This window comes from Delphinapterus leucas, chromosome 8 (assembly GCF_059928025.1).
Source record: "Delphinapterus leucas isolate spDelLeu-1000000601 "Yukka" chromosome 8, BTC_Dleu_Yukka2, whole genome shotgun sequence".
Lineage (NCBI taxonomy): Eukaryota > Metazoa > Chordata > Mammalia > Artiodactyla > Monodontidae > Delphinapterus > Delphinapterus leucas.
The window spans coordinates 57,997,850-58,133,078 of NC_143136.1; the positions used below are offsets into that span (position 1 = coordinate 57,997,850).

At 37.6% G+C, this 135,229-nt stretch overlaps 1 protein-coding gene and 1 long non-coding RNA gene across 7 annotated transcripts; one reads left to right on the forward strand and one right to left on the reverse strand.

The window, feature by feature from the left end:
- The first annotated feature begins 1,015 nt into the window (after positions 1 to 1,015).
- Positions 1,016 to 80,743, forward strand: ATF2 (activating transcription factor 2). 6 transcript variants are annotated; one of them, XM_089916640.1, is made up of 16 exons: positions 1,016 to 1,180; positions 9,748 to 9,848; positions 11,816 to 11,869; positions 18,718 to 18,792; positions 25,601 to 25,670; positions 37,638 to 37,734; positions 40,809 to 40,927; positions 41,067 to 41,195; positions 44,357 to 44,535; positions 46,089 to 46,203; positions 48,452 to 48,538; positions 60,416 to 60,565; positions 63,127 to 63,333; positions 73,654 to 73,759; positions 76,228 to 76,263; positions 78,156 to 80,743. In XM_089916640.1, exons 4-16 carry the CDS (start codon positions 18,761 to 18,763, stop codon positions 78,380 to 78,382), a joined length of 1,554 nt encoding a protein of 517 aa, XP_089772766.1. In that variant the 5' UTR covers positions 1,016 to 1,180; positions 9,748 to 9,848; positions 11,816 to 11,869; positions 18,718 to 18,760; the 3' UTR covers positions 78,383 to 80,743. The 6 variants fall into 6 exon arrangements, with proteins under 6 accessions (XP_089772766.1, XP_089772767.1, XP_089772765.1 ...); XM_089916639.1 differs by lacking the exon at positions 11,816 to 11,869 and having other exon boundaries at positions 1,017 to 1,180; XM_089916641.1 differs by lacking the exons at positions 9,748 to 9,848; positions 11,816 to 11,869.
- On the reverse strand, positions 56,068 to 119,959 carry LOC149748565 (uncharacterized). The gene is made up of 4 exons (XR_016394121.1): positions 119,821 to 119,959; positions 118,479 to 118,666; positions 81,760 to 81,822; positions 56,068 to 73,313 (listed from the first exon to the last, which is right to left on the reverse strand). It is a non-coding gene; the product is annotated as an uncharacterized LOC149748565 (long non-coding RNA).
- Between the last annotated feature and the right edge of the window lie 15,270 nt (positions 119,960 to 135,229).

Consider the following 135,229-nt stretch of genomic DNA (forward strand, 5'->3'; position numbering starts at 1 on the left):
GGACAGTATTATGGAAAGAGTGCTATTTCTACGCCGTATTAATTTGGTGTCCTTTGGTCCTCTCAAGTGTTAATACGGAGTTGTTGATGTTTTAAAGGTTTGGAATTATCTCTACTAAAATTGATATATTTTTATCTATAACTGCTAAGTAAAGGAAAATTGATAAAATAGGATACACCATAATATGGAGGATTTTCCTCTTGCACTATTTTAAGTTAGGGAGATATAGTGGAAGGCACTGTATTTCCTTTTAGTAAGTTACTTAGAACATAATTATATGCTAACATCATACACTGTACTGGGCGCTAAGAGCCAGAGGAATCAGTTCCAGCTACAGCTTAGTAAAATTCGAACAAACGCCATTCGTGGAAAAGGCTTATTTCATTTATTTCGGAACTGACATCTTGCTTCCCCGTTTCAGGCGCGTAGGGGGCTTAGGGGGTAATTTCCAGCAAACTCCGCGTCTTCTAAACCGAAGCTCTCCTTCTCAGGCTTCAGTGCAGCCGGAAGGCGAGTTTCGGTGCGCGCCTCCCTACGCTTTACCCTCCTCCCTACCAAGGGCCGGGAAATGACAGCAACGGAAATACCAGGTTTCCGGAGCTGGGCTCAGAGGATTCCTCCTGCTTTCTCTCCCGCCACCCGCAGCATTCCCAGAGTTCACCTTTCCTCCCTGCACACCATCAACCTCCTCACGCGACCTCAACATCCACCTGCTCCAGCGCCCTACACTCGCGCCCACCTCCAGCCGGCTGCCAATCACAGCCTTCCGCAGCTCCCGGGTACAGAGACGCCACTCTTCTAACTCCCTGGTCCCGCCCCCTCCCGAACTGCTTCCCGCCCTTCGGGTTCTGTATCCAATAACCAGCGCCCGAGTATTCTTTGGTTCCCGCCCCCTTCCTTAAGCTTGACTGAACCACCTGATCCGGAGGCGCTCTGTCAGAAGGAAGGCAAGAAGGGGCGTGTGCGTGGAGAGGAGGGGCGCGAGAAGAAAGGAGGGATGTCGGGAGGGGGGCGGAGAGAAGGGTTGTCAGTCCGATCTCGCGAGAGAGGACGGAAGCCTGTGGGAGCCCGTGGCCTTTAAAGTGCGGTTCAGTCCTTTCCTCCAGGGGTGGTTTGTAAACACCGCTGAGCTCGGGTCTCCCCAGCGACCGAAAGAAGCATGAACTAGTGACCTGGAAAGGTGAGTAGTGATGAGGAGAGGGCCGCAGGACTGGAGACTGTAGGGATACAGAGAAAGAAGGCACTAACATGGCGACGTCGCTCACCATAGTCCCCACCCCCCGCTTCCCATCACCTCGGGCGCTCCTGCCAGTGCCTAGCCCTCGGGGCGGCTGTGGCTGTGCTGCAGCTTTAGCGGCCCGCGCGGCGTTGGCTTCGGGAGCCCGGCCGAACAGGCCGGACCGTTAGATAACTGGCATTTGTTGTTCCGACCCCTCCCCGCTCGCGCGCTTTCCTGACGAGGAGGAAAAAGGAATAACGGCTCCTCTTAGACCCCTCCCCCTGCTATATCGTTCCCTTGTCTGGTCAGTTTGGAGATCCCTGGGGCACACGTCGGATTTGCCGAGGGTGCAAGGAGAGCCCCCTTCAGTCCTTGGGTTGAACAGGAAGAGGGCCGGCTGTGGTCTCCCCACTCAGTGGTTGGGAACTGTATGTGATGGTGGCGAGGGGGAGGATCAGGAGGCGCGGCAGAAAACAGGGTCAGGGTCTCTGGCTGCGGTGGGAGCTGATGGAACAAATGGTATGCAGAACCTGGGAACTGGAAGTCTCGGCCTTTTCTGTCCTTTCTGCCCCTTCACACTCCCACCACCCCCCACTTTTTCAGATGGGGCGGGGCTGAGGTGCGGGTGCAGATTGATTCTGGTATTTTACCCCTTTTTTTTTTTTTAACCTTCCTGGGTGGACTGCAAACGTTCTGTAGGGAAATCACCTGTGCTTTTTTTAAATTGATATCCTGGGGACCAGGGCCGAGAGTGTGTTTTCTGTGTTCGCTGGTTGAACTGACGCTAGAAGGAGGCAGAGGACGGAAGAGATGGGGACTATTTTTGTGCCTTTAAGTGGTATAAAATTGTCTTTGTTTAATGAAGAGTTTTAAAACTGGTCAGGCCAAGAGCAAAACTATTGTGAATATGATGGAGTAAAAGGGGTTACTCCTGATGGACCTTAGGCCTGTTGACTAATCTGTAAATTATTATGTGAAAGTTACAATTTCTTAGGATTTTAAAATTTTGGAGATAGTAACAGTAAATAAATTTAATGTGTATATTTGAAATCAGAACAAAAACTGTTCCTCTGAGCACGTTTTTTGTCCTATCTGAAGAAATTTATAACCACTGTCAGTAATAGTTTTTCTAGGCATAATCGGAAAGCCTATATGCTTGGTCTGTTGTACCAAAACTGTGAAGGTGAGAAGCTTGTTAAAAAGTCATCCCAGTAGGGTTAAGTGCCCTGAAAGACAAATGCAATAGCAATGATATTTTGTAATTAAATTTAAATTTGTTACAGTGACTTGAAAAATCCACTGTAAACACTGTTTTCAAAACTGTAGGAACATCGTTGTAAAGTGTGTTCAAAAATAGAGATGCCCTTCTTCAGATCAAGAAACAAAAAAGTTCATGGGTCTTTAAGGTCATTGATAATTGAATCCTAATCTTTGTAAAATAGTTTGTAAGAATATTCCAGATTTACAGTGCTGTGTATGCTGCTTTCCTAAGACATGTTTAATCTTGTTCTGAGAGGATGCTACTGCCATTAAGTTTTTAATTATTTAAACTATAATATTGTGGTAATTTAGAACATAGGTGTTTGTTTTTTATTGATTTGTTTGTTTATTTATTTTTGGCTGCGTTGGGTCTTCCTTGCTGCACGTGGGCTTTCTCTGGTTGCTGGAGAGAGCGGGCGCTACTCTTCTTTGCGGGGCGCGGGCTTCTCATTGAGGTGGCTTCACTTGTTGCGGAGCACGGGCTCTAGGCGCGCGGGCTTCAGTAGTTGTGGTACGTGGGCTCAGTAGTTGTGACACATGGAATTAGTTGCTCCCCGGCATGTGAGATCTTCTCAGACCAGGGCTTGAACCCGTGTCCCGTGCATTGGCAGGCAGATTCTTAACCACTGTGCCACCAGCGAAGTTCCTAAAATTGCCTCAATTTTAAAGGTCCAACAGGAAAATAACTTTCAGTTTCTGCCTGTTTTAACATTGAATTAAGCGTCTCTGTGCATAGATCTTTTATTTTGAATTATTTCTGTAGATACCAATCTCAAATGAGATTCTAGGTCAAAGGATATAAATGTTTCTACAGTTGCCAAATTTTTGCCTCCCCAAAGAGTTGAGCAAGTTTACACTGTCATCAGAATGTTACCGCATCAACTTTGTCATAATTTTACCAACTTTGGAGTTGCGCTTATTAAAAAAAGTAGGATTACTTAGCTAGGAATTATTATTATTTTTTTTTGCGCGGTACGCGGGCCTCTCACCGTTGTGGCCTCTCCTGTTGCGGAGCACAGGCTCCGGATGCGCAGGCTCAGCGGCCATGGCTCACGGGCCCAGCCGCTCCGCGGCATGTGGGATCCTCCTGGACCCAGGCACGAACCCGCGTCCCCTGCAACGGCAGGCGGACTCTCAACCACTGCGCCACCAGGGAAGCCCAGGAATTATTAATGTAAGTGACATTATTTAGAAGTTTTATTTAGTTGACTATATCAGTCTGTAGTTATTTGTCTGCCAGTGATCTGTGTGCTGGGACAGATATGTATATTTCATATTTTCTGTCATTTCACTGATTTTATTTCTCTTAAAGATTACTGAAACTTTTGACGTCCAAGTAGCAATAATCCTTAAATTTTCTGCAGTTTTACATAGTTTACACATTGGATGTCTTATGCTAGTTTGTTTTAATATAAGAGCTTCTTTCTGAACTATACATTTGTGAATTATTAAACTTCATAATGACATTCCATATAGGTAACCCTTCAAATAAGGAATGTGTATGTTACAGCCAAATTGACTGTGTTTTTGTTTCCTCAGTATTATCTTCTGGCTCATTGTAAGTATATAATCAATGTCGTAGGGTAGTTACTAATCAGGTTGTCATGAGTCTACCACTTATTATCTGGGTCACCTTGGGCAAATCATATAACTTCTCTGTGCCTCAGTTTCCTTATCTTTAAAGATAATACTTAACTCATAGTTTTGTTGTGAACATTCAAATATTTAACGTATATACAATGCTTGAAACAGTGTCAGGAACTTAATGAGTACTCAGTATATGGTATGGTAATTATAATTGTTAAAGTTCATTCAAAAATAATAATAATCCATCACAACCCCAACAGGCATGCATGTGGTGTGGCTTGAAGACAGTACAGCAGTCATCTATTTGGTAGCTTTGGCAATAATGTTGAGTTTTCCCTGGGAACTTACAATTTGTGGTGGAACTTATAATACTACCTCAGAATTTTCATAAATCCATGTGAGAGAATAGCTTGTAGTTTTTGTTCCATATACATCCCTTCTTCCCAAGTGAGACTTTTTCTATATAAAGCTCGTGCAGTATAGCATATCCACATTTTGAGATGGTAAAGTCATGATACTGTGATTTGCATGCATTCCAGTTGTCATTTTCTTCTGCTCCACCAATCCCACTATAAACATTTCTGTGAGACCTTTCATTTCTTCCTCTCTATAGTGGAAGAGATGATTAAATTAAAACATCATACTTTTAATGTTTGTTCTTTTGATTTCTTTACTAATTATTTAATATAAGTATAGCATCATTTCTCAGTCATGGTGTTGAGAGTCACTAGTATCTTTTATCATTGTAAGATAGGTTTTAATGATCGTTGAAGTGTGGATGTTGGATTGAGGGTTACTTCTGAGGTAATCTTTCTTTCATTTACCTGAATTTTGATGTACTTTGCATGGTGTGGGGGAAGGTAAGCTTACTAGTGTTGTAATGGGAATTGTACATAATCTGTATCTTATTTGTGCCCTCTTCATAATGAGGAATTATTGATGCACTCCTAAGCGGTGATTTTGAATTATTGTAATTCTTGGTGAGCTGTGAGTTTCTATATTACTTTTACAAAGATAAGTTTTTAGTGAGGAAAAGCAATGATCAATAGGTACATTTTATACATCTACCTTGAGCAAAATTAATGCTATGGACACTGTTTTGTATAGCTGATATGATTACCAAATCTAAAATGATGTTATTAGTAAAAACTTTCATTAGCACTGTTCATATTCATAACCATTAATCTGTAAATTCTTTGTATTTATATATTTCTAATGTTGTTCTGTTGTAATTTTAAACTATAAAACAAGAACTTGCTTACCTTAATTCACCTAGGAATTAAAGGTCTGGGAATAATCAAGACTCACTTGAAAAAATGAAGTTTGACTTAAAAATTGGACTACTGATATTATTAAATAATATTTTGAGATATTGGGCTGATTTCACTATTCACATACAGTCATCCCTTGGTATCTGTGGGGTTCGGTTCCAGGATCCACTGCAGATACCAAAATCTGTTGATGCTCAAGTCCCTTATATAAAATGGCACTGTATTTGCATATAACCTAAGCACATCCTCCCGTATTCTTTAAATCATCTCTACATTACTTATGATACCTAATACAATGTAAATGCTTTGTAAATAGTTGCCAGGCAGGAGGCAAATACAAGATTTGCTTTTTGGAACTTTTTGGAATTTCTTCCCCCCAAATATATATATATATATATATATATATTTTTTTTTTTTTTTTTTTTTTTTGCGGTACGCGGGCCTCAACGCTGCGGCCTCTCCCGTTGCAGAGCGCAGGACTCTCAACCACTGTGCCACCAGGGAAGCCCCCCGCCCCCCCCAAATATTTTTGATCTGAGGTTTGTTGAATCTGGAGGGCCAACTGCACTCATAATGTACTTTCATGAATACAGTATTGAGAAAAGTCTGTGATGCTCTTCATGTATCCCATCAACTTTGAGGAATTTCATCAAAACTTTGGTATATTCTTGGGAGTTGTGATATGTATGAAGAACATCTGTCGTGTCTCCTGTGAGTAGCGAACAATTAAAAACTGCTGCTTTCCTCATTAAAGCGGAACTTACATTTTTCTCACTTTCTTACATTGATGAAGTAAAACACTATATACCAAATAACCTTATGGGATAACATCAAATTCATGGGTTAAAGATTAATGTAAAAATCTTCTGTCTAAAAGTTAAACTATGTAGTGCTCAGCTTCTGGCTTTAAAAATAAAGAAGGTAGTAAGATTTAGATTAAGTATTAGGAAAATGTACATTTAAAGTCAAAATACAGTAAAACTTCTAATAAACTGAATAGATACTATATGAGTGCCATGCACTGTACTTGATATATTTTACATATACAGTATTGTTTTCTGTTATTATTATTTGTGTGTGTGTGTGTGTGTGTGTGTGTGTGTGGGGTACGTGGGCCCCTCACTGTTGTGGCCTCTCCTGTTGCAGAGCACAGGCTCCGGACACGCAGGCTCAGCGGCCATGGCTCACGGGCCCAGCCGCTCCGCGGCATGTGGGATCCTCCCCGACCGGGGCATGAACCCGCGCCCTCTGCATCAGCAGGCGGACTCTCAACCACTGCGCCACCAGGGAAGCCCTCAATTATTATTTTTGACAATCCTGAAACTAGTATATTTTTTCTTCCTGGAGAGGATAGGAGGTGAAATCATACCATTTAAATTTTTCCTAATTTAGAAACTCAAAGGGGAATGAATTCCTACTGGCTTATAGCTACAGGTTTTCAACTTCTTAGGTTTAAGTTCGTCATTATGACCATATTGCTCTTCCTAGTGTGAGCTCTAGGATCATTTCTTGGCATTTTGTGGCACTTACCAAGATATGAGAAGGAAATTAGAGCACAGAGAAAACTCTGAATCTATGCGGTTCCTTGGGCTACAAGCCTGTCCTCCTGAGTACATTAGCATTTTTGCTTACTTTATTTTCTATTCCTGTTTCACAAATCACTACATACTTTGCATCATAAAACAACCCAAATTTATCTCATAGTTTTTGTTTGTCAGAAGTCCAGGTGGGCTCAGCTGGGCCCACTACATAGGGTCTTACAAAGCCAAAATCAGTATGTTAGCAGAGCTGCATTCTTTCTTTCTTTTTGGAGTCTCTGAGGAAGAATCCATTTCCCAGTTCATTTGGACTGTTGACTGCATACAGTTTTAAGACTGAGGTCCCTCTTTCCTTTCTGTCAGCCAGGGCTAGTCTTCACTCATAGAAGTTGAAATGCTTTCAGTGCTGCCCCCTCCAGTAATGGCAGGTAAAGTCTCTCTCATGCTTATCTCTGACTTCTGCTACTGCCAAAAGCCCTCTGACAGAGAAAGTTCTTCACTCTTACTGGCTCATGTGATTAGATTGGCCATCTGGATAACCCAGGATAATCTTCCTATTTTAGAATCTGTGATGATTTTTACATCTGCAAAGTCCATTTTGCTATGTAACATAACCTATTCATAAGTTCCAGGGATTGGGGTGTGGACATCTTTGGGGGGCCATTCTGCCTAGTACACTCATATATATACTCCTGAAAAGAAATTTGATAAACTATGTACTCTTGCACATTTCTAAGTTGATTCCTAAAATATTTCTTCATAAGTTTAGATAGTTAAAAAAATGTAATTTCTGGCTTTTCAAGATACTGACACCATTCTTTTATAAGTACAGTTGATCCTTAAACAACATGGGTTTGAACTGCATGGATCCACTTATATGTGGATTATTTTCAGTAGTAAGTACAGTTATCCCACAGAGCCATTTGTCCTTTGAATTGCTGCTCCATTCATAGTCCCAAATTTACATTTGTCTAGCTAAATACCCTGTTCTGGTCCCTTTTCCTTTAAGGAACAGTCTGTGTATAGAACAGTTTCGTTACCGATTTTGAAATGAGAGTCCTTAAAGCTTTTGATATTTGCATCAAAAGTTTTAAACATATTAAGGCTGTTCTGGCCAACCTTACTCAAGGTAAAGTGCAACTCTTCTTTTCGACAGTCTGTGCAATAAGGAAATCTCCAAGTTCATACTTGGCCCTCATGCATGGGAGCTCAGCCCTCAGGTAAGGGAAGGTCAACTTTCCCTTAAACATCTTGCTCCTGGGATAGCTGCCTTTTCCTAATGCAATTGGTAACTGAACTTTCTGCCAAGTTCTTACCCAATCTCACCTTAGGCACTCCATTACTTACCTAACGGTCCCATGTAATCATTCCTAAGTTTTGTGGACTGCCTAGTGAGTTTATCCTCCTAAACTACAACTATTTAGGTTGTTGCTTTACTCTTATATTGTTACTCTGGTCTTCAGATAGTTTTCCTTCTTCCTCTGTCACCTACAGATTGGTCTTGCATATTTAGAGAAGTCCTTATTAACATTGGTCTTGCTCCTTGGCCACTGGCAGGAGTTTCTGCCTTTGAAAGCTCCCTTCAGTGGACTGATAAGACATCTCTACAAGGTATCCAACCATCTTACATTTTAGAATGAGCTGCATATGATGACAGAAACAACTAATTGTCCACCAATATTCATTCTCTTCTTTTTCCTTATTGTAGATGCTCCAGTTTTTTTTTTTCTAAGCATGTGGTGAAATAAAGAATGTATTTCTCAGCTTCCTTGCTAGCTATGGCCATGTGATTTAAGTTCTGGCCAGAATAGAAGTTTCCTGTAAGATTTCTGAAAAGTATCCTTAAAGGGAAGCTATCTCTCATCTCACCATTTTTCTTCCTGCCATTGATGTGATGGCTAGACCTTGAGCAGTTATTTTAAACTGTGAAGGGGACGCCACATGTTGAGGATGGAAGAACAACAAGACAGAAGGAGCCTGGGTTCCCAATGATCATGGTTCTGGACTGCCTGTGTTCTTGTGAGAGAAATAAACTTCTGACTCATTTAAGCCATTGTTATTTTGAGTTTTCTCACTCACAGCTGAACCTAATCCTAACTGATACAGGCATAAAAATGTCATTTCCAAATAAGAAGCACATAAACAGTTGTGTGAAGCACACTGGCACAAGAAGAGCCATTAACCTTCACTCTTAAGAATTTTGACGCTCAAGATTCAGCGCTGCTGTTTCGTGGATCAGCTGTGACTACCTCTTCCTTCTGTTATATTAAAAAGTTTTATTTTTCCCTTTTCACCAAGATTCCATTGCCATGCTTCCATCTTTGAAACTGTTACACATCTGATAGGTGGCAGTGTGCCAGGAGTTTTGGGAGGCCACAAGGTAAACATCTTCCTGGAGCATTAAAGATTTGCAGGGAACCTTAATTTTTATACTAAAAAATAATGGAATAGAAGGCAAAATACACATGCATTTTAAAATATAACAAACATTTACAAATTTTTGTAGTGGAGTTATTTATTTAAATTTATTTATTTATTTTTGGCTGTGTTGGGTCTTCGTTGCTGCGTGTGGGCTTTCTCTGGTTGTGTTCATTGCAGTGCGTGGGCTTCTCATTGCCGTGGCTTCTCTCGTTGCAGAGCACGGGCTCTAGGCGCGTGAGTTTCAGTAGTTGCAGCAGGCGGGCTCAGTAGTTGTGGCACCCGGGCTTAGTTGCTCCACCGCATGTGGGATCTTCCCAGACCAGGGATCGAGCCCGTGTCCCCTGCATTGGCTGGCGGATTCTTAACCACTGCGCCACCAGGGAAGTTTCTGGAGTTATTTAGATTTTGCAGAGTAATGACTCTGCTCTTTTCTGCCTCTCCTTTGCCCTAGGGATACTTAGATGGAAACTTGAGAAGCACTGCTTACTTGATTGGAGTTGAGGGATTCCTGGCAGAAGAGTAAATAAAGCTCATGGCCCACCAGCTAGACAGGTAAGAAATTTTAAGCTTTTGCTGCAAAAGTGGTCTTTTATTTTGTGATTGTCTCTCAAATATTATTAAGTTCAAGAGGTGTTTCCATACGGTAATCCTCAGAATGCTAGTTGTCTTACCATATTGATAATGTTTAGTAAAAGAAATTCCTAAGGTTCAGCAAATTTGGAAATATCCTTTTGGAGCTACAGTGCATATCAGCATGTAAAAGCACACTGAAGACTACATAAAAGTATGTAATTTTGTTTAACTCAGAGGGTCCTAAACTTGTCTGACTAGGGAGCCCTCTGTAGCGAAGAGTTCCAATATGAAAGTCCCAACTCTCCTAGGATTTTGTAAGGATTAACTCCTACCCTCTTGCATGTGCTCGATAAATATTTATTGACTGAATAAGTAAATGAGACATACGAATTTCAGGGTAGGGGGATAGTGGCTGGAGGAAGATCAGAGGTGAGTGGTATTAACTAAGAAAGGAACAGATGAGTGGGAAGTAAGAGCACTCTAGGCTGAGAGAGGGAGCTGCCTAACTACAGCCAAGAGATCAAGGTATCATTAAGACTGGGGTGGGTGGCAGAGGTCAGTCCACGCAAGGGTCTGCAGACAGTGTTAAGGATTAGAGGCCTTATCATAAGAACATTTTTTTCCGTAACTTGTCCTTTCCTCTCATTTTGACTGGCACTGCTTGAGCATAAACCATCATTCTCTTTCCTGAATCTAGTATTAACGTGTACTGGTTTTCTTATGCATAGTGTTACTCTCACCAATCCATCCTCCACACTTCCATTAGAGATGTTGCAAAAATGCCCCTTTGATTATCTAATTCACCTATTTAAAATCTTTCCATTTTTTACAGCAAGATTAAGCAAACTTTTTCTTTAAAGAGGCAGATATTTTTAGGCTTTATGGGGGTCACATATAGTCTCTGTTGCTTCTTCTTCCCTACCCACTGACGATTTAAAAAATGGAAAAACTTCCTTAGCTCAACATTTTGGTGCAGGACCATAGTTTATAACCTCAGGGTGCGGGTGGGATGGGGGAGTGAGGTTGGACTTCAGACTCCTTACTGGGGTATTAAAGGCCCTTAGAGATATGTTTCCTTCTCTGGCCTCACCTCTCTTCCCTTCAATCATATATCCCATGCTTTAGCCATCAGAAGTTCTTAGAGATCCTTCAGAGTACTATGCTTTACTGTGCTTCTGCATGCTGTCTGCTCTGCCCAAAACATCATCTCTTATTTCTTTGAGAAGACTAAGCTGAGGCATTACTTCCTTCAGTACCCTTCACAGACCCTCTCTTCAGGGTTGGCTAGGTACTAAGTTAGGGGGTAGAAAATCAGATAAATTCAACCTAAAAAAAAAGCTCATAATCAGGATACAGAAGATTCTCACATGACCCAATCACAGAAAGCACAGTCAGGCATTGCAGAAACTTCTTTCCTTCATCTTGGCTACATGGTTTCTCGTCCCTGTTTTTCTGTGCCTACTCCATTCTGGCTTTCATTAATTTTTTAAAATTAATTAATGTATTTACTTTTGGCTGCATTGGGTCTTTGTTGCTGGGCGCGGGCTTTCTCTAGTTGTGTTGAGCGGGGGCTACTCTTCGTTGCGGTGCGCAGGCTTCTCATTGTGGTGGCTTCTCTTGTTGCGGAGCACGGGCTCTAGGTTTGCAGGCTTCAGTAGTTGTGGCTCACGGGCTCTAGAGTGCAGGCTCAGTAGATGCGGTTCACGGGCTTAGTTGCTCCGCGGCAGTGGGATCTTCCTGGACCAGGGATTGAACCCGCGTCCCCTGCATTGGCAGGCAGATTTTTAACCACTGTGCCACCAGCGAAGTCCCTTATTAATTTCTTATCAGTATGAACATGGCAGAAAATGTCTGCCAGTCCTGAGTATGATTTTGAATGTCTAGTGTATACCTCTGTTTGGCTGATTTATTATTATATTTTTTTTCTTTTTACACGTTTCCTGAAGAGGTAATCTGATGGCTTGACTGTTCAGGTGTCTCCTCTGGTTCACCTGAAACAGGTATGTCAGGCCATGGAAATACAGGATTGCCCTTTGCTGGCAGTCTGGCTCTAAGAGGGGATTATGGCTGCGGAGGAGAGATGACCAGTTCCAGTATACCCTTTACTCCCCTATGTTCCCATAGCGCTTGTGTATATCTATTATTATATGTATATCACTGAATTAGTATTACTATTTTCACTTATTTGTTTTCCTTACTAATCTGATTTTGAGGTCAGGGACCATCTTTCTTATTCTTAATGTAGTATCGGGTACAAAATAGTCAAATGTCTTCCAAATAAATTTCATAAAATAAATTATTTGTATTAGAAATGTTTGGGAATTCTGTACATTGTGTGTAACATTTAGTAATATCCATATTTTAAAAATCTGCTTTGAAACTTGAGTACATGCTTTAAATGTAAGAGGTTACAGCATTTGTAGTTCTATAACTAACTAGAAGATCAATCAAATTCACATTTTAGACTCTAGTGATTTCTGAAATTAGTCACCAGAAATTGTTTCATTTCCCCCACCCCTATTTTCAAAGATTCATTTACTCACACTATTTTCTTTTTTTTGGTGGATGGGGGGATCAAAATACCAGCTGTAATATATTGTTAAATGAAAAAGCAAAATTCATAACAGCATGTATAGTATGCCACAATTTGTATAAAAATGTGATATACACATATATAATATACTTGTAAATACATGGATTATCTCTGGAAAAATACATAGTAACTGGCAAGAGTGGTTATCTTTGGAAATTGGGACTGAGGTCAGGGGTGGGAAAAAAGGAAGGAGACTTACTTTATACTGTATATCCTTTTGTACTGTTTGATTTTTACCAGGGGCATGTGTTTTTGTCCAAAAATGATTTATATGTTAAAAATTTTAAAAGAATAAAAATAGATACCAGCTTTATTGCTGATAGGTCTGGACTGGAGAACATGTTTTGGACCTAAGCCTGAAATGAACTTTTACCCCAAGTGTAAAGACAGTGGATGCCCCACCCCAGAGGGTTAGGGAAGTCTATAGATTAGATGTTTACCCAGCCATGTAGTGAAGGACTGTAGTGTTTCCCATATATTTCTGTGAGAAATGAACTCAGGAGCCAAGAGGGCCCTAAGTTACATATCCATAATAACCCTTTTCTCAAGTTCACCAAGTTATTTCTCCTCCTATTTGGGAGACTGAATGAGTGGATAGTGGAGATGGGGAGAAATTTTCTTCCAAATATTTTTGAGAGTCACAAGTCCTTTGTTTCTTGGTCAGGAACATGGAGAGAGGCAGAGGATAGATCCTATCATACCTTTGGACATTTTTGTCCACATTGTCAACACCCAAGACAGACAGGGCTTGGCTGTCCCCTTCGGGGGAGACCAGCAGTATCTTAGGAATGTCCTGCTCCCACTTGACTCACACTGTTTTCTGTGAAGTGAATTGGTTTCTTGCTTACTTGTTTTTGGTGAGATGTAAGAAAAGCACACATTTTTATCAGCTGCATCATTTGAATGATATAATTCAAAATGGCATGGGAATAGTGATACTACAGCCTAAAGGATTGTCTATTTTGCTTAATAGGTTTAACTCACATTTCAGATTTTAAACAAAGGAGTTACCTATAGGACAAATAATTGTCTAACACTACCCTTTGAGTCTTTATTCAGATACAGAAATTGTTCTACTAAGTTTGCTCTTAACTTTTCAGTACAGAACATAGTTTTTCTGTTCTTTGACATCTCTCTCTCTTTTTTTTTTTTTTGGCCGTGTGGTGAGGTATACAGGATCCTAGTTCCCTGACCAGGGATTGAACCCGTGCCCCCTGCATTGGGAGCACAGAGTCTTAACCACTGGACTTAACCACAGGGAAGTCCATGTTCTTTGACATCTCATAACATGAAGGTTATAAACTGGAAGCAAGCAGAGAATTGTTAGAGAATCTGTGTGTTTTAGTATTTTTCTCAAAACTACTGCTAAAAACTACATGATACTAATTATATAGTGGTTATATATTGAATTATTACAGTGCATGTTATTTATATATAATTTAAATTCATTCTGTAAGTTATTTTTTTTAATTAATTTATTTTTTGGCTGCATTGGGTCTTCGTTGCTGCGCGCAGGCTTTCTCTAGTTGTGGCGAGCGGGGGCTACTCTTCGATGCGGTGCACGGGCTTCTCAGTACGGTGGCTTCTCTTGTTGCGGAGCATGGGCTCTATGCACGTGGGCTTCAGTAGTTGTGGCACACGGGCTCAGTAGTTGTGGCTCGCGGGCTCTAGAGTGCAGGCTCAGTAGTTGTGGCGCACGGGCTTAGTTGCTGCGTGGCATGTGGGATCTTCCCAGACCAGGGCTCGAACCCGTGTTCCCTGCATTGGCAGGCGGATTCTTAACCACTGCGCCACCAGGGAAGTCCCTCCCTCTGTAAGTTTTTCCTTTTTTATTTTTAAGTTTTTTAGTCCAGAACCTTTTAAGAGTAAGTTGCTAGCATGATGTCCCATTCGCCCAAATACTTTACTTTCTACAATACAACACTCTCCTCCAAAACCATAATACAACCATGAAAATCAAGAAATTAACTTTGAAATATTGCTACCATCTAATCTGCAGATTACATTTAAGTTTTGCCAGTTATTCCAATAATGTCTGTCCTTTATAGCAAAAGGATTCAGTCTAGAATCTCATATTGCAGTTAGTTATCATGTCTCATTGGTCTTTTTCAATCTGAAGCAGTTCCTCGATCTTTCCTTGACTTTGACGACTTGGACACTTTTGAAGATTATGGCCCAGTTATTTGAGGAGTTTACCTCAATTTGGTGTTCTGTAATGTTTCTTCATGATTAGACTCAGGTTATGTACCTTTGGCATGACTATTATGAAAGTGATGCTGTGTCCTCCTCATTGCAACCGAAGGGTTGCAATGATATTGATGTTGATTTTTCTTATGTTTAGTGTTGTTAACTTGGATCACTTGAGTAAAGTGATATTTGCCAGGCTTTTGTACTGTATATTACTGTTTTGCCTTTAGTAATTAAAATGTATTTTATAGGGAGATACTTTGAGAGGATGTAAACATCTTGTCTTATCAAATTTTCATTTCTACATTGGTGTGTTTTATATCAGATTATTGGAATCCTATTTTATTCACAGTATGATCTATTACTATCATTTATTTTGAATCTCAAATTGTCTGAGATTTGGCCACTTTCTGGCTAAATCCATAAGTCCTTCTTTACTTTCTTGCAGAAGGTATTCAAGGCCCATCCTGTATTATTCCTGCTTTAGCCTCGGAATCAGCCAATTCTTCAAGGATCCCAGGTTCCTTTTGGTGGAGAATAGTATTTTGACATCGAGGTCTGGAGGGCTTATTGCTATTGGGTATCAGTGCTCCCAGGCCTTTTCAGTGACACAGCTAGGGAAGTATTTGAATATATATGCATGTATATACACATATTATCATCTGTATTTCTATATCTGTATATTTATATTGAAAGTCGTGAGTGCACATGAATATCTCCAAATCTCATCCAGTACCAGGGTTTATTCTGTGTAATTACCTTCACCTGTAGTGTGAATTTACCTTCATCTACTATATCCTTGATAAATTCACTTATTCAATTAATACCTGCATGTATATGTAATGAATTACCTGTTGCCACCAGACCCCCTCCTCCTCATCAAGTAGACATCTTCCTGCTTGGGCCCTGATATCCTATCCTGGGCTGGTGCCATCCCTATTCTTTACCTCATGTGGATGTTACGCAAAGATTTGTCCTCAAAGGTATTCACTGATGATAAAAATCCAGTGGTAAAGAATTAGTTATAAATATGTCATATCTGTATTGTGGAATACTATATAGCCATTAAAATGACATCTAATATTTGATGATGTGGCAGAATTTAGATAATTGTGTTTTAAAGGAAGTTATAATGCTCTTTTTACAATTAAAAATTCTTTATTTATCTTTATACATTAATAAGACTGAATATGTACTCTGGAATGTTAGACAGTAGTTATCTCTGAATGATAGTATTTTGGGTGGCTTTTTTTTTTCTTCTGTATTTTTTCTGGGAGCAAATTTAAAGTTCCTTACAACATCTTAATTCAGTAAGCATAATCTAGTTCATATTATCCAGAAATAACAATGACCTCTTTCTGAACCCCAATTAAACTTGAGTTTTAAAGGTTTTTTAGAATTATGTAAGATTGATCATTTATGTGGGATACCTAGTGGTGAATAGTTCTATGGCTATGTTATAACAAAATTTAAAATATACCTTTAACCAAGTTTGGAGTTCTAAAATAAAATGCCTATAGCAATGAAATAGAGAAAATATGAGGAACATACACGTGTTTATATGTGGAATTGTCTTAGAAACTGGAAAGAGGAGTCTGAGCTGGATGCTTGATTAGCTAGCATAAGTTCCTTCACAACCCTGGAAGCTTCTTGAGGGCAGAATCTATTTAATTCACCACTGCATCCCTAGCATGTAGCATAGTGCAAAGCACAAAGTAGATACTCAAATATTTGTTGGTTGAAAGACAAAAGGGGGAACTTTGGCACTAAATCATTAGGGTAGGGAAGATGAAGGAATGTTAGAAGAAGAGTTAAGAGAGAGATTAGAGAAACCAAAGAAACTGGCTTCTTTTAAATCTTGCCTAGAACCCTTCTGTGTATTCTTCATGACAGTGATTTTCCTACCAGTATAGGTTGTGGATGCTTGCCAGAGAGTGGTGTGGTATAGTAACAGTTCGCTATCTGCAGTCATCGTCTTCTCTGAGTTTATAGTTGAACAAAGCCTCCTTCCCATGCTTTCCTAGGAGCATATTTCCACCCTTGATGTAAAAGGGAGATAAGCCTCGATTTAGAGGCTTGAGATTCAGTTAGTTAGCTTAAAAATGCTATCTCTTTGTTAATCCTCCCAGAAGAACTCTCATCATTTATGTGCCAAGGTGCTTTGACTTATATTTACAGACCTCAGCTAGGTATTAGGAAATAGTATAAGGAATGGGAATTTTTATTGGTTGGCTAGGAAATAGTCTAGTTCCTAGACTATAGGAAAGGAACTATAGAAGCCTCCTGCAGGTAAGGAACACCTTTTGTAGAAGAATGGGACAATAGTAGTCAGGGGTGTGTGGAAGAGATCAGAGAGGAGGATACGAAGGGTTAATTCCCTCAAAGCTTTTCTAGAACTATCGGATTGGTCCCTGCACTACCTGTATATTTTTATTTATTTATTTATCTATTTATTTTTTTCTTTTTTTTTTGCGGTACGCGGGCCTCTCACTGTTGTGGCCTCTCCCGTTGTGGAGCACAGGCTCCAGACGCGCAGGCTCAGCAGCCATGGCTCACGGGCCCAGCCACTCCACGACATGTGGGATCCTCCCGGACTGGGGCATGAACCCGTGTCCCCTGCATTGGCAGGTGGACTCTCAACCACTGCGCCACCAGGGAAGCCCCTACCTGTATATTTTTAATATTTTAACTGCTATTCTTACCAAATTGAATTGAAATTATATTTCTGTATTCTTTCTTCTGCTTGACTGAAAGTTTCTCAAAGTGGAGGGACTATTTGTTTTGTTTTGGGTTTTTTTGGACTGTTTATTTTTTCACCTTTGTGTCTTGGCATGAGTTTGGTGTTTAAATGTTTCTTGAACTTAACTGAGTTTAAATATTGCTTTGATTTTTCAAAGCAATATGAACTGCATTTATTAGTTTTAGAAGTTTTTTCAGTTAGATAACTTAAACTAAATTTATCTGACTTTTTCATATCATATGGCTGTTTATTCATTCCTTAATATTTAATGCGTAAATGCTACTATAAGCTAGGCTCTGTTTCAGGTAGTTAACCCAAAGATAAGTTCCTTGTCTTCATTGAGTTCACATTCTACTGGTAGTGACTGAACCATAACTTTTATAGGTTTCCTTTGGATTATTCTAGTGCTTTTTCCCCTCTTCTCACAGGCAACATGGTAAAGTTGAATGTGAATGATGAAATGTAACCTTACCAGATAGATAGAAGTTTTGCCTGGGACCAGGAAAAGAACTTTCTTCTTCCTTTCTCCTATATCAGACCATCTCTGACTCCAGGACTCAGAAGTGTAGCTATTTACACATTTCGCCACAGGAATTACCCAATTTTCCTGAGCAGGACATTCTTGACACCACATTTATAAGCAAAATTATGTAAAATAAAAATTTTCTCTGTGTACCATTGGCTTATTTGCATAAGCATATGGTTAACTCTGTTTGCCACTACATGGGGTTTCAGTGAATGTAATGGAGGCTTAGTAGAGTTTAAAGATGAGCCACTGACCCTCATAGTTTAAACATAGTTTAAGTATGTTGTACTTGTCCTTAAGCTAATGTCAAATAAGTAAACTATAAAGTTAGGGAAGAGGGAACTTCTTATAAAGATCAACTGTCATTACATTATGGGACAAATAGTGATGAATTAGGCTGAGAACCAGACCATCACTGACTACATTTTTTAAAACTTAAAGCTTTCTGAATAGATATTTTGAAATACTAGATCTCATCTTTTCATCAGACGTCAAAAGTCAGGATTTTCACTCTTTTAATTACTGCTCTTCAACCACAGTCCTAAAGGCTAAGTTAAATGTTTCTCTTTTACCCTCTTTATCGTGGAGTTGGATATATTAATACCTATGTTTAAGGCATTTATATGGGTGTTCATATTTTAGGAGCAGTGCTCTATTATAAAGATTCTTAATAGTGAGTGGGTTTTTGGATGACAGTAGTGTTACAAAGAGTGTAATTATTTGAGTGTTTTTATTGTTTTACTATGTTTCAAGAAATGTTTCAAAACTATATTTAACAGTGTGAAACCACTTCATTTTTCAGTATCCTTGCCATGAAAAAGAGGACGTGATAAGTTGTACAACTTATGAAATTCAAGTTACATGTGAATTCTGCCAGGTGTGTATGCAATATTTGGTATTTTGCGCTTTTTTCATATTTTAGATTATAAAAATTCTCATAGGTTATTTCTAGATAAATATTTCAAGTGTTTTTCATAAATAAGAAAATACTTATCTAGTATGTAGTTTAGCTACTACTTCTATAGTATTTTAAAATTATCAAATAGAGCATCAAAATATACTTAACTATGACAAGCATAAACATATTTTAGGGTTTTGATTTCTCCTAAAATGAGTTCCAAATAATACTAGTCCCATGAGATGTTCTAGTATTGTTCTAGTGAAAAAGGTTCAAATAGAAAATGGATGTGGCAAAAATGCTGTATTCTAGGTGCTCTTCTGGTCATTTCTCTTGAACATATAAAGTCTGAAAAGTCCTGCCCCCAAAAAACAGTATTCTAGCGTTTCCCAAATTTGGCCATAATAGTGATTGTCATCTCTGTTCCTGAAGAGAAACTTATTTCCGAAAGGTTAACAAACTAGTGTTGAAAAAGAAACAATGTTACAGAATTTTTAGTTGTCAAATATAGTTCATATATGTAATTTCTATGAAGAAAGCAAAAACAAAAACCTACAAGTTTACGGAAGGAATAATTGGAAACTTTAAGTCTATATCAAAAAGTAGGAAAACAATCTTGACTCAAAAATGTCTTTTTGTAGTTGTTTGGTTCAAATCTGGATCCAAGAAAGTCCCCATATTGCATTTTGTTTAGTATGTTTATTAGACCTCTTTTAATCTAAAACAGTTCCCCTCTACCTCCTCTTTTCTTTAGTTCCCCATGACATTTATTTCTTGAAGAAACCAGGTCTTTTGTCCTGTAGAATTTGGCTAATTCCAGCTTGGTGATGTTGTTTGACATGTTTTTCTTTTCTTTTTTTTTTTAGGTTAGAGGATTCTTTTTAAAATTTATTTTTTTATACAGCAGGTTCTTATTAGTTATCTGTTTTATACATATTAGTGTATACATGTCAATCCCAGTCTCCCAATTCATCCCATCCCCACCCCCACTTTCCCCTCTTGGTGCCCATACGTTTGTTCTCTACATCTGTGTCTCTATTTTTGCCTTGCAAACCGGTTCATCTGTACCATTTTTTCTGGATTCCACATATAATATGCATTAATATGATATTTGTTTTCCTCTTTCTGACTTACTTCACTCTGTATGACAGTCTCTAGGTCTGTCCACATCTCTACAAATGACCCAATTTTGTTACTTTTTGTGGCTAAGTAATACTCCATTGTATATATGTACCACAACTTCTTTATCCATTCGTCTGTCAATGGGCATTTAGGTTGCTTCCATGACCTGGCTATTGTAAATAGAGCTGCAGTGAACATTGGGGTGCATGTGTCTTTTTTTTTTTTTTTTGGCCGAACGCGGGCCTCTCACTGCTGTGGCCTCTCCCGTTGTGGAGCACAGGTTCCAGACACACAGGCCCAGCGGCCATGGCTCACGGGCCCAGCCGGTCCGCGGCATGTGGGATCCTCCCAGACCAGGGCACGAACCCATGTCCCCTGCATCGGCAGGCGAACTCTCAACCACTGCGCCACCAGGGAAGCCCGCATGTGTCTTTTTGAATTGCAGTTTTCTCTGGTTATATGCCCAGTAGTGGGATTGCTGGGTCATATGGTAATTTTGTTTTTAGTTTTCTAAGGAATCTCCATACTGCTCTCCATAGTGGCTATATCAATTTACATTCCCACCAGCAGTGCAAGAGGGTTCCCTTTTCTCCACACCCTCTCCAGCATTTGTTGTTTGTAGATTTCCTGATGATGCCTATTCTAACTGGTGTAAGTGATACCTCATTGTAGTTTTGATTTGCATTTCTCTAATAATTAGTAATGTTGAGCAGCTTTTCATGTGCCTCTTGGCTATCTGTATGACTTCTTTGGAGAGATGTCTGTTTAGGTCTTCTGCCCATTTTTTGATTGGGCTGTTTGTTTTTTTAATATTGAGCTGCATGAGCTGTTTATATATTTTGGAGATTAATCCTTTATCCATTGATTCATTTGCAAATACTTTTCCCATTCTGAGGATTGTCTTTTCATTTCGTTTATAGTTTCTTTTGCTGTGCAAAAGCTTTTAAGTTTCATTAGGTCCCATTTGTTTATTTTTGTTTTTGTTTCCATTACTCTAGGAGGTGGGTCAAAAAAGATCTTGCTGTGATTTATGTCAAAGAGTGTTCTTCCTATGTTTTCCTCTTAGAGTTTTATAGTGTCCGGTCTTATATTTAGGTCATGAATCCATTTTGAGTTTATTTTGGTGTATGGTGTTAGGGAGTGTTCTAATTTCATTCTTTTACATGTAGCTGTCCAGTTTTCCCAGCACCACTTGTTGAAGAGACTGTCTTTTCTCTATTGTATATCCTTACCTCCTTTGTTGTAGATTAGTTGATCATAGGTGCATGGGTTTATCTCTGAGCTTTCTATCCTGTTCCGTTGATGTATATTTCTGTTTTTGTGCCAGTACCATATTGTCTTCATTACTGTAGCTTTGTGGTATAGTCTGAAGTCAGGGAATCTGATTCCTCCAGCTCTGTTTTTTTCCCTCAAGTCTGCTTTGGCTATTCGGGATCTTTTCTGTCTGCACAGAAATTTTAAGATTTTTTGTTCTAATTCTGTAAAAAAAAAATGCCACTGGTAACTTGATAGGGATTGCACTGAATCTGTAGATTGCTTTGGGTAGTATAGTCATTTTCACAATGTTGATTCTTCCAATCCAAGAACATGGTGTATCTCTCCATCTGTTGCTATCATCTTTAATTTCTTTCATCAGTGTCTTATAATTTTCTGCATACAGGTCTTTTGTCTCCCTAGGTAGGTTTATTCCTAGATATTTTATTCTGTTTGTTGCAATGGTAAATGGGAGTGTTTCCTTAATTTCTCTTTCAGATTTTTCATCATTAGTGTATAGGAATGCAAGAGATTTCTGTGCATTAATTTTGTATCTTGCTACTTTACCAGATTCATTGATTAGCTCTAGGAGTTTTCTGGTGGCATCTTTAGGATTCTCTATGTATAGTATCATGTCATCTGCAAACAGTGACCGTTTTACTTGTTCTTTTCCAATTTATATTCCTTTTATTTCTTTTTCTTCTCTGGTTGCCGTGGCTAGGAATTCCAAATCTATGTTGAATAATAGTGGCGAGAGTGGACATTGTTGTCTTCTTCCTGACCTTAGAGGAAATGCTTTCAGTTTTTCACCATTGAGAATGATGTTTGCGCTGGGTTTGTTGTATATGGCCTTTATTATGTTGAGGTAGGTTCCCTCTATGCCCACTTTCTGGAGAGTTTTTATCATAAATGGGTGTTGACTTTTGTCAAAAGCTTTTTCTGCATCTATTGAGATGATCATATGGTTTTTATTCTTCAATTTGTTAATATGGTATATCACACATATTAATTGATTTGCATTATACTGAAGAATCCTTGCATCCCTGGGATAAATCCCACTTGATCTTGGTGTATGATCCTTTTAATGTGTTGTTGGATTCTGTTTCCTAGTATTTTATTGAGGATTTTTGCATCTATATTCATCGGTGATATTGGTCTGTAATTTTCTTTTTTTGTAGTTTCTCTGTCTGGTTTTGGTATCAGGGTGATGGTGGCCTCTTAGAATGAGTTGAGAGTGTTCCTTTCTCTGCAAGTTTTTGGAAGAGTTTGAGAAGGATGGGTGTTAGCTCTTCTCTAAACGTTTGATAGAATTCACCTGTGAAGCCGTCTGGTCCTGGACTTTTGTTTGTTGGAAGATTTTTAATCACAGTTTCAATTTTATTACTTGTGATTAGTCTGTTCATATTTTGTTTCTTCCTGGTTCAGTCTTGGGAGGTTATACCTTTCTAAGAATTTGTCCATTTCTTCCAGGTTGTCCATTTTATTGGCACAGAGTTGCTTGTAGTAGTCTCTTATGATGCTTTGTATTTCTGCAGTGTCCATTGTAACTTCTCCTCTTTCATTTCTAATTTTATTGATTTGAGTCCTCTACCTCTTTTTCTTCATGCGTCTGGCTAATGGTTTATCAATTTTGTTTATCTTCTCAAAGAACCAGCTTTTAGTTTCATTGATCTTTGCTATTGTTTTCTTTGTTTCTATTTCATTTATTTCTGATCTGATCTTTATGATTTCCTTCCTTCTGCTAACTTTGGGGTTTTTTTGTTCTTCTTTCTCTAGTTCCTTTAGGTGTAAGGTTAGAGTGTTTATGTGAGATTTTTCTTGTTTCTTGAGGTAGGCTTGTATAGCTCTAAACTTCCCTCTTAGAACTGCTTTTGCTGCATCCCATAGGTTTTGGATCATCGTGTTTTCATTGTCATTTGTCTCTAGGTATTTTTTGATTTCCTCTGATTTCTTCAGTGATCTCTTGGTTATTTAGTAGTGTATTGTTTAGCCTCCATGTGTTTGTGTTTTTTGCGTTTTTTTCCCCTGTAACTGATTTCTAATTTCATAGCATTGTGGTCGGAAAAGATGCTTGATATGATTTCAGTTTTCTTAAATTTACTGAGGATTGATTTGTGACCCAAGATGTGATCTATCCTGGAGAATGTTCCGTGTGCACTTGAGAAGAAAGTGTAATATGCTGTTTTTGGATGGAATGTCCTATAGATGTCATTTAAATCTATCTGGTCTAAAGAAAAAGCTTGTGTTTCCTTATCAGTTTTCTGTCTGGATGATCTGTCTATTAGTGTAAGTGAAGTGTTAAAGCCCACCACTATTGTGTTACTGTCAATTTCCTCTTTTATAGCTGTTAGCAGTTGCCTTATGTATTGAGGTGCTCCTATGTTGGCTGCATATTTATTTATAATTGTTGTATCTTCCTTCTTAGATTGATCCCTTGATCATTATGTAGTGTCCTTCCTTGTCTCTTATAACATTCTTTTTTTTTAAGTCTATTTTATCTGACATGGGTATTGCTATTCCAGCTTTCTTTTGATTTCCATTTGCATGGAATATCTTTTTCCATCCCCTCACTTTCAGTCTGTATGTGTCCCTAGGTCTGAAGTTGGTCTCTTGTAGACAGCATATATATGGGTCTTGTTTTTGTATCCATTCAGCAAGCCTGTGTCTTTTGGTTGGAGCATTTAATCCATTCACGTTTAAGGTAATTATTGATATGTATGTTCCTTTGACCATTTTCTTAATTGTTTTGGGTTTGTTTTTGTAGGTCCTTTTCTTCTCTTGTGTTTCCCAGTTAGAGAAGTTCCTTTAGCATTTGTTGTAGAGCTGGTTTGGTGGTGCTGAATTCTCTTAGCTTTTGCTTGTCTGTAAAGCTTTTGATTTCTCCATCGAATCTAAATGAGATCCTTGCCGGGTAGAGTAATCTTGGTTGTAGGTTCTTCCCTTTCATCACTTATCATGCCAGTCCCTTCTGCCTTGTAGAGTTTCTGCTGAAAAATCAGCTGTTAAGCTTATGGGAGTTCCCTTGTATGTTATTTGTCATTTTTCCCTTGTTGCTTTCCATAATTTTTCTTTGTCTTGAATTTTTGTCAATTTGATTACTATGTGTCTCGGCATGTTTCTCCTTGGGTTTATCCTGCCTGGACTCTCTGTGCTTCCTGGACTTGGGTGGCTGTTTCCTTTCCCACGTTAGGCAAGTTTTCGACTATAATCTCTTCAGATATTTTCTCGGGTCCTTTCTCTCTCTCTTCTCCTTCTGGAGCCCCTATAATGTGAATGTTGGTGTGTTTAATGTTGTTCCAGAGGTCTCTTAGGCTGTCCTCATTTTTTTTCATTCTTTTTTATTTATTCTGTTCCTCAGCAGTGAATTCCACCATTCTGTCTTCCAGGTCACTTATCCGTTCTCCCTCAGTTATTCTGCTATTGATTCCTTCTAGTGTAGTTTTCATTTCAGTTATTGTATTGTTCATCTCTGTTTGTTTGTTCTTTAATTCTTCTAGGTGTTTGTTCTTTAATTCTTCTAGGTCTTTCTTCAACATTTCTTACACCTTCTTCATCTTTGCCTCCATTCTTTTTCCGAGGTCCTGGATCATCTTCACTATCATTATTCTGATTTCTTTTTCTGGGAGGTTGCCTATCTCCACTTGATTTAATTGTTTTTCTGGGTTTTTATCTTGTTCCTTCATCTGGTACATAGTCCTCTGCCTTTTCATTTTGTCTGTCTCTTTGAATGTGGTTTTCGATCCACAGGCTGCAGAATTGTAGTTCTTCTTGCTTCTGCTGTATCCCCTTTCAACATGTTTTTCTATCTCCTGTATTTCCTGTAGTTGGATCTAGAGAGGCTTGATTAGATTCAGGCTTGACTTTTTTTCCCCCAAGAATCCTTTGTGTGCTTTCTATTGCATCATATCAGGGGGCACATAATGTTTGTCTCACTTTTAGTGATGTTAATTTAAGACTGACCTGTGAGTTCAGATGCTGTCACCCTGACCCGTGAGTTCAGATGCTGTCACCCTGACCCAGCCATTATAAAGTTCCCGTCACCTTTGTTCCTGATTGTTTTATCAGACATTGATGATAGTTACCTAGTCCATTATTTCATTGGGGTTTAAAGTGGTTATCTTCTCATTATTTCATTTCTCTGCACTTATGCTACTGAACAGGAAAGATTTCGACTGATAGATCAGGGTTCCTAATATTTTTTTCTGTAGTGTAAAATCTGCATGTTACATGTCTCTGTTCATAATAAGAAAATGGAAGGTGGGGTTAAAATGTCAGTAAAAGTGTTTTACTTCACATTCAGATAGAAGTTGATAAGCTTAGTGAAAATCAAATAATATTACATTTTAAGTTGTTCTTTATTTAAAAATCTGGACTGTGAAACATTTAGCCATTTCTTAATGTTTTATTATAGGCAATACAAGGACCTGTGGAATATGAGTGATGACAAACCCTTTCTATGTACTGCCCCTGGATGTGGCCAGGTAATATATAAATTGTTTTGTATATTCATATTTAGTAAAACACTTATGACAATATATGTTGTCATTAAAAGGATTCTTTTACAATGTTTTGTACAATTTTGGAGTTAGAATGAAAATAACCCAGAAAAATTTGGGGAAGAAATTAATTTTCCTCAATAGCACATCTGAGTTTTAATGAATACAATCTAATATGGAAAAAAAAAATTAAGTCTTGTAAGGGAAAGATGGAAAACCTGGAGAAAATCCAAGATTTAAAAGTATATTCATTTGACCATTATTGGTTGAAAATCATTGTGAATTGCCTAATTGGAAATCAGATATACATTATCTTTTATGAAAATTAGTTTACTTGCTGAACTCTTATGAAAAAAACTAATGTTTACCTCTGAGCATATCACTAATAATATATTAATGTTCTTAAGTATAACATCTTTAATATAGAGCATGTGTGGAAGCATTTTTAGAAAATAATATTTTAGTGTTGTTACAGAAAATAATATTTCAGTGTTTTTTAATAGGCCATTAAATTATTAATCTATTACTGTTATAATAATCTTAAAATAGCTATAGACACTAAAGAATGAAAGAATAAATTTAATGTGTAGTAAATTTACAGAGTACTTAAATATACAAACTATAAATCATAAATAAGTATTAAAGTGTTTCTTTGGTTCTCATTGTTTTCTTTAGCTGATTTTAAATGGAGGTATAATTTATACACAATAAACTGCACATGCTCATAGTGTACAGTTTGATACATTTTAACATATGTATGTATCCATAAAACCATCACCACAATTAAGATAGTGAACATATTCATCATCCCCAAAAGTTTCCTCATGCTTATTTGTTATACCTCCCTCCCATCCCTGTCAACCATTGATCTGCCTTCTGTCACTATAGGTTAGTTTGTATTTTCCAGAATTTTATGTAAATGGAATCATACAGTATGTACTTTTGACTGGATTCTTTCCTTCCACATAATTAATTTACAATTTCTGCATGCTATGTGATTAGTAGTTAATTCCTTTTCATTGAGGAGCAGTATTTCCTTATTTCACCATTAGTTTATTTATTCACTTGTTTATGGACATTTGTCTTATTTCCAGTTTTTAGTTGTTAGAAATAAAGCTGTTGTGAATATTTATGTATAAGTCTTTGAATGAATGCATGCTTTCTTTTCTCTTGGGTGAGTACCTAGAAGAGTAGTGGTGGGATCATATGTAATATATAATAGGAAATTGCCAAACTGCTTTCCAAAACAGAGGTGTCACTTTGCATTTCCACCAACAGTCTAGGAGAGGTCCTGTTGTATCATATCTTTGCCAACATTTGGTGTCAATCTTTTAATTTTAGCCATTTTCATTGTGTGTATACTGATATATAAAGTGTTACTTTGCATTTCTTTGTTGACTGATGAAAAAATGAGCACTTTTTCATGTGCTTATTGGCCATTCGTATACTTTATTTTTTGTGAAATATCTTTTCAAATCTACTTGTTTTTAAAAATTAGGTTGCCTGTCTTTTAATTATTGAGTTGTATGAGCTCTTTAAATATCCTGGGTACCAGTGTGTCATCAAATTTTTCTCCAGGTCTGTGGTTTCCAACTTGATTTTCATAATAGTATCTTTTGATGAACAGATGTTTCTAATTTTAATGAAGTCTAATGTATTAATTTCTTCTCTTCTTTGGTTGTTGGTTTTTGTGACTTATCTAAGAAACTTTTGCTTAACCTTAAGTCACAAAGATATTCTCCATTGCTTTCCTCTGAAAGCTTGGTTTTTCATTTCGGTCTCTTTTGTATCTTGAATTAATTTTTGTGTATAGTGTGAGGTAGGAGTTGAAGCTCACTTTTTTTTCCATATGGTTTCTCAGATATTCCAGTGTCGTTTGTTGAAAAGATTTTCCTTTTTTCATTAAATTGCTTCATCCCCTTTATTGAAAATCAAATGATTTGTGTAAGCGTGGATCTATTTCTTAGCTTTCTATTCTGTTCCTTTCATCAGTCTGTCAGCTTTTATGCCAGTACCATACCGTCTTGATTGCTTTATTTAGCTTTACAGTAAGCCTTCCAGTCAGGTAGAGTAAATTCTCCAATTTAGTTCTTTTTCAGGATTGTTTTGGATAATCTTTTAATTTTAATCATTCTGGTGAGGGTATAGTGGTACCTAAAGATTTTAATTTACATGGTGTCCATGATGTTGAGCAGGGTAAAGGTAGGAGTTACCAGGGTTGGTGATACTTTAGATAGGTGGGTCAGGGAATGCTCTGTAATAAGGTGACATTTGAGTAAAGATGTGGGAGCAAACCCTGCACATACCTGGGGGAAGAGTTTTCCAGACTGAAGGAACAGCAAATATAAAGTCTCATAGGGAAGGAATGGATTTGGTGTGTTTAAAAACAGAAAAGTGACTGTTGCGGCTGGAGCATATAGTGATTAATGAGGATAAGGGTAGGAGATGATGTCAGAAAGGTAGGGGAATAAAAAGAGTCGATAACCTGTAGGGCTTTTGTTGACTGTGATAAGGTATTTGGATTTTATTCAGAGAGCAATGAAAAGCCATTGCTGAGCTAATAGTGAAAGTAGAGACTGGCAGCAGTCAGAGAGATAGTGGTGGCTTTGACTAGGTGGTAATAATGGACAAATAGAGAAATAGACTGATTTGACATATATTTTGGAGATATATTTTGTATACATTTTTCTATAAATTCAGGAAAGCTAAAAATTGCAATTTCTAAAATCCTTTTCAGCTAGAATTCTGGGTATGATTTTAGGTTCCACCAACCAGATTTACTCATTCTGGTAAATTACATTTACTCCTTGGATTTGGGACCAAGTTGAATGGAAAGGTGGTATTACTCAAGTCCTCCATTTTGCTGGAATGGATTGGACAGACACAGTATGAATCTTTAATCCCTGGATTAGAGCTAATACAATATGTTTCTAGAGCCAGCCTTTGGACCATGACCAGTTTTGCTGTGTTGTTCTAGGAATCATTCGTGGAAACTCAGTCTCAAACCAGTCCCTAATTCCTTGTCCTATCCTTTTCTGCTTAAAATAGTTGGAATTGTTATTTTGTGATTGAGTCTTTAGTAACATACATGCCATTTTAAATAAAAAGAATTACATTTAAATTTACTTAAGAGAGCTTCCAAATGAAGCCAACAAAAGATCGGGGGATCTGACTTCAGGATGAATCCAAGAAGTCGAATTAGTACCATCCAACCTTCCCCGTTTTTGGTGCCTCTGCGCCAAAACTATCCCTTCCATCTTCTGCCTCCACCCCAACTCCCAAGGCCAGGCTGTCGTTTCTCCCTATCTGGGAGATAGAACCAGTGAAAGAATGACTCAGTAAAATTAGGAGAAAAAGGCAAATGAAAATGAGATACTCTTCAGGTCAAGAAGATATTTTAAAATTGCTGAGAAAAATTACACCATCTGTTCAAGCATATCCAGACTGTTTATAGACACTATTAATGGTTTGCTTCCTTAGCTGATGGGGTGAGGCAAATGGAACATTACACAGCACATCCCCGGGGTAAAGTAAGCGTTTATTCACCTCAACACCAGATCCAGAAAGTCTGGGAACTTTTTAATATTCATTGTTTAAGTTCTCGCAGCAGACTGCCTTGCACATGCCCAGTCCATGTCCATGGCACAAATGGCCAAGAGACTGAGAGGTAGACTACCTCTTAGCCAGCCAAGAAGACACCCTTCGTAGGGCTAAGGTCTTCTATGAACATAACAAGGGTGTTCCAGCACTTTATCAGGCCCCAAAGTCACCCATTGTTCTTCCTCATAATATATATCAGCAACATTTCCATCTAATGATCCTGCCTATAAATCAATCTATGATTATTTTGACATTTTCTACCATAAGAATGTTTATACTTTTGGCAAAGCAGCAACCATTTTACTTCAGTGATATTAAAAGTACTCTTGCACTCTTATTCATTGCTGGTAAAAGTGCAAGATGGCACACCCCCTAGAGGGAGTTTGACAATATCTAGCAAAATTACACATGCATTTACCCTTTGACCCAACAATCCTACTTCTGGGACTCTATCCCAAAGATGCACTGTCAAAACTATGAAAAGACATATGCCCAAGGTTATTAGATATATGTTCAATATATTTTGTTACCTGTCAGTCTCTGGACAGTAGTATTCCAGGAGAATAGAAGCAAAAGCTATAAAGCTTCTTGAAACTTCAGTTTGGAAGTGACAGGTCATCACTTCTGCAGCATTCTGTTGATCAGTGCAACTCACCAGACCAGCCCAGACTCAAGGGGTGGGGAAATAGATACCCTCCTCCGGATGGGAGAACCAGCCTTACCACATTGCAAAGGAAGGAGGGTACATATCATAATGGAAGGAATTTGTGGCCATATTTTACAATCTGGCGCAGACAAATACTGAAATACTTAACAGGTAAAATAATTTCTGGGGTGGGCCTCAAAAAAATCCATTGGGTGAATGGTGAGTAGAGATGAAATGAGATGGATCATAGGTTGATAATTGCTAAAGCTGGGTGAATGTGCAAAGGGGTTTATTACACTATTTCTTTTTAATTTACTAAAATGCAGCAGAAGAAAAATAAACCTATTGCTGAATGTAAGAACATATGTATGTATGTGTATCAGAGATTGTGTAAAAGACCTAATATTTTTTAAAAATATGAAAAACATTAAGAAGTTAGAATTGTTTTTTAGACTCCCTGTTATGAAAGGAGTTAACATTCATTTTTCCTCCTACTTCTTTCCTCTCCCTTGATGTCTGATAATAATTTTTCCATTGTCAGGGTTTGTAATACATTTTGTCTGATAATCTATAATCCCCATATTTCTTTAGTTTTACTTCTGTATTTAAATAGTATAGATAGAGAGGAAGGGTGAGAGCTAAGCTTTAAGGCACTCCAGTGTTCAGAAGTCAGAAAGAGGGGGAGGATGTAGCAGAGGAGACTGAGAAGCAAGCAGACAATGAAGAAAATTGTGTTCTGGAAGTCAAGTAGAAAAAGTATTTCAAAGTGTTGGGGAACAATGTAGTCATATAGTTGAAAGGGTAAGGTGAGAATTCAGTATTTATTATCGGATTTAGAAAAATGGGGATTATTAGACACCTTGCTAAGAGTAGCTTCAGTGAAGCAGCAGTGACAGCAGTGAGATTGGAGTTAGACTGACGAGTAAATGTGGAGAACCAGAAGTGGAGACATTATAAGATACCTTTTTCTTGGAATTTAGCTTAAAGGGAACAGTAAAATAACTGCTGGAGGAGAATTGAAGATGGAGTTTTTTTGTTTGTTTTGAATTTTAAGGTGGGACTATCACAGCATATTTGACACTGCAGAGAGAGGGACTATTGCAGGAATGGGGTCCTTAGGAGAGGATGGGATCCGGTGTTCAAGTGAAGGGACTGGCCTTAGAAAGGACCATAGACAATTTATCCATAGTAACTGAAAGTGAAAAGGCGGGAAGAGGTGGGGAAGGTTTGAATAGAGAAAAGGAAGCATATCAAAACTTAGACATACAAACATTTCTTCGATATGGTCACCATAAAAAACTACATTTCTTTTCATTCCATTACACAAAAGAAATCACCTTTAGAAGCTATGGCACATTGTTTTAAAGAGACTTGTATTACTTAGGATGCTGGCTGAAACAAAGACTCAACCTTAATAGATTGAGCAGTTTGTTCTTTATGTAATAACTGGGAAGTAGGAGTCCCAGGGCTGGCTGATTCTATAACCCTCAACATGCTACTTCCATTTTTAGCTCCATGATGGCTGTTCCAGCTCCTGACTCAAGTCCATATTCCAGCAATAAGAGAGGGAGAAGGGGAAGCAAAACACAGCATGTATACACCCATCATTTTAGGAGCATTAACTGGAAGTAATGCATATAATTTTCACTCATTCTTTTGGTCCCAGCCCAATCATATGCCCACCTAACTGCAAAGAAAGCTAGAAAATGTGGTCTTTGTCCTGGGCAGCCAAGTGCTCACCTAAAATTCAGAAGTTCTTTTATTGAAGGAAAAAGGGTAATAGATATTGAGGGACAGCTGGCGGTCCCTGTCATAGTTTTCAGAGATGATTTTGAATTTGGTAACCTAACAAAAAGTCATTTGGAGTCTGAGCCTGGTTAAGCTGGGTAATACTGAAATTACCAAAGTCTTGAGTTTAGTTAATAGTAATATATCAATGTTGGTTTCTTAGTTTTGATAAATGTACCACAGTAATGTAAGATGAGAACATTGGGGAAACAAACTGAGTAATGAGTGTGTGAGAACTCTCTGTACTATTACTGCAACTCTTCTGTAAACTTAAAGGTTTTCCAAAATAAAAAGTTTATTCAAAACAATAACAACAAAAAGCTCTACCTGAGAAACACAAAAAAGTTGCTTATGAACCACAGAATGGAGCTTTCAGATATTTATCAAGTGTATATATACCATGTCTATTTATTTGTGCTCCAGGTTGTTTCAAAAAGGATTTGAGGAATTAAAGTTTCATATAATAGTTGTCATAGTAATAAAAACAGTTATAACAGTAGTAACATTTTTTAACTTAGCCAGTCACTGTGCTAAGAAGCTTATGTGGGTTATGTCATTTAATCCTGCAAAAGCCCTATAAAATAGGTGCTACTGGCCTCATTTTACAAGTGAGCAGTTGAACTTAAATATACTACTGAATGTCTCTCAGTCACAGAGCCTGAAAATATTGAAGATAAGTTTGAACCCAAGCCTGCTCTTGTGTTAACATTTATAGCGAAACATCCCTAAATAGAATGTTCAGGCTTCAAGGTATATTTGAATACAGGTCTTTGTATATGTTTTTTTTTTTCAATTAACATTAAAGGTTTTTATTTTCTCATAATTACAAAAGCATCACTGAAAATGTTGACAAAAGGAAAAAATAAAATCCAGAGAGGACTTCTGTTAACATTTGGTGTATTTCCTATATCCTTCCCCCCTTTTATTTATTCAAACAAAATTGGGATCATACTGCACATATAGTTTTGTATTCTATTTGTATGCAGATGACACTATATGTATTATGGGCATTTTGTGTGTTAATTGAAAACATGGGTTTGAGTTCCTGTGTAGTATTCTATTGCCAGAATGTGTCCCATAATCTATTTACCCATTCCTGTTTTATGACCTAAAAATTATTACGGCCTTAAAAAATCACAACATTGTGATGAGTATTCTTCTGTATTACCCTTTATATGCATCTCTAATTAATTCCTCAAAATACATTTTTAGAAATCAAATTATTGGGTGAAAATGTATACACATTTTTAAGGTTCTTCATACATTTTGCATATTGTTTTTAAAAGCTAAAACAATATATTTTCACTAGTAATTTATCTAAGCACCGTTCTCATCATGGGAACACTCCAGTCCTAGGTATTATTAACTATTTTTTGGCCTATATTGTTCCCTAAGATGCTTAAAATAGTCTAACCTCTATGTTATAATACCTTGTAACTGTTACCGGCCAAAATGATAATCCGGCTAAGGTCAGCATCATCCATTTGTTAAATCTTGCTTAGAACAGAAATGGTATAATCTCTCTCTAGATTCAAATAGTATTTCCTAGGAAATTAGAAATTCTAATAAGAATTGATTTTAGAAACACCAATTTATTGGTGGTATTACAAATTATTTTTTGTCACTAGTAGGTGGTAACATTATTCCAAATTTGAATTTCACCTTTAAAAAACTTAATGGACTTAAATTTTCAAATAGGTATTTAAAATTTTTAATACATTTTGTTGATAATGTCATTTCAGAGAGAGAGACTTATAGAATTCAATGCAGAGGATTTTAACTTTTGACTCTTTATATTACAATATTTTTCATATGCTCGCTCAGTCACTATTAGGTATTTCACAAAGAGTCCTGTTCATTTCATTTGTTTTAACATGGCGTTCCACTGAATTCAGTAAAAGAGACGAAGTTGAGATAATTTAGTGAAAGATTCATTTAACATTGAAACTCATATTTTATTGACAGTATCTTTGCTTTTGGTGATACTCTTATTGAAAATTCTTTCTTTGGTAGAATGTTAATACATTATAAGTTGTTTTACAAAGGAGATAATCATTTAATCTAAAGTTTCAGTGAAGGTGTGAGAGTGGAAGTGTGTATGTGTGTGTGTTTAATTAGTAACTTCCTGATGTTGAATAAAATAATTCAGCTAGTTAAAGAAGTAGTAAAATGGGCTATTGGCCTGATGGCTTTATAACTTAGTACCTATTTAATCTATTTTAAATAGGAATAATAATCTATATGATAGATATGAATGCATGTATTAAATGCAGAATGACTGATTTCTTAGGAAGTTAATTCTGGTAAGAGTGTTCAAGCCTTGGAAACACAGATTTCTCAGATACCAGAGCTTAAATTAATTTATTATGGAAGCAACTATTTCACCTCCCTCCTACCTGTCAGGTTACCCATCCTTTTTAACCTTTTAAGAGAGATGATTGGCCTATCCTACCTTTCTTGACTGCCTTTCCCACTGTTTATTCAGCTATATGCTCAAAGTCTTCTTGTTTAACAAAACACTACACATCAGTAACATTTTGCATTGGAGTTGTGCTCTCAATTGCCTGGAAGAAAGAAATTGTATGAATTCAATATGTTATCACTAGCAGTATCATTATAATTTTTCTACGAAGCTTATTTTTAGAATAAAATTCTTAATTTGTCTGGGAAAGCAGTTCAAAGAGATTCTGCAAAAATGTTAGCTTGTGATAGCTACTATATGTGTTTGTTGAAGAAAGAATGCGTTTTACAATATATATGTTCCTGGTGACTGCCTTTTGACACTGTCTTTTTAAGTTTCTTGTTAGAGATAAGTAAGTTTCCTCAGATGATAGCCAAGGTTAAACTCACCTGTATCAAGTGTCAATTTCAGTGTATTTTACCCGTGTATATAAATAATATCATTATATGATCAACAATTCCTTTATAAATAGCATTCAGGTAAATTTGATCTGTACATTCTCCATGAGACTTTGTAAATTCATATTCGTCGCATTTCTCCTCTTACTATTCATATGATCCTAAATGTTTTTTAGGATCCTTTTAGCTGTTTCTTTTCACTTAGAATCAATCTCGGTGCCGTTTTCACATGTTTTGTATAAAGCATAATGTTATTTATTCTATATGTAGTTGCTGTTTGATTTGGATATTTGTGTTCAAACCAGAATCTAAGCAGAGGATACTGTTAGGATAAAAAATTCTTAGCACATAACTATCTGTTAATTATGCTGACTGCTGTTTTAAAATCTAAGACCTCTACCAAAACGCATTCATTTGCAAATGTTTAATGATTGCCCTCAATGGAGAAAGCCACGTTGTTAGGTTCTTTGGAACGTAAAGTGAACCTTGCTTTAAGATACCTGTAAGACATTCAAGCAAAAAAAAAAAGAAAGATACTTGTAAGACATTCAGAACTGTAATGCAAAGTAAAAAGCAATGAAGTAACACAAGTAAACCCTATAGCTATGTTCATTCTCCAAGAGCTTTGTTATTCGGTCTATCAAAGGATGACTATTTCTTATTTCTCCAATTTGTTTTTTTTTTTTAATAAATTTGTTTTTTTATTTTTGGCTGTGTTGGGTCTTCATTGCTGCGTGTGGGCTTCTCCTGATGCAGAGCACGGGCTCTAGGCACTTGGGCTTCAGTAGTTGTGGCTCGCGGACTGAGTAGTGGCTCGCGGGCTCTAGAGTGCAGGCTCAGTAGTTGTGACGCACGGGTTTAGTTGCTCCGCAGCATGTGGGAATCTTCCTGGACCAGGGCTCAAATCTGTGTCCCCTGCATTGGCAGGTGGATTCTTAACCACTGCGCCACCAGGAAAGCCCTTATTTCTCCAATTTGGAAAGGATTCTTACAATGATGAAGCAATAGGAAAATAGCACTTGAGTGGGGAGGAGCTGGATTATGATCCCATTGCCTATAGTTGGTACTTAATAAATGTTTGAAGAGTAAATGAATAAGTCAAGGGGTAGAGGTACTGTTTGCATCTGGACACTCACCTACAATGGGAATACAAGCAGGTTTTGAAGAGGGGTCATATAATAATAATTTTCCACTGGTGTACAGTAACTTAAAGACTTAGTGGTAAGCATACTTACATGAGAGCACTATACAGCCAAATTAAATTAAAGGCTTAATTCATCTTAAGGAGCAGTCTGTGGTTTGGTGGGGTTTTTGTTTTTCCTTTAGACTGGGCTTGAAGATTCAATTCTTTAATTGTAAGGAGTTCTTTCTTTCAATTGGCATTTATTTATATGCTAAATTTGGGGGAGCTCAAATAGTAGGAGCTCAGCCTACTTAAAAGGAAATACAAAAATATCAATATCATATTTGATAGGTGCTATAACCAGGCACTGTGCAGAGCAAGATGAGGTATATATGAGAGGGATTAACTTTTACAGTGGGCTTGTGGGCTGGCCTAAGTATGATATAGGTCATACTTTTAATATTTAGAATAAAAAACATAATGGAAAGAAATATTTCATTCTTTTACGTAGTTTTAAGGTTACCCTAAAGCTATTATCATTTGTTGCATGAAAGGATGTAGTGAGTTGGATAGTGGGGTGGTGAGACCAAAGAGAAAGAATCCATTTTTGGTGGTTCAGAGGAACCAAGTTCAAATACATATAATTTTAACATCCCATTTGTAAGGATATAGACTAGAGAGTGAGTTTAGATCTCTTAATTTGGCATTTTATAATTATTGCTCTGAAATAACAAAAAGTAAGTGCTCTCTATTTTCAGTTATAAATGTTACTAAAGATAAGGAAGCATCTTCATAAAGATTGATGTCCAGACACAGTCAGGAGGTATTTAAACAATGCATTTATTATATTGTAATCATAAATGTCACCTTTGGCAGGCAGGATGTATCCAAGCTAAGTGTAGTTTTAAAAATAAATTTGCTTCATTTTTTTATATAAGAATGCGATAATAAAATGAAAAATCACTTTAAGTTAAAATTTTAATTTAATTTTATTTTACTTTTTAAAAAATTATTTATTTACTTTTGGCTGCGTTGGGTCTTCCTTGCTGCGTGCAGGCTTTCTCTAGTTGTGGCCAGCGGGGGCTACTCTTCATTGCGGTGCACGGGCTTCTCATTGCAGAGCATGAGCTCTAGGTGCATGGGCTTCAGTAGTTGCAGTGCGTGGGCTCAGTAGTTGCAGTGCGCGGGCTTCAGTAGTTGTGGCTCTTGGGCTCTAGAGCGCAGGCTCAGTCGTTGTGGCGCACGGGCTTAGGCTTAGTTGCTCTGCGGCATGTGGGATCTTCCCGGACCAGGAAGAACCCGTTTCCCCTGCATTGGCAGGCGGAATCTTAACCACTGTGCTACCAGGGAAGTCCTTTATTTTATTTTAAAGTAATTAATTGCTTTATTATTGTACTGGCCACTATTTCTTTGCTGGATTATGATCGAGGCATTCTTTTCTTTATGTGATAACATAAAGAACCTGATTTACCTCTTAATTTGTCCAGGAGTAATATTTTTATAAGAAAGTTTTCATTTTAAAAGTGGTAAGTAACCTGAAATCTAAGTAAAATACAATGCTTTCTTCAAAAGTCATTATACCATGGAGTATATATTTCTACTATGATATGGCAAAAATTAATAGTGGTCTATTTTTAGTGTCCAAATGAAATTTATATAAAGTTTCTTTGCCTCAGGTTTTGTTTTTAAATGCTCTAAAATGAGTTATGTGACCTAGTATTATATCAGAATTGCTTGTTCTTGGGTAATGTGTTTCTCTATGATTGTTTGAGATCTAGTATGTTTATCTATACTAACAGTAGGTTCTTTATAGTTAACAAACTGCTATTTCTTTTTTAATGGTGGTTTTACATGTTGTGGAAATGAATTTCCTTATCATTTAACTTATTTGATCAAATTGAAAATCTTAACTATATTTTAAAACTTTTTGCCACAGCGTTTTACCAACGAGGATCATTTGGCTGTCCATAAACATAAACATGAGATGACACTGAAATTTGGTCCAGCACGTAATGACAGTGTCATTGTGGCTGGTTAGTATATGCTTTTATTAATAGCTTATATACATATTTCACCTGGAATGTGCACAATTTTTGTGTATTCTCTGTAAATAATATAGTCTGGTGATATTCCAATGACTTCATTTACAATAAATGTTGGCAACATGTATTTTACCCATTACATTTTTATGTTTCCTTCTGACCATTCATTTCACTCTTTTTGTGTGGTTTTCAAATGTGGATTTTAATGTCATTTTTTGTGGAAGTTAATTAGAAACCTGGGAACATTCATACCATTTCCAAAATTTACATTTCACTGATAGTTGAACTAATGTGATGTTTAGTCAATGTTTCTTTTAGCTGTTTACACCTGCTTTACAATGCTATGCGAAGCTAGATGATGATCAAGCTCTTCCTGTTGGAGAAAGAGCAATTAGCAGACTTGTTCATTAGGATTTTGTTTGTTTCTTTTTGGACTAAACATCTGTGTTAGTAAAATACTCTCAATAAAGGGGGCTAAAATTCAGTCAGTGCTTTTATTTTTGTATGTTGCTCCTATGAGCATGCAGTATCACCTAAGCAGATGATTATCTTACAGTATGCAAAAAGAGAAACCCAATTCATGCATTGGTTTATTGTCCTTCCATGCTATATCAGCTACCCCTTTTTTGGTATTTAAATATATATATGTACATATCTCTGTATATGTACACACACATAACAGTTAATTTCATTGCATTTTGTATATTTTATAAGTAGTGTGGTAAGAAAACAGTTTTATATAAAATTTAATATACTTATATACATTTCAGTCCTTTTTGTGTCATAACCACAGATTCACATAAATATTCAAATTAACTTAATTTTTTCTCTTGTAAAGCTTAGGTTATACTATTTGTAAGTCTAGAATTATATACCTGTATACTGAATATTATTAATACTTTTAAATTATTACCCAACATAGAGATCAAATTGTCATATGCAATGCTTTGGAGAGATAATGAGGAAAAAAGACGGTTCTTGTCATTCGGTATCAAGATTTTTGCATTGAAAAAACTGGAGGTAAAAATGTTGATAATTTACCAAAAAACAATTTGTTTAGGAAAAATGTAGGGTAGCATTCTACATATCTTCATTTCTATAAGTAGAAGGAAGTAGACAAGAGTGAAGTATGCATTTCTTTAAAACACTATACATCAGATACTAGGAGAGAGAACCAAAAACACAAACAAAATAACAACAGCCTGAAGGTTCACTCTCGTAGGCACGAAGGTCTTTGCTTCTCTAGAATTTCTTGCCTTAGAGCCATATCTCTCTCTGTAACATTTAACTCAAAAATATTTTGAGATTGGTTTCTAGAACTTACTTTCCTATCTGTTTACATTTAATGCAATAGAAAAGTAGAACACATTCAAACATAGCACTTGACCATTTTTTTACTAATATACAATGAGATGAGTAGTTTAGCATTACTGTATAAATATAATGCATGATGTGTATGCTATATATTTGATGATCAATAGCCATAAGCCATGTGCATGTTTAAACAATTGTGCCTGTGTTGACTTTTCTCTTTTCAAGCCTGATCATTATAGTAATCACTGATAAAAGTGATTTTTCCATACGTATTTTATTTTTAAGACTTCTCTCCCTTTAATACAAAATAGCCTCCTCTTGGGCTTAGATAGACAAACCCTTTGGGCATGAACAGAAGAGTCAAATTTATGTTCAGTTTACTAATTCAGTCATGATGGACCTAGGTTGATACAAGTATGCTGGGCCCTTACTATAATACCATTTTGAAGTCTTTTTGGGGGTAGAGGTTATATATGTTGCAGACTAACTATTAGGTAAAATGAAGACAAAATAAAAGTCCTTCAGTAATTTTGATAATACTAATAGTGTCTGAGGTAGGCCTACATTATATCTAATGTGTATGACAAGTAGGTCATTTTAGTGTTAAATATATTTATATGTAGTAAACATATTAATACTCTGGGAATATGTTGAGGTGAGGGTGAAGATAAAACAGTAAGTAATGCCCACTCTGGGGACCCAATAGTTAACAGAAATATGTGAATTTTAATTTCACAGAAGGTTTTATAAGTATTTTATCTTAAACCAGGAGTCATCCTTATACTTTTATTTAGTTTAAGCTTGATCCCTGATATAACCTATAAAATTGATGCCCTAAAATATATAAAATGTGAATAGAATTTGAATGTGCTACCAACTCTAATCAATCTGAGTAAACAGCCTTGAAAATAATAAGACTAAACAGGCAAAATTCATAAATTTGCTCTTTTTCAATTCAACGTGGACCTTAAGGGGCATTTGTTCTGTAACTAATACATGCTCACATGTACATTCAGTACATGTTTTAATGCACCTAGTGTGAGTACATATTCAAATGTAGGTAAAATGTTTCAAGTTTCGAGAAAGCAGAGTTTGACTAATTCTCTGCTGCCTAGGAATTAAGCTAGAACATTAGACATATAACTCTTACATAGCCCCTCATACCAAGCTTGAAAAATGCTTTAAAATAGAAAATTAGCTTTAAAAAGGAGGGTTTTGTTTTAGTTTTCATTTGCGGGGGGCTCTTGTTTTAACCTTCTTTTTCTTGTAGTATTTTGATCTACCTACTAAAGACTGTTTTATCTTAAGCTTGCTTTCATAATAGATTATGAACACTAGTGGAAGGGCCAAGTTAAAGCAAATATATATGCTGTTGTCCTAGTTTTCCCCAAATTGCATGTATTTTATGCATTTGTAAGTTTTAATAGTGTAAATTTTTTTAAAATTTTGTGTTAGATAACGACAGTAGTTGATCTCTGAGTAGCGGGTGTTTATGTCACTCAAAGAGAACGTGTGGACTAAGGAACAAGAAGTACTTCTTTTCATACTTTTATGGTTCATAAAGTTGGAGGAAATACCTTAAACTGCAACAAAAACTTAACCAGATTTTGTTTGCTTTAAAGGAAGAGGTCTTTCCAAAGAGAATTAACAGCTGACTGAACCAGTCCTGCTAATTTGTTAATTTACTAGCTATATTTTAGGGTCCTGTATGATATTAAATCTATGTGTTTACTTCTTGACATTTATTTCAGATCAGACCCCAACACCAACAAGGTTCTTGAAAAACTGTGAAGAAGTGGGTTTGTTTAATGAGTTGGCAAGTCCATTTGAGAATGAATTCAAGAAAGCCTCAGAAGACGACATTAAAAAAGTATGTTGTTAACCATGAAATTAAAACAGTGCTTCTGACAGAACAGTAATCATAGTTTTCACTCCCTGCTCTCTTATTTTAGATATACTGATTGGCTATTTTTAAACTCCTAACATTTTCTTTAACGTTTGTGTTTTAGATGCCTCTAGATTTATCTCCTCTTGCAACACCCATTGTAAGAAGCAAAATTGAGGAGCCCTCTGTTGTAGAAACCACTCACCAGGATAGTCCTTTACCTCACCCAGAGTCTACTACCAGTGATGAGAAGGTTAGAAATTTGTATTTATGGTAGAAACACAAACTAAGTGGAAAAAAATCAGCTAAGTAAAGTCTAATATTTGATCTACATAAAATGTTAATGTAATAAATTATACATAAATCAGTGTCAGGTTGTAATAGTCTTATTATATGTGAAAGCCTGTGAATACTCAGAAATTTCAGGGAAAGAAGACTATACCTTTATAGATAATTCGTTTTTTGTTACACACAGACAAATTATTGGGGAGAATAGAAGAGCCATGGCAGAGGAGCTAGAAGTAAGGCAGAAAAAGTAACTATTTACCTAGGAATAAATGCTTTGACCTTAGGTGTTTTGTGTTTTTTTCATTTCCTTGTTATAAAAGTACATTCTCGTTATAAAAAGTTTAAGAATATAGAAAAATACAAGAAAGAAAAAAAAAAACTACCTTTTAGCCCATAATTGACTGATAAGAATTACTAGTATTTTGAAACATTTTTCCTAGATATATGCATGCATTTATACATAAAAATATGCATATGTAAGTGAATAGTTATAGGATACAAAGAGGAATCTTGGTTTACTTTTTTTTCTTTTGGCTGCTTTGGGTCTTCCTTGCTGCTTGCAGGCTTTCTCTAGTTGTGGTGAGCGGGGGCTACTCTTCATTGCAGTGCACAGGCTTCTCATTGCACAGGCTCTAGGCGCGCATGCTTCAGTAGTTACAGTGCGTGGGCTCAGTAGTTGTGGTGTGCGGGCTTCAATAGTTGTGGCTCTCAAACTCTAGCGCGTAGGCTCAGTAGTTGTGCACGGGCTTAGATGCTCCGCAGCATGAAGGATATTCCCGGATCAGGGATTGAACCTGTGTCCCCTGCATTGGCAGGTGGATTCTTAACCACTGTGCCACCAGGGAAGTCCCAATTTACTTTTTTATATCATGCTTTAGACATTCAGCATTAATGTACATTTTCCCATGGCATTAGAAAATTTTCCAAAGTCATAATTTTTAATGGTTGCACTTTATTTTATCATTACCTTAATGTATTTACTTATCTTGTTCTTGTTGGACATAAAGGTTGTTTCCACATTATCACAATTATAAGAAATGCTGTTAAATCTTTGATATAAATATCTTTTTCCTAGAAAGTATTTCAGTCCCTTCACACTCAGCAGTTTTTTCCTGTTGATTGCTGCTTTAGCCTCTTTTAGGGGTATTTCTTCTTCCTGCATTCCTCAGTCATTAGTTCCCCCTGGGCATGGCATAGTTATTCCAAGTTGTAAAAAGCAAGTTCTGGGCCCCCTTCTCTTTTCTTTCTCAATTTTTTTCTTAAGTGCTCTCATCCAGACTCATAACTTTAAAAACCATCTACGTGGTTTTCAAATTTATATCAACCCAGATATTTCCCAGATTTCCATATTCATATCCAGCTCCATCTTGACATTTCCTTTTCTGTGTCTAATGGACATCTTAAACATAGTAGGTCTAAATTAGAGCCCTTGATTTTTTTCCCACAGTTTTCCCTGTCTCGGTAAAACAGGGAAAACTTCTTTCCATCCATCTAGTTGCTCAGGCCAAGAATAAAGAATACTTAATTCCCTCTTTTCCTTCACACTGAAACCAGTAACAAATCTTACTAGACCTACTTCCTGAATATATCCTTAGTTTATCTCTTTTATCTTCAGTGTCACCACTTTAGTCCAATCCATCATCATCTTTTACTTGGATTGTTAACGATTACCTTCTAATAATTGTTAACAATTATTATTTGTTAAAATACAAATAATATTAATATAATAATTTTAATATAATTAATATATTAATAATGTTAATATAATTTTTAACAATTACCTGGACTTTCTACTTCCATCTCCAACCTATTTTCCATAGGCTATTTTATTTTTAATACATTATGTCACTTCCCTGCTTAAAATCCTTCAATGGTTTGCCATTGCATTTAAGGTAACACACTCCTTCTATAAGTCCTCATTGATCTGGACTTACCTACCCATCCAGCCTCACCTCATGCCATTCTCTGGTGTGTTCATCAGGTATTCTAAGCTTTTTCCTACCTCAAAGACATTGCTCTTGGTATTGCTTCCTTTTCCCTAGAATGCTCTCCTCCTTATCTTTTCAGTACCTGTTCAAATGCTGTTTTGCAAAGAAGCTCACCTTACCTCACTATGCTATCAAAGGAGCCAACTCCAACCTTCCCTCAGTTGATCTTTCATGATTTCTTATGTTTTGCTGTTAGTCTGTAACACATTACAGTCTGAAATTTTCTTGTTTGTTTTACTTGTTTATTGTCTCTCTTCCCACTAGGCCTTGAGGGTGTGTTGTAAATTCTCAAACTTGTCAAATAAATGAAGTCCCAGTACTACTAGTTTATCTTTCTTCCTGTATAGCTTAATAAGATTTTGATAATAAATGGCAGTATAAAGGCCAATTCAAAGAACATAGTAGACCCAATTTTTACAGTAACTAGTTACAGAGTCCTGGATAATCTCTGTTTTCTAATCTGTAAAATTGGGGAAAAGACCATCTATGAGGTTCTGTGTTTTCCTTTACTTTGGAAAGATGTTACTCCAATAGTTATTTATTTTTACATTCAAGGTATCAATATTACTTGGCCTTTTGATACTGAGAAATTATTGATAATGTAGAGATAGTTACCTGAAATTAGCAAATATTTGTATTACTTAAAAAAATTTTTAACATTTTTGGGCCCTTACTATAATACCATTTTATAAGTATTCTATTATTGAATTTGTATCAACTATAAAACAGTCTCCTGGACCTATTTCTTCTTTATACAGTATAATGATGGAGTAGGACTAGGCAATCCCTTCTGGATTTTAAGTTCTATGCTTCCATGAGAATGGAGTTGTATTTCTGTTTTTTAACTTAAATTCTCATGGAGTTATATAGCCAAGTTGCCCAGCCTAACTTATTTCTAGATTGATGGTAAAACAAATTGTACTGAAAAAACCACTCAAGATGTTTTTAAATTAAAATATGAACATTGCATCTGAAACTTTACAGTGGCTTCTACAATTTTCTTTTAATTAACTTTAAATATTAACATACTTTGGGGTATATTAAGTATATAATATATTAAGTTGTTTTTAAAAATGTGTTATATTCTGTTGACTTGCATTTTTAAATTACATTCTTTCTCTATCTCATTATTAAATAGGAAGTACCATTGACACAAACTGCACAGCCCACATCAGCTATCGTTCGTCCAGCATCATTACAGGTTCCCAATGTGCTGCTTACAAGTTCTGACTCAAGTGTAATTATTCAGCAGGCAGTACCTTCACCAACCTCAAGTACTGTAATCACACAGGCACCGTCCTCCAACAGGCCAATCGTGTAAGTGATTTCGGCCAATCATTGAATTACATGAATTGTTAAGTTTTTCTTGTTATGATTTGTCCTAAGATATTTAATTATTCTAATTGTGGCCTTTGTGTGTGTGTGTGTGTGTGTATGTGTGTGTGTGTGTTAATAGTATTTTGCATGCTTTGATTTTTGGAAAAAATGCTTGGGTAGTCTTTTCAATAAATATAAATAGTATCTAATAAATTAGAAAATAAATATCTAAAACTTAATTTGAAAAACAAATCAACATAGAATGTGATTTTAAGATGGTCTCTTATTTTCATGCTATTTCACACAAAACACATAAGATTATTTTTATCACCAGGTAACATTTCTTTCAGTTCTTACAGGTAGTTGATAAGAATTTTTCTCAACTAACATGCTGGAGATTGTCCTAAGTAAATTCATAACTTTTTCCATTTTTTTTCCTCTTTTTCTCTACACTGCTTACGTACATTGTGCATTTAAGATGCAATTAAAAACAATTAAATTTTACGATGTGCTTTGCAGTGATTGGAAGATTTTTGTTTTGTTTTTAATTACTTGAGTGGTATATATATACCATGAATAATTTTCTGTGGGTATTTTATTCATGTTATGAGAAAGATGGTATCAAGTTTCCATCTGTCACATAGGCATTTTCTTGGGCTGGAGCTGCAGTTCTTTTTTCTTTTTTTTCCAGTTTTATTGAGATATACAGTGGACCCTTGAACAATACCAGTTTGAACTGCGTGAGTCCAGTTACACACAGATATTTTTCAACAAATACATACTACCACACTACACAATCCACAGTTGGTTGAATCTGCAGATACAGAGGCCGACCATAAGCTACACTGGGATCTTCGACTCTGCATAGTGTCAGTGCATCTAACCCTCTTGTTGTTCAAGGGTTAACTGCAATTGACATACAGCACTGTATACATTTGAGGTGTATAGCATAATGATCTGACTTACATACATCATGAAATGATTACCACAGTAAGTTTAGTGAACATCCATCATCTTGTACAGATATAAAATAAAAGAAAAAAATATTTTTTCCTTGTGATGAGAACTCTTAGGATTTACTCTGGTAACAGCTTTCATATGTAACATACAACAGTGTTGACTATATTAATCATGTTGTACATTACATCCCTAGTACTTATTTATCTTATAACTGTAAGTTTGTACCTTTTGACCACCTTTGTTACTGTACAAAGATATAACATTATTAATGACTGTATTCCTCACACTGTGAATTTCATCCCTGTGACTCCTTTATTTTGTAACTGGAAGTTTGTACCTCTTAATTTCTCTCATCTCTCCAACACCCTTCCCTCTGGAAACCACCTGTCTGTTCTCCGTTTCTGTTTTGTTATGTTTGTTCGTCTGTTTTGTTTTTTAGATTCCACATATAAGTGAAATCATACGGTGTTTACCTTTCTCTGGAAAATTTACTTTTAAATGATATAATAATAGGAGTAAAAGTACTCTTGTATTTTTAGAGATTATTGATAGGGATTTCTTTTCTCTAATTGCCCTTCTTTTGTTTTCCTTAGTCCTGTACCAGGCCCATTTCCTCTTCTGTTACATCTTCCTAATGGACAAACCATGCCTGTTGCTATTCCTGCATCAATTACAAGTTCGAATGTGCATGTTCCAGCTGCAGTCCCAGTAAGTTTGAAATTTAGACTATTAAAATATTTTCTTTATAGTAAAACCGATCTTTGTAATCAGAAAATACAGCCCAAGGGGGGGGCTGCTTGATTAGTTTATGAAACTGAATTCAACAAAATACTTAGTGGTGAGCAATATTTACTCACTGATATTTATTGTGATAGCATTTACCTTTCAAGGCAAACATAATTGGATAGAAAACATTTTTCCATCCTAAAAATCTTGTTTTCCTTTTATTTTTAGTATTAAGAACTTTATTCCATATTCAACCCATTTCAATATGCTAGATTTGTAGAATTCAAATATTAACATAGATTTCTATTCTTTAAGAAGACATTTATACTGGAACACTTATCAGGTAACTCCATGTTATTTTGATTACTATAGAAATTGTTTATAAAAGCACTCTCTGTGAAATATTATGGTCAGGTTGGGTTTACAAAATTCCTTTGCTGTCCCAAGCGTGTGAAAATCTAAATGGTCTAGTAGAATGGGCAATAGATAGTCCCCACTTTCCTAATGAGAAGATGCATAAGAAAAGTTTTTTGAGGGCATGTTAAATATATAAATTTTGAAAGACATAGTAGTTAAATATCTACTTACAATATTTAATAACATAGTGGATATTTAGAAGCACATTCTTTGGAATAATATAAGTTAGAAATAATCCTTTTTTTCCTGTTCTCACATTTCATAAGTTTATTCAGACTCTTCAAATGTGTCTTCAACATTCAAGTTTTCATCATTAGAACCACTTTTTAAGAAATCTCACACAATTTTCCAAAACACATTGTTTTCATCCTCACCCAAGTAGTTTCAGTATAACACTTTTTGAATCTATTATTGTAATCCTGGGGATCTTACACCAAGTCCTAATATTCATTCATGTAATAAAAAGACAGTTTCTTCTTTTACCTTGTAGATAGTTGTTTCTGATCAGTACAATATAATCACTTATTGTATAGCTTTTAAAAATTAGTTTTAAAAGCCTCCTTACAGGAACATCTAACACTTTGGTGAGATTATATCCTGAGAAATAATACTAAAATTAATGTTAAATATTTACTTTTTTTATTAACTAGTTCTTCCAAAGTGACCTTTTTAAGTATCCAAAATTAACATTGATTGAAATAATTTCAAGATAATATGTTGTCTTCAAACAGAACTTTGTTGTTCAGAATGAGATATTTTATAAGGACTCGAATATAAGGTGATTACTTCCTCTTTTCTGAGGATATTTTCAAGGGGGAAACATCCTTGTCCTGTATCTGGGATTGTATGGTTATCCCGTTAAATGTAACTGTGATGAGAGAAACTGAAATGAAAAAGAGGTATACTTTAGGTACATAATAATTAATCATTCAGTGTTGATATTAGGTTTTTTAAAAAAGGCAAAAACCAGAAAAATCTGTTACATACTATTATTATTAGAGGAATTATTAGAGGTAATCAGGTTCTTCTTTGTCATGCTTTATATTAATATATCAAAGAACTTTCATTGTATATTTTAGAAATTTTATATGTATATATTTTAGAAAAGCAAAGTTCATTGTTGAAATTACTTTCTATGCCTAGTTATACAAGTTTTAACATTCTTTCCTTTCACATTCAAAATGGGTGACAGATCTGTGAGAAATTTTGCATCCATCACTTTAAATATTATTTTCTATAAGAAGAAATCATTTAAAAAAAGGAATTATGAAAATTGAAGATTAGGAAAGTGAGTGTCTCAGAACAATTGACAACTTTTTTTTTTTTTTTTTTTTTTTGCGGTACGCGGGCCTCTCACTGTTGTGGCCTCTCCCGTTGCGGAGCACAGGCTCCGGACGCGCAGGCTCAGCGGCCATGGCTCACGGGCCCAGCCGCTCCGCGGCATGTGGGATCTTCCCGGACCGGGGCACGAATCCGTGTCCCCTGCATCGGCAGGCGGGCTCTCAACCAGTGCACCACCAGGGAAGCCCCAATTGACAACTTTTGAAGGATAAATCAGGATTAAGATCAATAAGGGTTCAGACAGAGATACAGTTTTCTAATTCTGAAGTCTCAAATAATTATACCAATTACATTTATATTAATAATATTAATATACATTTTCTATTAATGTATAATATATTGTCATGTAAATGTTAATGCATTATATTGATTATAATATGTAAATTATTATAGCAGCCATTGTGCAAATAAAAGTACAAATCTCATTTTGAATATATTCTCTAGCAGTTATTTTTCAATATCTTCTGCATAGCTTGTTCGACCAGTCACCATGGTGCCTAGTGTTCCGGGAATTCCAGGTCCTTCCTCTCCTCAGCCAGTACAGTCAGAAGCAAAAATGGTAAGCAAGATTTTATTTGTTCTATACATTTCTTGAGCCTGTTTCGAATTAGTTTTTTCCATTAAAGCCCACTTCAAATGCACAATTTAGATCAAATTTTATAAAATCATGGACTGTATTACATTACAGAAGAACCAGAAAATTTGGAAAAGGAAAGCTTTCATTAGCATAGTGACAAGCTACTGATACTTTAAAGCAAATGAATGGATTGGGAGTAAAGTTCTAGTTCTTGTCATTGGTTTGTCTGATTTTTGGTGTGGCTTTTTAGATAAATTCTCCTCCTGCTGGAGGCTAGAGATATTGCAGCTGAAACTAGAAGTAATCATCTGAAGGCAGTGCTGATATAATGAGTGGTTGTATACAGTATACAAATGAGTTGAACAGAATTAACTAGAATTCTGAAATAGTATACGAGTTAGTAAACATTACACATAATATATAAACGAAAACCATATTTTTGAGTTATGTTTCAGACACTAAGAAATTGGTGGTAAGGGATGAACTATAGAGTAGGAATCAAGAGACGTATTTTCATTTTAATCCTGATTCTGCTATTCAGTACCCCTAATCAACCCACTTTAACTTTTCTGAGACTCATTTTCCTCATCTGTGAAATAAAGGGGTTAAACTTTGATTTCTGGGGTCTCTCTTAGCCCCAAATCCTACTAACTTGCTAATTTTCTTGGTAGAAGATCTGAAGCTGCTGCTGTGGGATGGGGAGTGTGGGGGGTTGGTTTTTTTCAAATAAGTGTAATTCTCCCTTCTATAGTCTAACACACTTTAAAGCTAATTCTTCTTAACTACAACCAATGAATCGATAGATAGTTTTTAGACACCTATTATTTGTTTCAGTTCTATGCTAGGCACTATACTAATAATATAAATCTGTACACATGAAAGCCATTATGTATCAATATTATCGCAAGGCTTTAAATTTTTTACTGCTATTCTCCATTAGTGCAAATAATCAATCTGAAATTGGCATGGGATAACTTTTTTTTTTTAACAGCAAAACTTATATACCATCTGAATGAATAATAGTTGGTTGAAGAGTATTAAAATTAGCTGGCTATTGATTGTGGTGAGGGAACTTGAAAACCCAGGAGGGGAATTTTTCACATAACAGCATGTTTAGGTCAAAGGCATGGAAATAATAACTAAGATGAATCTTTTCCACTTGATAGCAGAAGAGCTTCACTGGGAATGTGTTTTACACTACCTACTTTAAACATAACTGTTATAATGAAAAATTCAATTAGTGAAACTGAGTAGAGTAGAAGTAGAAGTTAAAGAGATCCTGTTGTTGTACACTGTATCTAAAAATATGTTTACATATTCAGTGGACTTTTTTTTCCCACAAATTAATTCCAATGGAACAAATCAGATTTAAAGAAATACTTTTGGCTATAAGAGATTAGGCCATATTTGTAGAAACTAGTAAACTTCCCTGAATAACTTTTTCTTTTAATTACTAAGAAATTTAATAAGAATAAAAGTATTTTGTATGCTTGTATATTAAAAAAAAATACCAAAGCTACATTTCACAAATTTATATATGAAAAACAGTTATTGGTTGAAAGCCCCAAAATAGCATGGGGAGTCACAGATTGCCCCACTTAAATTTAACAGTCCGATTAAATTTCTTATTAGAATATTGTTAACATATAAAATAGCCATATTTAGGTGATTGCCTGTTTTAACTGGGATAATAAATAAGATTGTCCTGTTTTTAATTTAAAAAGACTCAGAAATTAGTCCATTTCCTTTTTTTTTTTTTTTAAGCTTTTTGTTATGGAAGAATTCAAACACATACAAAATAAATAGGTTTCTATAATGAACCCCCATGTACCCATCATCCAGCTTCAATTATTAGCGATATAACTGCCATTCTTGTTTTATCTGTACCTCAGACCACTCCCTACCCTCACTCAATTTTTTTTTTTTTTTTTTTTTTTTTGTGGTACGCGGGCCTCTCACTGTTGTGGCCTCTCCCGTTGCGGAGCACAGGCTCCGGATGCACAGGCTCAGCGGCCATGGCTCACGGGCCTGGTCGCTCCGCGGCATGTGGGATCTTCCCAGACCGGGGCATGAACCCGTGTCCCCTGCATCGGCAGGCGGACTCTCAACCACTGCGCCACCAGGGAAGCCCATAAGGCTTTCTTAATGTAAAATTTACATAGATTGAAATGGACCGATTTTATCTGTACAGTTTAAGTGCATTCATGTAACTCACACCCTTATTATGGTATAGAACATTAACATCTACCCATCAAGTTTCTTTATTTCCCTTCCCAATCAGTCCACCTCCCCCAACTGTTCTTATATTTGTCACCAGCAATGTAAATGGAATCAATATATACTCTTGTGTTCAGCTAAGCATATGTCTATGAGATTTATCCATGTTGTTGCATGTATCAAAGTTTGTTTCTTTTTATTGCTGAGTAGTTTTCCATTGTGTGAGTATACCACAATTTCTTTATCCATTCTCCTGTTGGTGGACACTTGAATGGTTTTTAGTATTTAGCTGTTGTGAATAAAGCTCGTATGCACATTCTTGTATAACTCTCTTTGTAGATGTATATTTTCATTAAGGTTATCTACCTAAGAGTGGAATTGCTGAGTCAGAGAGTAGGTATACATATAACTTTATAATAAATTGCCAGACCTTTTGCCAAAGGTTTACATTCCTGCCAGCAGTGTATGGGAATTCCAGTTGTTCCCACATTTTTGCGGACATTTGGTTTTATCTATTGTTTTCATTGTAGACATTCTAGGAGATTGTGGCAGCATCTCTTGGTTTCAATTTACATTTCCAATCAGCCAGACATTATTTGTGATATTTTTTGCTCATTCTTTAAATTTGGTTACTTGTCTTTTACTATTGTGTTATAGGAATTCTTTATATATATTCTAGATACAAATTTATATATAAATATGTATATATATATCTCACGAATATTTTCTCAGTCTGTAGCTTGCCTTTATTTTTCTTAATGGTATACTGTATTACCATTGATTGCTACTTTTATCTTTAATATTTTCTTTGTCTACTTAATTGGGTTTGATTTGCTTATCTTTTTTTAGCTTCTTAAAGTAGAAGCTTAGATTATTGATTTAAATCTTTTTACCTTTCTCATATAGGCATTTAACGCTATAACTTTGTGCACAAATTTTGATATGCTGTATTTTTATTATTTATTTTCTAATTTCCCTTGTGATTTCTTCCTTGAACTGTGGGTTATTTAAAAGTGTAGTATATAATTTCCAAGTATTTCAGGGCTTTTTATCTGTTTCTTATTGATTTCTATATTAATTAAATTACATTGTGGTTTGGTAATGTACCACCTTTAATATATTTGATTGTCCAGTGAATCAGTTTGATTGAAGAATTTTCAGTGCTTGAATTTCATTATCATCATTATCAAGTATACTTATATATTGGTATAAGTACAAAACAAATCTACCAACCTTTGGGAATAACCCGGAAATAGTTTGGGTTTTGTAGTTTAATTCATGTTCATTTATTTTGCATCAGCCTCATTTAACAGTTATTTCTAATGATTGCTATTTATTTAACAAACATTTCTTGGGTACTAAGAAATTCAGCAGACGTGATCTTAAGTTTTGAGATTTTTCTTGGCAAATGTTTCCAATGATCATCAAAAGAGTAAAAAAAAAGTCTTCATATCTTTTTAATATGCCATTATTGATTTTTTTTCCCAACAGGTATGGCAGTTAGGATTATATTGTATCAATGAGGTGTTTGGCTCTTGTTTTCAGTTTTTTGATACCCTTGATGGTGACTTTTGTGCACAAAGACCATTATTGAGAGTCTCCTTTTTAAAAATAAAGTTACAAATTCAAAAACTTATTTCTTCCCTAAGTTCTCAAGGCCAATTTATAAATCGAGTTGTACAGCGATCACTTTTAAAGGGCTTAAAATAAAATTAAACATACTAAACTTCATTTTAAACTTAATATATCCTGTTTTCTCTATAGATACCTCATTGTCTAACAAACTTCCCCAAGTAGTTCAATAACTTAAATAATTAAATTATAGATATAATGAGGGTTTGGTTCTCTTCAATATTCCTGTATTATTAAGAGGCTTAGTAAGATTATCTTAGTTCTTCCAACTAAAATCACAGGACTAAATCAATCTCAAACATTTAAAACTAAAATCCAAGGGCAGTCTCTTACTCTATGTGGCAAGTTATTTTAGATACATCTGTAACATAAAATACAAAATAGTTACAGATTGTTTCTAAATTTAGATTAAAATGTCAGTGTCATCGATTACTTAATTAAGCATCAAAGGGCTAAAAAAAAGATTTACTAAATAAATAATTGTATAATTCTAACTGGAGAAAGTTGAGACTGGGTTCATATCCCATTGCACAGAGGTTTCTTAATGATCAGATAAACGATCATGGGACTTAATTCTTTCTCTATCAGTGATAGAATTCCAGTTCCATGCTCTCCAAATGAGTGGTCCCCAGCTCACATCCCCTAGATTCACATTACACATTAAATAATTTTTCTGACTGTTTACCAGTCTGTAGCACCCCAGCAAAACTTATAATTTCTTCTTTCACTGCTTCAATTGGATTTTGCTTTGTTGTTTTCAACTCTTTGAAAATATTTTAAATATCCTCCCTGCTTGATTCTGCATCTCTGTTAAGGATTTGTTTGACTTTTGTGGTCACAGCCTGTTAATGACATGCTAAATAGTGCAGCAATGGTGATTGTGCTAAAATGTGGTTAAAAAATAATGTTTGAGAAATGGCAGCATTGGAACACATAAGAATGAGTAGCGCACTACAGCTGAAGAGAAACTTATTTGTATCCTAAGATAGCCAAGGATACTTTTGTGGTGCCCTGATTTTCAGATGCCCAGTGCTCACAGGAAGATTTATATGCATTGTGTTTGTGTCTACTATAAATATTTAAATAAGATCCTTCTTTTTTGCTAAAGAAATTTCTTCAGGACAAGTTGTGTTTGTTATGTTTTGTTTTTTAAAAACGTTAAGTCTTTGGAAAAGTAAGCACATAGTTTTTAAAAATATATATATATGGTGGTCCACAAATACAAGATTACCTAGTATTTTTTAATACTCTAGGAAAATTCCTATTATCTACTATTTTCACAAAATTTCACTGGATCTCACCAGATTTAGGTTTAGGGGTTTTGTTGGTCATTAAGCACATTAAACCACAGATATTTGCTATCTGTGTTACTCTTCTAATAAAACAAACTTCCTATGTAATATTTGTAATCAAAAAGTAAGTTCTGGGGCTTCCCTGGTGACGCAGTAGTTGAGAATCTGCCTGCCAGTGCAGGGGATACGAGTTCGTGCCCCGGTCCGGGAAGATCCCACATGCCGCGGAGCTGCTGGGCCCGTGAGCCATGGCCGCTGGGCCTGTGCGTCCGGAGCCTGTGCTCCGCAGCAGGAGAGGCCACAACGGTGAGAAGCCCACGTACTGCAGAAAAAAAAAAAAAAAAAAAGTAACTTCTAAATAAGAAAATGTTAACCATCCAGGACTTTTGTTTAAGAAGATTTAGTAAAGTATTTGAGTAGTATTCCCCAGAATCATTCCTTTAAGACTTGTGTGACAAACTGAGAGATCTTTGCACACAGTGGGTAGCCAGTAGGGTTTCTGCAGGGGGTTTCTACTGAGAGCTGACAGAGGGCATCTTGGCAAATGTTCAGAAACCTACATTAACTTAGTTGGGCCCTGCATGGAACCTCATGTTCAGCAGAATTCTTCTGACCTGCCTCTGCACGCCAGGCTAATCAGCAAACACCTAACGAGCCCACTCCTAAGAAACAGACTCTCTCCCAACGTACTTCATTTTCATATGTTCTCTGGGGGTGGGGAGACAAGATTTCACGAGGACTGATGATGCTGCAAAGACTACAATAATGATAATTAACTTGCTGAATTTAGAAGATTATGCTGTTAATTAGTTGCAAAATAAAGATAAGTAATAGAGCAGCAGATGGTAGGATAACACCCCAGAGAAGGAGGGTTATTACTCTGATGAGCTTTTGTGGCACATATGAAATATGGATCTGACTTTTTCATACATTGTTTCTAGAGAACATTGTGTTTTTTCTTTGAACTATGATAGAGTAGTTTCTTCCAACCAAGTTCTGACAGATGTGATAAAATTTGTTTTCAGGGGTACAACATATAACATAGAATTTGAATAGCAAATTATTTTTAGCAGATTACCTCTTAAGATGAGTGTCAGATTGGTCAGCACAACAGACTATTTACTCTTTAATTGACACAATCTCTAAGAAAAAAGTTTTCAACATAGTAGTTGAATTTTACAACACTAAAATTTTAACTCTAAACATTAAGCACTAAGTCTGCTTAGAAATGTAGTAATAAAGATTTTAGTTTTCTTTCACTGTATACCTTTAGTTTAATATTAAAATTATGCCTAGCTTTTATTGTACATGTTACAGAATATAGACTTGTTAAATCTTATTTACTTTCTCTGAGTATTCAATCTTTATTTACTTAACTAGATTTCTCTATTGATAGAAATTTTGATCTTAGTAATGGACTGACCAATGTCTGATACTCTTCTTAATGATTATTAAAATATACTTAGAATACTTAATATTAGACAAAAGCTCTAGTTTGGAAAAACTTTTATTTAAAATATGTTTGTTCAGTGAAGTAAGAGTCAACAGACGGAATTTCTGGTCCTAGCTCTGTTTCTTTTATAACTCCCTCTGTGATTCTGGGAAGTAACTTCACTCTTTGGGCCTTAGTTTCTTTATCTGTAAGATGGTAATTGGACTAATTGATTAGCTCCAAATTTCTACTGTAAAATAAATATTATATTTATATGTTTTCATTAATTTGGGGGAGGACCAAATAGTTGCCCTTCTTTAAAATATCTCTAACATATATGTGGGTGGATTGTAGATATCCTTATGTTAGTTGTAAAATGTATATGAATAATGACAACTTCCTTCACCTAACCCACTGTAATTTCTTTTAGTGTATGTGTGTTTTTGTTGCTGTTTAAAAAAAAAATCTGCAGTTCAGAGCAGTGTTAATTAACCCTTGAAAATCTTTTTCTTACATTTTGTACCCAGTGGCACACTTTTCCAAGTTAGACCCATCGTAATCAATGTAACAGCATGGAGTAAACATTAGAGCTTCCTCCCTGGATGAGTACTGTATACCCTAGGGCAGTCAAGAGAGGATAATGAATGCTGCTTTTAAGTGCTCTATAAGGTAGTAACTTGCCCTACTAAAGATTATTCAAGAGAGTGATGTTTATGTACTTCAGACTCCCCTATGTGCAGTTACTGTATTTCATTAATTCTAAGAGTTAAGCTCTTCACTATAAAACTTTAAATGCTCTTCTTTGTTTTCTACCTAAGGACTTAAAAATGTTTTACCAACACATAATTTACCAAGCTTCACATCTCAACCAATATGTATATTTATGTACATTTTATATCCAGAAATGGAAGCCCACCTAACGCTATAGATTGGTGGGTTTTGTTTTGTTTTGTTTTGTTTTGTTCCGGTACGTGGGCCTCTCACTGTTGTGGCCTCTCCCGTTGTGGAGCACAGGCTCCGGACACGAAGGCTCCGGACGCCCAGGCTCAGTGGCCATGGCTCACGGGCCCAGCGGCCCTGCGGCATGTGGGATCTTCCCGGACCGGGCCACGAACCCGTGTCCCCTGCATCGGCAGGCAGACTCTCAACCACTGTGCCACCAGGGAAGCCCCATGTAGATTGGTTTTTAAAAGATATAAGTATGCACACTCAGATCCTCCTCCTTCTGTTTATGTGACCCATACCTTCAGACTCCTGTCTTTTTACTTTAAGTTCTTTGACCATTTAGCCTAAGTATTCCTACCTGATTACAGCCAACTACTGCTTTGGTCACCTACCTAATTTTTAATCCATACACTTCCACATTAGCCCATCAGTTATGAGTGTCCCAATTTCCTGGATCTTAGCTGCTAATGTGGTCATTTCTGCTTGTTTAAAAAAGAAGGAAGAAAAAAAGCAACCAGGAATCTGACCTGGATTCTGAAAGATGCAGTGTGTCACATGGTCTTGAGAATACATTTTCCATAATAAAATATGTCTGAAGCTAAACCAGTCCTTAAGATGAACCCCTAAGTACTTTTTTCCCCTCTAAGTATATTTTGAAAATACAAAAGTATAGGAACTTTCCTGATTCTTTGGTGTCCTCACCCTGACACCTGTGCTAAAAAAATAGAGGCCTCAATAGCTGTTTTTGAAAAAAGTAAGGAAGGGACTTCCCTGGTGGTCCAGTGGTAAAGAATCCGTCTTACAATGCAGGGGACACAGGTTTGATCCCTGGTCAGGGAACTAATATCCCACATCATGCCTCAGGGCAACTAAGCCCTCACGCCACAACTACTGAGCTCGCGTGCCTCAATTAGAGCCCGCGTGCCGCAAACTACAGAGCCCACGCACTCTGGAACCCACACATCACTACAGAGCCTACGCACCCTGGAACCTGTGTGCCACAACTAGAGAAGAGAAAACCCGCATGCCACAACTAGAGAGAAGCCTGCACACAACAACAAAAGATCCTGTGCGCCGCAACAAAGACCCAGTTCAGCCAAAAATAAATAATTGTTTAAAAAAGAAAAAAGTAAGGAAGTTGATACTTAAGAAATCCTTTTATGAATCAGGTAATTTTGCATATTATATTTAATCTTTACCTCATCCCTGCAAGGAAATTATCATTGTTCCCAATTTTACAGACAAGGAAACACAGACTCAGAGATTGAAATGATTTGTTCAGAGTCATACAGATTGTTTGAGGCAGAGTTAAATTCTAAACAATAAAGTGTCTTTTCGCTGTATACATTATGTATGCTAATATGTATACGGTATACATTACATATACTAACCTATTGTGGTGCTATTTGCAATTCATAAAGAAGTATTCAGTCAGAAAAGATGGAAAAAACATACCTGATCCTGGAGTGACAGGACTTTAGCAGTTGCAGTATCAGACTTGGCATTCCTAACCCTTTGTGGTTGTCTTTCATGCCGCATGGCTTGCGAGATCTTAGTTCCCCGACCAGGGATTGAACCTGGGCCCATGGCAGTGAAAGCATGGAGTCCTAGCCACTGGACTGCCAGGGAATTCCCTTGTGGTTGTCTTCTGAATCATCAAGCCATCCAGCCTTAATTTCCTTATCTTCCTTAATTTTTATCTTCCTTAATTTTTTCCTTTTTCTTTCTTGATTTTTCCTTTTTCCTTTTTTTTTTTTTTTTTTGGATAACATATGTAACATGATGCCATGGAAAAACTGTGCACTTTGAAATTAAGGAGATCCATGTTCAAATGTAGGATTTTAACTAGCTTAATGGCTGTGTGACCTTGGGCAAATGATCTCTAGTGTCCTAATCTGTAAAATTGGAATACTGTTTATTAGAAACTCATTGAAAAACTACTGATAATGCAACAACAGGGATGGATCTCAAGTGCATTACGCTAAAGGAAAAAAGCCGGATTCAAAAGGCTATATACATTGTATGATTCCATTTATATGATATTCTGGAAAAGGCAAAACTTTGGGGATCAAAAAACAGACTAGTGGTTTCCAGGGGCTGTGGGTGGGAGGAGAGTGACAGGAAAGAAGCATGAGGAAAGTTTGGGGGGGTAATAGAACTGTTCTGTATCCTGGTTGTAGAGGGTGGTTGCACGACTGTATGTGCTTGTTGAAACTCACAGAACTGTACACTAAAAAGAGTTCATTTTACTGTATGTAACTTATATCTCAACAAAATATTTTTTATACTACTGACTTTGATTTTAAAATCATACCCAGATCTGCAATGATTTGCAGTAGAAAATGTCCATTAACACTTGTCTAGTTAGAATTACTGCTTCATTGGAAATTTTGATCTTTTCATATATGCTTGTTTTTTTTTTAATTATTATTTTTTGGCTGTGTTGGGCCTTAATTGCCGCGTGTCACTTTCTGTATTTGCAGCAAGCGGGGCTTCGCTTGTTGCGGAGCACAGGCTCTAGACACGCGGGCTTCAGTGGTTGCAGCACGTGGGCTCAGTAGTTGCGGTGTAAGGGCTCTAGGGCACGTGGGCTTCGATAGTTGTGGCTTGTGAGCTCAGTAGCTGTGGCTTGCGGGTTCTAGAGCACAGGCTCAGTAGTCGTGGTGCACAGACTTAGTTGCTCTGCAGCGTGTGGGATCTTCCCGGACCAGGGATTGAACCCGTGTCCCCTGTATTGGCAGGTGAATTCTTAATCACTGTGCCACCAGGGAAGTCCTGTGCTTCAGCTTTTAAGGGATCTGGATCAATTATAGATGGTAAGAAGATATGTATAGGTGAAAATAAAGAAATTACAAATTTTCTAAATTGTTCTTAGTTGGAATAAATGAAAACAATTGTAGTAGAATCATTTGGGAGACTTTTTCTAAAGCTCTTCTCTATTATCTACCCCTTTATGCTATTTCCAGGGAAAGAAGAGAGGAAAGGTTGCCAAGAATCTGTTTTTAGCATGTTATATACCAAGGTAGTTAATTGACTTCTAGGAAGTGTGGGAAGCACTGGGTAGACTGCAGCATAGTTCTTATATTTGTATATTTGTTCTTATATTTGTAACCTCCCTCCCTGCCACATGTGCACCTGAGTGTGGATCTTAGGAAAATGTAATGACATATCTCTTCACCAGATTTTGTTATAAAACTATATTTTGAGCTCAAGGGCTACTTCTGAGTTATTAAGAACAATATCATCAATAATAGTCCCAGGTCTCTCAGATCCCTGAGATCCCTTTCATTGCTAAGATACTATAGTATGACTATTTTGTGCTAATTATTTCATATTTATAGAGCATAACAATAAAACCACCCCAAAGATCCCATGTGCCATTTTCAAAGAAACCAGTTTCTGTCCATTAGCAAATATATTTGTTGTCCATCTATGTAGCAAATCAATGTACCAGTTGCTAAAAGGGATGCAAAGAAATAAAAGGCAATCTCTGCTCTTAAAGAGCTTACTGTCTGGTTGGGGAGATAAGATACTCATATATTTTTGCTGATAGAATAATAAGCCTTACTCAAATGGTGTTTTTTTTTGTTTTGTTTTAAAGAAGTAGCCATAAATGTCTAGAGCTTCATTATAACGCTAGATCTGCCATACTCTGACGGTGAGTTGGGTACAGTTCACTGGCAAAATGGAACATAGTAGAAGGGATAGACTTGGAGCTAGGTCTGCTTACTGGTGACAGGGAAGACCTAAGGGAGGCAAACCCAGCTGTGGGTTCTAGGAGGAGGTTCAGTCTGACAGTCAGTACAGTGGCCTAAAAAATGCAACATCAGGTCATTGTCCAAGTAAGCAGTGACATCAAACCTGCAAGCAGAGATCAAATGGACTCAAATCTGAAAAAGAAGATATTTAGGTCTAAGAATCTAGGCAGAGCCTGAAAAGACTGGGATATGGGATATAGGAATGGGATAGGAGAAAATAGGTGAAACATGCATAATTAACTTGTTTTGCTTATTTTAGTTGAACAAATCTAGTTATTTTCAGTCAACAGTGTTTTTAGTTTTCACTCTTTTCTCAAAATTGATTAATTAGGAATAGCAAAGTATAGAACCCTCTAGTAGTACTAGACAAAAAAGACTCAGGCAAACTTTCCAAAGGTCCTGTTCGTCTTACTGATATTTAGGAATGCAGTGGAATATGATAAATCAAAACTAATATTAAAGCCGAATGTATTTATGTATTCCTTAACAAATAATTTCTTTTGGTTAACCAAAGAGTATGCTGGGAGTTGGATTTGGGTGGAAAGCAGGAAACGTTTTTTTTAAATTGGTGTTTGCATTTCAGAGATTAAAAGCTGCTTTGACCCAGCAACATCCTCCAGTTACCAATGGCGATACTGTCAAAGGTCATGGTAGCGGACTGGTTAGGACTCAATCAGAGGAATCTCGACCACAGTCATTACAACAGCCAGCCACATCCACTACAGAAACTCCGGTATGTGTGTTGTTTTTATCATTCAGTGTTCAGTTATCCTTAAAAAAAAAAAACAAACAAACACAGTGTAACTTAAATGACTATATGCTTTGAAAAAAATTTTCTGGTAAAATTTTATTCCAAAAGTGTATAAAAAGCCTTAGGAAAAGGTAGTTCAATGTAAAAGTATTGATACAAAAAATAAATAAGTAAAAATAATCAAGCAGTTGTTAACTGCTCATGGCACCCTGTAAATGTTTCTGTGAGTGTCTGTATGTTGGTTTGACATGGCATAATGTCCATCAATACTTTTTAAAGAAAACTTTTTTTCTGTTGATTGTATTCAACAAGAAATGTATATAGGTATTATATTACTAATATAAGTCAAACGATTCTTGAATTAACATTTGTGAAATACACCAAAGGAGCAGATAGGCCTAATGGCAGCTATTTATACCAGAGGCCCTTTTCACTTATCTTTAATTTGTTACCGCCCGTTAGATGACTGATATTTCTATATGTCTGCAGTATATTTCTACAGTAAGCATTACTATATTTCTGTTAAATGTTTCAGAGCTCTATTTATACCTTTTATCTTCTCTACTTAAAGAATATTCACATTTAAAAGTAAAAATTTCCAATTAAAGAAACACAGTTACACAGCAAGTTTTAGACTGCCTACTAAGCATAGGTATTTAGATTACTGTATTTTATCTTTGTGAAACTTAAGATAAAGTGGAATATAGTTGTGGTTGTCATCCACTAAGCAACTTTACTTAGGGGCCAAGAGAGGGGAAAAGTGAGTATGTTCTCATGTCATAATTCAGGGGTTAGCAAACTAGCTCATGAGCCGAATGCAGCTTAGGGCTATTTCTTTGTACGGCCTGTAAGCTTAGTATGGCTTTTACATCTTTAAGTGTTTATTTAAAAGAAAATAAATGAATATAATTTATTTTCTTATACTAACTGTAGTTTCCCTGGATCTAGTTTTCATTTATAGCTTTATATTTTATTGTATTGGAATGAAGCTCCATGAGGGCAGGACTTCTATCTGTTTGTTCACTGCTGTATCACTAGCATAGCTCCTGTATTTTTTTCAATGAAGTAGAATGAATGAATCACTGGAAGGAGGGAGAGAAGGAGAAATATATGCTTCTAAGTAGCCTCAAATCCTTGTTAGGGGTAATGATATACAAATATAACTCTGTAATAGTTTCTGCTTACAATACCTGTGATTAGCCTTTGCTGTAGTAACCAAGTTGTCAATTAAAAACAAAAAACAAAAACTGTTCTCTCCTATTCAGTAAAATTTTAAAACCTGCTATTATCAGTAAGTTAAGAGGATAAAAATATATTTCAAAGTTACCATTCTTGAAGCCAGCCATAGAAAGATTTTTCTAAAAGATTAAATTGCAATTATGTAGGTAAAAGAATCTGATTTAATACTTGATCTTAATTACAATTAAAATACAGTATAAACGAAATAACCCTCACAATATTTAATGCTAGTTGGAAAAGGAATGATAACTATGCTTTTTTGGAGTTTGTAGAGTGAGAACTAATTCAGGTTATTTCCCTGCAGAACTTATCTTAAGTTTTTAAGATTTTTGTTTATTGTATAGATTGAGAAGATAGTTTTTGTTCACATCATTTTAAAATACCATTAAGTAGAGGTTTTTCAGGCTGCTTCTTTGGATCATGTGTCTGTGGCCACAAAGTGCTGTTTCTTTTGCACTGTTTCTAAGGGTTCATATACTGTCTCCTGTATTCAAGTGTTGTGTGGCACAATTTTGGGATTTGTGAGAAGCTTGAAGATGTTATTCTGTAGTCCTACACACTGGACTGTATCACTAGTGACTGAAGATTCCTGTCTCTGGCTGATCTGGCAGGGCAGGGGGACCAATTAAAATGAAAATCTAGACTCTGGGATTCTACCCACCAGGAGAATGAGCATTAATAATTATATGAACCTGACCCTTAGAAAAAGACTGATCCCAAATTTCAAAAACTGAAGAAGAGCTGAATACACTAAAATATGTATGTACTTTCAACTCCTTAATTTTAGAGAAACCAATTTTTAAAGAAAATTTACAGATTTAATGCTATTTTTTATTTCAAAAATATCATAGAAAACATGGTTTCTCATAATGAATTTAAATAGGAAGTTATTTTTATTTTAGTGCCTTAATAATTATCAAAGGATTGAATAATACCACAATGTTTGCTTAAAAGTACACTTGGAAAAATACAAGATGGAAAACTACAAGATCTGTACATGATCATTTGTATTGCATTTTAAATTTCTTTGTATTATTTCTATAAAAATGAAAATACTATACAAACTTTAAAGAATACATTCACTGTGATAGTTAATTAGTGAGAATCGTGTTTTAGCAATGCTCATTTATTTCAAGCAGTTTGTTAAACCACAGGGTGATTTTCACATTGCTCTACAATATTGATGTATACAATGAGACTTAGAACATAAAATTAGTGGCTCTCACCTTTGCCACCCTTTACTGCCTGTGTTAATTTAATCACTAGGTACAAATATAAAAAACTTTCATTTGTGTCTATTATAGGCTTCTCCAGCTCACACAACTCCACAGACCCAAAATACAACTGGTCGTCGAAGAAGAGCAGCTAATGAAGATCCTGATGAAAAAAGAAGGAAGTTTCTGGAAAGAAATAGAGCAGCAGCTTCAAGATGCAGACAAAAAAGAAAAGTCTGGGTTCAGTCTTTAGAAAAGAAAGCAGAAGACTTGAGTTCATTAAATGGTCAATTGCAGGTATGGTGCATATATGTAAATTGTTTTATTTATTTATTTTTAATAATTATGAACACACATTTTCCCTATTTTTTCCTAGTTAGCCATCCAGACATTTTAGGACACAATATTGGGTGTGTATGGAATCTATAGTAAAGCGCAGTTTTATAAACCTATTTGAATACCGAGATGAAGTAATATAAAATTTTCAACACTGATACAGTGAAGAAATTTTTAAATATAAGTGTTTACTTGTATAGTACAAAAGTACCTAAACTGTCTGGCTTAAACTTTATAAAGTTGTGATATAGAGTTCAAACAAAGAATCTCAAAATGTAAGATATTACTGGTATTTTACTTTTCTTATTTGTTGGTTTATATCACAACTATAAAGTTGCTGCAATTTGTAGTTTCTGTTTTTAGTTCTTTTGTTCTTTGAATTATAAATTCTGTTTTGTTTTGTTTGTTTTATTTAAAGTGAATATAGTGCTCGTGAAAGGTGCCAGATTGACAGCTTTGGAAACTGAAGGACTCTAATTATCCACAGAACAGGTACAATATGGCCAGTGGCAATAAAAATCATTTCATACTGCCCTGCCAGTGTGCCTCAGATACATTTCTTAGGAACCTTATGGGGTATAAAGGTTTAAGGCTCCTTCCTGTTCGGTCTTTGGTAAGATTTGCAATGATGGTATTGGGCAGCACTAAGTCTGTTTCCTTCCTTCTGTTTTTTCTTCCTTTTTTATTGTTGTTGTTAATGTTGTGAATATTCTCAAGTAAAATCTTCTAAAATACCAACTGATGAGCATCAACTAGAAAATTGATGTTAATGAATTGTAGTTGTTATTGGTCAACCTTCTGAGCTATCCATTCCTAGTTAAAAATGAATCTTCTGTGTAATCAGAATTGATGATGAGACCTGCTCTCTTCTTATATCTTTAAAGATGTCACCAATATAAGTGTCTTGTTAAATGCTTAGGAAGAAGCTTTTTAGCACCAGGCGTAGCATTTAATCTAATGTAAATTTTATAACAAAATTTTTTCATACGTGAGGCTGACATCTTTTAAACTCTATGTTGAGGGCTTCCCTGGTGGCTCAGTGGTTAAGAATCCGCCTGCCAATGCAGGGGACATGGGTTCAAGCCCTGGTCTGGGAAGATCCCACATGCCACGGAGCAGCTAAGCCCGTGCGCCACGACTACCGAGCCTGCGCTCTAGAGCCCGCGTGCCACAACTACTGAAGCCTGAGTGCCTAGAGCCGTGCTCTGCAATAAGAGAAGCCACTGCAACGAGAAGCCCGTGCACCGCAACGAAGAGTAGCCCCCGCTCAAGGCAACTAAAGTAAGCCCACGTGCAGCAACAAAGACCTAATGCAGCCAAAAATAACTTTTAAAAAAAACTCTGCTGTGCTTTTGAATATTGACATGTTAGCTTTAGGACAAATATAATTATCTCACAAAATTTACTTTTAACCATTTAGAACAAAATTAAACATGATTTACCATATCACAGAAACTTCAAATATGTACTTGTATACTAGGATATGTTAAGAAATAATATATTATCTGACAAATGAATTCTTATTCAAGAACTATTCATAATGTTTAAGAAAAAAACTTGAATTTTTTCTTCTTAAAGTGAAACAGATTATAGATACCAATTTATTTATATACTATAAATATGTCTTATTTACCAGATTTCTCTGTTAGAATATTAACTATCATCATTTAAATTTTTAAATGTTCATATTACATTAACAAAGTGATTTAGGAGAACCTATTTTTTTCTTTTCTGTTCTTAACTAACAAAATCATTCTTCTGAATGACTCGGCTATTTTACAGTTACATGATATTAAAGATATCTTTGTTAGCCTCAGTTATCTTATCCATAGAATAGAGATAATAATACTTGCTGGTCCTACTGCTGTGGGTTGTTACATACATCAGTGGAATTAGAATGTTTGCAGATATTTTTAAATATATTAATTTTAATAGGATAAATTTATCAGTATTTTTGTAATTTGGCTTATTTTGCCTTTTTAAGAAGTAAAAATGTTTGAAAACTATAAAGCGGTATATAAGTATATGGTATTATTTTCATGGTATTGGACTTTATTTAGGTTGGGCCAGTTTCTGTTTTCACCCAAGGCATAGCAGTGTTAACAGCTTTTACTTAGACATTGCTATTTCTTTAGTTATACTGCAGCACTGGTCACCATTATGAATAGCAGCAGTGCTTTATTATTTCAGAAAACCTTGGAAAATTCAGCATTCAAAATAAATGTAAAATTTACTTCATTGATCTCTTGCTTTTTCTACCATCCAAACTGATTAAAATATCATTATTGTAAATTGTGTTACATTTTTATATTTCCTAATTTGGGTAGAGATTTCTTGATTAGAGGAATAAAGGCAAGATTTATCACCTAGGTAAAAGTTACCTAACACTTTAGTTTTGAAGCAAGTGTGAAACTTTTACTTTTTTTTTTTTTTTTTTTTAAGACGTTATTTATTTATTTGGCTGTGTCGGGTCTTAGTTGTGGCATGTGGGATATTCGTTGCGGTACGCGGGATCTTTCCTTGCAGCACACGGGCTTTTCTAGTCGTGGCATGTGGGCTCCAGAGCATGCAGCCTCAGTAGTTGCAGCACACGGGCTCTCTAGTTGTGGCGTGCAGTCTCTAGAGTTTAGTTGCCCCGTGGCATGTGGGATTTTAGTTACCTGAACAGGGATTGAACTTGCGTCCCCTGCATTGGAAGGCGGATTCTTAACCACTGGACCACCAGGGAAGTCCCAAAATTTTTAAATGGAAGTCAAATTCAAGAAATCACTAAGTTAAACTCTACAGTTGAACATAAACTCTACAGTTGAACATAACTTTAGTTAATACCTCAAATTACAAACAGAACCAGTAAAGTCAGTAGTATATGTTTTAAATTGAGGTATAGTTGATGTATAATATACACTTATATAAGTTTTGGTGTACACATCGTGATTCACAATTGTTAAAGGTTATACTTCATTTACACTTATATAAAATATTGGCTATATTCCTTGTGCTGTACAATATATCCTTGTAGCTTATTTATTTTATATATAGTAGTTTTTACCTCTCAATCCCCTACCCCTATCTCACCCCTCCCCTCTTCTCTCTCCCCACTGGTAAGCTCTGTTTTTCTCAATATCTGTTTCTTTTTTGTTATATTTACTAGTTTTGTTTTTTAGATTCCGGATATAGGTGATATCCTACAGTATTTGTCTTTCTCTAATTTATGTCACTAAGCATAAAAATCAGTATTTTTAATCATTAATAATTGAGTGTTCTTAGTTTTAGAGATGCATACCAAAATATGAAGATAGGTGAAATGATGTGTTATCAGGGATTTTTTTAAAAAATACTTGTGCAAAAAAGAAAGAGAATAAGGTCCTTCTGCATGTATTAACCTGGAAAAATGTCTGTAATATATTATTATGGGCAAAAAGAAAGTTGCTGGAAACTGTCCAATGTCCATCAATAGATAAATTGTGGCATATACATCCAATGGAATATTTTTCAGCCATAAAAAGGAGTGAAAGTACAATGTGGATGAACCTCAAAATGTTATGCTTAAGTGAAAGAAGCCACACACAAAGTCATGAATTATATGACTCCATTTATATGAAATATCTAGAACAAATGAATCCATAGAGACAAAATGCAAATGTAGTTTCCAGAGACTGGGGGGGGAGGAAGAAATAGGCAGAAACTGGTTAATGGATAAGGGGTTTTACTTTGAATGGACAGATAGAGGGTGGTGGTCACCCAACATTGCAGATGTACTAAATGCTACCGAACTGTTCACTTTAAAATGGTTAATTCTATATTATGGAAATTTCACCTCAATAAATTAAAGTTGCATACTAAAATGTGTAACATAATTCTTTTTCATTAATGAAAGGTTTATAGTTAGATGGATAAATGTGTAGGTATGGAAGTCAGTATAGAAATGATTCTTTAAATAGAAGTAAAATTTTAAGAATGACATGTACCAGCTTGTAACAGTGATAAAGAGGGGGTTGGAAAGCATGGATGGTTTGGGAAGAAAGGGTACCTCAATTATGACTTTATTGTTTCAAGTGGATATATGATTTTTTTGGTTGTTTGTTAGTTATTTGTCATATAAAATAAAAACAGTTCTTAAAGAGTAAGTGACACATGCTAGTTTTCAGAGTATGAAGAGTTAATGTGCTTATAATAGATTCTGGAGAAAAATTTCATTCGGTTCGCCAACAGCAAAACCGTTAACTGTGAAGAACAGAATGACTTGTAAAGAAAATTGAATGTCAAAGAAATAATTAAACTCTATGTGAAAACATTCATCAATTCTACATTTCCTTAATAATCCTTCACGTGACATACAGGCTTAGCTGATCAGTGTAGTGGGCAGTAATGACCCATGGTTGCTTACATATTATATATAATAAAAGGTTTAATGAGTGTTGAAGTGTGACTCTTCATATTTTTACCAAATATATATTAGGTTTCAAAGAAAATACTAATTATTCAACCTTATTGCCCCACTTACTGAATTTAATTATATTTTAGCTTTCTAGAGTCATTGCTTTAAAAGAGCAATTTTATCAAATTGTATTAGATACATTTGTGGTCATCTAGACCAAGAATTGGATACTGTTGGTTATAAACTATTATATTTTTAAAGGTAATGTATGATTTTTGTCTTTTACTTGAAATGGTTTTAACCTCGTTATGTCTTTGTCTTTCAGCTATACTCATCTTGGGGGTTAGTTTTCAGTTTAGAATTTCAGCGTTTCCTTTATGAACAAAAGGCTGACTCTCCTCTTTACTAACAGGAGCTCCTTAACAATCTGTGGATAAAACTTGGAGAGTTTGTTGTGGATTTTGCTTTTAAAACTTAGGTATTGCAAAATGTGTGTGGAGTGGAAGCTCAGTAAATTAATGGAAGCATTCTTTGATAGCAGGATATGTGAGGAGTTTTCACTCATAAGATAATATGGAAAAGGTTTTGCTTATTGGTCCATTGACTTAAGGGGAATGGGATCAAATATTTTATTCCTGGTACCTAAACGATATTTTACTTTAGTATTTATCACCCAAAATAGAAAGGAATGGCAGCAGTTGGGAGATAGTATACAATATCTGTTTAATTCCTGAAAAAAAATAGAACTGTTTTCCTTTTCCCCCCTGAGTTTTTCACTATATTCTAGAGGGGGAAAGGGTAATAGTGATGCCACCTCTACCTCATGCATTTTATTCTGAGTACTTCTTTTTACTAGCCTTTACTAAAATCTTCCCAAGCCTTTACTTCCCCATCTGTCAAACTCATAGAATAAGTACTATATTGAAGATCAAATGAGAGAGGTAATAGAAAAGTATGTTGTAACTACACTGTGCAAATGCTAATTATTTATTACTCATTCTGTCATTAAGCATCTATTGTGTGCAGGGCATGTTATTAGACACGGGATAGAACAGTGAAAAAAGACATTGTCCTTAACACTTGCAGAATTTGTGGTCTGGCAGAGAAGACAGATGTGAAACAAGTAATTAAAGTATGAGAATAGGAAAAGAGTCATTCCCATTAATTTTGCAGAATATTTGCAAAATATTATGAACCCTGTCATCTTTTTTTCTATTGTTGAAAATAAAAATTAAAGAATATTTTGTTTTCAAGTATAAGGTTTTGCATCCATGACAACCCTTAAAACTTGTGGTGGGAAGTTAAGATACTTAATCATTGATTTTTGTGAAGACTGGCTTATCTTTAGCAATGAGAAATTCCCCAAAGAAGAAACTATCCAATATTATTTCTTTAATTTGGGGGGTAGTAGCTGAACTAGAAAGTCAAAGATCATGAATTTATGGAGTACCTGATCATCAATCTGTGGCCAAATATCAGTGAAAAATTTTGACTGATTAATCAATTAGCTATCCTGTCATTATTTCATCAGGCTGATCTGCTTCAGACAGACTGTTAAAAAAATATATTATTTGTTCATCAGTATGTAATTAACCTTTGACTAGATACAAATAGAGTAGAGCAATGGTATAGACAGTGCCAAAATAATTACATTTTCTTTTAGACCATAATAATAATTTTCTTCAGCATCTACTTTATCTTACCAAATACACTTTTCTTTGACAAAAGTATCAGTAATTGCTCACATTTGAATGGGGCTTTAATGTTTTCCAAATGTTTCCGTGTCTCTTATTTCACTTCATCTTCAGAATGATCCGGGAAGACAGTTAACATATTCTGCAAATATACTAAATAACAAACTAACCAGAAAGGCTTTGGAGGCTAAATCCAATTATAATCCAATCTAAAATAATCCTCAGATAGTAGAGGTATAAATATTTCTTTTTTCATTTAATATTAAATCTGTTTATGGCTTAACATGTATCCCCTCCAGATTCACTTTGGCTTAAGCAAACTGGTTTTATATATTTATATAAATACAAATATAGATAGATAGATAGATAGGTAGATATGGTCTGTTACGGCTTTTTTTTTTTTCATTCTGAGGTCTCTCCATAGGATCTTCAGGACTCTTCTCATTATATGTATGGAGGCTTTTGTCTCTGATTCTACCTGTCTTCCGATCTTTCTTTGTCAAAACATTTCACAGTTAAAGTCATGATTTATGTAACTACCTTATCTAAATATTGTCTATCTTTATGTTTAAGTCCTTTCCTTTATACATATGGGTATGAGACTATAATTCTTGAATGTTTGGATTAATTTGTTGAATTTTGCTACATTTTATCAAACGATTTTAAAAATGCTGGCTGGGCTTTGGCAAACTCCTACAATTCTGCCTAATGTAAAGGTGATATACCATAATGAGCCTCCTGTTTTCAACCTCTGCTTGACCTGATCTTGACCACAAGCTTATGCTCACACTTAGGGCTCTACAGCTCAACTAAATCCACTTCCTTCAAGGTTTGGCCTTCTCTTATTCCTAATCAGCACTCTACCTGTGTGCTTTGCAGTATTTCTCACAGTCCCAGTTCTTTGCTAGCAACCATGTCCCATTTGCTGCTTTCAGTCTAGTGCTTGATACCAGTTTTTAAAGAAGTTGAATATTAGGATACAATAATAATACAAACTATTGATTTAATTTAACCTTTCAATCAAAAATCACTTGAGCTTCAGGATTACCATTAGGAAAATCTCTTACCATTGTAAAACATTGTAGATCAGGATGATGTAAAATATTAGACTAAATTTGTATTGAGCAGAGCTTGAGTTTGTTGGGGGTTTTTTTCTTACAATTTCTGTCATTTAAGAGGTGTAGGGGGAAAATGGGTTATTTGAATTTTGGATGAAGACTAGCATATTTGTGTACTGTTATCACTTAGGTATATATAAATTATAATGTTCAAACGGTTTTATTTTCAATTTCCTCCTCTCTTCCAGTTTTTTTCTTTCCCCAAGTTGTTTGCTCTGTTAAGTGTGACTCCAATTAAATTCAGTTAACACAAATATAAGTAAGTTGTTGTAACAGGAATCAAATACCTTGCCTCTGAAGTCCTTAATGTTCATTACCCATTGTTAGCTAGTGGCATCTTTAGTTTCTTCACTTGTCAATGGACCAGGTAGTCTAATTAGATGAACAACCAGAACACCACCAACTGTTAAGTTTGAATATAGAAACTGATATTCCATCCATCAGTTTCAAACCTGTCATTTAAAGAGAGATTTTGAATGTATATATTTAATTTTGAGTGCACAGGAATATTGTTTTATTGGTTAATCCCCAGAATTATTTAAATCAACTATTTTGTATCAGTTAGATTATCAACTTGTAACTGCTCAGGAATTTTATCTAATACAGCATTTTGTTTCATAATATGGTTTATAATGAATGTCCTTATAGAGTATTTAGTTGAGAAGGCATTTGTGATTTTTAAAATTCTGTAACTGAGGTGATGCTATTAAACACGCCAATTTTCATTTTCTGACTGAGAAAATTAACAGTGTGACTATGTTGGTGAGGTTGTTGGCAATAAATAATGAAATGAGGACCCCTGACCAGTTTTATATTATTTAAGCTATTTCATTTCACCTTCTTTGGTGTTTTTTACCCCCTGAAAATAGATTTTAGAGAAGACCATGGTAATTCTGTGTGCTCAGTCTGTGCCAGGCTGTGGGCTATGCTCTGGGGATACGAAAAGCAAGATAATCCCTGCCCTTGAGAAACCTCAATCTGGCAGGGGTGGCAAATAAGTAAACTAAAACTTACAATCCAGTGTGACAAGTACTATGTAAATACACACATACAGACACACATACAATACATACATGTATATACGGCTGTGGGAGCACAGAAATTGACACCTAACTTTTCCTATGCATATTTGTACTGAGTTGACGCTTAAAGATGAGTGAAATAATTAGCAAGGCAAAAAGGTTTTCTAGATGGAAGCAACAGTATATATTTAGTTAGCCATATGAAATTTCTGTTTTTATAGGTCAAAATGATTAAATATTATTTAATAGGTTCAAACTAGTGAGAAGGGTGGTCACAGGTACCAGATTATAAAAGATTGTGTATTCTTGACTAAAAATATATATCCAGCCCTATTTCATATTATAAAAATTAATGAGCGAAACTTGTAGATGTGAGTCTCAAAATCAAGCTGACACAGCAGAGAGAGGAACTTTTTTTTGGATAATATACGTTGGATTATTCATAATATGGGTTCCCATAAATAGTGTCATTAATAAAGAGCTATAATTAGCAGTATTGACACTAATGACGACTTCAGTATTCCATAGAAATTAGTTTTCTAAATAACAGCTTGTTTTTTAAAGCAAACTTTTAACCTTTTCTTTTTGTACTTTAATCACTATACACCCATTTTTGTCTCAAATACAATATTCTAAACATAATTTAACCTTTTTTTGAATGGTTCAGAGTTCTTGTAAGCATCAAGAACAAGCATTTGTTCTGTGCTTAAATACAGTGTTACAGTTTATTGTTATTGGGGTGTGAGGAACTATTTGACCCAACAGACTTGCCTTTGGATTGCTTAACTTTTATTCTTTTGATTTGTATGTTTCTGTCATTGATCACTTAAGGAGGCGTAATGAGTCAAATTACTAAAGTATTTTACCTTCAGCTTTCTGGTTAAGAGACTGAGGGATGGAAAAAGAAGTGCTTGAGCTTTTATGTACACCTTTTTTGCTGTATTTCATTTAGTTTTGGGTTCATGGATAAAATGTGAATGGTTAATGTAAGTCCAAATAAGTAGAGGTGTTTGTAAGTTAAGATCTTTTAATGTTACCAATTTATTAAATTCATATTACTTCTAACTCTTGAGTATTGGTAATTATCACTAATTTATGTGTTAATATTTGGGGGTGACCCAAAGGAATTAATTGGACTCTCTCAATTTGGAACTTTTACATAGAATCTATCAGATTAATGCATCCAAAACAAAGACTGAACTGCTCATTCTGTGATAAGGAGTAGGATAGATCACCGTTGATTTATCAGATTTAAATTTAGATGTGTACAAATGGCCTAGGTCAAAGGCAGTTAAGCCATTTCAACATTACATCTGCTTTCACTGGTTCCGTGTCCAACACAGTGCCTTGCGATGCATTTTAGGTATCCATGATTCTTTGGTTGTTTGTGTTTTCCCCTATGGAGCTTTTCCTAGTTTCTAGAAAACTGCTTAATTTAGTTTCCAGGACAAAATTTTTACTTCCAAGTGAATAGAGTCAGTGAAATTTTATCCTGACTCCCCTGATACTTCTAATGGTTCAAATAATCAAAAAAAGCATGTGGGCTTCCCTGGTGGTGCAGTGGTTGACAGTCTGCCTGCCGATGCAGGGGACACTGGTTCATGCCCCGGTCCGGGAAGATCCCACATGCCGCAGAGTGGCTGGGCCCGTGAGCCATGGCCACTGAGCCTGCGTGTCCGGAGCCTGTGCTCTGCAACAGGAGAGGCCGCAACAGTGAGAGGCCCACGTACTGCAAAAAAAAAAAAAAGAGCATGTAACATGTAAAAAATACCTTTGATAGGTAACCTGTAGTATATAAGCAGTCACAAGGCAAATGATAATGTAAAAAGTAACTTTGAAATATGCTATCCAGTTGTGGTGTTAAATTTTTATGTAAGTTTCAGGGTCTATATAAATGCTAAAATATAAAAGCTAATGTATAATGATTAAACATTTAAACAGCATATTTTGTTTATTCCTTGGTGTTCTTTTAAAGATGTCTGATTTTCATATCTTAATCTTCACTTGTGTTAAACAGTAAAAATTGTTAGTCTGATGCTGGTAAGGTACATAAGTTGTTTCTTCCCCAGAGTGAAGTCACCCTGCTGAGAAATGAAGTGGCACAGCTGAAACAGCTTCTTCTGGCTCATAAAGATTGCCCTGTAACCGCCATGCAGAAGAAATCTGGCTATCATAGTGAGTAATGTTCCATTACCTATAGCCTTAGGCTACATCAGTGAAATACTGCCAGAGTGAACCAAGCCACCATTAAAAAAGTGGAGACTGCAGTTCTGATATTCAATGTTAAATATCAGAAGTTCTGCAAGTTTATTATGGAATGGGGGATATACTTCTTAGAATCTAGAGTTTTAAAATTTTCCTACTTCTAGCTTTTTTCTAGAGATTACTATAAATAAAATGGGTTGGTTAATAATTTAAAGTATAGTGTAAGTACTGATGATACTTTGTTTATATTCTCAGAGTAATACTTTTCTTGGACTGACATAGTGAAACACTACTTCTTTTCTAGCCTCCGTTTAGTAATTTTTTTTGTCTTCACTTAATCTGTAGCAGATCCTATTGTTCTTTCTTAGATATCAGCATTGTGCAATTTTATTGTTCTGAATCTTTAGATTGAGTCTTCTAGTTAGTCATAAAAATGCTAAAATAGAACAGTATTTAAATTATCTGCTTGTAAGTTTCCTTTTAAATATTTACCTTCAAAATGAGATTCTTCTGTTTTCAGCATTTTAGAAGTTAATTGTGCTTTTCCTTCTTGTAATGTCCTTTTTTGATAAGATGCACAATGTTGGAACCAGCTGTTACTCTTGAATAAATGGCCAATTCTGTCCATCATACACAAATTTGTAACAAATAACAGAGCTGGGAATGCATTAGGCAACATTCATAATATATAACCCACAGCTTTCATTTTTATGATTTAGTGATATTTCAGGATATTTGTAAATGTGAAAATTGTTTCAACCATATGTATCCACTTCGTTTTAATTTGCCAGTGTCAGTAATTCAAAAGAAAGAAACATTTTGTAGTGGATGCAAACAGTTCCTCAGGTGCTCACGATAAAACTTAATGGCCACCATCTTTACTTGTAGTCATTGTAAGCAGTTTCATCAGAATGGGCAATATTTTTTAATTTAAAAGATTCAGTAGATCGAGCAACTCTCTGTTGCCATATATATTTAGAACATTGATTTTTGTCAGTTTTGAGCAAATAAATCTCAGTCCTTTGATATCTAGTCATTTTGACAGGATTGTGAAACACATTGTGGAGTAAATTGAAACCATATAGAAATATGTTTGGGGTTTGTATTAACAATGATTGCTGCAGGGATGAGGCCATTATGGCTCCCATCTGACTTAACAACATAATTTCCTTTAGAAGTTACTGAGTTCAGCATTATGCATACATGATTTTCTTAACAAGAGAGCTCGCTTGAATTTTGATAGTTCAGAAAGAAATATACAAGTGATTCTATAAAATTAGAAGGAAAATTAACTCTTAAATTGCATTCAGTTTTAAATTATCTTCAATTTTTAAATCTTAGTTAATTTATTGGATAACCCGAACAGTTTTATCCCTGTTATCCAGGCAGTATATGCTCAGCAAATGCAAGCCAATTTTTTATTTTAAGCAATAAAGATATTTTTAAGTGTATATATGTATGGTTTTATATGCTATATCCTCAAACTGACTGAAAATCTAGATTAATAAGTTTCTAGTGAAGGTATACAAGGTTGTGAAAATGTAAGAAATGAATAAGACATTTTTGGGTTTGGGAACAGTTCCTATCTTTTATCCTGTCCGGTTATCTAGATAATCATATTGACTGAGGTAAGTATAGTTCTTGCATAAAATTAGTTCTCTTCAGCTCTTGGGAGATAATTGGACTTTGTAGAAATTTCAAATTTTTTATTTTCAAATTTGAAGTCTTTGGGAAAAATCTGACTTCTCTGTTGTTTAATAGTCAAGGTAAATACAAAGATTGTTTAAGTAAATGTTTAAATCTTGGAGAAAATGTGGAGAAATTCACAAATACCTAACACTATTCATCACATTGTAGCACATAGCAGTTGCTAATAGTGGTGAGCTATAATACTAGTTAACTCAAAACATTGTATATAGAAAACTAAGGTTTAGTAGAAATTAAGGAATCTTACAGTATAAAGTCACACAGTCATAGGGTCTCTTTTTTAACACTGGGAAGTCCCACGTCCTAGGAAACCCCTCAGTCATGGGAAAACCGTGACAGCTGTTGACCTTAAGGGTCAAGTAGTATATAAAATGAGAATGAAAATATGAAAACATTTTTAATGTTTGGGTTCCTTGAAGAATAAAACATAAGAGTAATCTTATTGCCATTAATTCATATTCTGTAGATCTCTGGGCATAATTAACATTGTATTATAGTTGTTGCTGTAATCCTAAATGGGAAGAAAAGCTTATTGGGCCCAAAATTGTGAGCTTATATTTTCATTAATGAAAATATGTATAAACATAGGTGGAACTTCAGAGAGAGTGAATTGTCAAACAGCTGGTTTCTTTTAAGTAGGGCCAAAAATGACTCTGTGAATGCAGTAAGATCTCTTGTATCTTTCTAGAGCTTGTGATTATATTAGTAATTTTTCTCCCTTTACCATCTAGAACTGGACATAGGTGCAGCTGTATCACATTATAAAGGTATTTTATACATAAAATTTATAATTACATAATTTATAAGTGAGTACCTGCTTCTTTGTACGGCCTAAAGATTTGTTTTACCAAATTCTGAAAGCCTGGAGGTAGATAAGCACTTGTCCCTTACAACTTAACTGTTTCATTTTGAGTCATCGCCTCCACAGTATATTTACATTTCCTTATACCACTCATCACAGATCAGCCTCTTTATTTCTGAAAGCTGTTATATCCCTAGAACGTAACATTGAAAAGACATTTTGTTGTCATGGTGAATAGTGGTGAAATAGAGGGCTTTTTACTGTTCTCTCTAGTTAAACTGTCATTTGCCAGTGTTTTCTGTGAATGTATAACAATTGTATTGGCTATATAACTGAACTGTAAATATTTTATAACATTCATTATTGCTTGATCAGAACAGTATCCTTTCTGCTTTATATAATTTTAAAAAGGATTACTGATTGTGCTTTTTTTTTTTTAACTGCATCTTGAGGTCAGATTTTTATCCAGTGGTGTAGTTTTGCATTTAAAGCAGCTTTATAGAGAGGGTGAGATTCTATCACATTAAAATTCTGTAAGAGCTACTATATTTCAGAAACCCCTCAAAATGAAGAACTTTATTTGAACTAAAGTTGTACTTGCCAGATTCCTCCCCCTCTATCTTCTACATTACAAATCGTGGGGTAAGTCCTACTTCATGGGGTCCACAGTCTTTTAATAGTTGACTTTCAGAATGAGCACCTGGCCATCAGTAAGCAGGCCAGTATGTATTGTCAGGTTTGATAGGAAGCCAGCTTATTATACTTCTAAACACTAAATAAAAATTATTTTAGAGTGTTCAGAAAGAAACAAAGCTAAACAGTACTGTTTAGGGATATATACCTATTTGGTAAAACTTCAAAGAAAAAACAAGGGAATGGTAAAAGAAATACGTATCAGAATGGTGATTGCCTTTGGTGAAGAGAGGAGCCTCCAAGAAGCACGAGTGTTACCAGCAATTTTCTCTTTAAGTTGGGGGCTGGGTTCACAGGTGTTCATGCTATCATTGTGTCTCATAACTTGCATACACTATAATTATTTGTGTGTGTTGTACTTATCAGATTTTTCACTAAATGAAATTATTGGATTCTCTTCCATTAAAATAAGAAAGTTGAAGATTTGTTGTTAAAGCCTAAACAATGGTAGTATATTTTCATAAATATTTAGAATGCCCTTTCCTCAATATCTTTTCAATTACAGTATCTTGAGTTTTATATGGATTTTTATTTGAATCTCAATTAATTCGTGCAACTGTAACAGCTGGTGGCATTTAGATTCTAAATATTGCTTATTCTCATGTGTATGCATCATTAGAATCAGGTGTTATATAATCATCCATTGCTGCCTTAGATGGAAAGTCAGCCAGAATAAAAATAGTTCTGCAGAGGGAATTATTTGAAGATATAATTTGTATGTTAGAATTCATTTTGTTTATGCATATGGTTATAAATTTTTTAATCTTTTAATAAGAATGGCATGTAGGCAAACAGACTGGTTTTGTTAAATGTGTTGCTGGGGTAAGTGTTTGATTATATCTATAATAGAGACCTATCTCCCGAATTCCCACCCAGTTTTCTTCCTTAACACTATTTAGCAAATAATTCTTCAGCTCTCTTTTATGTGGCACTGGGCATTGAGGTGTTTCCATGTGCACGCTTGTGCGTTGTTTAGCCTGTACAGACAAAATTGCCTACTTCATGACTTCTAGCCACCTTTCAGTTACTCAATTCCAGTCATACCAACTTCTCTAAACTGATTCTGTAAAATGCCATCTGACTTTTTATTCTGTGCCTTGACTCAACCTGATAAATTCTTACAACTATTTTAAGAAACTGAGTAGTTTCCTTTTTTCCACTCAGCTGCTGATAAAGATGATAGTTCAGAAGACCTGTCAGTGCCGAGTAGTCCACATACTGAAGCTATACAGCATAGTTCTGTCAGCACGTCCAATGGAGTCAGCTCAACTTCCAAGGCAGAAGCTGTAGCCACTTCAGTCCTCACGCAGATGGCGGACCAGAGTTCAGAGCCTGCGCTTTCACAGATTGTCATGGCTCCTTCCTCCCAGTCACAGCCCTCAGGAAGTTGATTAAAAACCTCAGTGCAGCAGTTTTAGATACTCATTAGTGACTTCAAAGGGAAATCAAGGAAAGACCAATTTCCATTTATGCGAAGTCTGTGGTTGTAAATTTTTTTTTTTACTTGAAACTAAATTTGGCTCTAAAGTTGGTGTAGCAGCAGTTGATCATCAGACTGAACAACAACAGTTTTTAGTCTCTGGAAAAAGACTGATTTTGCTTTTTTTATAAATATTGTTAGATTTATTCATTTTTCTGTGCTCAATGTGTAATTGTATTATAATTCATTGTGGTTTATTTCACTTTTAATTTTGTGGTGTTTTAATAAATGGGGGTGTTACTGAATCTCTCTACCCACTTCCATTTCTTTTGACCACCTCTTAACCCTCAACTGTGATGGTAGTATTGTTATATCATTTATACCAAAGTTCTGCATAGTCCCTATTGACTTTGTAGTGTTAACAAGGTCATAAAGCACTAGCAAGAAAAATATAGAAATTTGCTTTTAATCTTTTTGCCTTTTATTTTGCACATTATGCAAAAGGAAGAACATTATCGAACACTTTTTAAGAAGTGAGTGAAACATGGTTAAAAGACATACAGTGCTTTTATGCGCACTTAAACTAAATGAAGATCAGTAACAGTGCGTTTCCTTTTTTTTTAAAATTTTAAGTAGGCATGAATTTTGGAATCCTTTATCATTTCAAAAATGACTTTTAAGGCTTAAATTCAGTATTTTAAACCCTATGTTTTGAGACTAACAAAATATGAAATTATATAATGTACAATACAGGGTTATCAGATATCTAATAATTTTTTGAAATTAGTTTTTGGTTTTGTTTTGTTTTGCAGATTTCAGGTTTCAAACTGAGAAGTTTATGCATAATCAAGTAAGGTATGGTTGCCAGAAAAGCCTAAAAATTACTACTTAGAAAATTTAAGACTGTTTACCCCCATTGTCTTGTACTTGCAAGTTAACTTGTACTTATTCTTGTGAAAGCACTGTCATCTTTTAGTAGCAAATTTTGATAACGTTTCTCGTGGGAAAAAAAATCAGTATCTATCTTTAGAACAATGTAATTATAATATGGGAAACGAGTGAGTGAGAGAGAGCGTGTGAGTGTGTGTGGGTGTGTGGGTGTGTGTGTGTGTGTGTGTGTGTGTCTTTCAATAGTTCATGCCAGCAATCTTTGCTTGAATGTTTAACGATGCCTTCAGTGTGATGCTGGCCAATAGATGATTGCAATTTAAGATGTCATTACTGTGCAGGCTTGGATAACTAACATTCCATGATGTAGTTTGTTTCTGATGAGATGATTGTAGGTACACTTTTCTCATTATCCAGTCATCTGTGGGATACTGAGTTTTCTAATGTGCCATTATCTATTTTTATTCTGCAGTTATGTTCAAAATACAGTACAATATTTTAAAATAGACAAAATTGTTAAAAAATAAAAATGTAGTAGACGTGTGTAAGAAAACTTTGTAAAATAGTTATGAGTCCTCCCCAGTAGCAACTTCTGGCATTCGAGCAGGATCCATTATGTAAATATCTGTAATGCATTTATAATAAGTTGTGTAGTTTGTTCTGCATCCATACTACACTGTTTGCTAAAGTCTCAGTGCCATCTCCTAATGAGACTGACATTTTAAAAACCGGTATGGAATATCCTTGGTAATTCAAGGAAATATTCCACCTGCCTAAGTTCCAAACTGGGAAACGTTCAGATTATACAAATGACATTTCAGGACTTTTAATTATGAAGATAATAGGAATTTTATTGTTTGGCTTATTAAAAATACCATTTTGGGTTGATAATTCTACTTCTAAAATTTTTTTATTTTTAACTGATTTTATAATTTTCCAGTAATCAATTTCTAATCATGATTTTGCCATAGTTATGCTAAGGAGTTGATCTCAAAGGCACAAAATATGAAAATATATCTCAAAGGCTGTTTTTTATTGTAGTTTGGATGGATTAGGAAAAGCCTCTGTTTTTCACTCTCCTGGGTCATTCGGTGCATTTTTCTTAAATTTTATTATTTATGCAAGTTAAAAGTTCTTTGGTAACAGGAATTCTTGCAACTGTAAAATAAAACTACATAGATGTAAGAAGTCATGTAAACAGTTAATGAGCTTATTACCAAGGTTAGCAAAACTTTCATTGTAAATCAGTCTGTACTCAGCGAATAAAAGTCATTATTAGTTGTATAAACACAAATTCCATTTTGACTTTCAGGATGTCACACTACTTCTGTACCTAGCATTTTGAGTCCTTATATTTGCAATGTTACACAAACTGTACTATTTTCTTTTATGTGCAGTTTGCATGAGTAAACCATCAGAGAATAAATTTTATCTTTAAATTATGTTCATAATTTGCTTGTTCTTACCTATCCTTCATAAGGTAACATCACCTGATAATGATGTTTTTCTCCTTCAGGGTGTTTATTACCTGAGAAGAACCTGATATTCTTTTTATTTCTGTGATAAAATTCATTCCTTCTCAAAGAAGACCTTTCAGCTGCAAGGGTGTTCAGGCCTCTTTCCTCTGCTCTGAATTCACTTTAAGCCTCGTTCATACAAAATGAACCTTTAATCTATGTCTCCAGCCCAGAATATTGCCTGAGCCACACACGCATGCACCAGCCTTTGGTTTATCTTAGTGACTGCCTGACAAAACATAGAGTATCTTCAATCCTGAACTCTAATCTTCCCTCACCCTACCTTCAAACACACTGCTCCCATAATGTTTCATAAATCAGTTGATTACAACTCTGTCCTTCCAGTTGCTTAAATCAGAACCACCTTGATTCCTCTCTTTTCTCACAACCCGTGTCCAAGACATCGGGAAATACTGTTTGCTTTACCTTCAGAGTAATACAGAATTCAACCACTCCTCACCATTTCCAGTGCTGTCACCCTGATCTGTGCCCTCATCGTTCCTCACCCAGATCCGTCTCCTTTCTTCCACCCTGCCTACTACAGCCCATCCTCAACACAGCAGCTAGAGTGAAGCTTTTCAAACACGTATCAGGTTATGGCACTCCTCTGCTCCGAATTCTAGAGTGGCTCCTCATTGCATTCAGAGCTGGAGTCATTACAGTGGCCTACAAGATGATCTGTTCCCCCATCCACATCTCTGACCTCGTCTTCTATCAATCACGTTGTTTTATTCAGTGAATATTTGAGCACTGCTAGGTGTCAGTTTTTGTTCTAGGCACTTGGAATACACCAATAGCCAAAAGACAAAAACCCCTGCCTTTGTGAATCTTACATTCTAAGTGGGGAAGGGGGGGGTGCTGGGAAACACAATTAACACAGTAAATAAGTACATCTTACTATGTTAGAAACGATAAGAAGTGCTAAGTAAAGAAACAGACATACCAGTTGTGCTGGAGAGCACTGGAGTGACGTTTCAGTCTTCTCTCTCAGATAGATAGAACCAAACTGAAAAGATGTAAAGAATCACATGGTTATTTTTTATTTTAAGGTATACATTTCAACAAGTGTGCTTAATCTAACTTACATGATATTAGATAAAAGATTTCATGAAGACAAACTGATGTGTTTCTGTAACAAAGTTTGACTAATGATACACTGAAAGACCACATCTGCTTTGACTTATTGCAGAGGACAGGAAAGATAAACTCTTGTCTATGGCATGTACTTACCGTTAAGTGTAGTTTTGCTAATTCTCCATCTCTGAAACTATAGAGTTTGATGCTTGACATTAATAATTTATTTGTGAGACTAATTATGGGAGAATCCTATTAACTGCTGGGACTTCATCTTATAAAAATATACACATGTACAATCACACAGACAGACACACACAAAATACCTAAAGAACACAGAGTTATCAAAGCAATTCTAAAAGACATTTAGAAGAAAATTTTAATCTGACATTTCTAAATAGATTACCTTGACCACAAGATAATACTTCTGAAGCAATTAAAATTTTATTACCATTTTATGTCTGATATAATTATGAAAAATCATTTCTTTAAACTATCAATAAATACAAATAAATTTTTTCTGTAATTCTCATATACTTTTTATTTTTTTTTAAGTGCAGGTCTTTCTGGCTACGTGTAACTGTAGATTGAGACGGGTTTTCATTGAAGCAAAGTATTAAGATCCTTCTGTGTGGGGAAAAAAAAATCATAAAATGTAGAATAAAGATTTTTCTGGAGAAATAAATAGCCCTACCATTTAAGTAAATGGTGAGTTGCCAATTATACATTGCCATAGAAAAAGTAAAATCAGTGAAAATGTTTCTAAAACTAAAGGATTTATTAGTTCTGAAATAACCAAGGCCATGTGACATTGGAACCTACAATAAAAGCTATGCATAGTTTCATTCTACTGTAGCAATCCAAAGCACCAAATGTTAATAGTAAAATTATCAAATATGTCACAGTACTCAAACTAGGAGGATTCTATTATTCAACAATGGGCCAGTGAGTTGTATCTTTTTCCTCAAATGCACATGCAAATTTTTCCAATGGCTTTATGAGAAGAGGATGTCATTAGTACACTCTTGTCATGGTCACAGTGCCTTCCTTGCCTCATTTTGCATTAGATTTTACATTTAAATAATTCGTTGAGCTAGAATTTTTTGAACCATGGTTTTATCATGTGTTACCTCAATTATTTGAGAAAGTACTTCTCATTATGAATTTCATTTTTAACTATCAGTTAGGTCAAATAAAGGTAGGTTTACTTTATTCACTTAGTTTTACAGTAGATTTTGCTTTCTATGAAAGTAGACAGGAGAGAATGTTCCCTCAAAAGAGCTCTTTTAAAATTATTTTTGCTTTAATAATTTTTTAAAAGCATGTAAATTAAGAAATGCTATTTTCTATAACTTGACGCAAAAAATATTTAATAGCATTTACTTAGCAGAATTTAAGATGAAAGAGTTGTCTATAATGAGCTTCTCATAACTGGGAAGAAATGCATTATGTGATGTTTGAGGAAATGAGAAAATCTGTGAATACCATTATCCTCAAAAATAAATCCTTTTGCACAATACAGTATTAAATGGATAATCAATTTTGTTTATTTTTTTCTCAACAATAACTTTTTTTTATCTCTGTGTAATTAAACATGTAGCTAAGTTCCTCTATTTTGGGGAGGTGTGCTTGTTAAAATTCTTTGTTATAGGGTCTAATAACATCAGTGAAAAATAAAATGAGTTAGGTAATACAACTATCCTAGCATAATTAATTTGAACATTTAAAAATTATTCAACAGATAATTATTGACTTTCCCCAGTTATTAAATTTTTAGAAAAATACTTTCAACATTACATCTTAATTTATTTGGCTCAGCTAATGTTTTCTGAGGTCATTGACTTCCAGCACTGTGAGGCAATCTGCTAAATTATGAACAATCGTGTTAATAGCCTACATTAACATATTTCAAGCAAAGATCTTCAGATCTTTTTCATGACACTGAACACCAATTCAAATAAAACTGATTGCAGTTCTTTTCTATGGACTAGAGTTTGTGACAAGGTAACACTAGATAACAATTTTGAAAATAAGATTTGCTTCCACTGTCATTTTCATTAATGTGTCCTATTTATCTGTAGAAGCTGTTATAAGTGCCTCAAAAGTAGTGAGCTATTGAAAATATTATTGATCTATAATTTAAGAACTTGCATAAAAGGTATTTGTTGCTGTAACTAGTAGTACATAAAATTATGTATAATTTTAAATTATTTATAATTTTAAAATACTTTAATCTCATGCTTAAAGTTTTCCCCCAATTTTTTATCAGAATTCCTAACATAAAAGAATTAATTTAGGTGTCTCTTGCTGGTGAAAGTACTTAGGAGTATTTGCCCACTAAAATGACAGGCCATGGATGAGAATTTGGTTAGTAATACATAGTAAGCACCTACTTTGCGCTGAGGTGTTGGACTGTAGGGACCACAGTAAAAATAAAAAGACCAGGTATCTTACCCTCAAGTAGGATCCATTTGGAAAGACAAAATACTTGTTATACCTGTGACAGGAAATAATCACAATCTACAACTTCCGAAACAGGTTTTATAAGTTCACCAAAGGAGACAAACCACATATTTGAACTTCACCTTAAATTATGAATGAGATTGGGAGAGAAAGGAAACAAAGGTAAAGACAAAAGATTAGTAAACAAATGTATTACGTTCATAAGACAGTGGAAAGACGGGAAGAAGAGGGTTAGGAATGAGAAAAATTGCATAGCTAGAATAGGGCTAGATTATACAGGGTCCTAAAAGTTGATTTAGACTAGGAAACTGTTGACTTTCACAAGAGGGACATGAGAGTGGCTTTAAAAATGTGCAGCAGGGCTTCCCTGGGGGCGCATTGGTTGAGAGTCTGCCTGCCGATGCAGGGGACATGGGTTCGTGCCCCGGTCCAGGAAGATCCCACATGCCGCGGAGTGGCCGGGCCCGTGAGCCATGGCTGCTGAGCCTGGGCATCCAGAGCCTGTGCTCCGCAACGGGAGAGGCCCGCATACTGTGCAAAAAAAAAAAGAATGTGCAACAATAGGAAGGCTGGCCCACATGGAAACCAGCCTACAAATTGCACTAATCCAAGCATGAGTTGTAACCAGCACTAAGGAAGGAGAGCCAATTAGGAGCAAAAGGAATAGGTGGAAGGAATGTCTTTTAAGAAATATCTGTAGAATTTATAGACTAGTAAGGAAGATGATGAAAAGCAAAAAGGTCAGAAGACTCCATTTCTCAGGCTTGACAGACTGGGGAATAGTGGTTATCACTTGTAAGAACAAGGAAGCTGGGAAAGGAAGCCAGTTTGGAAAGGAAAGATGATCCATATTTCGAAGATAAATGCAAATGTCCAGGAAGCACATAAAAATGTAATAGCCTCTATTGAGTATGTATTATTTATAAGTTGCCTGCATTTATTTAATCATCATCGCAACCTATGATAGTAGCATTGTTTTAGTAAGAAGAAAGAAATGATGAAAGATTTAGAAGTTGGTCATTAAAGTCATGAGACTGAATTATTTGAAAGGAGATGTAATGGGAGACAGGCAGAAAATCACGTCTTGAATCATACCAAATGATTATAATAAAAAAGGCATAATGGTCAGAAGAGAACCAAGATGGTATGATAATTTCTATAGTGGTCTATAATTTATTAAGTGCTTTTATAGATATTAACTTATTAGAACCTCTGAATGCTATGAAGATGGCATTATCCCTATTTTAGATAAGAAATCAAACTCAGAAGTTATTTGACCAAAGTCACACAACCAGTAAGTGGCAGCAACATGCACACCCATCTCCTAACCCCAAATGAATGTGTTGTGTACACCACAAACAAGAAAAGCAAAATTTAAGAGAAGTGGTTTACATGCAACAAAAATGTCAAGGGGTGTAAAGATTTAAAATGCCACTTAATCTGGCAATATAAAGGTCTTTCATGACCTTTGGGAACATTTTCAGTACAATGATTGAGGTAAGTGACAATAACCTGAATAGGCACTTGGATTTTATCTCTCATCTGGGGATAGGAGGAAAGTCTTGGGCTCTCTGATTTCTGGAGCTAGACCCCTACATTAAAGTGGGATTGTACCCACAAAGAAATACAAAAGGAAGCTTGTTTGTTTCTGCCTAAGTTCTGAGTTTAAAAAAATCTCCCCTGAAAAATGGAACCCTCCTGGGACTTCCGTGGTGATCCAGTGGGTAAGACTCCACGCTCCCAATGCAGGGGGTACCCAGGTTCGATCCCTGGTCAGGGAAACTAGATCCCGCATGCATGCTGCAACTAAGAAATCCTCATGACGCAACTAAAAAAAAAAAAGATCCCGTATGCCACAACTAAAAGATCCCACATGCCACAACAAAGAGCCCGTGTGTCACAACTAAGACCTGGTGCAGCCTGAATGAATGAATGAATAAATAAAAATATATAAATATACACGCACACACACATATATATATACACATATATATATGAAAAAAAAATGGAACCCTCCTGCCCTGTGCAGTTCAGTTGCAATGTGTTGGGTTTTTAAAATAATTTATCTTTTTATATTTGGCTGTGTTGGGTCTTCGTTACTGCACACGAGCTTTCTCTAGTTGCAGCAAGCAGGGGCTGGTGGCTTCTCCTGTTGCTGAGCATGGCCTCTAGGCACGCAGGCTTCATTAGTTGTGGCACGTGGGCTCAGTAGTTGTGGCTCACGGGCTCTAGAGCACAGGCTCAGTAGTTGTGGTGCACGGGCTTAGTTGCTCCGCAGCATGTGGGATCTTCCCAGACCAGGGCTCGAACCCATGTCCCTTGCATTGGCAGGAGGATTCTTAGCCACTGTGCCACCAGAGAAGTCCCTGGTTGCAATGTTTTAATGTGCATTATCCACATGATCTAGGAATCCAAGCTGAAAAATGAATGGGATAGCTTTGGGGCACAAATGCAGAGTCTCTACAAGCAAACATTCCCACAATCCAGGTCATACTTAAATGTCACAGGAAAAAAGTTTATCCCACTAAAAATGAGTATATGTTTAAAAAAAAAAAAAACTATCATAAACCAGGATTAACAAACAACAAACAGGAGGATTAGAGCACCAGGAACTTGAGCTAATAAAACAATCAGAAAAGAAAAAATATATAAGTATGTTGAAATGATTAACAAATAAAAGAAGAAATCAAAACCCTAAGGAAAGAATAAGATACAGTTGGCCCTCCATATTTGCAGGTTCTGCATTTGTGGATACAGAGGCCTGACTATGCTATGGCATTTTATTTAAGGGACTTGAGCATCCATGGATTTTGGTATTCAAGAGGGGCCCTAGAACCAACACTGTGGACTGGACTCCAAGGGATGACTGTACTATGAAATATGAACAGGGAGATTTGAAAAATAATCAACAAAACTTACAAGTGAAAAATACACACATTGAAATTGAAAGGTCAATTAATATGTTAATTGTAGACTAGAACCATAGAGAATAGTAAACTCAAATTAGACCTGAAGAAATTACACAGAATGTAGGAAGGAGAGACAAAGAAGGAAATATAAGAGAAAAATTAAGAGACAGTAGAATAAGAAGCTCCTACATGTGTTTAACAGGATCCAGAAGGAAGGACTTTTTAAAATGGGAGAGATTGTATTAAAAAATAATGATTGAAAATTATCTAAAATAAATGAAAAACATGAATTCTCAGATTCAAGAAACAGTTTACATAAAACTAAATCTCTCTTGCACTGCTGGTGGGAATGTGAATTGGTTCAGCCACTATGGAGAACAGTATGGAGGTTCCTTAAAAAACTACAAATAGAATTACCATATGACCCAGCAATCCCACTACTGGGCATATACCCTGAGAAAACCAAAATTCAAAAAGAGTCATGTACCAAAATGTTCATTGCAGCTCTATTTACAATAGCCCGGAGATGGAAACAACCTAAGTGCCCATCATCGGATGAATGGATGAAGAAGATGTGGCACATATATACAATGGAATATTACTCAGCCTTAAAAAGAAATGAAATTGAGCTATTTGTAATGAGATGGATAGACCTAGAGTCTGTCATACAGAGTGAAGTAAGTCAGAAAGAAAAAGACAAGTACCGTATGCTAACACATATATGGAATTTAAGGGGAAAAAAATGTCATGAAGAACCTAGGGGTAAGACAGGAATAAAGACGCAGACCTACTGGAGAACGGACTTGAGGATATGGGGAGGGGGAAGGGTGAGCTTTGACAGGGCGAGAGAGAGTCATGGACATATACACACTAACAAACGTAGTAAGGTAGATAGCTAGGGGGAAGCAGCCGCAAGGCACAGGGATATTAGCTTGGTGCTTTGTGACAGCCTGGAGGGGTGGGATAGCGAGAGTGGGAGGGAGGGAGACGCAAGAGGGAAGAGATATGGGAACATATGTATATGTATAACTGATTCACTTTGTTATAAAGCAGAAACTAACACACCATTGTAAAGCAATTATACCCCAATAAAGATGTTTAAAAAAAAAACAAAAAAACTAAATCTCTACCTGAACACATCATGTGAATACTTTAGAACTTCAAAGACAGAGAAAATCTCAAAAGCAGAGAAAAGATACTAATACACAAAGGACTAGGAACCCTCCATCCCCCACCCTCCCCCCAAAAAACCAAACAATGCTAAAGAAATATTGATAATTGTTAACCCTGCATTATTTTCTCTACTTAGTGTTTTTTGAAAATTTCCCCCGAAAGAGTGTATGTTAAAAACCTTTAAAATCACTCAGGGAAAACTAACAGTCAATCCAGAATTCTGTTATTTAACTGTTGTTTAACAGTGAGACAAAGACAAGAGATTAAAAACCTGACATGTCACGGGACTTCCCAGGTGGTCCAGTGGTAAAGAATACGCCTTACAATGCAGGGGACGCGGGTTCAATCCCTGGTCAGGGAACTAAGATCCCACATGCTGCAGGGCAACTAAGCCCAAGTGCCGCAACTACTGAGCTTGTGCATCTCAACTAGAGAGCCTGCATGCCGCAAACTGCAGAGCCCACGCGCTCTGGAACCTGCGTGCCACAACTACAGAGCCCACGTGCCCTGGAGCCTGCACACCACAGCTAGAGAAAACCCGCACGCCACAACTAGAGCAAAGCCTGTGCGCCACAACAAAAGATCCAGTGTGCTGCAACTAGGACCCGGTGCAGCCAAAAATTTTTTAAATAAAGAAAGAATAAATAAACTTTAAAAAATAAAATAAAAACCTGACATGTCAAAACATGTACAGAGGGAATTTCATAAACTTAAATAGGAAAGGAAGAAAGGCTGAAAATGAGCTAAGTAACTCAAGTTATAAAAACAATAACAAAAAACCAAGATAATAGAAGGAATGATTAGAAAAAGGAAAATACAAGTAGAAACTAATATTTAAAAAGGACAGGAGAGAGGAGCAATAACACCCCAAATTTGGCTTTGAGGAAGGAAGGGAGGGAGGAAGAGAGGGAGAGAGGAAAAGACAAGCTCCTGAGGGACAAATGATTTAAAAGTTAAAAAGAAGGGGTATGGTCAGCATGGTTTTCTGTATATAATATTTCAATAAAGTTTTAAAATTATAACCAAAACACAAATAAACAGGAAGGGGGATTAAATTCAACAGAGACATAAGACATAGTAGAATACCAACTTCACAGTACTAACTTAAAACTTGATAAAAAGAGAATTTTTAGAGAATTAACTTATCAAAATACACAAATATGTGGAAATTAAACAACACGCTACAGAACAAATAGCAGGTCAAAGAAGAAATCTAAGTGAAATGAACAAACAACAACAACAAAAAAACCTTGAGACAAAATGGAAATACAGCATACCAAAATTTATGAGATACAGCAAAAGCAGTTCTAAGAAGGAAGATCACAGTGATAAATGCCTACATCAAGAAACAAGAAAAATCTCAAACAACCTAACTTTATACCTCAAGGAAGTAGAAAAAAAAGAACAAAAGAAGCCCAACATTAGTAGAAGAAAGGAAATAACAAAGATCAGAGCAAAATACATACTAAAAATAAATCAGTGAAAGAAAGAGCTGGCTCTCTGAAAAGATAAACAAAATTGAAAAACCTTTAACTAGACTCACAAAGGAAAAAGAGAGGACCCAAAATCAGAAATGAAAGAGGATATGTTAATACTGATACCACAGTAATACAAAGGATCATAAGAAGACTATATGAACAATTATATGCCAAAAAATTGCACGATCTGTAAGGAATGGATACGTTCCTAGAAACATACAACCTACCAAGACTGAATCATGAAGAAACTTAAAATCTGAAGAGACTGATTACTAGTAAGGAGATTGAATCAGTAATCAAAAACCTCCTAACACACAAAAATTTACAACCAGATGGCTTCACTGGTAGATTCAACCAAGTATTTAAAGAAGAATTAATACCAATCTTTCTCAAACTCTTCCAAAAAATAGAGGAGGAGGGACTACTTCCAAACTCATTTTACAAGGCCAACATTACCCTGATACCAAAACCAGACAAGGACACCACAAGAAAAAAAAAAAAATGACAGTCCAATATCCCTGATGAGCACAGCTGCAAAAATCCTCAACAAAATACTAGCAAACTGAATTCAACAATACATTAAAAGGATCACATATCTTGATCAAGTGAGACTTATTCCAGGGATGCATGGATGGTTCAACATCTGCAAATCAATAAATATATTTATGCCACATTAACAAGATGGTGGATAGAAATCATATGATCATCTCAATAGCTGCGGAAAAAACATTTAACAAAATTCGACATCCATTTATAATTAAAACTGTCAACAAAGGTGGGTATAGAAGGAACCTACCTCAACATAATAAGGGCAATATATGATAAGCCCACAGCTAACATCATATTCAGTGGTGAAAAGCTGAAAGCTTTTCCTTTAAGATCAGGAACAAAACAATGATGCCCGCTCTTGCCACTTTTATTCAATATAGTATTGGAAGTCCTAGCCAGACCAATTAGGCCAGAAAAAGAAATAAAAGGCCTCCAAATTGGAAAGGAAAAAGTAATCTGTCACTATTTGCAGATAGCATAATATCATACATAGAAGACCCTGAAGACTCCACAAAAAAATTGTTAGAATAAATGAACTCAGTAAAGTTGCAGGATACAAAACCAATATACAAAAATCTGTTGCATTTCCATATACTAATTATATACTATCAGAAAGAGAATTTAAGAAAACAATTCCATTTACAGTTGCATTGAAAAGAATAAAATACCTAGAAATAAACTTAACCAAGGAGGTGAAAGACTTGTATACTGGAAACTATAAGACACTTACGAAAGAAGTTGAAGATACAAATAAATGGAAAGAAGTTTCATGCTCATGAATTAGAAAAGTTAATGTTAAAATGTATGTACTACCCAAAGAAATCGACAGAGTCATTGCAATTCCAATCAAAATTCCAATGGCATTTTTCACAGAAATGGAACAAACAATCCTAAAATTTGTATAGAACCACAAAAGGCACCAGATAGTCAAGGCACTCTTGAGAAACAAGAACAAAGCTGGAGGCCATCACAATCCCTGATTTCAAACTACACTTGACTCTTGAACAACACGAACTTGAAATTCATGGGTCCATTTATACACGGATTTTTTTCAGTAGTAAAAACTGTGGTACTAAATGATCTGCAGTTGGTTGAATCCACAGATGCAGAACTGTGGATATGAGGGACCCTGGATACATATGGCCAACTGTAAGTTATATGTGAATTTTCGACTGCACAGAGGGTCACTGCCCCTAACCCCAGTTTGATCAAGGGTCAACCGTATACTACAAAGCTATAGTAATCAAAAGAGTATGGTATTGGCATAAAAATAGACATGTAGATCAATGGAACAGAATAAGGAACCCAGAAATAGAGTCTATTTACAACAAAGGAGTCAAGAACATATAATGGAGGGGGAGGAGTCAAGATGGCAGAGTAGGAGGACATGAAATTCACCTCTCCCCACAAATACATCAAGAATACATCTACAGGGATTTCCCTGGTGGTGCAGTGGTTAAGAATCTGCCTGAAAATGCAGGGGACACGGGTTCAAGCCCTGGTCCAGGAAGATCCCACATGCCATGGAGCAACTAAGCCTGTGCGCCACAACTACAGAGCCTGCGCTCTAGAGCCCACGAGCCACAACTACTAAGCCTGTTTGCCACAACTACAAAGCCTGCAAACCTAGAGCCCATGCTCCACAACAAGAGAATCCACCACGATGAGAAGCCCATGCACTGCAACAAAGAGTAGTCCCTGATCACCGCAACTAGAGAAAGCCTGTGCGCAGCAACGAAGATGCAATGCAGCCACAAATAAATAAATTTTTTTAAAAAAGAATACATCTACAAATGGAACAATTCTCACAAAAGTACCTGCTGAACAATAGCCTAGTACCTCAGACACCTAAAAGGACAAGAAATATCGCCACATAACTGGGTAGGATGAAAGAAAGGAAAAAAAAGAAAGGAGGAAGCAGGATGGTACCTGTGCCGCTGGGGGTGGGGAGGTAAAGGACAGGAGAGGTTCCTGCATCCAGGGAAGCCCCCTCACCAGCAGGGAGATCAGCTGGGAGAGAAGGGGAGCTTCGGGGGCTCAGAGGAGAGCACAGCAACAAGTCTGTGGCAGGCAGGGCAGAGTGACACCTACACAGATAGTCCGTGCCACAGCCCTGCGCGCCCCAGCCTGAGACATGTGTCTGCTGGTGTGCATGGGGGCTGGGGGCTGGAACATGAGGTTTGGAGAGTAGACCTGGGAAAAGCACTGCTGTTGGCTGTGAGGAGACAGCCTGAAGGGACAGGAATGAGGAGCTCCGCAACCAGAAATATTCATTGAAGAAGCACAGGGTGCCATAGAAGTGAAGCGCCATTGTTGAGTAACACGTGAGAGGTGGGGCTGCCATTGCAGCCTCTTTCCCCACGCGCTGTCCCCTGCCTCTGTGGGCCCTATGAGGGGCTCCCACCAGAGAGGGTTCACATGCCCTAGGTCACCACATCTGCCCCCTCCTGCTTGGGCAGGCTCATGTGCTCTGGGACAGCATCAGGAGCAGATGCCGGTGGGGGGCCCACATGCACATGGAGGCTAAACAATATGTTACTAAACAACCAATGGATCACTGAAGAAATCAAAGAGGAAATCAAAAAATACCTAGAGAGAAATAACAATGAAAACATGACAATCCAAAACCTATGAGATGCAGCAAAAGTAGTTCTAAGAGGGAAGTTATAGCAGTACAATCTTATCTCAGGAAACAAGAAAAATCTCAAATAAACAACCTAATCTTACACCTAAAGCAGCTAGAGAAAGAACAAGCAAAACCCAAAGTTAGTAGAAGGGAAAAGAATCATAAAGATCAGAGCAGAAATAAATGATATAGAGATGAAGAAAACAATAGAAAAGACCAATGAAACTAAAAGTTGGTTCTTTGAAAAGATAAACAAATTTGAAAAACCTTTAGCCAGGCTCATCAAGAAAAAAGGGAAAGGGCTCAAATCAATAAAATCAGAAAGGAAAAAGAAGTTACAAGTGACACCACAGAAATACAAAGGATCATAAGGAACTACTAGAAGGAGCTATACACCGATAAACTGCACAATGTAGAAGAAATGGACAAATTCTTAGAAAGGTACAACCTTCCATGACTGAACCAGGAAGAAACAGAAAATATGAACAGACCAATCACAAGTATTGAAATTGAAACTGTGGTTTTAAAACTTCCAACAAACAACAGTTCAGGACCAGATGGCTTCACAGGCGAATTATATCAAACATTTTGAGAAGAGTTAACACCTATCCTCTGAAACTACTCCAAAAAATTACACAGGAACGAACACTCCCAAGCTTATTCTACAAGGCCACCATCACCCTGATACCAAAACCAGACAAAGATACCACAAAAAAAGAAAATTACAGGTCAATATCACTGATGAACATAGACGCAAAAATCCTCAACAAAATGCTAGCAAACCAAATCCAACAGCACATTAAAAGGATCATCCACTATGATCCAGTGGGATTTATGCCAGGGATGCAAGGATTCTTCAATATCTGCAAATCAATCACTGTGATACACCACATTAACAAACTAAAGGGTAAAAACCACATGATCATCTCAATAGATGCAGGGACTTACCTGGTGGCACAGTGGTTGAGAGTCCGCCTGCCAATGCAGGGGACACGGGTTCAAGCCCTGGTCCAGGAAGATCCCACATGCCACAGAGCAACTAAGCCATGCACCACAACTACTGAGCCTGTGCTCTAAAGCCCGCGAGCCACAACTACTGAAGCCTGCAAGCCACAACTACTGAAGCCTGCAAGCCACAACTACTGAAGCCCATGCACCTAGAGCCCATGCTCCACAACAAGAGAAGCCACTGCAATGAGAAGCCCATGCTCTGCAACAAAGAGTAGCCCCCACTCACCACAACTAGAGAAAGCCCACACCCAGCAATGAAGACCCAACACAGCCAAAAATAAAATAAATTAATTTTTTTAAATCACTTCAATAGATACAGAAAAAGCTTTTGACAGAATTCAACACCCATTTATGATAAAAACTCTCCAGAAAGTGGGCATAAAGGGAACATACCTCAACATAATAAAGGCCATATATGACAAACCCACAGCTAACATCATTCTCAATGGAGAAAAACTGAAAGCATTTCCTCTAAGATCAGGAACAAGACATAGTTTTGGAACTCCTAGCCCCAGCAGTCCGAGAAGAAAATGATATAAAGAGAATCCAAATTGGAAAAGAAGTAAAACTGTCACTGTTTGCAGATGACATGCTACTACACATAGAAAATCCTAAAGATGCTACCAGAAAACTACTAGAGCTCATCAATGAATTTGGTAAAGCTGCAGGATACAAAATTAATACACAGAAATCTCTTGCATTCCTATACACTAACAACGAAAGATCAGAGAGAGAAATTAAGGAAACAATCCCAGTTACCATCACATCAAAAAGAATAAAATACCTAGGAATAAACCTACCTAAGGAGGCAAAAGACCTGTACTCAGAAAACTATAACTGATGAAAGAAATAAAAGATGACACAAACAGATAGAGAGATATACCATGTTCTTGGATTGGAAGAATCAATATTGTGAAAATGACTATACTACCCAAAGCAATCTACAGATTCAGTGCAACCCCTATCAAATTACCAATGGCATTTTTCACAGAATTAGAACAAAAATTTTACAATTTGTAGGGAAACACAAAAGACCCTGAATAGCCAAAGCAATCTTGAGAAAGAAAAACGAAGCTGGAGGAATCAGGCTCCCTGACTTCAGACTATACTACAAAGCTACAGTAATCAAAACAGTACGGTATGGGCTTCTCTGGTGACGCAGTGGTTAAGAATCCATCTGCCAATGCAGGGGACACGAATTCAAGCCCTGGTCTGGGAAGATCCCACATGCTGCAGAGCAACTAAGCCTGTGCACCACAACTACTGATCCTGCACTCTGGAGCCCACGAGCCACAACTACTGAGCCCACGCGCTGCAACTACTGAAGCCCGTGCGCATACAGCCCATGCTCCGCAACAAGAGAAGACACCGCAATGAGAAGCCTGCTCACTGCAATGAAGAGTAGCCCCCGCTCACTGCAACTAGAGAGACCCTACATGCAGCAACAAAGACTCAACACATCCAAAAATAAAATAAATTTATTTTAAAAAAAAACAAAACAGTATGGTGCTGGCACAAAAACAGAAATATAGCTCAGTGGAACAAGATAGAAAGTCCAGAGATAAACCCACGCACCTGTGGTCACCTAATCTTATGACAAAGGAGGCAAAAATATATGATGGAGAAAAGACAGTCTCTTCAATAAGTGGTGCTGGGTAAACTGGACAGCTACATGTAAACAAATGAAATTAGAACACTCCCTAACACTATACACACACAAAAAAAAACCTCAAAACAGATTAAAGACCTAAATGTAAGGCTGGACACTAAAAAACTCTTAGAGGAAAGCATAGGCAGAACATTCTTTGACATAAATCACAGCAAGATCTTTTTCAATCCACCGCCTAGAGTAATGAAAATATAAACAAAAATAAACAAATGGGACCTAATTAAACTTAAAAGCTCTCGCACAGCAAAGGAAACCATAAACAAAATGAAAAGACAACCCTCAGAATGGGAGAAAATATTTGCAAACGAAGCAACTGACAAGGTATTAATCTCCAAAATATACAAACAGCTCATGCAGCTTAATATCAAAAAAATAAACAACCCAATCAAAAAATGGGCAGATCTAAATAGACATTTTTCCAAAGAAGACATACAGATGGTTAAAAAGCACATGAAAAGATGCTCAACATGACTAATTATTAGAGAAATGCAAATCAAGACTAGAATGAGGTATCACCTCACACCAGTCAGAATAGGTATCATCAAAAAATCTACAAACAGTAAATGCTGGAGAGGGTGTAGAGAAATGAGAACCCTCCTACACTGTTGGTGGGAATGCAAACTGGTACAGCCAGTATGGAGAACAGTATGGAGGTTCCTTAAAAAACTGAAAATAGAGCTACCATATGATCCAGAAATCCCACTCCTGGGCATATATTCAGAAAAAAACCATAATCTGAAAAAATCCCAATGTGTATCCCAATGTTCATTGCAGCACTATTCACAATAGCCAGAACATGGAAGCAGCCTAAATGTCCATCAACAAAGGAATGGATAAAGAAGATGTGGTACATATATACAATGGAGTATTACTCAGCCATAAAAAAGAACAAAATAATGCATTTGCAGCAACATGGATGGACCCAGAGATTCTCATACTGAGTGAAGTAAGTCAGACAGAGAAAGACAAATATCATACATCACTTATATGTGGAATCCAAAAAAAAAGCCTACAAATGAACTTATCTACACGAAATAGAGTTACAGATGTAGAAAATAAACTTATGGTTACCAGGGAGTAAAGTGGGGAGGGATAAATTGGAAGATTGCGATTGACACATACACACTACTATATATAAAATAGATAACTAATAAGGACCTACTGTATAGCGCAGGGAACTCTACTCAATACTCTGTAATGGCCTATATGGGAAAAGAGTCTAAAAAAGTGGATATATGTATTTCTATAACAGATTCACTTTGCTGTACACTTGAAACTAACACAACATTGTAAATGAATTATACTCCAATAAAATTAAAAAGAAACTACAATGAGGTATCTCCTCACACTGGTCAGAATGGCCATCATCAAAAAATCTATAGACAATAAATGCTGGAGAGAGTGTGGAGAAAAGGGAAACCTCCAACACTGTTGGTGGGAATGTAAATTGGTACAGCCACTATGGAGAACAGTACAGAGTTTCCTTAAAAAAACTAAAAATAGAGCTACCATATGATCCAGCAATCCCACTCCTGGGCATATATCCGGAGAAAACCATAATTTGAAAAGATACATGCACCCCTATGTTCACTGCAGCACTGTTTACAAAAGAGAGGACATGGAAGCAACCTAAATGTCCATCAACAGAGGAGTAGATAAAGAAGATGTGGTACATATATACAATGGAACTTACTTAGCCATAAAAAAGAATGAAATAATGCCAATTGCAGCAACATGGATGGACCTAGAGATTATCATACTAAGTCAGACAGAGAAAGACAAATATTATATGGTATCGCTTAGATGTGGAATCTAAAATAATGGTACAAATGAACTTATTTACAGAACAGAAATAGAGTCACAGACGTAGAAAACAAATTTATGATTACCAAAGGGGAAGGGAGGGGGGAGGGATAAATTAGGAGATTGGGATTAACTGTAAATAAAATAGATAAGGACCTACTGTATAGTACAGGGAACTCTACTCAACATTCTGTAATAACCCATATGGGAAAAGAATCTAAAAAAGAACAGATACATGCATGTGTATAACTGATTCACTTTGCTGTACACCTGAAACTAACACAACATTGTAAATCAACTATATGCCAATAAAAATTTTTTTTAAAAAAAGAACATATAATGGAGAAAGGATAGTCTCTTCAATAAACAGCATTGGAAAACTAGATAGCCACATGCGAAAGAATGAAACTGGACCACCATCTTATACCATACACAAAAATTAACTCAAAATGGATTAAAGACTTGAACGTAAGACCTGAAACCATAAAACTCCTAGAAGAAAACATAGGTGGTAAACTCCTTGAAATTGGTCTTGCCAACAATTTTTTGAATTTGATACCAAAAGTAAACGCAACAAAAGCAAAAATAAACAAGTGAGACTACATCAAACTACAAAGGTTCTGCACAACAAAATGAAAAGGCAACATAACAAGTGGGAGCAGATATCTGCAAATCATATATCTGATAGGAGATTAATATTCAAACTATATAAAGAACGCATACAATTCAACAGCAAAAAACAAGCAAACAAATTCAATTGAAAAATTTCATACAGAGGAAAATGATAAGAATCACAGCAGACTTCTTGTCCACAACTAAGCAAGCCTCCTTAGTGTCTCCTTAACCTGCTGCAGAGAAAACTGATGAATCTAGATTTCTATATTCAACGAAAATATTTTTCAAAGTTGGAGGAAAAATAAAGGCTTTTTTAGACAAGCGAGTACTGAGAGAATTTATTAACTTCAGAATTGTACTGCAAGAAAGGTCAAAGGAAGTCCTTCAAGAAGAAGAAATATGATGACAGACAGAAACTTGTATTGACAAAAAGAAACAAAGTTTTCCAGAAATGGTTAAAATGAAGGTAAATATAAAAGACATTTTTTCTTATGTCTAATCACTCTAAAAGATCATTGGCTGTCTAAAGCAAAAATAATAGCAATGTATTGTAGGTTTATAACATATGCAAAAATAATATATATGACCGCAACAGCACAAAAGATGGAAGGAGAAATTGAAATAATATGTTGTAAGGTTCTTATACTGTATATGAAGTAGGATGACACTGTTTAAAGATACAGTGTGATTACATAAAGACAAATGTTGTAAATCCTAGGGCAACTACTAAAAAAAATGTGTAAAATCCTCTTTAAATAACTTCTATAAACTATAAATTAATAGGAAAAAACAAATGTTACAACAAAAAGTAGACAAGGACAAAAAAAGACAAAAGGAAATCCAAACAGCAAACAGATACAGTATGTTTTAAAAGATTCAACCCAATAATAACCAGGGAAATGTAAATAAAAACAATGATATAAAAATTTCTCATCAGATTGGAAAAATAAATCAGATGTGACCAAGTATTGAGGGAGCATGTGAGAACACTGGAACCCCCGCACATTGCTGGTGGAAGCATAATTGGTACCATGACTTTGAAGAGCAATTTGATAACACTTTATAAAGCTGACATCCTACTGCTCAGCAATTTCACTTGTCTTGTCTAATTTTCTATAAATGTTTCATAATGTAAATAAAATATTGCATAAAAACAATTTTACTAAAATTGCACTGAATTTTTTGGAGTAGCTCATTGCCAGTTTTTCTCATAACAACCTGCTTTTTTTTTTGTGGCGCGCGGGCCTCTCACTGTTGTGGCCTCTCCCATTGCGGAGCAACAGGCCCCGGACGCGCAGGCTCAGCGGCCATGGCTCACGGGCACAGCCACTCCGCGGCATGTGGGATCTTCCCAGACCGGGGCAACGAACCCGTGTCCCCTACATCGGCAGGCAGACTCTCAACCACTGCGCCACCAGGGAAGCCCACAACCTGCTTTTTAAAATACCGTGATCAAATCCCAGTCCCTGTGTGTTACTTCTCTTGAGGCTATTCAGAATCTTAAATATAGGCAAATATTTACACCAAGAGCAGATTTAGTTGACCAGTATTTGAAACAAGTAGCCAGTGATTTATACCCTAAAATGCCACTGCTGACCAGTTCTTCGCATATCCATTATGCTTCTGAGATTCTAGGTCATACATTTGCGTGAAATACTCTTTTGGATAGAGAAAAGATATTGATAAACTCCTTCAAGACAAACCAAAATGGACCCAATTTAAGCAATTCATCTTCAATATATACCAGAACCTCTTTCTGAAACTAAAAGAATATTGTATCTCCCCAAATGGAAAGTCTATTAAGAAAATTGTATTTAGAAGAAAAGTCATAGTTAAGAATTTAAAAAAAATTTTTAAGATCTTACCATCAGATGTATCTGACGGTAAATTAGTATATTATATTTATGTTCTACTTGATGAATAGCAAGCAGAGGCCACTAAGAAATTCACTACAAAAATATTGTATGGAACCTAATGAATGTTATGCAAACATTAAGATCATGATTTATACAGTAATTACAACAATGTAAAGAGATGCATAGGATAAGATGAAATAAATATATTTTAAAGAATAATAAATAAAATTAATGCTTCTCCTTCCTCAATGATTTAATTCAACATTTTTGGAACTTTGGAATTTATTTTTTGGATGTTTGCTGTTGTTTGGGAGAACTTCAGGATGGCAGACAGAGCTAATGTAGAATGCAACCCTACTTCCTCCAAACACATAAAAATGCTATATATAATATTTGAAATATTTTAATATATAGCTGAGGTATAAAGCAAGAGGAGTGCCATAAATAAAGAGGACACCCACAGCAGAGTTGGATTTGAAGTTAGATTTCCTTGGCAGTGAGAGGCTGCCCTGGGCTTCTTTTATAAAGCCAGAGCCAGGAAAGCATAACCCCAGTAAAACTCATGCCTGGCAGAAGAACTGATTCTATGTCTTTCCAGCAATATCTCTACACTATGGAATCAGAGCACAATTTTCAATGGGAGGTGGCCATCTCTACAGCAGTCCACCCCTTTGGCTACCAGATATTGGGCACACTCTCCTTCCCACACTGAACATGCTGTCATCTCCCAAAGGAAGAAAAACCAAAGTCCCATCAAGTTACTGCATCCAGTTCAAAGTCCAGGGCTGATGAGGCACAGACCTCTTTAGATCTGGATGTGCCTCTGTGGGACCTCACAACACATGAACTAATGGACATGCTATCTTCCCTCAGACCCTAACACTCCCACTGTACCACTGCAGATCAAGGAGAGGATAACTATGACAGAAACCTCCCTCCAGAAGAAGGCCTGATGGAGGACACACAGCAATCATTGGTCTGTAGCAATTATGAAATCTGATGGGACAGGCATTATGAGGATTCTCTTTTCTGCCAGTTGGGGAATTTCCTTGATTAGACCTGATTCCACTTGTTGAAGAATTTCTCGATTCTTTGTGGCCCCTGCATCACCTTTCTGGAGGTTCTTCCACGTCCATTATCCTCCTTGGCCACATTGTGGTGTGTGTTAGAGATTATGTCCTCCTTGGGAGCCTCAAGATTTCACAGCCTACTTCCTGCCTATGAAAGTTTGGGGACCAGAGATTGTTTCAACCTGTTAAAAGCATTTTAGTCTAGGCTCACAGACTCTTCTGCAATATAACTTTCTCAAAATCTCAATTGGCTTATGATCTATTTGTTTCTTTAGTGTCATGAGCCTGTAGGCACACTCAACTTTCATTACTATTCATATCTTTCCAAAGACATCAAGTCTAGTTTACTATATTAATGTCTCATTCCCAGGCCTCCCTCTCTCTCTCTAATCACTGGCAGTTTGAAGCCATCAGACTTAAATGAGAAGAACTCAATCCTTTATTGCTGGGTTTATTACTGATTGGCCTTTGATATTCAAACCTTTTCTTAATTCTCTTACTCTTTAAAGTTTAGGAGCAGGTGGCTTCTCCAACTCTGCCACTCTAGTTCCCCCAGACCTAGACAGAAGGAGCTACTGCCCTTAGCTCCATATTTTAGAGAGCCTCTGTGTCACTCAAGATCTGATACTCAGCCCTGGCACAACACAAACAGCTGCTCTCATATCTTACACCATTCAGGCCCCAGGAATACACTTCTCTATATCTCTTTCATATGTCATCAAAACAAAATAACTAGGGAACTCCCTGGCAATCCAGTGGTTAGGACTCCACATTTTCACTGCCGAGGGCCTGGGTTCAATTCCTGGCCAGGGAACTAAGATCCCGCAGCTGTGCAGCACAGCCAAAACAAACCAACCAACGAAAGAACAAAGTAACTACACTGGAGTGTAATGTACCTTCATAGCCCACGGGCTGTCACTGCTGATGTCAGAGATGAACACTAATTTGTAGTGGATAGAAGACTGGAGTAATTGAAGTGAAAGAAAAAAGACTAATTTGTCAAATCTTTTCTCTCAACATGAATGCAGTAGATTCTTGCACCATAAAGTATCATTTCCCAGTAATGTCAAATGCCCATTTTTTTTTCCTGTTCCAATTTGTAGTATTGTCAAAAGTTGCACATACTGTCAGAGAAACATTTTACAATATTAATAATTCATATTACTCTTGAATTTGTAAATATAAGGTCTAGATGCATGCATAAAGTGATACCAATATCCTTTATATTGGCAACTAGATGGAAACTGAACACTAAAATTGCAATAAAAAGTATAAAGTATCAATAATATTAAAGTTTTGAAATATTAAATTTATGCTTACTTAATTTTGATGTATAAGTTTGATATTCATTAATTATAATTTTATTTTACCTTTTCATAGATAATTTTACTATTATGGGAGAAAATGTTTTTGAAAATAAAATAATTTTAATTTTTGATTTTGCATCTATAAAATTTTCCATTTTGATAAAATTCTATTTAAATTTTGTATACTTTGAATAATTACTTTGCTTTTAACACTTAATACCACTAATGTCAAGAGAACAGAAATAATGTAAATTCTTATATTCACATAATTAGTGATTTCATTAAAATAAAATTATATCAAATGTCATAAATTTTGTTTCTTAATTTTCTTACTCATGTAAATATTACTGACCCACCAAAGACCACCTAAAATATGTGCAGTAATTATTAATACAGTCATCTGTGATATTTTGTTGATTCTCGGTCATAAAAATAGCTTTACATTATTTTAATTTTTTTGTTATGGAAATATATTTGTCAAGGCAGGAGGGTAGAACAGATTTTATTTAATATTTTATCTCAGTTTATAACTTTCAAATATCTAGACAACTGTATACACACCTCCTTTGTGCTCTGGCTCCAGACCTCAGAAATGTTATGGGCAGGCCTACCCACAAGGCCTCAAATTTCAGATGCTTTCTATTCCCTTTCATTTATGTGTGCAAACTGGACAACTCTTATCATCTTATACATTGCTTATCACCATGCCAAAGTGGGGAGGTCGGGGGAGAGAACTCTTGAGGGTCTCAAACCAGCAATTCCAGATACCACAAATGTCATTTCTACTCACAACCAAGAACTAGTCACCTAGCTTAACCCAGGCACAAGGGGACCAAAGCTGGAGAACTGGAAAGATGTGGTCAGCACAACTGATGTGTTATTTTCCCATTTTACAGATGAGGCAATGAAAGTTTAAGAAACCAAGGTCACATGGTTACACAAGCAACAGAGTCAGAATTTAAACACAGGCAGTTTAGGTCGTGAGCCTGTTCTCTTAAACACTGCATGAATCCCCTGGGAATCTGAAGAAATCTTGGGTACTGCTCTGGACATGCACAAGATGTGAAATCAGGGTTCAAGTTGATCTCAAGGATGCAAGAAACCCTAGCTGATATCTAAGAGTATTCTCACCCTAGAACTGCACACCCAGCCAAATTATCTTTTATAGGTGTTAGTGCCAACATTACCAAGAGGATAAACATCCAAGGGCTCTGGAGGTTCATTCCCTCACCTCTCTCAGTAGCTTAACAAGAAGTCCATTCAAACAGTAATCACATCTACAAAATACCTTCACAGCAGCAACATCTAGACTGGTGTTTGACCAAACAACTGGGCACCATAGCCTAGCCAAATTTACCATAAAAAACTCACCATCACATTGGTTCAAGATGGCGGAGTAGAAGGACGTACTCTCACTCCCTCCTACAAGAGCACCAGAATCACAACTAACTGCTGAACAATCATCGGCAGGAAGACACTGGAACTCACCAAAAAAGATACCCCACATCCAAAGACAAAGGAGAAGCCGCAATGAGACGGTAGGAGGGGCGCAATCACAATAAAATCAAATTCTATAACTGCTGGGTGGGTGACGCACAAACTCGACAACACTTATACCACAGAAGTCAACCCACTGGAGTGAAGGTTCTGAGCCCCGTGTCAGGCTTCCCAACTTGGGGATCCGGCAACAGGAGGAGGAATCCTAGAGAATCAGACTTTGAAGGCTAGCGGGATTTGATTGCAGGACTTCGACAGGAGTGGGGGAAACAGAGACTCCACTCTTGGAGGGCACACACAAAGTCGTGTGCGCATCAGGACCCAGGGGAAGGAGCAGTGACCCCACAGGAGACTGAACCAGACCTACCTGCTAGTGTTGCAGGGTCTCCTGCAAAGGCAGTGGGGGGTGGCTGTGTCTCACTGTGAGAACAAGGACACTGGCAGCAGAAGTTCAGGAAATACTCCTTGGCGTGAGCCCTCCCAGAGTCCACAATTAGCCCCACCAAAGAGCCCAGGTAGGCTCCAGTGTTGGGTCGCCTCAGGCCAAACAACCAACAGGGAGGGAACCCAGCCCCACCCATCAGCAGTCAGGCAGATTAAAGTTCTACTGAGCTCTGCCCACCAGAGCAACAGCCAGCTCTACCCAGCACCAGTCCCTCCCATCAGGAAAACTGCACAAGCCTCTTAGATAGCCTCATCCACCAGAGGGCAGACAGCAGAAGCAAGAAGAACTACAATCCTGCAGCCTATGGAACAAAAACCACATGCACAGAAAGACAGACAAGATGAAAAGGCAGAGGGCTATGTACCAGATGAAGAAACAAGATAAAACCACAGAAAAACAACTAAATGAAGTGGAGATAGGCAACCTTCCAGAAAAAGAAATCAGAATACTGATTGAAGTGAAGATGATCCAGGACTTCGGAAAAAGAATGGAGGCAAAGACTAAAAAGGTGCAAGAAATGTGTAACAAACACCTAGAAGAATTAAAGAACAAACAAACAGAGATGAACAATACAATAACTGAAATGAAAACTACAGTAGAAGGAATCAATAGCAGAATAATGGAGGCAGAAGAACAGATAAGTGACCTGGAAGACAGAATGGTGGAATTCACTGCTGCGGAACAGAATAAAGAAAAAAGAATGAAAAGAGATGAAGACAGCCTAAGAGACCTCTGGGACAACATTAAACACGCCAACATTCACATTACAGGGGTCCCAGAAAGAGAAGAGACAGAGAAAGGACCAGAGAAAATATTTGAAGAGATTATAGTCGAAAACTTCCCTAACATGGAAAAGGAAATAGCCACCCAAGTCCAGGAAGCACAGAGTCCCATACAGGATAAACCCAAGGAGAAACACGCTGAGACACACAGTAATCAAATTGGCAAAAATTAAAGAGAAAGAAAAATTATTGAAAGCAGCAAGGGAAAAACGACAAATAACATACAAGGGAACTCCCATAAGGTTAACAGCTGATTTCTCAGCAGAAATTCTACAAGCCAGAAGGGAGTGGAATGACATATTTAAAGTGATGAAAGGGAAGAACCTACAACCAAGATTACTCTACCTGGCAAGGATCTCATTTACATTTGATGGAGAAATCAAAAGCTTTACAGACAAGCAAAAGCTAAGAGAATTCAGCACCACAAAACCAGCTCTACAACAAATGCTAAAGGAACTTCTCTAACTGGGAAACACAAGAGAAGAAAAAGACCTACCAAAACAAACCCATAACAATTTAAAAAATGGTAATAGGAACATACATCAATAATTACCTTAAGCGTGAATGGATTAAATGCTCCAACCAAAAGACACAGGATTGCTGAATGGATACAAAAACAAGACCCACATATATGCTGTCTATAGGAGACCCACTTCAGACCTAGGGACACATACAGACTGAAAGCGAGGGAATGGAAAAAGATATTCCATGCAAATGGAAATCAAAAGAAAACTGGAGTAGCAATACTCATATCAGATAAAATAGACTTTAAAATAAAGAATGTTACAAGGGACAAGGAAGGACACTACATAATGATCAATCCAAGAAGAAGATAACAATTATAAATATATATGCACCCAACATAGGAGCACCTGAATACATAAGGCAACTGCTAACAGCTATAAAAGAGGAAATCGACAGTAACACAGTAATAGTGGGGGACTTTAACACCTCACTTACACCGAAGGACAGATCATCCAAACAGAAAATTGATAAGGAAACACAAGCTTTAAACGACACAATAGACCAGATAGATTTAATTGATATTTATAGGACATTCCATCCAAAAACAGCAGATTACACTTTCTTCTCAAGTGCACACGGAACACTGTCCAGGACAGATCACATCTTGGGTCACAAATCAAGCCTCAGTAAATTTAAGACAATTGAAATGATATCAAGCATCCTTTCTGACCACAACACTATGAAATTAGAAATCAGTTACAGGGAAAAGAACGTAAAAAGCACAAACACATGGAGGCTAAACAATACACTACTAAATAACCAAGAGATCACTGAAGAAATCAAAGAGGAAACAAAAAATACCTAGAGACAAATGACAATGAAAACACAATGATCCAAAACCATGGGATGCAGCAAAAGGAGTTCTAAGACGGAAGTTTATAGCAATACAAGCTTAACTCAAAAAACAACAAACATCTCAAATAAACAATCTAACCTCACACCTAAAGGAACTAGAGAAAGAAGAACAAACAAAACGCAAAGTTATTAGAAGGAAAGAAATCATAAAGATCAGAGCAGAAATAAATGAAATAGAAACAAAGAAAACAATAGCAAATATCAATAAAACTAAAAGCTGGTTCTTTGAGAAGATAAACAAAATTGATAAACCATTAGCCAGACTCATTAAGAAAACGAAGGAGAGGACTCAAATCAATAAAATTAGAAATGAAAAAGGAGAAGTTACAACAGACACGGCAGAAATACAAAGCATCCTAAGAGACTACTACAATCAACTCTATGCCAATAAAATGGACAACCTGGAAGAAATGGACAAATTCTTAGAAAGGTATAAGCTTCCAAGACTGAACCAGGAAGAAATAGAAAATATGAACAGACCAATCACAAGTAATGAAACTGAAACTGCGATTAAATATCTTCCTACAAACAAAAGTCCAGGACCAGATGGCTTCACAGGTGAATTCTATCAAATATTTAGAGAAGAGCTAACACCCATCCTTCTCAAACTCTTCCAAAAAATTACAGAGGAGCACTCCCAAACTCATTCTACGAGGCCACCATCACCCTGATACTAAAACCAGACAAAGATACTACAAAAAAAGAAAATTACAGACCAATATCACTCATGAATAGAGATGCAAAAATCCTCAACAAAATACTAGCAAACAGAATTCAACAACACATTAAAAGGATCATACACTACGATCAAGTGGGATTTATCCCAGGGATGCAAAGATTCTTCAATATATGCAAAGTCAATCAATGTGATACACCATATTAACAAATTGAAGAATAAAAACCATATGATCATCTCAATAGATGCAGAAAAAGCTTTTGACAAAATTCAACACCCATTTATGATAAAAACTCTCCAGAAAGTGGGCATAGAGGGAACCTACCTCAACATAATAAAGGCCATATACGGCGAACCCACAGCAAACATCATTCTCAATGGTGAAAAACTGAAAGCATTTCCTCTAAGATCAGGAACAAGACACTCTAGTGGTCCACTCTCACCACTATTATTCAACATAGTTTTGGAAGTCCTAGCCACGGCAATCAGAGAAGAAAAAGAAATAAAAGGAATACAAATTGGAAAAGAAGAAGTAAAAGTGTCACTGTTTGAAGATAACATGATACTATACCTAGAGAATCTCAAAGATGCCACCAGAAAACTCCTAGAGCTAATCAATGAATTTGGTAAAGTTGCACAGTAATTATGCACAGTAATCTCTTGCATTCCTATACACTAATGATGAAAAATCTGAAAGAGAAATTAAGGCAACACTCCCATTTACCATTGCAACAAACAGAATAAAATACCTAGGAATAAACCTACCTAAGGAGACAAAAGACCTGTATGCAGAAAACTACAAGACAGTGATAAAAGAAATTAAAGATGATACCAACAGATGGAGAGATATACCATGTTCTTGGATTGGAAGAATCAATATTGTGAAAATGACTATACTACCCAAAGCAATCTACAGATTCAACGCAATCCCTATCAAAGTACCAATGGCATTTTTTACAGAACTAGAACAAAAAAAATCTTATAATTTGTAAGGAGATACAAAAGACCCCAAATAGCCAAAGTGGTCTTGAGGGAAAAAAACTGAGCTGGAGGAATCAGACTCCCTGACTTCAGACTGTACTACAAAGCTACAGTAATCAGGACAATATGGTACTGGCACAAAAACGGAAATATAGATCAATGGGACAGGACAGAAAGCTCAGAGGTAAACCCATGCACCTATGTCAACTAATCTATGACAAAGGAGGCAAGGATATACAATGGAGAAAAGACAGTCTCTTCAGTAAGTGGTGCTGGGAAAACTGGACAGCTACATGTAAAAGAATGAAATTAGCACACTCCCTAACACCATACACAAAAATAAACTCAAAATGGATTAGAGACCTAAATGCAAGACCAGACACTATAAAACTCTTAGAGGAAAACATAGGAAGAACACGCTTTGACATAAATCACAGCAAGATCTTTTTTGATCTACCTCCTAAAGTAATGGAAATAAAAACAAAAATAAACAGATGGGACCTAATGAAACTTAAAAGTTTTTCCACAGCAGGGCTTCCCTGGTGGCGCAGTGGTTGAGAGTCCTCCTGCCGATGCAGGGGACACGGGTTCGTGCCCCTATCCGGGAGGATCCCACATGCCGCGGAGCGGCTGTGCCCGTGAGCCATGGCCGCTGAGCCTGCGTGTCCGGAGCCTGCTGCTCCGCAACAGGAGAGACCACAACAGTGACAGGCCCGCATACTGCAAAAAAAAAAAAAAAAAAAAGTTTTTCCACAGCAAAGGAAACTACAAACAAGACAAAAAGACAACCCTCAGAATGGGAGAAAATATTTGCAAACGAATCAACGGACAAAGGATTAATCTCCAAAATACAAAAACAGCTCATGCAGCTCAATATTAAAAAAACAAACAACCCAATCCAAAAATGGGCAGAAGACCTAAATAGACATTTCTCCAAAGAAGACATACAGATAGCCAAGAAGCACATGAAAAGCTGCTCAACATCACTAATTATTAGAGAAATGCAAATCAAAACTACAATGAGGTATCACCTCACACCAGTTAAAATGGGCATCATCAGAAAATCTACAAACAACAAATGCTGGAGAGGGTGTGGAGAAAAGGGAACCCTCTTGCACTGTTGGTGGGAATGTAAATTGATACAGTCACTATGGAGAACAGTATGGAGGTTCCTTTAAAAACTAAAAATAGAACTACCATATTACCCAGCAATCCCACTACTGGGCATATACCCTGAGAAAACCATAATTCAAAAAGACACATGCACCCCAATGTTCACTGCAGCACTATTTACAATAGCCAGGACAAGGAAGCAACCTAAATGCCTATCGACAGACGAATGGATAAAGAAGATGTGGCACATATATACACATATATACATATATACAATGGAATATTACTCAGCCATAAAAAGGAACAAAATTGAGTCATCTGTAGAGACATGAATGGATCTAGAGACTGTCATACAGAGTGAAGTAAGTCAGAAAGAGAAAAACAAATATCATATATTAATGCATATATGTGGAACCTAGAAAAATGGTACAGATGAACTGGTTTGTAGGGCAGAAACTGAGACACAAATGTAGAGAACAAACGTATGGACACCAAGGGGGGAAAGTGGCGGGGGTGGTGGTGGTGGTGGGATGAATTGGGAGACTAGGATTGACATATACACACTAATATGTATAAAATAGATAACTAATAAGAACTTGCTGTGTAAAAAAATAAAATTAAAAAAAAAAGTCTATTCAGCAGGCTTAAGTGAGCCCAGTAGAACAAGTTAAAACCAAAGGCTGAGCTCTGGAGGCTTTTTATCAGCCTCCTCAACCAGGAAACCCCACTGTTATACCCACTAAGTGTTCCTCACTTCCTCCCATCTTCCCTATAAATATATAAAGTACTTTGGGGCCTCCCTTCCTGAAAACTGGTCCATATGCATGCAGTCCACCTTTCTGTGGAGTAATCACCCTTCTGTGGAGTAATGAGTGTTCAGGGCACTGGTGCCCTGTGCTACTTCTCTGTAAGTTTTTCTCAATAAAATAATCTTAAATCTATATTACATGACACTAGTGACATGTGGACCCATTCACTGTAAGACACATTTTTGAATACCCAGGAATCCAGAACGTATGCTACACACATACATTTTTTTCTAAAAAAATATTACCTAGGGAAGGAAAAAGAATCAGAATAAATAACTTACAAAACATGAAGATCTGTTATATCAAAGAGTTATGAAAAATAAAACCAATAAAATGTGTTAAGTCCAAATATTGATACTATGTCTGTGAATTTAAGTAGAACTGTTTAAAGAAGTCTTTAAATGTTATAGGCATAAACTACAAAAAAAATTAATCAACTGGAACAAAAGCTCAACATGGTTTCAACAAATCTTGAAAGCTACAGTGGGGTTATGCACCCACAAGAATGAAATTGTACTAAAATTCTTGTTTTGTTCTGAAGACTGATAGTTCTCCCCAATATCCATTCTCCCCGACTTAAATAGCATTAGAATTTTTAGTGGCATTTGGCCATTAAGCTACCGATTAATATATCAGGCAGGGTCCATTCAGGAAAGCTGAAACCATACTAGGTATTTAAACAAAGAGAATTTAATATAGGGAATTAGTTTAACAGATGTTGGAAGACTGAAAAGTCAAAGAGGGAATGTGGCAGTAAAACAGAGGTAATAACTCCAGGAAGCAGCTACAAGTCCTTGGGCTGGAGAAACAAAGAGAAGAAATTGAAGTTGTAGAACCTAAACGTTCAGAGAAAGGGTACCCTGGAGCTGTGACTCAGACCTCTGAGGTGAGGGCGATGAGGCTGGTTCTGGGAGTGGCAAAAGAAGTTGGAGATTAGAACCAATTGGTGCTACTGGGGTGCATGACCATTCCCAGAGTAACATGAAAAGGATAGCCAGCAAATAAGGAAGAAACACTCCCCTCTCCCCTTCTCCTACCTTCCAGCGTCCCTGCACGGCATCCTCTTGATGGAACTTATCACAAAGTCAGCTGACAAAGAAGAAACGTAGTGTGCAGAGTCCCAATCCCAGCATCAAAAACCAGAATTTAGGGCTTCCCTGGTGGCGCAGTGGTTGAGAGTCCGCCTGCTGATGCAGGGGACACGGGTTCGTGCCCCGGTCTGGGAAGATCCCACATGCCGCGGAGCGGCTGGGCCCGTGAGCCATGGCCGCTGAGCCTGCGCGTCCGGAGCCTGTGCTCCGCGACGGGAGAGGCCACAGCAGTGAGAGGCCCGCGTACAGCAAAAACAAAAAAACAAAAAAACCCCAAAATTTAGAAGGGTGGAAATGGATCTGAGAGACAAGCATTCAACAGCCGCACAATTGCTTTTCCCAGCCTCCCTTGCTACTGGGGCGGGCAGGTGAGGACGTTCTGGTTCACTGAATGAATAGAAATCACATGTGCATTTGTTTGGTCATGCCCTTCCTTTTTTCCCTTTTCCCTGGCTGCGATGTTCACATGGAGGTGAGCCATGATGACCATGCAGATGAGGTTAACAACTTACAGGTGGTGGAGTAATAAATTAAAAGGGGCTGAGTCCCTGAAATCACAGAGCCATAGTACATTAATGCAGAAAAATGTTAATTCGGCAGAAATCGTGAAATTGAGTGAAAAGGGAAAAAATAATACTACATAATAGACAGAAAGTTGGGTGAAATAGCAACCAACCTTCAACTTTATTCTCTGTACAAGAGGTGCATATAAAACAAAAAGAGAGAAGGTTGACAATAAAGACATGAAAAAAAAGGTATGCTAGGGAAAAGCAAACTAATAAAATTGTGGGTTGAGGAATGTTCAAAGTCTAAAAGTATTAAATGAGACAAAAACATTTAAAATGGTAAAAATTTATCTAAAATATAAATAAGGCTTCTATTCTGAACAACACATCACCAAAATATGTTGTAGCAAAGTGAACCATGGATAAACTGGATCCCAAGAATTTTTTAATTCTTGAAGAGAGACTGCAAAGGAATTGGATTTAGGTTGTCACACAACCCAAATTCAATTCAGCTTTTGATGTTCCAAACATACTCTTATATTAGATAAAACAGTCCAGAATTTGAGAGATGTGTTCATAATTATCGGGTAATTATTCATTTGAGCCTATGAAGCCTCTGTGAGGAGATTGGGTTTTCCCTTGATCGGATGGATACTTTCACCATCAGTCATTCTGGGAACAGCTCAGCCCACGCAGAGACAAGGCTTTGGGTTGGAGAGAGGAGGCCGTGATCTGGGGTGTGGAGATGCCTGGTGTGAGCTACTCCTTGCTCAGGTGGTCTGAGAGTGAAGCAGGTTAGGGACCCTGGGAAGATCTGGCCTATTTAGAAGTTGTTGTTGTTCCTTTGTGCTTTTTTATTTCTGTATGGTACTTTTTCCATGATCCCTGTGGGCCTTCAGGACGTCTGGAGTCTTTTTAAATGTTCCCCCTGACCTCAGCTTTCACTGTGGGTGATTGAGGCAAAGCTGGTGCAGGGAGATCAGCAGCCTGAGAGCACAGTCCAGCACAGCAGGCTGGTGGCCAGTGACCATCAGAGTGTCTGTTCGGCCTCTCGGCTCCTACACCACCTCAGCACTCTTTGGGCTCCTTAACCAGATGTGGTTGCCACTGGCAGCTGGCTGGGCCTGTGTACGCTGGGTCTGCAGTTGCCTGCCATCACCCTGGCCAACGAGGCTCCAGGCCCAGGACCTCATTACTAGCCCACCTCCTACTCCAAGAGGAAGAGCCCCCAGGCTAAGAGCCCACAGTCCTGGGCTGGGGCTCCTCCTATAGCCAGATTTTGTTCTTTGCTTGTTTTGCAGGGAGGTGGGGGAGGGTAATCTTTAATCATTGATTTGGAGGAGCTCTTTAAACTGTGTAAAAGTGGCTATTGGGTTCACAGGAGGGAAAGCCCCAAGACTACCAAGCTGTGGTCATCAAGCAGAGTCCTAGGTTAAACACTTGGTTCCCAAGGTTCTTTGGTTTGTTTCTTGCCAACTGATCCCAAATTGCCCCCTGCTCCAATGTCTGCTATGGGATCTTAGGGGGATAATGGTCAGTGGGGTTAGGTAAGGAGTTGGCCTAAATGTGGAGCCCACTGGGTGATTTCAGGACTTTGTTGAGCCTGTTTGTTTTCCCACGGGCACAAGATGAGATGATTTTGAGCTATGATGGGTGCTCCAATCAGAGAAACACTGGGAGCAGGTGAGGTGGATGACGTGAGATGAGAGTTAATGGGGGCTCATTTGGGAGCAGGACAGGTGTTGGGAGGCAGTACAGATGGCTGAAATCTGGGTGGCATGCCATGGGGTCCCTGCTGTGTCACCCTCACTCTTCAGCAAAGTCAAAGAGCATCACGCAATACTGAATGTTTTCGGAGTTCTTAGGGCAATGCAGAGGGCTGGAGCTTCACGTCTGGGTCTGATCCACACCTGAACCAAGGAGAGCTGGACTCACGAGCACAGAAAGCAGCAGGAGAACATAGTGGAAGTAGTGGGGAGGCTTTCAAGTACACACAGATTCCCGAATTTGGGTTCGGTCCAAGTTTCATCAAGATTTCTGGAGAAACACAGAGGCCTCAAGCAATGAAGAGTCTAAGGATATTTCTTGTAGTGGCCTCCAAATTAGCAGAGGTCCTGGATCACAGAGACCCAGCAGGAAAAAGACGGCACACTTAAATTACGTAATGTGAGGAGCATTTAATAAAGGAATTATATACAAAGAGCAGGGTGTGGAGGTTCTGCAAGTTCAGTGACTGGGGCTAGTCACTGCGAGGGCAAAGACAGTGGGTAGTTACTGAAACCCAGAGAAAGAGACAGCTGTGTGGTGAGGGCTGCCTGACAGATCCTGGGAAATTCAGTTGAGAGCTGCAGCCAGCCCCCAGTGACCCCACAGGAAGGGACCTGGATGAACAAATATCCCAACCTCTTTTTCCACCTCCCTCCAACCTCCTGTCCACTGGCCAGACTCAAACGGAAGCCAGAGGACAAAGGAAACTGTCCATCCAATCTACACAAGTCAACCCCCCGGGGCACAAAACAAGATGGAGACGGGTGGACATTGGGCTTGGGCTGGGGGAGGGAGAGCCAACAGCAGATGTCCTGCACAACTCCTGTATGTTATTTAGTTTTCTAACAGAAATAGCAATGAACCTGAAAGAATGCACTTGTACTTAATCTCTGCTATTTATCAAGCATTCTGTACCAAAAACTTCACAACATTAAAAAAAAAAAATGTTCTGTTCGCCATAACAACCCTGGGGGTAGGGGTGGGGGGAAGATACTGGTATTACAGGTGAGAAAGCCAAGGTTCAGAGAGGTCAAGAGGTGTGCCCAAGGTCACAGAGGTGATAAGTAGCAGGATTAGTGTTCAAACCCAAGATGCATAGAGAGCGAAAGGAAGGCTTTGGGTTGATACATAAAATCCTATCTTACCGCTTCTAATGAGAAAGAAAAAATGTATTTATTTTACTTAAATAGTTGTTCTACTAGCTTGGAGTATCATAAGAGATTGATAATTTCGGTTGTTAACAGAGTGTTTTTAGTAATGAATTTGCAGAAGACCTGGTATGTCTAGCATAGGAGTGATAGGCACTATTAAATGGGACTAAAAAAGGCTAGTAAGCACCTTTAGTTTAAAGGGGAATTTGATTATTTTTTAAATATGAAATTTTAATTTTTTAAAAAAAGGGTGCAAGAATTGCAAATACAAAGTGACTTCTCAGTCAGGCAAACATTCATACTTCTCTCTCGCATAAGACCTGCTTCCTGCATCACTACCTTCCCCGGGTGCTTCTGAGGGGAAGAAAAGAAAGACCTACTCATCTCCATTTCCTTTCAGGACAAGCAGGACATTGTGTAACAATCGAGAAAAGCGAAGTTTTCATTTTACCATAGCTGGTCTAGAGAATTGGAATAAGTTGGAAAGCAAATATTAGGACTGAACTGCAGCTGGTAGCATGTTTACCTTACAGTACATTTCCTTCTGAAAAGGTGAATCAAAAGAATTTTACTTTTGCATGAATTGAACAAAACACCACCTAGGGGCAGTCAAAAATATTTTAAAAGTGAAGAGAACATAAGTTCCTTGTAGAAAATTTGGAATCAATTCACTATCAGCTTATTTTACCAGGTAACTTTAGTTAAATATTAAAAAAGGGCTTACATAATTCGGGTTTTGGGGGGCTATAACTGTAAAATGTCGGGCAGATAAATTCCTGTTGCACCAAATATCCCTGAATACTCCTTTCTTAATGCATGTGTTCCGGTGCAGTATACACAGCCAATGGGACACAGTCTCTGCTTGGAAGCCCAGAAAAATACCCTCCCCACATTTCAAACTTTTCATTTTCAAAACTAGCAGGCGATGATAATTTGCTTCACTGGAGGTACCAATGAGCCCTGCAGTGTCCCTTCTCTGTGTAGCCCCAAGAGTCACCTCCACTCTTCTCAAAACTTTTATCCATGTGCCCACCTCTCTGAAAGAGATCCTCTGCCTGCGACTTCACAGAGAAAAGGGGAGTTGTCACATGGGAACTCACTCAACTTCCTGCCACTGAAGCTACACACTTCCCTCCTGCCGTGTCCAGGTCCCTCCCTGCTGACTCATTCCCAGCTTCGTTAAAATGGGCTGTCTCTCCCATCCTATAAGCAGACAAACCTCAAACTTATTCAGTGACTGCCTCTACCTTTAGTCCTATTTTCCTTCTTTACAGGTTATCTGCCTTTGCTCTCCCCAATTCTTTATCTGCCATTTGTTCCTTAACCAAATGGAATCTGGGCACTTAAGGCTTCTCTGCAGCATTGACCTCCAGTGGTTATTCCTTCCTCACTGAAGTGATTTTTGTCTCTTGGCTTCTATGGCACTCTCCTGGTTTCCCCTCCACCCTCACCTCCCACTTTCCTCTTCATCTGCTTGCCCTTCAAACGTTGGTGTGCCCTGGAGATGGCCTTCAGCTCTGGGTGTTTAACCTACTCCCTTGGCTTAATTTTCTGGTGGACTGAAGGAGCCTGCCACCCAAACACCTACCTCATTGTTGTTCAAAGTATTTAGTACATTCTTTTAATTGTTCATTTATACTCTGCCTTGTTGCAAAATGGAATTGAAATGTAACTATGTGACTATAAAAGCAAGAACTATGTGCTATGTATTATGCCCAACAACTTTAAATGATTTATCTCATCTAATTCTCACAGCAAACTCATGAATCAGGTTCTCCTTCTTTCATCTATTTTGCAAATTAAAACACCAAGGCTCTGAGCAGATAAATAATTCTTCCAAGGTCATACAGTTAGAAAGTAATAGAACTCGGATTCTACAATGGGGTAACATTTTAATATTAAATTATACAATTTTTATTTCTTTACCCTACTCCTCTCACCCCAACCATTAAGCAGTCATTGTTTTCTAGGTGCATGACCTATGGAAACAGTCTAGAACAAAGAAGTTATAGCTCAGTTTTGCCTATCAAAACAGACATTTCTAAAGCCTGTGGTAGGAAAAAAAAAAAGTAATGAGAGGCCTGGCTTTCTACTGTAAGAACTAAGCATTTGAATGAGACAAGGATTCTTGCTATACCTCCAAACACTGAGAATTAAGCTTGGAAATTTACAGAATGTACCAAGAACCACCGAGAAGAGAAACTGCAGAATGTGACATACAGGTCAGGCTTCCTGAGTTGGGGAGGAACTTGGGAAGATTTGGGGGGATGAGTACTTAAGACATGTGAGAGCCTGTTCCTTGAACCCCACTTTGGGGCCAACATTCTGATATAAGGGAGTGATGATCCAGGAGACAGGTGTGGGGAAATTCAAAGCAGATGGGCTTGTTTCCTGCTTTTTAGTACATGGCAAAGAAAGTCTGCAATTCTCCCAGAGATGTCCTGTGTTGGAATGGTGCCAGAACAACATGACCCCAGGAGCTGGATTAGCGGTGGATGTGAGAGCTGTTTAGATGGATGTGTCCCAGGATAGCTTCACAGAGGCCTGGACCCTCCAGAATGGGACAGGGAATGCAGCTAAGAGATCCTGGACTCCAAAGGAGGGGCACAGAAGTGCTGAGAGACTTGGGAGCCTGGAAGAGATATAGGGTCAGGACAATGGGGCCTCAAAAAAGCTGGAGGCAAGACTCACCGACATCAGCAGCGAAGCCTGTGTACAGCGATCAAAATCCAGGTGGCTCTAGCCCACTAGAGAGGCTAGACTTCAAGGGATACCAGCAAAGACACAATGACAGCTTGGGGTCTGGGCCACCCTTCCTCATTGCTATTATGTAATTTGAGGTTCCCTCTGAGCCAAAATGTCACTTGGGAAAAACAGAATGGAAGCAGGCACATCCCCTGAAAGATGGAATACTCACACCAAAGAAACCTAGTAAACTTAGCGGAGACTGGGGCTTAGGAGAGAGGAATTTAGGAAAGAGTGAGGTGAGAGTCTAGGCACAGAACTGCCAAGTCATGGAAAAGTTCCCCATGTCACATGTCCCCTGGAGTTGTCTCTGTTTTTCTGCTTTGTCCCTTGGAGCGACTGGTCACAGCAAGCCTGGTGGCCAACCGGCCTGGACGTAGTTGGAATGGGACTCTCATCACTGCTGCTCATATTATTTTTGCTTTTTTCCTCATTTTATTCGTTTGGCAGATTGGGGGTCAAAAATACTTTGGGGAGTAGTAAGAAATAATGTTTAAAAGCTAATTAATTTGAAACCACGGTTGTGAGAGTTTGTCTTTGCTGAATATTTCTGGATATAATCAAACAACTCAGGATAAAGTAGAAGGGACAGGCTCCTTCCCTCAGTGCCCATTGAGTTCTTCCCTAAAACACGAAGTTTCTCTTCTAGTTATGTTCTGGGGTACCCTCACCAAATTTTTCATTAATGTGTGTAATCTGTGTGTGTGTGCATTCCTCAAGACGCAGTGGAACCTGAGTAATGGAGAACACAGAAACCAGCATACTGAGCACGTCATAAGGAGCAGACCCCTCAGGTGGTGCAGCAGACACCAAGGTTTTCTACCCACTCGCATTCCAACCCTCTTCTTGGTCCCTTCGGTCCTGACTTTGTTCAGGAATCACGCATACGTGTGCTTCAGGGAACTCTGGTCCCTAGCTAAATCAATCCCTATAATCCCAGGCCTCTTGCCAGTGATTAGCTTAGTGATGGACTAAATTCCTTCCAATAATACAGAAAGCAATGGCTGTTGAGTAGGTCCTGGGAGAGTTTGGGAAGGGCATCTATTCATTTGCCAGGGCTGGTGTAACAAATTACCACAGACTGGGTGGCTTAAGTAACAAAATATATTGTCTCACAGTTCTGGAGGCTGGAAGTCTGAAATCAAGATGTCGGCAGGTCTGGTTCCTTCCTAGGGCTGTGAGGGACAATCTGTTCCAGGCTTCTCTCCTTGGCTTGTAGATGGCCGTCTTCATGTTCACATGGCTTTCTCCCTGTGTCTTCACATTGTTTTCCCTCTGTGTGTTTCTCTGTGTCCAGATGTTCCCTTTTTATAAGAGAAGACATAGAGATAACAGAGAGGGAGGCCATGGGAAGCCGAGCCAGAGTGGAGTGTTGCAGCTACAAGTCAAAGAATGCCAAAGACTGCAGTAACCCCAGAAGGCAGGAGAAAGGCACGGAACAGATTCCCCCCTCAGAGCCTCCAGAAGGAAGCAACTCTGCTCATACCTTGTTTCAGTTCTGGCCACCAGAACAGCGACAGAAGACATTTCTGTGTTTTAAACCACCCAGTCTGTAGTAATTTGTTAGGCCAGCCCTATCGCACAACCTGTGTGGCCAAAAGTGCTGCATTCACACAAACAGAAGCTCCTCTGAATTGGCTGAAAACTGTCATACCTGGGATAAAATCGCCAAAAAGTAAGCTGAACGCTGACTCTTAGCAGACATGCAGGAGTCACCAGGAAAGCCAGCTCCTGCACAACCAGGCTCAGCCACCCACAGCAGGATCGACGTGCTGGGTGCAGAGCCTGCTGTAGTAGTGAGGACTGCTGTCCCTGGGACCTGGGGAAAGGAGCCCAAGTCTCACAGAAGGGGAAAGTGGACAGAAAGCACTAAAGTGGCCAGAGGAGACCAAGAACAGAAACTAGCCCTGGCTAGTTAGCTGACAACATCACACTTTAGAACAATGGGGCTAGGAAGCTGCCACTGGTTCTGCTACCCCTGGACACTTAACACTGCACTGTTGTCCCAGTAAATAATTTCTCAGTGGTCCCTTCATCTTTGAATTATTGCACAAGAGTTAAAGCCGCAGGTGGCAGCATCTGACTGGCTGAGCCCAGGTCCCCAGATGCCCATGCTAACTCCTGAGGGATGGAGAGAGAGAGAGGTTACCTGTCGGCTCCCGGTTCTGTCGTGGGAGGGAGGCCTTTTCCCACCCAGCCTTATGCAGTGGAAGACTCACCCAACATAGAAATAAAGTTTGGATGCTGAGTGGGCAAAGGAACTAACAAGCAGCCCCCACAGTGAAACTATGCAATGGAAGCATCAGAAAAAAAACCGAGTAGGAGCTGGAACCAGAAATGCGGAGGTCTGCTTCTCAGCTGAAATGGTCTGGGAAATGAAGGGAAACTTCATTGATTTAGATAGGAATGACTGTAAATTTGTTTCCATTTCACTGGGCAAGGGCGGACTGAACAATACCTTGTAGGGAGCACTTGAATGAAAAACTTCAGGTTTGGCAACGCTCCCAAGGCCCCGGACAGCAGACGCAGCTCTCAGAACTCGCGCGGCCGGGGAAGGGGCAGGCGGCTGTGCGCATGCGTACCGCGGGGCGTGGACTCGGGGTCCCCCTGCTGGCGCGGATTTTCTCCAACTTCCCTTTCGCTGAGCCTTCAGTGCACAGGGCTCACAGTGCCCAGCAGCCTGGGGATTAGCAAAAGTGGGCCCAGCCGCAAAGTCTAGCGTGGGTTCCCCAAATAAGAGTGGAGAAGGGGTGGTTAATCAAGAACGCAGTTCTTGGTGGGTCGGGATGGGGACTGGAAGCTGGGTGTTTTTTCATTTCAGGATGCACAAGACACCTCAGGGCTGAAGCAGAGAATTTCTGTGGTCCTGAGACTGGGTGCAGAGCTGACACTGTAGCTCTCAGGAGTCTGCCCCTTACCCCGATGACCAGGACAGGGGACAGATGCCTGCTAGACGCTGTGGCCCTGCAGGGCCCTTCCTGGCCCATCTTCTTCCTCCCGCTTTCTCACGCTCCTCCAGCATCTGTCAGCAGAAGAGAGGCTGTTCTCAGCAGGTCTGTTCTTGCCACTTGTGTGACTCATGGCTTTTTGGCCATGTCTTCTCTCTTGCCCAAGACTTGTATATACATGTAGCCCGGATCAGCTGAGTTTTATCACTGCTTCCTAGATTTCCCCTGCTTCCCTTCTCCAGCTTGAAAGACCAGAACTTCCTCCCACCTGCTGCCAGGTGTCACGTTAGGGCTTCCTGTGTCTGTGCCACACATCTCGGAGACATACACAGGATGATATGGAACAAGTTTAGATTGTTGCCTGGGGACTAATTCACTGCTAAGCAATGTCAATAAGTCCCTTTGGGGTTGCTGTGAAGAGGCCTCCTTGGCTGTGGGTACCATCTAGGGATCACTGGTTAGAGAACAGTGCTTCTGTGGCCACGGTCCCTGGGTCTGACACCCTCATTTATGGGGACAAGCCCAGCCCCAACCAGCCTTCTTAGAAATACAGTTTGGCTATGAGTTAAAAAAAAAAATCTAGGCCTAATTAAATCCACAAATCTTAAGTGTACAGGAGAGTTTTTATGAATTTATGTCCCTGTGTAACTGCCACCCAGATCCAGATACACATGTGATTGGACTTGAGAGGGTGAGTCAGAGCCAATTCCCCACTGGGGGATGGGGCCGCCTAAGGCAGTGGTTCTTAAACTTTAACATGCATCAGAATCACCTGGAGGACTTGTTATAACACGAATTGCTGGGCCCCACCCCAGAGTTTCTGATTCAGCAGGTGTGAGGTGGGCCGAGAATCTGCATCTCTAACAAGTTCCCAGAAGCTGCTGATGCCGTTCTTCAAGGCCACACTTAGAGAACACCACCCCAAGCCAGGATCAAGGATTGCCAGTAAGTGTTAGTTAACCGTACAAAGAAGGAAAGTCCATTAGCAGAATAACTTTGATTAAAATGAATCAGCCAGGTGCTTAGCAGGTGGTCTTTAAATTCTGGCATTCAGTTTGTCTGGCCCAGAACACTTTGATCCAATCTTTGTTTCCAGCAAAGGGGTCACCAAAGTTATAAGCATAGATTGCATCAGCACATTACCTCTTGAGACTACTTACCAGGGAATTAATCAGTCCAAAGAGCTCAAAGGATCGTATGCTTTTTCTTTTTTTTAAATTTATTTTATTTATTTACTTTTGGCTGCATTGGGTCTTTGTTGCTGCACACAGGCTTTCTCTAGTTGCAGCGAGCAGGGGCTATTCTTCTTTGTGGTGCGGAGGCTTCTCATTGTGGTGGTTTCTCTTGTGGAGCACAGGCTCTAGGCACGTGGGCTTCAGTAGTAGTGGCATGTGGGCTCAGTAGTTGTGGCTAACGGGCTCTAGAGTGCAGGCTTAGTAGTGGTGGTGCACGAGTTAGTTGCTCCACGGCATGTGGGATCTTCCCAGATCAGGGCTCGAACCCGTGTCCCCTGCATTGGCAGGCAGATTCTTAACCACTGCACCACCAGGGAAGCCTGGATCATATGCTTTTAAAATCTAGAAGATTCACTATACCCTTTTACAGTCAGAGAAAGGGTATTGACAAATTGCTCTGAGATACTTAGAAGGAGATTAACCAGTCAGTACCAACTGTTAGGGCATTTAAAACATTTTTTAAAGGAGCACTGTGGCATAATAAGAAATATATATCAATATTTGGTCTTCGTCTCCATTTCCTGATACACAGTTCCTAAAACCCTTGGAAACTCTGGAGAGGGATAAGTATCTTTTGTATGCCCATGAGATGACTGGTACCTAGAGGCCCCTAGATGGCTTCTGGATGGAACTCCAAGGCATGAGTAGAGGGTTGGAACTTTTAGTTCCACCAACCTCCCCACCCATGACTGGAGCGGGGCTGGAGATGGAATTCATTCACCAGTGGCCAGTGATTTCACCAATCATGCCTACATAGTTAAACTTCCATAAAAACCCCTAAACCAGGGGTTTGGAGAGCTTCTTGGTTGAGGAGAACATTGAGGTGCTGGGAGGGTGACCTAAAGAGAAGGCATGGAAGCTCTGTGCAAGATCTTGCCCTATGCATCTCTTCCATTTGGCTGGTCTTGAGTTGTATCCTTATAATACACCAATAATAGTAAGTAAAGTGCTTTCCTGAGTTCTGTGAGCCATTCTGCCAAATTATTGAACCTGAGGAGGGGGTATCATGAGAATCCCGTATTAATAGCCAGATGGTTAGTCAAAAGTACAGGTGACAGATAGTCTGGGATTTTGCCTGGGCAGTCCTATAGGGTCTGCGTGCTAACTCTGAATAGTTAGGGTCAGAACTGAATTGAATTGTAGGACACCCAGTTGGTGTCTGGAGAGCAGAAGAATAGATTGGTGTAGAGAAACATCCAACACATCTGGTGTCAGAACTGTTGTGATTAGGCTTCCCTGGTGGCACAGTGGTTAAGAATACACCTGCCAGTGCAGGGGACATGGGTTCGAGCCCTGGTCTGGGAAGATCCCACATGCCGCAGAGAAACTAAGCCCGTGTGCCACAACTACTGAGCGTGAGCTCTAGAGCCCATGAGCCACAACTCCTGAAGCCTGGACGCCTAGAGCCCGTGCTTTGCAGCAGGGGAGGCCACCGCAATGAGAAGCCCTCACGCCACAACGAGGAGTAGCCCCTGCTCACTGCAGCTGGAGAAAGCCCACACACAGCAACAAGGACCCAACACAGCCAAAAATAAATAACTTAAAAAAAAATTTGAAAAGTGTGATTAAGGACAGCTCAAGCACATTTAATAAATGTGACACCAACCACCTAAAATGCGCATGTTTTGTTTTCATTATCATTTTTCTGAACCTAGAAAGTTTTTCAGGACTTTCCATATGTTCCAGATTTTTAAACAATGATTATATATTGCTTTTATAATCAGAAAAAAACAAACCCCTGTCAACAAAAATTCAATTAACTATAAAGAAGAAAAAAGGGAATTTTATTCAAGCCAAACTGAGAATTATGACTTGGAAAACATTCTCAGAAATCTCTGAAAACTGTTCCACCTGTTAGAAGTCAAAGGCACAGTCATATACATTTTTGAGACAAAGGATAGTACATCAAAATGACACACTGATACCTTACATAAAGGTCACCAAGGGTACATAGTCCAGGTAAGCTTGTAAAAAGTGAGAAGCAAGTCACCATGACCCCCTACAGAGCTGGGAAAGAACACTATTCTTTTAAGAAGTTACATTGCTAGCCTCAGAACAAAGAAAAAACATTGATCTTTATGGTTGAGCAGACACTCCCATCTTTGAGGAGCTCTGGTTAATGAGTAAGGCAGATGCACACTGCACATTACGGAGAGAGGAGGCCCAAACAAACACACAGAGAGAATTTTATGTTTAATTTTTTTCATGTCCTGCCTTAAAATATAAATTTCATTTCATCACTCCCAGATAAAAAATTTCCAGGGAAAGCAACAATAGAGATCCCAGGAGTTTAAATGATTCGCTGACTGACACCTCTTGCTGCCTCTATTTGGATAAACAGCTGTATTTAAGAATTTCTATGTTACAAGACATTTACTTTTCTTCCTACAAACACATATATATGAAAGTGTCCACGGGCTGTTTCTCAGTGCTATTTGAATCTACGATGTAGAAGAAAAAGTTTTTTAAACAATAGTCTTTTTTTAAAATACACCTTTACTGGAGTATAATTACTTTACAATGGTGTGTTAGTTTCTGCTCTATAACACAGTGAATCAGCTATATGTGTACATACATCCCTATATCCCCTCCCTCTTGAGCCTCCCTCCCACCCTCCCTATCCCACCCCTCTAGGTGGTCACAAAGCACCGAGCTGATTAGTCTTTTAATATACTATCTTTCTATAGATTTTTCTTTTTGAAAAGGCAGCATGGAGGTAGAGCAGCGTTTAGATATAGAATGAAAGTTTTTGTGTTTTTTTTTTAAAGAAAAAGTAAACCACCGCTTTCACTGTGGAGTAATTCTGGTCCCCCTGATTCATTTTAATCCCCTGTGTTTACTTAGTGTGGGCTCTGCTTCAGCCAGTAGTTGTTCTGTGAGCAAGCATTCTGGCAACTTTTTCTTTAGAAAGAAATGCACTTGCAGACAGGATCTGCACAATCAACCCTGTCTTCCGGGCCTCCAGGGCTGAAAAGGAAGTGACCAAAGTGAGAAACTACACTCAGATGGATTCGCAAGTCCTCACCTTAACATCACACTGGGGCGGGGCTTCCCCTGGGTCCTTCCGAGGCTGTGGCCACAAGCGTCAGCGGCGGGGAAAGCAGACTCCTTGCTAACCACACGTCATGGGCCTGAAGACAGGACCAGCTGGGGGCAATCTGCCGTGGGGGCAGGCGTGGCTCTTCCCACTCCCATTAGGGCAAAAGGCAACCAATGTATGCAGCTGCTTCTACTTTTCCAAAGTCGCAACTCATCGGTCGAGTGTTTGATCTTTAAATCTAAAAATTAAACTTTAGAAAAAAGGCATGTTTTTGCAGAATGTGAAATGAAATAGCGTAGTTATGGATGACCCATCCCTTCTTGGGTTCTTTGTTAATATGTCCCTAAACTCATGTTCTCCCGGCTCTTCTCAGGGTCAAGGGCTTGTAGCTTTGCAAGGCGGCGCTCTCCATCACTAGACAGCTCTCCTGGGTAAAGAGCGCGCACTCTCTGAGCTGGGGTCTGCCACCGGTGCCTTCCCCCGCCCCCCAGGCTTTCGGAGCACGCCAGATGAAGTCCCATCCCTCCCATCCCTCCGCCACAGGACAGCACTTCAAGTCTCTGTTATTTCATTTTCTCTGAGTCTCCTGTTTTTCAGAACAAGCATTTTGAAGGCTCTCAACTGTCCTTCAAATTCTCGGGTTGCTACATGCCTCACTTCGGGCTCACTCTCCACCAGACGCTCTCCAGCCTGTTCAAGTGCTGAATCTGTACTCCTACTTGAAAGCTGAACGAAGACCCAAACATTGTACTTCCTTAATTGACACTGCTGATAGCAAGGCTGTCTAATCTTTGAAAGTTTTATGACAGCCTTGCCTTTCTTCTAGCTCAAAATGAGCTTGTGGTCAGCTAACCCCATGCCACTCCCCAAACTCAGGGTCTGTATTATATGAACTTCTGTTAAACCACCTGTGTTTAATTATTTGAGCCAGAGTAAGGGACTTTCTATATGCCTGGTTAAATAGTTAAAAATGGATTCTCAGGGAAAGTAGCCATTTCATCTAAGATTCCAACTAGTAACTGAGGTGTTAGCATATTATTCTTTGAGAGCACATCAACATCTTTTTCATTCCTGACTGTATCATTCAAAAGACTGTCAGCATCAAAACAAAACAAAAATTTTTTAAAACACTTGCATGTATCAGGCATTGTTTAAACGCTTTTTGTAAATTAACTAATTCAATCCTCATAACCACTTTATGAGATAGGTCCTATTATCATCCATGTTTTATGGATGAAAAAGCTGTGACACAGAGAAATTAATAACTTGCCCAAGGTCACAGAGTTGATACGTGGCAGAGCTGGGATTCACATTCAGGCAGTCTGGCTTCAGGAGAGGTGTGCTTAACCACTGTGCTGTGCAAAGAAACATTTCCACTTTTCTGTCATCTACAGATTTATAAAAATGTCTTGATTTTAAGAATGTAGTAATTTATTTACTCAGCACTTGCTGACTCCCAGGCTTCATGCTTGGCACTTGATACGCATATACAGAACAGACAAAGGGGAGGTTGGGCACAGGGTGATTTCAGTCATAAGTGACAGAAAGCTGGCTCAGGCCAGCCAAAAAGGAGGGTCTATTGGCTCATAAATCCAAAGTGTAAGAGGAGTAGATCTTGGTTTACAGGAGGTAGAATCTAGAGGCAAAGTGGTTAGAGGATGGGTAGGATTTGTTCTCAATAGAAGATGAGAAGCAGCCAACCAGGCAGAAGTAAACAAGAGCCACCTGTAGCAGATGGAGGTCTTTGGTTACAAGCAACAGAGGCCTATTCTAGCTACCTCAAAGGCAAAGGAAGTCTTAGAAGGCATGGGGTAGCTTTTAAAATTATAAAATCAACTGAAGATCCAGGCTCACCACACACAAGAACTAGGGCAGCTCGAGGGATCCCAGTAGCATGAGATTAACTGACACGCATCTTCCCTAGATGAATCTGCACCAATCTTTTTTTTTCCCTTCATGTCTCTCCACTCAAGATTAATGAGATTAATGAGATACCTCTGCACACCAATGGCTAAAATTAAAGATTGTACCACGTGTTGATAAGCATGTGGAGGGATAGGAACTCTCATACATTATTGGTGGGAGTGTAAGATTGCACAACCACTTTGCAAAAGAGCTTGTTTTTTTTTTTTTTTTTTTTTTTTTGCGGTATGCGGGCCTCTCACTGCTGTGGCCTCTCAGGTTGCAGAGCACAGGCTCCGGACGCGCAGGCTCAGCGGCCATGGCTCACAGGCGCAGCCGCTCCGCGGCATGATGGGATCTTCCCGGACCGGGGCACGAACCCGTGTCCCCTGCATCGACAGGCGGACTCCCAACCACTGCACCACCAGGGAAGCCCTAATTCTTTTTATTTTTGACTGTGTTGGGTCTTCGTTGCTGCGTGCGGGCTTTCTCTAGTTGCGGTGAGCGGGGGCTGCTCTTCGTTCTGGAGTGCGGGCTTCTCACTGCGGTGGCTTCTCTTGCTGCGGAGCTCGGGCTCTAGGCCCGTGAGCTTCAGTAGTTGTGGCTCTAGAGCGCGGGTTCAGTAGTTGTGGTGCACGGGCTTAGGTGCTCCCCGGCATGTGGGAATCTTCCTGGACCAGGGCTCGAACCCACGTCCCCTGCATTGGCAGGTAGAGTCTTAACCACTGCGTCACCAGGGAAGCCCTAAGAGTCTGGTTATTTCTTTAAAAAGTTAAACATGCATCTATCATCTAATCCAACCACTCCACTCCTAGGCATTTACCCAAGAGAAATGGAAGCATGTGTGTCTACTAAGACTTGTATACAAATGTTCCTAGCACTTTGTTCAGAATCACCCCAAACTGGAAACAACCCCAAAACCCATCAAAAAGTGAATGGATAAACAAACTGGAGTATTCATACGATGGATGCTACTCAGCAATGAAAAGGAACAAGCTGTTGATGCACGCGACATGGATAAATCTAAAATAATTATGCTGAATAAAAGGGGGCAGTCAAAAAGGGTTACACTGTGTATTATTCAATTTATATAAAATTCTAAAAAAATGCAAACAAATTTATAGTGACAGAAAGGATATCAGTAGTTTTCCAGAGGGAGGAGCTAGAAGAAGAAATTACAAAGGAGAAGAAGAAAACTTTTTGAGGATGATGGATATGTTTATTATCTTGATCGTGGTGGTTTCACAGGTATATACCTATGTCTAAATGTAGCAAACTATACATTTTAAATCTGTACAGTTTGTCATATGTTAATTATACCTCAAAAAAGCTGTTAACAACGTTCTCTACAAAGTCTCCACTAAAGATTGGAAAAGAGATGATAATTCCTCTCCTCTCCCAATCACCACTATTGGATAAATTATTAAATGTACGCTAATTTCTTAACGTGTCTTTGGTAAGTTAGTCTTTGGCGGTGTTGGTTATAGTGGATGCGAAATGCCTTGGGGGAATACAGCATTTTATTAATGGTTTCATATAGCCCAATACATTTGTACACAGGAAACTAGTAAATTAGTAAATCATAATTTTTAGATTTGTAGGAACATTAGAAATCATCTAGTTCAACTGTGACGTTTAGTAAATGAAAAAATTCAGATTCGAAGAAAGAATTTGCCTTATTTGTCTAGTTTAAAAAATCATGATACAATTAATTAATTTAAAATTTATCTTACCGGGCAAATGATAATCCCCCTCAAAATAAATACTAACATTAATCTTGCCAGATGTTTTCATTTGTTTGGCTAGTTTCTGCTTCTTCAATAATCTGTGATTTATCCAATCTAGAGACACTCCATTTCACAGAAAAAAAGCATGGGAAAGATGTGGCAGTCATTTGACTGCCTTTCTGAATTCAACTGTTTCTCCACCAAGGTCTGGAGAAGATACATGCCTTTCTGTGTATTGTGATGAAATCTCCGCCATCCTGCTCCGTGCTGCTCAGTCCTGCCTGGGACAGGAATCATCCCTTTGTCCAGCATATCCCACCTGTTAGTCACTCAGGAGCTGGCTCACTTATCAGATCAACTGTTGGGATATCGCAGTGCTTGTGTCCAGGTCTCCCTTATCTTCCTTAATAAGGTCCCAAAGTGCAAAGGATGCTGGCAATCTGGATATGTCAAAGAGAAGCCATAAAATGCTTCCTTTAAGTGAAAAGGTAGACGTTCTCAACTTAATAAAGAAAAAAAATCATATGCTGAGGTTGCTAAGATCTATGGTAAGAAGGAAAACAAGAAATGTATGCTAGTTTTGCGGTTGCACCTCAGACTGCAAAGTTACAGCCACAGTGTGTGATCGGTGCTAAGATAAGATGGAAAAAGCATTAAATTCATACAATAAGATATTTTAAGAGAGAGACTACATTCACATAACTTTTATTACAGTATATTGTTATAATTGTTCTATTTTATTATTGGTTATTGTTAATCTCTGAATGTGCATAATTTATAAAACTTTATCCTAGGTATGTATGCATGTATAGGAGAAAACCCAGTATATATAGGGTTCAGTACTATCCGCAGTTCCAGGTATTCACTGCGGGTCCTGGACCATATCCCCTGAGGATGGTTGGCCGGAAAAGGGGGCCAGCGGGGGGTGGGGAACTGTAGTCTTTTCTTTACACAGCAGTCAGAGGGCGCCTTTTGAATCATAAGTTGAAATGTGTCACTCCTGTCCTCCAATCTCTCCAGTGGCTCTCCATCTTGTCTAGAGGAAGCCACAATCCCTAGGACCACATAGCAGCTCCCATTACCTCATTAACCACATCTCCTCTCACTCTCCTCTTTGCCCCTCCCACCTTCCCTGCTCCAGCCTCTGACCTGGTTGTTTGAACATACAAGTATTATCCAACCTCCAGAACTTGCTGTTCCCTCTGCCAAAAATGCTCTTCCTCCAGATGTCCCCATGCCTTGTTTCTTCACCACCTCCAAGTCTTTGCTGAAAAGTCACCATCTCAGTGGATGACTTCCCTGACCACTGTACTTGAAATGGACAACCTTACCCCCTGCACTGTCTTCCCCTTTCCCCTGTTTTCTATGTCTCTGTAGCACCTAACCACTTTCTGGTATACAATACAACTTACTCACTTATTTTGTTAATTGGCTATCTTTTCATACCTAGAATGCAAGCTTCATGAGGGATTTATCCTCAGCCCTCAGCACATAGCAGGGCACATAGCAGGCACTCAATAAACATCTGTTGAATAAATGAATAAAAAGAGAATATCAGTGTTGTGCAGAGTCTGGGAAATGATTGCTTCCATATACTATCGATGAAACTGTAAGTGGTGCAATGTTTCTGAAGAATGACGTGGCAATAGGGATCAAAAGTCTTAAAAATGTGTATCTCTTGTGTAATATTAACTTTACTTCTAGAAATTTATTATAAAGAAATAATATATTAGTTAGAACCCTTTTGGTTACAAAAACCAAGAAACCACTTCTAGGTCAAATAATAATGGTGGAGTGATTTATTACAAGGATGAAAGGGAGAATGTGTTATGTGGAATGTTTGGACATCTCTGCCACACCCACTGTCTTAAGTTAGGCTCCCCAGGAAACAGATGGAGATAGCGATTTGCATGCAGAAAGTTCAGCAGAGGGTGCTCTTTGAATCAATACCTGTAAGGGAGTGAGGAAAGGAGGATTGGGCAGAGGGCAAAGTTGAACTGTGAAGTTATAATCAATGCCATGAGAGCTCTGGAGTTGTCCCATATTGAGGCAAGGAGCCCAGGCCTTTATACCCACATATCAACCAATCATTGGATGTAGGCTGCCCCTGTGTGGAGAAGGTGTGTGACCTTGGTCCAAGCAGCTCTTTTAGTCCAAGGACAGGTCCTGGGATTGACTCAGCTCTGAGCCATCAGCAACAGACATTCCTGGCATCTGAGGGAATGGGTACTGCACTCCTGATGGGAAGGATCTGGTCAGCACACCACAGCATCTACTCTACCTACAGAATTTAAAGAAAGTTTATGTTCTTCCAAGACTTAGAATAATTGGAACCAGACACGTGGATGCTGTCAGGGTCTCTCTTATCTTTTTTTTTTTTAATGCAACTCTTAAATGCTGTACTGTTTTCTGTTTCTTATTCTACACAGTCAAAGATTATTTCCAGCAGCCCCTAATTTAAACATTTTAACTTCATCCTCAGAGAGAGGGTAATTCTGAATGACCAAGCTTGGGTTAGTGTTCATCCATAGACCTACCAAACAGTTATGGTAGAGGGTAAAGTCACACGGTACTAACATGTTGTAACCATTTGCATTCGAGGAGGCAGAGAATGGTGCAAATCCATGCTTGCACGTGCCGCATCTATAAAGCCACAGAAAAACATTTTCAAAGAATATAAACTAAAATGTTAGTGGCTATTTTTTGCTAGTGGAATTAACAATGGTTTCTCTTTCCTCTTTTTCTTTTTGCATATATATCTTTGTAATTGTTATATGTAGAAAAACAATATTTTTGTAACTGAAATATTTTTTAAAAGGAAAAAGTAGGCACCTGTCTCTGGCCCTCTGTACAAAAAAGGCCACTAGGTGTAGGGTATAGAAAGACCTCATATAAAGTAAGATTTTCCGAGAACTGGTATGAAGAAAATCTGGCTTGACTTTGCAAAGCTTATTCCACTGAACTGCAAACAAATGAAACATGGAAAAGCCAAATATTCAGCAGTTACAATTAACAACCTTCTTACCTTCTGGTGCTCCTTAATCCTCTATCATGAGTCTATGCTGTAAGTGCAAACTTTAAACAAAACCGTCCATTTCCTTTGCCAAGATACAGCGTGGAGCAGGGCAATGTACACCATTGACCAGAATGTCATCAATATCCTAGCATGCTCCCCACTAAGAGGTCCAGCATGGAGGAAGCCTATTTGAAATCACTGTACTAGCTTTTATATTTACATTAATATATGCAACTGACGTTTGCTGAGTATCTATGTGCTGGGAAATATAAAGAAAAACACAACAGAACCCTACTCTTAATGAACTAAGGATCCAGTGGGTAGAAAGGTAGAATATGTGTGTGTGTATTATTCTCAAATATATATTCACAAGTACATATTTTATATATTTGCATATATATATTCAAATAATTATAATAAAATGTAAAGTGATTTTAGACCCACACTTGAACTTAAAGCACAGAGTTCTCTGGAAGTAAGGATTGTTACTTCTGGTTGGGATGACTTCATAGAGAATTTCAGTTTAAATGATTGTTTTGAGACCTCAGCTGAATAATTTCATTATATATATATATAAAATATATATATTATTATTATTGTATTTAATGTATCATTATATATTTTAACATTTATATATATATACACACACACACACACACACACACACAGGTTTTGCTTTCACCAAGCATCTGTATTAGCGTATCCCTATACTGCCATGGGCTACACACACTTGAAAACTAATAGGAGGCCCTAAAGAAGAACTGGTATTAAATATGTTCAATTAAATGAATCTCTAACTCCCAATTTTGGGGGAGGAAAAGAACGCGTGCAGTTTCAAGGCCCTGAAGGTCTGGATGGCCAGGAAGGACCATAGAATGTACATGCAGTGTAGCCCGACCCCCTCACTCTAAGAGGTGCCTGAGTCTGACCCTGATTGCAGTAAGACGAGCAAACACCACCCCTTCCCTGAAGGAGATTATATTGTTAAAAAAAGGAAAAAACAGCTGGAGAAGTCAATTAGTCACTTTGTGACATTAAGTAATGGGATAAAAATGTATGTTGAATGGTAGAAAGCCGAATGTTTCCCATTATAGTTTTTGGGGAAAAGGCTTTTTGGACTTTGGGAGACTTCAGTTGAAATTGGAGGGACAAATTTACCTTAGTGCTCTGAGACTGGAAAGGGGTGGAGAACACAGAGGCAGGGTCAAGCTGAGTGAAGACCAGGTATGAGAGCTTTTTCTCATTCTGGATGTTTTCTTCTCTTTGTTAGGACTAGCACTTTATTTCACCCTGTCTCTGGAGGTTATCATTCTCCAATTTGCATTGTTCCTCAGAAGAAACACAGGAAACACAGGAAGACATACCCTAAGACAGCTGGTTTCCCTTAACAGCTTAAAAGGTACTGGGCACTTCCAATGTTTTTAAAGCCTAGGAATCAGGCTAACCCAAGCCCAGAAAATAAGGAGTATTAACGAAGTCACTCATCGCTACAATCAATACTCAACAGGAAGTTAATTATTCTACCTCAGGTTGCAATTTTAAAATCTTGTCAGTAAAATAAATTTCTTCCTGGCACTCATCTTCTGAAGAACCTATTATATTTCGACCCCTTGCAATTCCTGGGCGAGCAGTGTCTGGGCACTGTGGTGGCACTGATTGGTCCCATGACAGGAAAGTTCTAAGGACCTTTTCCCCTTCCTCTTCCTCTCTCTCCTGCTTAGCCAGCTGTCTCCCCATAGAGATTTGATGGCAAGAACTACAAGTTCACCCACCTCCAGCATTTAAAAAATTTAACCCCACTCTAATTCAATAATATTTCTTTTATTTGGTCTGCCCCAAATACATATTAAACAGCTATGTGTTTTATAAGGCTATGCTTCCACTCATTATCAAGAGTAAACAAAATATTTAAAAAACACTTTCTTCTACCATGCTTAGTTCCTTAGTTATGGAAGGGTCCACTCTAGTGCTAGTCTTTCATCTTTTTATGGCTAGTGTTCTCTCTCTATTCTCTAAGGCCTCTCTCTGAGGCCTAACTCTCTAAAGTTTAGCTTCATTTCCCCTGGATATTAGGGGTTTTGAGTGATATCTCCTGGAACTTGTTGAAAGCTAGGCTCGCTCAAAGTTGAGACCAGAAATCTTAGAAGTTGGAATTGACAATTGCAATATCAGGTGGGTAGAGCTTGAACTAGGAGCCACTCTCCTCTCTCTGTCTTCAACCTATTCTACACACAGATCTCAGATTCATCCTTCTGAAGGTCAGCACTGACCATAGCACTGCACAGATATTTACCCTGGTTTCCCAGTATCTATACCAGCAATCTCCAAAGTAGAGTGTGCATACCCCAAGGGATATGCAAGACTTCCACTGTCTCATGGAAAGAAAAAGTAGAACTTCTATGTATAGGTATTATTTTTCTAAATGAGGAGAAAATTAAGTTTTATTAGTATTTTATGTACAGAGTAACACAGATTCCCTTACTCAGTTTGTATGTTGGAAAACCCCATATCACATGCATTATGTGCAACTTATCCTGAGGGAGGAAAGGGAGTTCCATGATGAGGTGGGGTTGACAATGCAGTTGACTCATCTTTTCTCATTTGGCTCATTGCAACTTACTACTATTTACGTGACCAAGTTAATTGGATTTATGGGTTTGTTATATGCTTTTTAACTAAGCTTTACCAAGTGGACAGCTGTCTTAAAAAATCCTTTCAAAGAAACCATGCTCTGAAAATCATACTAACAATACTAACACAAGTAAACATAAAATAAATGGCAGAACCTACATGACTCCTATACTTGGTGCAAGCCCTTTGTCAGCCAGAAGTAAAATAATGATGACATAGTAAGATCTCACTGGAAGTTGACCAAAAAATCAGAAATTATCAAAAAGACTTTATTTATTTTTAATTTTTATTTTTGGCTGCATTGGGTCTTCATTGCTGCGTGCGGGCTTTCTCTAGTTGTGGCGAGCGGGGCCTACTCTTTGTTGCGTTGAGCGGGCTTCTCATTGCAGTGGCTTCTCTTGCTGCAGAGCACGGGGTCTAGGCGCGTGAGCTTCAGTAGTCTTGGTGCATGGGCTCAGTAGTTGTGGTACGCGGGCCCTAGAGCACGCGGGCTTCAGTAGTTTCAGAGCAGAGGCCCAGTAGTTGTGGCTCGTGGGCTCTAGAGTGCAGGCTCAGTAGTTGTGGCACACAGGCTTAGTTGCTCTGTGGCATGTGGGATCCTCCTGGACCAGGGTTCAAACCTGTGTCCCCTGCACTGGCAGGGGGATTCTTAACCACTGCTCCACCAGGGAAGTCCCTCAAAAAGACTTTAAAATATGGATTTATATCATTAATGATAAACCTCACCTTAAGAGTATATTGTGCTATTACGCCTTAAGTTGTAAGCTTACAGCAATATCACACACACACACACACACACACACACACACACATTCGTGGGTACTCAATTTGTTACTGGAAAATAAGGCAATAAAAAATTTGAGACCAGGGACTTCCCTGATGGTCCAGCGGTTAAGATTCCATGCTTCCACTGCAGGGGACACGGGTTCCATCCCTGGTTGGGGAATTAAGATTCTGATCCCACATGCCATGCAGCACGACCAAAAAGTGTAAAAAAAAAAAAAAAAAAATTGAGACCAGAGTTTTACATAATGCATTTAAACTTCTTGTTGCCTCAAGTTCTTGTAAAAAGCTGGCAGGGTTCAGATAACATAATAAGCATCAGTGCAACAGCTTGGCCTTCTACATATGTCCCTAGCCTCTTCTCCCGTGAGTCCTTGCTGCAGCTAAACTGTCCTGCCTGCCATTCTTCTCTTATGATTGCCTACCTCTTTCCTCTTATCTAAACCTCACCTCTCCCTTTCTTTCTTCTGTTTGCCTAATTCCTGTCCATACCTCAAAGCTGCTTTCCTCACGAAGACTTCATCTATCACATCAGCTGGAAATAATCTTTCTCTCTTCTGAACTCCCATGATATTTTATCTGTAC

Coding starts and splice junctions, on each gene's coding strand:
- ATF2 (XM_089916640.1), top strand. CDS start 18,761: ATGAAATTCAAGTTACATGTGAATTCTGCCAG. Junction 18,793..25,600: donor TTACATGTGAATTCTGCCAG/GTGTGTATGCAA, acceptor GTTTTATTATAG/GCAATACAAGGACCTGTGGA. Junction 46,204..48,451: donor ATGTTCCAGCTGCAGTCCCA/GTAAGTTTGAAA, acceptor TCTTCTGCATAG/CTTGTTCGACCAGTCACCAT.